Source organism: Rattus norvegicus, chromosome 10 (assembly GCF_036323735.1).
Source record: "Rattus norvegicus strain BN/NHsdMcwi chromosome 10, GRCr8, whole genome shotgun sequence".
NCBI lineage: Eukaryota > Metazoa > Chordata > Mammalia > Rodentia > Muridae > Rattus > Rattus norvegicus.
Window position 1 is genome coordinate 16,854,277 of NC_086028.1, and position 144,179 is coordinate 16,998,455.

At 44.9% G+C, this 144,179-nt stretch overlaps 3 protein-coding genes and 1 long non-coding RNA gene across 15 annotated transcripts in view; 1 reads left to right on the forward strand and 3 right to left on the reverse strand.

The window, feature by feature from the left end:
• Window positions 1–37,040: 37,040 nt before the first annotated feature.
• Window positions 37,041–49,285, reverse strand: Bnip1 (BCL2 interacting protein 1). Its single transcript, NM_080897.1, has 6 exons — window positions 49,191–49,285; window positions 46,029–46,121; window positions 42,878–42,969; window positions 40,065–40,166; window positions 38,634–38,752; window positions 37,041–37,645 (listed from the first exon to the last, which is right to left on the reverse strand). Exons 1-6 carry the CDS (start codon window positions 49,272–49,274, stop codon window positions 37,449–37,451), a joined length of 687 nt encoding a protein of 228 aa, NP_543173.1. The 5' UTR covers window positions 49,275–49,285; the 3' UTR covers window positions 37,041–37,448.
• A 45-nt stretch (window positions 49,286–49,330) lies between these two features.
• On the reverse strand, window positions 49,331–113,174 carry Crebrf (CREB3 regulatory factor). Of its 9 annotated transcripts, XM_063268955.1 has the most exons (11): window positions 112,104–112,363; window positions 111,494–111,612; window positions 91,783–91,870; window positions 89,914–90,108; window positions 87,704–87,829; window positions 84,030–85,119; window positions 71,839–72,033; window positions 69,956–70,145; window positions 67,549–67,622; window positions 66,344–66,466; window positions 53,810–59,170 (listed from the first exon to the last, which is right to left on the reverse strand). In XM_063268955.1, the coding sequence occupies exons 4-11, from the start codon at window positions 89,920–89,922 to the stop codon at window positions 59,055–59,057; spliced, it is 1,923 nt and encodes a 640-aa protein (XP_063125025.1). In that variant the 5' UTR covers window positions 89,923–90,108; window positions 91,783–91,870; window positions 111,494–111,612; window positions 112,104–112,363; the 3' UTR covers window positions 53,810–59,054. The 9 variants fall into 9 exon arrangements, with proteins under 9 accessions (XP_038941816.1, XP_063125025.1, XP_017452726.1 ...); XM_017597237.3 differs by lacking the exons at window positions 91,783–91,870; window positions 111,494–111,612 and adding an exon at window positions 112,982–113,174 and having other exon boundaries at window positions 112,104–112,527; XM_063268953.1 differs by lacking the exon at window positions 111,494–111,612.
• A 16,633-nt stretch (window positions 113,175–129,807) lies between these two features.
• The window catches only part of Atp6v0e1 (ATPase H+ transporting V0 subunit e1), a 23,073-nt gene continuing 8,701 nt past the window's right edge, over window positions 129,808–144,179 (reverse strand). The window contains exons 3-4 of the mRNA NM_053578.3: window positions 134,476–134,603; window positions 129,808–130,262 (exon numbers count right to left, since the gene is read on the reverse strand). Of these exons, the coding sequence (NP_446030.3) occupies window positions 134,510–134,603 (94 nt within the window). The 3' untranslated portion in view covers window positions 129,808–130,262; window positions 134,476–134,509. The remainder of the gene's footprint in view (window positions 130,263–134,475; window positions 134,604–144,179) is intronic.
• Window positions 134,587–144,179, forward strand: part of LOC120095059 (uncharacterized) — an 11,718-nt gene continuing 2,125 nt past the window's right edge. Inside the window, exons 1-3 of one of the 4 annotated variants that reach the window (XR_010055556.1) lie at window positions 134,587–135,600; window positions 140,029–140,075; window positions 140,968–144,179. The exon at window positions 140,968–144,179 is cut by the window's right edge and continues 2,125 nt beyond it. This is a non-coding gene — a long non-coding RNA (uncharacterized LOC120095059). Of the gene's footprint in view, window positions 135,601–139,346; window positions 140,076–140,967 lie in introns of those variants that run through there. The other 3 variants (XR_010055555.1, XR_010055554.1, XR_005490097.2) reach the window with 3 other exon arrangements.

Below are 144,179 nucleotides of genomic sequence, written 5' to 3' on the forward strand. Positions count from 1 at the left end.
GTTTGCCTGATTGGAACATTTCCTGTCTTAATTAGAATACTCCGGCCTTTATTCACATCGTTGTTGTTTCTTGTGCACACGAGAGAGGAATGCGAGTGTGCATACGAGAGAGACAGAGACAGAGAGCACGAGTGCGCCTGTGTTTTGGCATGTGATGTTTGAGGGCAGCCATGCAAATCTCACCACACATGTGGAACCCTGGGTTCCTGGAATGCAGCTCAAGTCCTCGGCCGGCCCGTGCCCTCCGGACCCTGCCTTCTCATTTTGCTTAAAATGTCCCAGAAGCCAACACCTGGTTGCGTATGTAAATACCACCATTTAGCCAAACAGAGGGGACCTTAGGACCCAGACCTTAGAAGCACCCACACATGGCCCCTCGGGTTTTGAGACTTTCCAAAACATTTCCTTCCAACTCTCCCCACCTCAGCCGGCCTTGGCTGGAGATAACAGCCCCATGGTCCCCCAGTCTCTTAGACAGGGCTCCTGGAGAAAGAAGTGGTGACCTGGTATCATTTAGTCGTTCACAGAGGTGAACAGTAAACTGACTGCTTTTGGGGCTTTTAGCCCACTGAGTAGCGCTGGGAAAACAGGTGAAAAGTCATCTCGTCCCCACCCCCAAAGGGGCAGGAGCTTGCCCAAGGGCACGCACAGCCAGAGCTTGCTTCCAAATCTCAGCAGCCCAGCTCCAGGGCCAGAGAGTCTGGCATCTGTCCACATATGTGCTGCTCAGGGCTGACACCTAAAAGGTCTTTTAGTCAGTTAAGCAACACAGCGGTGAGATTAGCTCCTACTTGGTGGAAGAGCTCCTCATCCCTCCTCCTCAAACCTGTGAAGCGGCTACTCAACGGGAAGGCGCACTGCTTCAGCTCTTGGGTTGCTTGCGGTCTAACCTTCTGACTCCGCTCCGTTTTGCTGCTCCCAGAATATTGTGAGCAGTGAGGGTGGATACACAGGGTGCTTAACTAGAGTCAACACAACGCCCTCCCCAGCCCCCATTTAGATGGCTGTGAGGACGGGTCCCTGCCTTACATCCTCTGGTGCAGGCTGGGGCTCGGAGGGTATAGCATTAACTGCTGACCCTACATCTCTGTTATCTTCCCAGGAGGAAACTGACAGTCAGACAAGACCTCACCTACCTAAGGCCACTCAGGTTTGAATCCAGAAGGTTCCAAGGGAACCGAATCCCTAGGCACTCAGTGGCAGTGTTCAAACTTGCCTGAAGACACATGCTGCCCCTGGAGCCCCTGCCTGCCCAGCTGCACAGTGGATCCCTAGGTCAGGTTGAGACTCTGTCTATGACCAGGTACCCTAGAGGTGGGTTCCAGCTCTCTTCCCCCCCCCCCCCCCCCCCCCGGAGCTGAGGACAGAACCCAAGTGCTCTACCGCTGAGCTAAATCCCCAACCCCAGGCTCCAGCTCTTTACCTGGGAGAAGTCTGGAGTCAGGTTTCATGGCCCTGCTCTCTTGTCACTCTGTATTCATTGTGATGCAGGGCAGAGAGATGGCCTGGTAGCACTTAGGACCCCAAGGAGAGGGAGTAGGGAGAGAGGGAGAGGACAGGGAGGGAGAGGAAGGGAACCACTTGCTCTGACCCAGAAGACAAAGGGTCTGGGCAATCTCCTGCTAGAGTCATTTTCTTTGCCCAGATTCCAGACTACCCCTTGGTGACAGCTTGCAGAAAAAGAAGGAGAGCGAGCCAGCCCAGGGTGGCTGACTGTCAGTTGTAAGGTCACTCCTTGGCTTCATTGTATAGTGGAAGGGAAGTAAGGCTTTAAAAGGCCTTGGATTGGGGTTGGGGATTTAGCTCAGTGGTAGAGCGCTTGCCTAGCAAGCGCAAGGCCCTGGGTTCGGTCTCTAGCTTCGGAGGAGGGGGAGGCCTTGGATATTTACCCTGTCCCCACACTCAAGAAATAGCTAAGCAGAGGGCTGGCACCAGGAAGCATGACTCCCTGGTGACTTTGGTGTAGACCCCCTCCTTGCATTTGAAAGAGGAGTTTGGGGCTGGAGAGGTGGCTCTGTGGTTAAGGATACTTGTTGATGGCTTGCACAGGACCCAGGCTTGGTGCCCAGTACCCTCATGGTGGTTCAAGGCCACCTGCAACTTCAATTCCAGTGGATGCTGTCCTGCATGCAGGTGGTGCACACACCCACAGACTTAAAGTAAAAATAAAACAGACATTTCCCCCTTCCTCCCCCAAATCCATCAAACATTACAAATGTCACCTTATTTGTCCTGGTTGAACCCTTTCCACCATCCAGTTTCATAACTGACTGGTACAAACACCTACAAACGCTACTGGGGGAAGATTTGAGGTTTATAGCATATGCAAGCTTGGTGCTTTAAGATGCCCTTAAAGGGCACATAGATCCATATAATTCGGAAGTGCTCAGGATACCAGCCAGCTCGCTCTCTGTAACTTTGGAAGTTCAGAAGTGAGAGAGAAAACTGGGCCGATAGCTCAGTGGTTAGAGCACTGGCTGCTCTTGCAGAAGACCTGGGTTTGGTCCCCAGCACCCACACGCAGTTACAACCATTTGTAACTCCAGTTCCAGTGGATCTGATGCCTCCAAAGACACTGTCCTCGTGTGGTACACGGACATACACGAAGGCAAAACACTCAGACACATACAATAAAAGCAAGATATTCATAATGAGTGAGGCAGGGGGATCTCCCCTATCAGGCAAGGAGGCAGGTAACATCACAGTGTCAGACAGATTGTCCGAGATACAGAAGAGTGTTCAGAATCAGAACCGCATAGAACGGGAGGCAAGCCTCTGAGACAGGCACTGAGGATCATGTGGCTATAAGTCTCCATAAGACACAGACCAAATGCAATCAAGTTCCTACCTCACACCATTCACAAGTCACACCTGGGTGGTAAATAAAGTCTCCCCAACATGTGGGTGGGGGGGGTGTTCCTACGCCTTAGAGTAGGAAAAGAGCACAACGCTGTGTGTGTGTGTGTGTGTGTGTGCACGTGCATTTGTGAGTGTGTGTATAACTTGTCACCCAGAATACATAATGAGATTCTGTAACTCCTCATTGCTGCTAGTCTCTGGCTTCCTTGATGTTCCTGGAGCCTCGTACATTCCTGCCTCAGGGCTTCCCACTAGCTGCTCCTTTACTAGGAATGCCCTTCCCTAGAGAGCTGCCTAGTGAGTGCTTCCTCTTTTCAAATCTTTACTCCAGTGTTACCTTGTCAGAAGGTCCATCCTGAGTATTCCACTTGTTTTGTTTTACTTTAACTGGGACAGGGTGTATTATGATGCTCTGGCAGTCTCAGAACTTGCTACATAGACTAGGCTGGCATAGAACTCCACCTGCCTCAGAGATCCACCTGCCTCAGCCTCCTGGGTGCTGGGATGAAAGGTGTGTGCCACCATGCCCAGCCTTCTGGGTATTCCATTTAAGATAGCTATCTATACACAGCCCTGGTGGTCTCCGTGTTTTTTCTCCATTAGCTTTTACGACTTCTACATTTGTATTCTGGGGATTGAGGCTTTACCACAGAGCTTAGCTCCAGTTCCTCCACTACTCTCTGAGGAACACTTTGCTCAACACCAAGAATGGATATGACGGATGGATGGATGGGTGGGTGGGTATGATGAATGGATGATGGATGGATGGATGGATGGCTGGATGGATGGATGGGTGAATGGATGATGGATGTGATGGATGGATGGATGTGATGGATGGATGGATGGATGGATGGATGGATGGATGGATGGATGGATGATGGATGTGATGGACGGATGGATGGATGTGATGGACGGATGGATGGATGTGATGGATGGGTGAGTGGATGGATGATGGACAGATGGATGGATGTGATGGATGGATGGATGGATGGGTAGATGGACGGATGTGATGGATGGATTGATATGATGGATAGATGGATGGATGATGGATGGATGGAGGATGGATGGATGGATGGGTGGGTGAATGGATGATGGATGGATGATGGATGGATGGATGGATGGATGGATGGGTGAATGGACGGATATTGTCATGGTTTGAGTATGCTTGACCAAGAAAGTGTGGCAATATTTAGAGGTGGGCCTTGTTGGAGTAGGTGTGTCACTATGGGTATGGGCTCTAAGACCCTCATCCTAGCTGCCTAGAAGACAGGATTTTGCTAGCAGCCTTCAGATGAAGATGTAGAACTCTCAGCTCCTCCTGCACCATGCCTGCCTGGATGTTGCCATACTCCTGTCTTGATGATAATGGACTGAACCTCTATCCTGTAAGCCAGCCCCAATTACATGCTGTCTTTCATAAGACTCGCCTTGATCATGGTGTCTGCTCACAGCAGTAAAACCCTAAGACAGAAGTTGGTACCAGAGACTGGATGGATGGTAGATGATGGATGGATGGATGGGTGGATGTGATGGATTGATGGATTGATGGATGGATGGATGGGTGGATGTGATGGATTGATGGATGGATGGATGGATGGGTGGATGTGATGGATTGATGGATAGATAGATGATGGATGGATGGGTGGATGTGATGGATTGATGGATAGATAGATGATGGATGGGTGGATGTGATGGATTGATGGATAGATAGATGATGGATGGATGGGTGGATGTGATGGATTGATGGATAGATAGATGATGGATGGATGGGTGGATGTGATGGATTGATGGATGGATGGATGGATGGATGGATAGATGGACGGATGTGATGGATGGATTGATATGATGGATAGATGGATGGATGGGTAGATGTGATGGATGGATGGATGGATGGATGGATGGATGGGTAGATGGACGGATGTGATGGATGGATTGATATGATGGATAGATGGATGGATGGATGATGGATGGATGATGGATGATGGATGGATGGGTAAATACAGAACACAGGTATTTTATACCATCTAAGCCAATTTCATGTCAATGTCACATTTCCAACATGTGCCTATTCCTGATTGACAATACCTCTGCATAATGAGTCCAGCTGCTGTTTAAACAGGAAGTGAAGTAGGTCCACTGAATCAAGAAGTTTGCAGGGCCTGAGTGGGAACTCACTGTTTCTCTGACCCATGTCGGTCCATCACACCAAACCATCCTGGGGAGAGAGGACTGACGGGAAGGTGGAGGGACATATAGGACATGGGCTGGTCAGTGGTAACCTCCAGCACCACACCAGGAGAGTCTTCCTCGGATCTTACATGAGCCTTGCACACAGGATCACATGGGAAGGACAGTTAGCTCAATGCCAAATTCACAGTACTGGGCAATGGACGGTTTGGGTCTCATTCCTTCAAATGTTCACGACTCAAACTACTTGTATACAGTAGAAATTGGCATGGTGGAAGAGGCCCAGAATCTGGTGCCCCGGAAGCTGAGGCAGGTGGACCTCAAGTTCAAGGCCACCCTGGGTTATGTAATGATACCTTTCCTAAAAAACAAAAAAGCTTTGACTTCCTAATAATCTGTCTTCTACAGTGCACATTGCCACACAAGAAAAAGTCTTGAAGTACAGGTGAGTATACATGAGCGGCACCATTGGCCAAGGACAGAGGAGGTAGTGTGCTGCCTTCTCTGGTCACTGTCTCCACAGCTGCAGCAGAAGCTCCACACGACAGTGCTTTGTTTGAAATTCCCAGAGCCTAGAACGTTCCTGCAGAATCTAGATCAAATATTGACTACTTAGCACTTTATACTAATTTTTAAGAACGTGTAAATGTGTATGTACATTTGGGTATGTGTTCGTGTGTGTGTGCATGTGTGTGCATATGTATGTATGTGTTCATGGGTGTGTGCTTATATGTGTGTGCATTTGTGTGTGTACATGTGTATGGTCACGTACGCAGTAAACACTCACTTCAGCATCTATGTGTGGAGGCCAGGTGACCACACTGGGTATCATCCTCAGGAAAACCATTGATCTTTGGGATGAGGTCTCTTACTGATCTGGAGCTCGGATGAGTGGGCTGCACTGGCTGGCCAGAGAGTCCAGGGATCCGCCTGCCTGTTTCCTCCTATTTGGATCAATAGTGTGGTCTGCATGTAGGCCTAGAGTTTTGTAAAGCCTAATCTTAATAAGTGTTTTTTTTTTGTTTGTTTTTTTTTCCGGAGCTGAGGACCAAACCCAGGGCCTTGCGCTTGCTAGGCAAGCGCTCTACCACTGAGCTAAATTCCCAACCCCTTAATAAGGGTTTTTAAATGCTTCACCCTGCCCCTTCTAGCCCACTGTCCAAAGGTAGGGGAGAAAAAATGTAAATAGGACATTGGAATGTGGACCCATTTAGGAGTAGTTCTTTGAAGCGATTCCAATCTGCGATAGTCAGGATACTAAACACAAATTAGCAGCAGCGGCATGATCCAGCAGAAACAGCCAGGCCTCCAACGATGCAAGTCAATGGAGAACAACCGGAATTAGCCAGAATGCTCGAAGAAGTTCTCTGCCTTCCTCTCTCAACAGGGCAAAGGCCAGCGAAGACAGGAGACCAAGGAAGCATTGTAAGGCCAGCTATGCAAGTACACCGTCATCACTCTCTGTTGAGTCCCATTTACACTCTTGCCAAACATCACGTGTCCTCCCAAGGGTCTTGCCTCGGCAAACACCACATGAGTCTGCATCACATGACACAAACACCTCTTCAGCCACCATGCACAGGTGCTTTTTACTTTTCCTGGTGAGTCCGGAATTAAACTTAGGACCTCGTACTTACCAACTGAGTTCTCTCCCCATACCCGCCCTCCTCTTTAGCTTCCCGAATGTAGCCATCACTATGAGACAGCCAACAGGACCGTGATTCTCAGTGGCATCCTCAGGGCTCGCTCATCTGCCTTCCAGGCTAAGGATCTGGAAAGGAGGTTGATGCACCGAGTCTGGGCAGCGCTGCGAGTGAACTAGTATCCTAGGAGAATATTCGAGATACAGTTTCTGTCTCCAGAAACTCCAGGCTTAACTCTCCTAGACGCAGCAGATGTTCAGCCTTTGGGCTGGGGGCATAGCTGAGTGGTTAGAGCACACCTCACAAGTACGAAGTCATGGGGTCAAAACCAAGAGGGCCAGAGCGTGTGGGAAGACAAGAGGGGAGGCTGAGTTCCAAGACAATCAACAGAAGGAACTACGCCAGAACGCCTTTCCCCTCATGCCATGGATCAAACCTAGGGGCTAACACTAGACATGGTTTCCTACTGAGCTGCAGCTCCACCCCCTACCAGAAGCTCCTGTAGAGTCCTTGGTCTCGGTGTTGCAGGGGAGAAAACCCCTTATAAACATAGTTACCACCTTGACCTTGGGCAGTGGCTTCACTTGCCATGGAGGTGTGAGGAACAGATTTAGGATCCCAGCACCCACGGAAATGCCAGGTGGGTGTGCTGACCTCTGTGTAATCCCAGCCCCTGGGAGGCAGATGCAGGCTCTCCAGAGTGAACCAGGCAGCTAGACTGGCTGAACGGATGGACGGACGAGCTCTGGGTTCAAGCGAGACACCCTGCCTTGAAACAGAAGACGGAGCGCAAATGACGTGCAAACACATGCAGCCGCTGACGTGTAAATGCACACACATGCACGCACATAATATAGCAACTGACGACCACACGCAGCACACGCTTACACATGTATTTTTGTTTTGTCTTGAGGGCAGTTCACAGTGAGGGAAAACAAGTCTTCTCTCCCCTTTCTCCTCCCCTCCTTCTTCCCCCTCCCCCTCCTCCTTCAGACCCCCCAAGTCCGTTTCCTACAGAGAAGCCTGAGTCATCTGCTCAAAACCAGCATCAGCCAGGTGCAGTCTGATGCTTTGGTAGCTAAGACAAGGAAATACATCACTATCAAAAAATAAACAAAAACAAACAAACCAAAAAGAGAGAGGGAAGAGTGAGAACTCCTTATCACATGGATGTCAGTGGTTCAGTCTGCTCATCTCCTGCCCCCACCCCTACCTCCACTTGTTCCTTGTCTCTCCATTGCTCTCTGGGTCACATTAACCACACCTCAGAGGTCCTTTTGTTCCTAATATCCCTTCCTCCTATTCGGCCTGTGTCCCTTCAGGACCCAAATGCTACTTCTCAGAATGGACTTGCGGAGCAGCGCCTGACTGGGTTGAGCTCCGAAATCTGTCGCCTGTGTGCTGGTTCAGCAGCAGGCATGGGGCAGCAGGAACGGTGTCACCAGAGCTCATGCCATCGGCAGTTACAAAGGACCAGACTGCACCTGCCATGCTGCAGTGAGAACTCACAGTCACCCTGCCCAGAGACACTGCCACCCTCTTCAGCTTTTACTGACAGGACACAGCCCACAGGACAGAGAAAAGGAACAGATCCAGCGAGCATCTGAGTGGGCTGTCTCCAGAGCCAGGGCCTTCGTGAGCATGGTCCTACAGGACCTCTCTCTGAGTGGTCACTGTTGCTGGGCACATAGTAGTTGCACAATAAATGTGCGACCCATGCAGGGATTTGACCTAGAGGTTTCCTGTATGTGATAGTCTGTGTGGACCCCAAATGCCACAATCTTGGTGCCAGGGTAGCAATATTAAGAGGCAGTGGTACCTTTAAATAGTGGAGCCTACAGAGAAGGAGGTTTTGGATCATTGGAAAGGAATAACACAGGTAAATGGGACCCCAGTTGCCTGCTGGCATCCATCCTCACCATGTGACCAAGCTCTTGTCATCTGCCAGGACATGATGCAGCTGGAAAGAGCTTTACCTGAGCCTGTGCCACGTGGTTTGACATTTTGACCTCTAAAAGCATTAGCCAAATAAACCTGTTTCCTTTATAAATTGACTGTGGTTTTTTTGTTTGTTTCTTTCTTTCTTTTGAGATATGGCCTTACTGTGTAAATTCCTGCCTAGCCTGAAACTTTTTATGTAGATCAGGCTGGTCTTGAACTCACATATCTGTCTGACTCTGCTTTGTGGTTGCTGGGGCTAAAGACTTATGCCATCCCACCCGGCCCAACCAGTGGTATTTTATTACACTAACAAACAACAGACAAACACAAGGCTCCCTTAAGGGGAAGAATTTGACACATTCTACAGGGAAAGTAAGGCTAGACAGGCATAGAAGTAGCATCCTTGGAAATGAAATTCCCAGTGAAGTTCCAAGGTCCAACTGCCTGCCCCATGCCACTCCGTCCCCATTAAGGGCAAAGCCGGAGGAGTCTCATCTTGCTGCAACTGAAACCGAGCCCCTGAGTGTCAGTGTTCACAGACAGGGCAGAGCCACCTGGACAATGAGGGCTTTAGACCTGACAGTCACCCTCCGGAAAATTAGCACGCTGGCCCTGCAGGAATCATCTTCAAAGCCAGAGAATCATTTAAGCACACGTGGGGAAGGGCGGATGGAGCCCCAACCAGATGGCTGGATTGCCCATTCTCTGTGAGATGATGGGCCAGTCCCACACAGCTGTCTAGGCTGTGGGCTGAAATCGAGACCTGGGATTCATTTTCCGCTCTTTCATCCCCAGCCTCGGGGGCCTGCGGTCTGGAGTCAAGTGCAGGTTGAGCCTCAGGGCTGTGGCAGGTGAGGCAAGCAATTAGCCTCCATGTCTGGTGCTTGCTTCCTTCATGCTCCTGATCACCGTGGCAGCAGCAGGCCTTTCTTCTCCAAGCTGTGCTAGATGGGAGCATCATATCGGTCTCCAAATCAGGAGAAAGGAAGCACTTTCAAAGGCGTGGTCCTGGCTGACTGTGGCACCCACAGGTCCCCTGAAACGTCCCTGGGGGGAGCCAAGAAAATGGCAATGAGATGGACAACAGCGAGGACCTGTGAAGAAAGAATTGGTGCAAACACCACCACAGCACACAGGCAAATAGATGGGCCTCGCCAAAATAAAGGCTTTGCGCGTCAAACGGCACCATGGCTGGACAAAAGGCTACATGGGACGGGAAGAAGGAAGTGTCCACAGACAGCACATCCGCTATGAGTCTTCCCCGCCCCCACCCTTGGCTTTTTGAGACTGGGTCTGCCTTTCCTGTAAGTGGCTTTGTAGACTAGGCTGCCCTCGAACCCACAGAGATCTGCCTGCCTCTGCCTCCCGAGCGCTGGGATTAAAGGCCTTCACCATTGTGTCCGGCTCTCTGCTATGAATCTTAATCCAAACCATTCAACAGCCACAGCTCAATAGCCACAGGGAACAAGCACCCCGATGTTTACGTTGGGCAAAGTGAGCTGGACAGACATCTCCCCGAAGAAGCCCCACGAATGCTGACACTACATGGGAGTCTGTCCAGCGTCATCAGTCAGGGGCTACAGGACAGAGCCCAAACTAGATGTCCCCTCCTTCCTGTAGGATGCAGGGAAATGGGGCACTCCTGATGGAGGGACCATCAAACGGCGCAGCTTCTAGAGCAGTCAACACAGCACACTTCAGACAGTGAGACAGAGGCTAATCGTAAGTTACAGCACATCTCCTCACGAGTACATGACCGGAAGAATGGAAGAAGGAAGCAGAACAGTTGTGGGGAGACCTGGGTTCATAGCAGTAACAGGCTCAGCAAACCGTAGAAAGCTGCAAACATCCCTCAGTGACGGTGGAGAAAAAGCTATCCACCAGAACTCACAACGGACGCTCGCCATCCACGGAAAGGACACACATGTGCTCTCCACACACACTGGACGCTCTCTGCATGGCTCCCACGCATCATGGATGTTCACCGCATGCTCCACAGGCGTGGTGGACACACCATGTGCTCTGCTAGAAATAAAAAGGAAGTGGGCTCTGGCTACATTTTGGGCAAACCTTAAAGGCCCTTTGCTTGCTGCAAAGGCCGACAAGCTAGCGTGCTTGTAGCTCATGACCGACCTCAGCATTTGGAAGGTGGATGCAGGGGGGGTCGGTTTACAGGCCAACCTTGAAGCATAGATGCTTCAAGATTGTGTGCACTAAAGGACATATCGGGAGGATGCAGGAGGGCCACCAAGCAGCCGATGTCTCCTGCTGGTTTTGGAGGGGGATGCAGACCTGTGAGGGGCCAAAGTGGACCCGGTAGCAGTAGGGAAGAGACATACTCTGTTGAGTGTGCCACGAACTTCCATGGAACCTGCAGAGAGGGTGGCCACCAGAGTGGAAGGGTGGTCTGAGACTAGGCCAGGCACAGATGTCTCAATTGCATACCTGTGTGTCACCTATTTCCTGTGGCCTTGATTTTTCAATAAGGGGCACTTGGAAGCAGTGCCATGCTGGGTACCAGAACATTCTGCAGTGACCAGTGCAAGGTCTCTGAAGCTTACAAAGCAACTTGACTGGGTACCAGGAAAATGGGAAGAGATTGTTGTTATAATCAAAAGGGAGGTGGAGATGGGGGAGGAAGGGAGGAAAAGGGAGGAAGGAGGGGGGAGGGAAGGATAGAGAGAGACAAATGAGAGGTGCAGGTCTGCTAGGGATCCTGCTTGTGCACACATACCTGAACGGACGGGGTGACTGCTGTGGGAGGCAGGGTCCTTCCATAGCCCCAAGCCTACTGGAGAGGCAGCTGTGGTACCTCCCAAAAACTCAACCAAATAAAATCGAGCAAGAGCCAGTCCTCTCCGTGTGGCTGCTGTCTGCACCCTGGCGTCTGGGTCACTGCAGCTGTATTGTCACCTCTCTTGGTAACTACCATGGTCAGTCCATGACATCCCATCAGCTGGGAACACCAGCCTGTGTCTTCTCTCTAATCCAATCTCCCCACTATTCTAAAAAGAGTCCCCTGTAGTGGTCTTGTCCAACCCATCGTGGCTTCTGGTGTCCTGAGCATGTGACTTGCCTGGGTGCTTAGGTAACACTGCTCACACTCTGCTGGGATTACAGGAAGTAGGCTGACACCAGCGAGCTCAGGGAGACGGGCTCTGCAGTCAGACTGGCTCCTCTTTTCCCAGCATCTTGCTTCTCATGGCCTAACATACCAGGGAGGAAACGCTATCACAGGGGACAGCTGGCCAGCAGGCAGGCCTGGTCTCTGAACTCTTCTACCTGATGTTCAGCGTAGGTGCCTTACCGGAGGTTCCCTGTGTTCATAAGCATGCTGACATTAAAATCAGATTTGGGGTCAAGAGATGGTTCAGGCACTTGCATGCAGGCCTAATACATCTGAATCCCAGATTCCATAAGATACCAGGTTAGAACTGACTCTCAAGAGTTGTCCTTTGACCTCCACACAGTGAATCCAGACTTTGAGAATTGAAAAGGAGGGTGATCTTGTTCCCGTGTGACAAGAACTAGAAACTGAGCTGTGATCTCAAAGGGGGGTTGGGGGGGACCCACACTCTAATTTGCCACAGTTGTCAGGACTCCCTGTTACTTTCTGGGGTAGTTTGGATCCTAGGTGTCCTGTAGCACAGTGAAGCTTCCTGTCACCAGAGTTTCTCTTCTTCATAGTCACTTCCTAGCAGAAGCTCAGCAGATTTGCCCTGTCATGTACCACCACAGTTCAATGCTCTGCCTCACCCAAAATGACAGGGTCAACACTACAGACCGAAGCTATACACTGAGCCAAAAGAAGCCCAGGTGTTAGTTACAGTCACAGAAAGCTGATTGACACAGCCTCCAACAAGCAGCTGCTGTAGGATCTTGTGGTTTCCACGTAGAATTTGTTCCTTCCTCTTACTGTTTTAGTTTGTGGTCTGGGAATCAACCCCAACCAAGGGCGTGAGCTTGCGTGGAAAGTATTCTCTACCACTGAGCTACATCCTCAGCCCCAGAGTTTATGCTGACTTGTGGCTTGATGGGAGCCAGACTCTTCCTATCTTATTCTCAAAGTCACTGTCCACCGAGGCAGTGAACATGGTCTAAGATGGCTGCACCATCAGCAACACATTCCAGCCAGTGAGATGCGGCGTGCAGGGAGTGCTCCTGATCCTTTAAGAACACAACCTATTCAGTCCCCAGCTCCAAAAAAAAGAAAAAAGAAAAAAAAAAAAAGAACACAACCTAGAATTCTCATGTGTGTTCCTATCTGAGAGTCATCACTGCGCAGTAACTAGTCAGCTGCAAAAAAGACACCCCCTCCCCTGGTGTAAGTTTAGTCAGGTCCCTGGACCTGTATGCATTTGCTTTTTGTTACTATAACAAAAGTTGGTTACTCCCCCCGCCCCTTGATTATTTTGGGGGGCAGGGAGTTGGATACTTTTTTTTTCTTTTCTCTTTTTTCCGGAGCTGGGGACGAACCCAGGGCCTTGCACTTGCTAGGCAAGCGCTCTACCACTGAGCTAAATCCCCAACCCCGAGTTGGATACTTTTTTTTTCTTTTTTTTTTTTAAAGATTTATTTATTTATTATATATAAGTACACTGTAGCTGTCTTCAGATACACCAGAAGAGGGCATCAGATCTCTTTACAGATGGTTGTGAGCCACCATGTGGTTGCTGGGAATTGAACTCATGACCTCTGGAAGAGCAGTCGGGTGCTCTTAACCGCTGAGCCATCTCTCCAGCCCGAGTTGGATACTTTTAAAAGATTTGTTTGCTCTACTTTTGGGAGGCTGGAAGTTTAAACATAGTGCTGGTTCTGGTGAGGGGCCTCGGCCCTGGGTGTGCCACTTCATGGTGGGAGGGGTGCTGTGAACGGCTATCCTCCAGATGTGACATGGCTCCTGCACATAAGAACTCATAGCAAGGGCTAGAGAGATGGCTCAGTGGTTAAGAGCACTGACTGCTCTTCCAGAGGTCCTGAGTTCAATTCCCAGCAACCACTTGGTGGCTCACAACCATCCGTAATGGGATCTGATGCCCTCTTCTGGTGTGTCTGAAGACAGCTACAGTGTATTCATACATAGAATAAATAATTTTGGAGGAGGAGGAGGAGGAGGGAGGGAGGAGGAGGGGGAGGAGGAGGAGGGGGAGGAGGAGGAGGGGGAGGAGGAGGAAGGGGAGGAGGGGGAGGAGGAGGGGGAGGAGGGGGAGGAGGAGGAGGAGGAGGAGGAGGAGGAGGAGGAGGAGAAGAAGAAGAAGAAGAAGAAGAAGAAGAAGAAGAAGAAGAAGAAGAAGAAGAAGAAGAAGAAGAAGAAGAAGAAGAAGAAGAAGAAGAAGAAGAAGAACTCATAGCAACCATGGTCACCTGCACAGCATCATGTCTAGGTGGCAACAGCTCCACCTGCCGGGCCATCTTGCCACCTTCCTTCCTCCCTAGCATCCATAGGCATCAAACACATCACCCACCGTGGGAACAGGGATGTCAAATGGAGTGTTAGCCACCTATGTGACAGCAGAGGCTAGAGCCTCTGTGTCCAGGCATGGTGCCCTTTGTTCAGGGGCAGGCAAACCTCTGCATTCCAATTTGTGTGTGTGTGTGCGTGCGTGCCGCTGAGGGGCACTCACCCTTGCATTTCTTCTTTCCTGTGAAAGGGGCAGGAAGCTGGGAGATAGCAAAGCATGCCCAAGGTTGGCCAGTCTCATCTGGCCCCCCAGATGGCTTATGAAAGCCAAAGAACTCATCTGCTTGCTGCTGTGTGTTACTGAGATTCCATAGTTTGTTACTTTGTTACTTGGCATTATCGTGGCTGTTGCAAACCGATACAAAAAGAATTATAAATAAGCATGTATATATGACAGAGACAATACAATAGTAACAATTAGATGAGTGAGATTATGAACCAGGCTGTGTCCCCTTAGAATTCACACTTCTAAACTCTGCCTTCCCTCCTCCCCACCCCCAACCCCGACCCTAACCGACTCCTCCTGGACTCAGTGCTAACTAACATTTTTGTGAATAAGACGCATAGTTTTCCCATTGGTGCCTCAGGATGCACCATAAGGACACTCATCCTTGTCCCCTGTCCACCTCCACCGGTTACAGAATAGTCCCACTCTCAAATCCCAGGTGACCCATAAGAGCCATGTGGCTCTCAAAGATTGTTTCCAACCATGGTCATCTCGGACTCCATCCCTTCCCTGACATGATCTAATTCCTCTTACCTGAAGCTACGTTGTTTTTAGTGTTTGTTTTTGTGTGACGAGGGATTAAATCTGGGGCTTCAGGACTGCCCTCCAAAGAGGAAGTCCTGGTGCAGGAGGACCAGGCTAACCCTGGCTAGAGCAAGAACCCTTGGTGTGACAGATGGGAACTTGATTTCTTGGGGAAGCAGAAGGCTGGGTGTAAGAGGAGTTCTTCCAAGAGAGACCCATAGTCTGCTGGGAAATCAGTGGCTTTGCCATCAACTGACAGATCCTGAGCCTGATGCTCTGTAAGAATCCCTTAGCTAGCCAGGTGGGGGTGGGACAGACCTTTAATCCCAACACTCAGGAGGCAGAGGCAGGCTGATCTCTGTGAGTTTGAGGCCAGCCTGGTCTACATAGTGAGTTCTGGGACAGCCAGAGCTACACAGAGAAACCCTGTCTGTGAAAAAAAACTAACAAAACCCAAAGAGAGTCCTATAGCACGCCTTCCACTTCTGAGCTCTTACTTCCCTGAGTCTGAACCAAGGATAGCCACCCACCATGCCCTGTTGTAGGAGACATAAAAGGGGGTCCTGAAGATGATTGAATCTAAAAATACAGATTCCCTTCCCTGAGCTCAGCTTGAGAAGGAAACTGGGCAATTCCCACCCTAGCCACCAAAGCCAGGATTCCTTGTAGACAGACCTGGAAAGCAGAACCCAGTGTGGGATGCTAGAGTGGTCACTGCAGGGATGTGTGACCTTTACTAGTGAACATCTGTTCCCATTCCACGGTGCTGCTGTGGTTGTTCAAGGAGGAGAAAACCACAAAACAGATCTGGGTCACAGAGTCTGGTCAGGAGGACGAGGTCACAGGCTCCATGGCTGCTGCCTAGCAATGGCCAGTGTGGTCGTTTCTTACAATGAGGTCTGCCCAGCATAGTGTCCCCTCCTCTATCTTTGTCCCTAGGTACCATAGGCCCATTTAACATATCAAAAGTGAAAGGGCCAGGGTGGGCTGGACGGCGTGGTGGCAGCCCCAGGTCTGTCATATGTGAGTGCCACATGCTGGAGGGGGACCGGGACTGCGCTGTGACTTTCAGGGTCTATATTTACCACGACTGGTCCATCTGATCCCTGTCTAGCGCCTGCCTGGCTCCCAGGGCACTGTTATCATTGGGCTGGGCGCCTTATCTCCATGCAAGGCTCGGGCAGCCTTCTGCTTCAGGTTGGAACCTCCACAGACCAGACTTCGGATGCTTTCTACGTGACGGCCAGTGTCCAGCAGTCATCTCCCTGGTCCCTCTCACCTTGCTCTCTGCCCCTCTTCCACAATGGCTCAGAGAGGGCTTCCCGAGGAAACTCCCCCACTCAAGCCACTCCCAAACCATTCTTTGGCCCTCTGAACTTTCCTCCCAAAGTGGCTAAATACTGTCAAAAGGTTACCACTGGTCCATGATGATCCCTCCTAGGACTGTTCTGGAAGCTGAGACTTCTTCCAAGGAGCCAGGTAGACCCTTCCCCAAGCTAAATGATGACCTCCGGTCCTCTGCAGGCCCCTCCCATGCTCCCAACTGTAAGATGCCCCCTGATTGTCTGCACACCATTCTACCATCTGTCTTCCCTCCCTGAACTCTGTTGGAAGCTGAGTCCTGCCCAACGGCAACCCCTCACAGGTCCCAGCAGTAGAACATAAGGCATCCTTAAACAGCTGACTTTAAAGCCTGTAGTAGGACTTTGAAGACCTCAGGTGCAGTGGCCAGAACAGATCTTAGAAGGAGCCATTGAAAGGACCCAAGCTCACCCCCAGGAAGAAGACAGAAGCAGTAAGAAAACCTTCCTTCTGCTAGCAAGGACCTTGGCTCCCTATGCATGGATATGGGTCCAGGAAAATGGGCCAGAGAACGAAGGCCTAGGACCAAAGGCCTTCTTGTTGCAGCCGACGGGCTTTGGCCTTTTCCCTTCCACTCCTTTATTGTGTTTTCGGTCAAAAAGTCTTCGTGGGGGCTGTGGGTGTGGCTCTGTTGGTACTGTGCCTGCTTGGTGTGCATGGAGCCGTGGGTTCAGTCCCAACTACCTGGTAAAACTGGGTGTGGTGATACATTCCTGTCATCTCAGCACTCAGAAGTAGAGGCAGGAGGATCAGAAAGTCAGGGTCATCCTCAACTACACTTAGAGGCTAGCCTGGGCTACACAAGACCCTACCTTAAAAGAGAGAGAGAGAAAAGAAAGCAATCAGTGGAGGGCCCACACGAGCTCTGCCAGGCTCAGCTCTGGGGTTCTAGGGGACCAATATCAGACTCCTCAATCCTCCCTCCCTCCACAGACCATTAGATCAGCCTGAGTTCACATCCTGTCTTAGCTAAGCCTAATGGTGGGAGGGGTGAATTGTGCTCCCCAAATATCTGTCCATGTCAAATTCCTAGATCGTGTGCATGTGGCCTCCTTTGGAAAGGGCTCTTTGCGTGTGTGATTAAGAACACAGAGATGAACTTCTCCTGCATTACCCAGGAGGCTTGAAAGCCAACGTTAAGTGTCCTTAACGAACGGTGCCCAGATGGAGCGGTGAGGCAGGAGACACTTCGTGAAGACAGAACAGATAGTGAGGTAGCCTCATGCAACTGGAAGGGGCAGGAAGGACTCTCCCTTATGACCTTTGGTGGTGGCACAGCCTTTACATGCCTTTCTAGCTCCTGCCTCCAGAACTGAGAGAAAATACACGTGAGCACTTTATGCCCATTTGTGACAGGAACTGTCATACTAGACAAGACAGAGTGACCTTGGGACGTCCCAGTCACGGCGCCACAGGAAAGATAGCAGTTCATGTCACATCTGGCCTTTCATAGGACAGGGATCCAGGGAAGGCTAGCCCCTTCTGTTGGAAGCAAGGGCTGTTCTATAAAGGGATTCCAAGTGGGGTGCTGAAACATGCAGACACAAAGCTCTCCTTAACTACCCACAGCCTTGAGGGCCACCTGTGGGGTGCTGTCAAAGGCCTTTGGGCTCCTGGACAAGAATGAACTCTAAGAGGATCCAACACGCCAAACCCACAACACCTAAGGCAAGTGACACATGCCTGCATGTGTGTGTGCCCCGGGCAGCACCTAGTGAATCTGCCTGAGGGAAAACCCAGCAGAGGATTTCACTTTTAAATCTTACATTACCAGAGGTCATTCCTGTTGAGATTTGGTCTTGCCGAGTATTGTAATGCTAAGCGTGGGCCCCCACGTCTGCATGTAGACCCAAGTGAGCTATGTGACCTTGCCCCCAAGTTATTTCTGATTGGTGCATAAAGAAGCTGACAGCCAATAGCTGGGAAGGATAGACATCAGTGGGGTTTAGGGTTCCTGGGCTTGGGGGGTCATAAGAGAACCTCAGAGGAGAAGGTGAAGGAGAAGGAAGAAGCCACCATGGGTAAGGGGAGCCATAAAAACATGGTCCTGAGGGCTGGCCAATTGAAGTTAAGAGCAGCCCAGATAAAACAGCATATATTAACTCAGGGTTATCAATAGAAAAGTAGATTCTAATAGCATAGAGGGTAGATATCTGCCCAGCTCTTATGCTGTTTAACGCTTATAGTAAATAATAAAAGTTATGTTTTTTTTTTTAATCCGGGACCTAACGATCAAAGATGGGGTAGAAACCCTGGATTGGAATTGAAAACTACCACAACAAATATTTGCAATAGAATCAATGGCTCCTAGTGCCATTCTGCTAAGCCCTTAGAGCAGTGTCTTGCCCAGCCTTCATCAGAGAAGCATCTTCCTGCAACAGACGGGAACAAATACAGAGGCCCACAACCAAACAGTGTGCAGAGAGTGACTTTGGGCCCTTCATCCTAACTAGGATGTCTCCATCAAACTCCTCCCCTCGCTGCTCAGAGATCTATGAAGAAGAAGCAGAAAGACCGTGAGACCCAGAGGTGATGGATGACCTCAAGGAAACGATGTCTTCCAAACACAACAGGACCGACGCACATGCGAACTCACAGAGACCATGGCAGCACACATAGGGCTGCAAAGGTTCAAGCCAGATGGGGCCCTGCCATGTAGATGGGGAGGTGGACTGGGGTAAGCAGTTGATTGACTGACTGACTGTATGTGAGTACACTGTCACTGTCTTTGGACACACCAGAAGAGGGCATCAGATCCCATTACAGATGGTTCTGAGCCACCATGTGGTTGCTGGGAATTGAACTCAGGACCTCTGTGAGAGCAGTCAGTGCTCTTAACCACTGAGCCATCTCTCCAGCTCCTAGGTAGGTAAGCAGTTGATACACACTGGCAAAAAAAAAATAAAACCCTCCAAAGCAGTCTCATTATGTATATTAGCCACACCCTAGGGTGGGCCGGTGCCCAGGAAGAGCTGACTAACATAAAATGACCTTTTCTGTAGAACTTTTGTCTCATTTTGCTAAGGTTGGGCTTTTTCTTTTTTTTTAATTTTATTTGCAAATGTTGTTCCCCTTGTCCCTCTTCCTGATTTCCCCTCCGCAAACCTCCATCCTATCCCCCATACCTTCTGCTTCTATGAGGGTGCTCTCCTACCCACCCACCCACTCCTGCTTCACCACCCTAGCATCCCCCTATGCTTGGGCATTGAGCCTCCACAGAACCAAGGCTCTCCCCTCCCATTGATGCCAGATAAAGCCATCCTCTGCTACATATTCGACTGGAGCTGTGAGTCCCTCCATGTGTGCTCTTTGGTTGGTGATTTAGTCCCTGGGAGCTCTGGGGGTGGCAGGGGTGCTGGGTGGTTGATATTGTTTTCCTTCCTATGGGGTTGCAAACTTCTTCAGCCTTCAGTCCTTCCCCTAACTCCTCTGTTGGGGTCCCCGTGCTCAGTCTGATGGTTGGCTGTGAGCATCTGCATCTGTCTTATCAATCTTTTGCTTGTTTATTTTTATTTTCATTTGTGTGTTTCTTTGTTGTTGTTGTTTTATTTCTATTTATTTGTTTTAAAGAGAGAAAAGACAAAGTTGGTTGGGTAAGGAGAGAGGGAGAATCTGGTAGAATTGGGGAGGGGGAACATGATCAAACTATATTATATAAAAATTTTTAATAAAAAAACTTAGAAGATTTAAAAAGTTTAATTGTGTGTGTGTGTGTGTGTGTGTGTGTGTGTGTGTGTGTGTGTGTACACATGAATGCAGGTGCCCCTCCCAGAAGTCAGAAATATCAGATGCCCTTGGAGCTGGAGTTACAGTGGTTATGACAGATGTGGGTCTGGGACTTAAAGTCAGGTCCTCTGCAAGAACAGCGTTCTAGTTTGTTTTCTGATAAACACCATGACTAAGAGCAATGGAGTGGATCAAAGAGTTTATTTGGCTTACAACTTGCAGTTCATCATTGAGGGAAGCCAGGATAGGAACTCAAGGTAGGAACCTAGAGGCAGGAGCTGAGGCAGAGACCTGGAGGGATGGCCCTACTGACTTGTTCTCTGTAACTCACTCAGGAACACCCACGCACACTGCACAGAGCCCTCCCCGAATCATTAATCTAGAGAGTGTTTCACAGTCCTGCCCATGAGCCAGTCTGATGGGGGCAATTCCTCAGGTGAGGTTTTCTCTTGTGTCAAGTTGACCAAAAAAACGTTTTTTTGTTTTTTTTTTTTTTTTTTTGTGCTGAATAAGCTATGTGGTCTAAACCATTCAATGATCTCTCCACCCACTAAATTCCTTTACTGGCCCTTCCTGTGGCCACATAGTATGGGGTGGGCAAAAAACACCCAGAGGCCTGCCCATCGAGTGGCCGCTGGGAGCCACTACTGTGAGGAAGAGAGAGAGAAGCAGAATGGTTTGTGCACTGTGAAGAGAGGAGACCTGGAGGGTCGAGGGTGAAGAAGAACAGCCTGGTGTGAACAGCCTACATTGCCACCTACGGCCATGGTGATGTCCTGGCCTGTGCTGCCGGCTAGGGTCATGTCTGGGTCTGTGGTCCTGCTGCTGCAGGGGTCTATGTTGATGTCCATGACCTCTTTGTTACCACCAAAGGCCATGTGGACGTCCCTGATCAGGTCTGCTGCCTGGAGCCATATGGATATCCAAGGACTGTGCAGTCCTGGCCCTGCTCCTCCCCAGCTGCGGCACTTGGGAGAGCTGGCCCAGGTGGCATGGGAATGGGAGAGCTGGCCCAGGTGGCATGGGCACAGGGGAGCTGGCCCAGGTGGCATGGGCATGGGAGAGCTGGCCCAGGTGGCATGGGTACGGGAGAGCTGGTCCAGGTGGCATGGGCATGGGAGAGCTGGCCCAGGTGGCATGGGCACAGGGGAGCTGGCCCAGGTGGCATGGGCACAGGGGAGCTGGCCCAGGTGGCATGGGCATGGGAGAGCTGGCCCAGGTGGCATGGGCATGGGAGAGCTGGCGGGCTGACCAGCTCAGACCCAGATCTAGGGCTTTGAGTTGGACCCACATCTACCCCATCTATGACCTGCTGGAACACGTAGAGGGGCAGGTCCAAAACTGCAGGATCTCCATGACACAGGGAAACAGTCCAATGTCTGAGAGGAGTCTCAGTGAGTGGATATTGTTTTCTTTTGGGTGGAGGTTGCAAGGGAGAAAGGGTGGATATAAAGGGATGGGGAGCTGAGTGGGATTGGGGTGTATGATATGAGATGCATAATGAATCAATAAAAAGGGTTTTTTTAATCCTTTTTGCTTAAAAATGACTGTAGAGTCATAGCAAGTTGCAAAAGCAGCAACTTTCCCTCTGTGGTATTATTTAATTATATTATAATAAATATAATATTATTTATTATTTAATCATGTCTTAGTTACTGTTCTATTGCTGTGAGGAGACACCATGAGCAAGGCAACTCCTGTAAAAGAAAGCATTTAATTGGGGGCTTGCTTACAGTTCCAGAGGTATATACATGATCATCATAGTAGGAAGCAGACAGGCATGGCACTGGAATGGCAGCTGAGAGCTTTACATCTTTGGAAAGCAAGAGAGAGAGGGGGGGGTTCTGGTGTGGGTTTTGAAACCAAACCTCAAAGCCTACCCCTAATGACACACCTTCTCCTATAAGGCCACACCTCCTAATCCTTCCCAAATAGTTCCACTCCCTGGGGTCTAAGCATTCAAATATATAAGCGCATTGGGGACCATTCTCATTCAAACCACCACAGTTATGTTCTCCTTAACATTTGGGTCAGCAACAGAGCACACATATGATGGTGGTTATGTAGGATTGCATGACCTCATGCGACTAAGCCATCTTCATTTATGTAAATAAACTCTGTGACATTTGCAAAAAGATAAATGTCAGACTGTGTCCTCGCAAAGTGACGTACAACACTTGTTGGAATTCAACATTAAAAGGCAAATGAAGTCAGGTGTGGTGGTCCAGACCTGCAGTCCCTACCAAGGGGAAGCCTTATTGAGACCCTGCCTCACAAATAAGAAGTAACAAGAGGGCTGGGGTTGTAGTAATATAGTGTTTGCATGGCAAGTGCCAGTCCATGGGTTCGAGCCCCAGCACTGGAAAAATAAGAACTAACCAAAAACGTCCCATTCCACCACCTCATGGGAGCTCCCCTTGTCGCTGCACTGCACTCACCCCCCTCACCGCTGTCTCCTGGCAGGCAGCAGTCTGCTCTCCACATCAGTGGCGGCATCTCTGGAGAATGGGCTACTTGGGGCTCTGTTGCACGGCACCCCAGCCAACTGACTTTGCACTCAGCACTACTCCTCTGAGACCCACCCCAGGCTGTTGCCTACAATCTCCTGAGTGGTGCTCCACAGGTATCTGAAAGTGTGTGCAAGCACAGCTGCTGTGAACACTCATGCATAGGAGTTTGTGTGGAAACATCTATCCATTTCTCTAGGGCAAATACCAAGAGAAATTTTAATTTTTGTAAAGGTTTGTTTATTTTATATACGTGAGTACACAGTCACTGTCTTCAGACACACCAGAAGAGGGCATCCCATTACAGATGGTTGCGAGACATCATGTGGTTGCTGGGAATTGAACTCAGGACCTCTGGAGGAGCAGTCAATGCTCCTAGCCACTGAGCCATCCCTCCAACCCCGAGAAACTTTATATTAAGCAGTGCCATTCCGCTCTTTAAATTGGGCCACATCCCCACCTGAGGTAACTGAATATGGGATCATGAAAAGCTTGACAACGATAAAAAGGTTTCTGAACACTAAATGACGAAAGGTCGGTTCAAAGTCAAATGAATTAACAAGTCTGGGTTGTTTCTGGCAGCCCTCGCCTTGGGGACTCTACTCTGGTCCTGAGCACACAACACATGGACGCACTCTGCACTGTGCGCGCTGTGTGGTCATACAATGAAGTGCCATGAATGCTGCTTGAACCATCTCAGCTCAGATGCAGAATCGGACCCATATATGCCGTAAACTGCAGCGTCTCTACTGAATGTACGAAATTTTCTTCCATCACAGAGACAATATGGTTCAGTCAGGGAAACACGAAGACCTTCGGTATCTTTCCACAGCATTCCTTAACACAGAAGCATCTGATTAGCACGTCCTTCGTTGGACTGTGTTAGAATGCTCCATCGTAAAAGTTGCTGTCTGCATTACTGATGAATTTGATTTTTTAAAAATTATCGGGGTTGGGGATTTAGCTCAGTGGTAGAGCGCTTACCTAGGAAGCGCAAGGTCCTGGGTTCCGTCCCCAGCTCCGAAAAAAAGAACCAAAAAAAAAATATATATATATCCACGTGTTGGGTGGTTACTGAGTTTGATTCGCAGCGTCCACATCTGTCAGATCACATTGGTCTGTTACTCCAACTCCAGGAAACCCGACAACTCTTTTCTGCCTTCTGCAGGCGCCTGCATGCAAGGGATGCACAGAAACTCACACGTGCAGACACAAACGCGCGTAAGTAAAAAGAAAGTAAATCCAAGACTCATTCACTGAGGAGCTGGAGAGATGGCTCAGAGGTTAAGAGCACTGACTGCTTTTCCAGAGGTCCTGAGTTCAAATCCCAGCAACCACATGGTGGCTCACAACCACCTGTAATAGGATCTGATGCCCTCTTCTGGTGTCTGAAGACAGTGTAACTCATACACATAAAATAAATGAATAAATAAATCATTCACTGAATTTTGCCTTGGCATGAGAATAGAATTTCTAGTAAGTTCTGAAATCATCCAAAATATACCATTTCCATTTGTAACTGTGTATTCGTGCAAAATAGCACGCTCAGAAGAGACCGTTATAAAATTAAAATATTGATCCATTCTGGAAGACATGTAAGATGCTCTACACCCCGCAGCATCAATGTTTAATTTTTATGGAGAAGTAAGCAGGCACACTCATGCCATCCACGGCCTCAGCCGACCCCTCCTCAGCCTCAGTCTTGGAATGTACTAGGTTCCGCCTTAAATAAACCTATTGCTCACTCCTGGGAGACACTCTGGAGACTTCTGCAACCACACAGTTAAGGTCAGATTGTGGTAACAGGAAAAAAAACGTCAAAGGGAAAGATGATTCAGGAACTGGTCCCCCACGTACAAGGTGACCGCACAAAGAATTGTGGAGTGCTGAGTGTGGCCCAGAGGCGCTGGCTCCTGCCTGATGTCCAGGGTCTTTCACCAGTGTATGCATTACTCAACTGAAAGAGAGCCCCACTCTCTTAAATCCCAGCAGAAAAGATAAAGCAGAGATGGGGGTGGGTGGACAAGAGAGAGTCCTAGGGTCAGGACCCTGAGCTCGGCCTGGTCTCAATGCAGGCCAGGTTTCCACAATTTTCCCTCCAATCTGGGGCCACTCCAAAAGCTTCTAGTCCACTTTAAAGATTTACTGTAGTAAAAAGTGCAGACATTGTATATCATGCACTCACTAAGCACGAAATGGTCTCTTCAGTTATCTTGGAATTATGAAGTATTTGTCCTCTGGTTCACATCCATATTTCTGGCATTTGTATCTGGAGTCAACCAAATAGAGATCAAAACTCTTCAGGAACAGGGGCTGTGGAGACGGCTCACCAGTTAAGAGGACTAGCTGCTCTAGCAGAGAGGACAGGTTGGGTTCCAAGCACCCACACAGTGCCTCACAACCATCTATAACTTCAGTTCCAAAGGATCTTCTGCCCTCTTCTGGCCTCCCTGAGCACTTCATGCATGTCATGACTGACACACATGTAGGCAAAACACTCATACCCATAAACATTTTAAATTTAAAAACTTCAGGAAAAACAATACTGCCTACTATTCCACCGCAAGCTATCACACTCACCACGAGAATCCGCCCAGAGATGTTCACGGAAGCTGTGCACAGCATGTCCTAAGCAAATGCTACACTATTCTACAGAAGGGAGTTTGCACTGTGGGTTTTGCTATGTAAGCAAGGACTGGGCCCAGCACAATGGCTTGCACCTGTAATCCCAGCATTTAGGAGACAGACAGGAGATTCTGAGTTCAAGGTATCCTGGGCTACACAACAAGTTCCAGCCTACCCCAGGAAAGACTGTTTCAAAGAGAAAAAGTTAATAAATGAAAACCGGGCTGACAATGTGACTGAGTTGACAGGGGTGCCTGCCTAGCATGTACAAAGCCCCCGTTCCATCCCCGGCACCACATACATGAGTACAGTTGTACATTCCTGTCATCCAAAGTAGTCAGGCAGCGGAGGAAGGGGGACCTGGAGTTCACAGCCATCTTTAGGTGCATGTTGAGTTTGAGACGAGGCTTGGACAAAATAAAGTGTCAACCAGAACCACAGATACTGAAAGGTGACTGTACGAAAACACTCAACTAACCAAGCCCCCCCCCCCAACTACTTTCCCAGATAGAGATAATTTAGTCCCAGGACATAGGTTAAACAGATATTCGAGAATCAAAAAGGTAAAAGAAAAGTGGATATGGGGGCAACACAGACAGGAGCTAAAGGACTGCTCCGCCCACAGCCATGCCCAAGAGCCACGCCCCAGAGCCCACCAAAAGTGGGAAGGGGGAGGGCAGAGACTCTTGTATCTGGGGAGGGGTGCTTAGCTGCTTCGAGGGTTTCTGTGGACATTGTCAGAAGCAGGCTCTCGGAATGTGGGGACAAACCACAAGCCAGATCAACTACAGCTGTAAAATTTATCATCTCAACAATACACACACACACACACACACACACACACACACACACACACACACACACAGAGATTCATACTATATGTGTGTTTGCTGGTGTGTTTCTCTCCAGCCCAGCTCTAGCTATAATGCCCATGGGTGGTAAGCTGTTCTCTGCCTTCCCATGAGTTGCTCTGTGCAGAGACCCATGTGATGATGCAGGTCCCCTCATAGATCACCTCCCACACTGCCACTTCCCACCTCTCCACTTGCTTTTGGCCACACAGCCCTGCCCTGCTGTAATCCTATGGCCCGGCACTGCTGTAATCTTCCACTTCTGTGTCAGGTTTTTCCCATTCCTTCTCCCTAGCGACAGCACCTGGACTTCTTCGTGGAGATCACCACCCCACTTTCTTGTCCCGTGTGTTCTACTACCCTCTAGCTGTATGACACCCACACACATACACATATATAAAAATTAAAATCTGGGACCTGCATATGAAAGAAAGATCGCAATATCTGTGTCTGGTTTATTTTACTTACCACAAGAACTAATGGCTCTATGCATTTTCTTTCTATGCATTTATCTGCATGGCTAAATACAATTTCATTGTATATATCACTACATTTTCCTTATCATTCATCTGTAGATGGACATCTTGGTTAGTTCCATTTACTGGCCATTGTGAACAGTGTAATAGTAAACGTGGATGAATTTAAATCTGTGGCAGGATTTAACCTCCTTAGGGGGTATATCCAGGAGAGGTATAGCTGGGTCATATTGTCTTCTTACTTTTATTTTTATGCTTATATATATGTCTGTGTGAATGTATGTCACATGTTAGGTGACACGGAAGGCCAAAAGAGGGGCCAGGTCCATGGGAGCTAGAGTTACAGGCTGATGTGAGCCACTTTTAATATGGATGCTAAGGAATGAGCTTGGGTCCTCTGCAAGAGCAACAAGTTCTTTTCATCGCCGAGCCATCTCTCCAGTCCCAGGCCATTCTGGTTTGGGTTTATTTATTTATTTTGGTTTTCCAAGACAGGGTTTCTCCGTGTAGCCCTGGCTGTTCTGGAACTCATTCAGTAGACTAGGCTGGCCTACCTGGCTCTGCCTCCCAAGTGCTGGGACTAAAGGTGTGCGCCACCACACCTGGTTTAGGTTTGGTTTGAGAGCTCTCTCTCCACAGTTCACATTCTCCCAGCACTGAATAAGAACTCTTTGCCAGGATTTGTTTCGTCTGTTTTCTCTCCCTCCTTGGCTGTATGTGTCTGTATACAATGTGCCTGGTGCCCATAGAGGCAAGGAGTTGATATCGGATCCCTTGGAGCTGGAGTTACAGACGGTTGTGGGTGCCACACAGTGCTGGGAATTGGCTGAGTCTTCTGGAAGAGCAGCCAGCGCCTTTGACCCGGAGCCACCTATCCCTCTAGCCCTCATTTGCTTTCTTGGGGTTATTCTTGATATCATTCTGACTGGGGGGAGATAAAATATCAGATAAAATATTTTTATTTATATTTCCCCAATGGCTAAGGATATGGAGTGCCTTAAAGAACCTCCACTGACCTTGCTTGCTTGCTTGCTTGCTTGCTTTCTTTCTTTCTTTCTTTCTTTCTTTCTTTCTTTCTTTCTTTCTTTCCTTCCTTCCTTCCTTCCTTCCTTCCTTCCTTCCTTCCTTCCTTCCTTCCTTCCTTTTGAGAACTGCTCATTCGGGTCATTGGCTCATGTACTGACCGGATGACCTGGGTGTTTTCTGATGTCTAGTTTCCACAGTGCTATACATATTCTAAACATTCACTCCTTGGGTACAGTAAAATTGAGAGGGGCTTCCTATGGCTCCGCAGTCTGCCCTCTGATCTCGTGTGCTCTCCCTGACAATTCTAGGCGCGGACACCGAGCACGTGCTTCTGGACTCTTCTGGAAAGTTCTCGTCTATGTCTTGAAATGTTTTCTCCTGGCAGTTTTGGCATTGGAAGTTTTTTGTTAATTGGTCCATTTTTAATTGTGTGTGGTGGGGAGGGGGGTGAGAAATATGCACTTGGCTTCCCTTGCTTTGGTATTTGGGGAGGTGTCTTTTGTGTTTCCATGTAAATTTTAGGATTTTTGTCTCCAGCTCCCTGGAATTCTGATGGATTTTTTTTTTGTGGAATCTGGAGACCACATCCAGTAATAAAGAGATTTTCAGAAATTTCTGCCAGCTGTGGTGTGCACTCACTTTGCTTACCACTTACGTAGTGTCACTAAAGGGCACAAAGATATGTTTGGAGCCACATGGGAGCCTCACAGGCACCTCCCTCCCTTTAATGTATTTGTCTGGCTTAAGGTCAGCCAGGCTGTTGGACCTCAGAAGGGAGTATGACTGACCCCTTCCACCCTCAGGACTCAGAGGGGTCCCCAGCTGCACATTGACCAAGAGCAGGATGGACAGGAGGGGTCCCTCAGGAGCTTGGCATGTTTACAATCACGCTTGGTCCTCTAACCAACCTGCTCCCAGAGGCAGACAGCCAGATGTGGCTGGTACCCCTGTGGTCAACTTGAATTAACCAAAGTGGGGAGATCGATTTGAATCTGGATCTTCGAGGTAGGAAGACCAGCCACTAATCTGGGCCATGCCTTCTGCTGGAAGGACATGGAGGGTTTTGCTTGCTTTTGCCTCACGAGTGAGTCCATCCCTTCACTGGCAATAGAGCCTACTTCTTCAGGATACACATATCCTAAAGACCAACCGATCATCCAGCCTCATGGACTGACTTCCGCATTCTTGGACTTTCAATTCATAGGCATCTGTTGTCGGATTAGTAGGACCAAAGCCTGTAAGTCATTCTATAAAGTCCCCACCCCCAATATATATATATATATATATATATATATATATATATATATATATATATATATATATAGTGTGTGTGTGTATAGATAGATAGCTAAAGTAAATCCACAGAGTAGCAAATTAATGTGACTGAAGTCAGTTTTATTGAAGGATTGACATACATGTAAATCATATATATTTATATAGAGAGAATAGTGTGTGTGTGTGTGTGTGTGTGTGTGTGTGTGTGTGTGTGTTTCCTATAAGTAGTTTCTCTAAAGAATTCTAATACACCAGGGAAACATCTTTTATAGGTGCCGAGAGCCTTTGTCTGAGACCACCACACTTTGGTGGGAGCACTCCTGTGGGTTTATTTGGGGGGTCTTACCAATCAAGCCTTCAGTGAAAACTGACTGGCAATTTGCTCATAATTCAGTCCCTATTATTTTGCTACTCTGTGGATTCGCTTTCTCTAGGGATACCCTGCCAGCAAACAAGACCACAGTGGAGGGAGAGGGGGAAGCTGGAGACCCAGACGAGAACCTCACAAGCAGCAGTTGTGAATTTCACCCGTTTGCCTCCCACAGAATGGAGAAAGCTGGCGTACGGCTGGGCTGCACTGCTCACTTGAAAAGGTATGCCGTATCCTAGTGTATCAGTAAGGCTCTCTTGAGGAACGGAACCAGTAAATAGGTCTAGTACACATTCTAGAGAGCCTTTATTAGATCAGATTCCACAATACAGGCTGTGTAGTCCAACAGTGGCTGTACATACACTGCAGAGGCTGAGAATCTGGTAGTCGCTCAGTCCACCAAGCTTGGTGCCTCGCCTCAGCAGTACCAATCTAGTGCTGAAGGCTAGGAGGATTCCTAGAGAGTCACTGGTGTTCACTCTATGTTAAAAGCTGAAGAAACTGGGTTTGGAGGCAGTAGCAGTAGTGGCGGTGGCGGTGGCGGCAGCAGCAGCAGCAGCAGCAGCAGCAGCAGCAGCAGCAGCAGCAGCAGCAGCAGCAGCAGATGCACTTACCAACAAGGAGGAGAGTGGGCAGGCAAGAGCACAGCGTTTCCCTCTGATTTCTTTACATCTGAGTGACTCCCAGAAAGCTCTGCCACACTGTGCCCCCAGCTCAGTTACTTTTTCCCCAGGAAGTCTCCTCATAGCCTCACCCAGAAGCATCTCAGTTGATCCCAGATCCAGTCAAGTTGACAGTCAGAGATTACCCATCACACCTGGTCCTGATTCCTCTCCAACCCCAGCATCTTCTTTATTTAAGCACATTTTACTCAAAATGAGAAAAAGGATTGAAGCCATTTGCTTTTGCTTGGTGGTGACCACAGAGTTTCTGCATAAGTGACTTGGAAGCAGCTGGCATGTGAGCTGAATTTACCGTGTGACCCTCCCAGGACTTCTGAGACACTGTTACTGCCTAGAGGTGCCCTCGTCACAGACAAGGACGATAGCACAGCCCTGGGACACAGGCCAGGGAGAGTATGATTAGGACTCAAGTCTCCCTGACCACGCATGCTACCACGGCCCATTTAAAGAGCCAAGTACATAAACACCACACACGGTGCTGTGGGTCCCCCGGTGACTGCAGGGACAGTGGTATGATAACCCACCCCACCCCCCAGCCCCAGGCTGCAGCCCTTCATCCCTGACAGCACCACCAGACCGTCTATCTCTTAGATAGCTACAGCTATTTTTATTCTGCCCTTGCTCAAGCACAGCTTGGGCAAAGCTGTGAGTAGAGGCCTAGGGAAGACCACCATTGGCTCAGGGAAGACCATTGTTAACCCAGGAAGAAAAACAATCTATATTGTTGTCTTTAAAAAAAAAAGGCAAGGAGGCACACATCTTAGATCCCAGCACTCAAGAGAGAGAGAGTTTAAGGCTAGCCTAGTCTCTAGAGTGAGCACCAGGGCAACCAGGGCTACACAGAGCAACTCCCTAACAATCCTAAAATACCTTTGTTCCTTAAAGCACCTCTGAGGTGAATTGTCTTGCAGAGTCCCCCACTGGGCATTAGAGGTCATCCATAGCTGGTAACGCAATGGCTCCAGAATGACCCGTCCAGTAGCAGTAATGCAGTCTTACTTCCTGGTTTGCTACAATGCTTCAAGAAGATGGGATGGGTGAAGGGACAATGACGAAAGCATGGGACTGGCCTGCTCACAGGATCTCGGGCTAGGCTATAAACTAAATTAGAATAGATTGACAGGAGGAAACCATACTTGGTTTTGTATGTACACATGAAAATCTTATAAACCAAGACACTGACTGACTCCTCCATCATCTGAGACACTGACCGACTCCTCCATCATCTGAGACACTGACCGACTCCTCCATCATCTGAGACACTGACCGACTCCTCCATCATCTGAGACACTGACTGACTCCTCCATCATCTGAGACACTGACTGACTCCTCCATCACCTGAGATAGTGACCGACTCCTCCATCACCTGAGATAGTGACTGACTCCTCCATCACCTGAGACACTGACTGACTCCTCCATCACCTGAGACACTGACTGACTCCTCCATCATCTGAGACACTGACCGACTCCTCCATCACCTGAGACAGTGACCGACTCCTCCATCATCTGAGACACTGACTGACTCCTCCATCATCTGAGACAGTGACTGACTCCTCCATCATCTGAGACACTGACTGACTCCTCCATCATCTGAGACACTGACTGACTCCTCCATCACCTGAGACACTGACTGACTCCTCCATCATCTGAGACACTGACCGACTCCTCCATCACCTGAGACACTGACTGACTCCTCCATCACCTGAGATAGTGACTGACTCCTCCATCACCTGAGATAGTGACTGACTCCTCCATCATCTGAGACACTGACCGACTCCTCCATCATCTGAGACACTGACCGACTCCTCCATCATCTGAGACACTGACTGACTCCTCCATCACCTGAGACACTGACTGACTCCTCCATCATCTGAGACACTGACCGACTCCTCCATCACCTGAGACACTGACTGACTCCTCCATCACCTGAGATAGTGACTGACTCCTCCATCACCTGAGATAGTGACTGACTCCTCCATCATCTGAGACACTGACCGACTCCTCCATCATCTGAGACACTGACCGACTCCTCCATCATCTGAGACAGTGACTGACTCCTCCATCATCTGAGACACTGACTGACTCCTCCATCATCTGAGACAGTGACTGACTCCTCCATCATCTGAGACACTGACTGACTCCTCCATCATCTGAGACACTGACTGACTCCTCCATCATCTGAGACACTGACTGACTCCTCCATCACCTGAGATAGTGACTGACTCCTCCATCATCTGAGACAGTGACCGACTCCTCCATCATCTGAGACACTGACCGACTCCTCCATCATCTGAGACAGTGACCGACTCCTCCATCATCTGAGACACTGACCGACTCCTCCATCATCTGAGACACTGACTGACTCCTCCATCATCTGAGACACTGACTGACTCCTCCATCACCTGAGATAGTGACCGACTCCTCCATCACCTGAGATAGTGACTGACTCCTCCATCACCTGAGACACTGACTGACTCCTCCATCACCTGAGACACTGACTGACTCCTCCATCATCTGAGACACTGACCGACTCCTCCATCACCTGAGACAGTGACCGACTCCTCCATCATCTGAGACACTGACTGACTCCTCCATCATCTGAGACAGTGACTGACTCCTCCATCATCTGAGACACTGACTGACTCCTCCATCATCTGAGACACTGACTGACTCCTCCATCACCTGAGACACTGACTGACTCCTCCATCATCTGAGACACTGACCGACTCCTCCATCACCTGAGACACTGACTGACTCCTCCATCACCTGAGATAGTGACTGACTCCTCCATCACCTGAGATAGTGACTGACTCCTCCATCATCTGAGACACTGACCGACTCCTCCATCATCTGAGACACTGACCGACTCCTCCATCATCTGAGACACTGACTGACTCCTCCATCACCTGAGACACTGACTGACTCCTCCATCATCTGAGACACTGACCGACTCCTCCATCATCTGAGACACTGACTGACTCCTCCATCATCTGAGACACTGACTGACTCCTCCATCATCTGAGACAGTGACCGACTCCTCCATCATCTGAGACACTGACCGACTCCTCCATCATCTGAGACACTGACTGACTCCTCCATCACCTGAGATAGTGACTGACTCCTCCATCACCTGAGATAGTGACTGACTCCTCCATCATCTGAGACACTGACCGACTCCTCCATCATCTGAGACACTGACCGACTCCTCCATCATCTGAGACACTGACTGACTCCTCCATCACCTGAGACACTGACTGACTCCTCCATCATCTGAGACACTGACTGACTCCTCCATCACCTGAGATAGTGACTGACTCCTCCATCACCTGAGATAGTGACTGACTCCTCCATCATCTGAGACACTGACCGACTCCTCCATCATCTGAGACAGTGACTGACTCCTCCATCATCTGAGGTTGCTCACCTGGGGACGGACGGAGACTTTTGGTTGTTTCGTGTAGATGATGCCACTCAGGGAGTCAGGTGTCTGGAGCAGCTCTCTGCCATACAGATATAGTCAAATGTTGTTTTCAATTCTTTAAAAAAGATTTATTTATCTCATGAATGTGAGTACACTGTAGGTGTCTTCAGACACACCAGAAGAGGGCATCAGATCCCATTACCGATGGTTTTGAGCCACCATGTGATTGTTGGGAATTGAACTCAGGACCTCTGGAAGGGCAGTCAGTGCTCTTAACCACTGAACCATCCCTCCAGCCAATTTTCAATGTTTTAAAAAAAGGCGTGCCAGGCATGGTAGCACATACCCAGCACTTGGGAGGCAGAGGCAGGCAGATCTCTGAGTTCAAGACCGACCTGGTCTACAGAACAAGTTCCAGGATGGCTAGAGTGACACAGACGCCATCTGAAAACAAACAAGCATTTTTTTTAAAACATTTATTGTATGTGTACGAGTGTCTGCCTGAATGTATGTATGTATGTATGTATGTATGTATGTATGTATGTATGTATGTGCCTGATGCCCACAGGTCAGAAGAGGACTTTGGATAACTGTGAGGTGCTATATGGGTGCTGGGAACTGAGCCCAGGTCCTCTGGAAGGGCAACAGCTGAGTCTCCAGGCCCCAGAAAAGTCTACCTTGAGTAGCCTTTCTGGTCTCACACACTCACATTCTGGGATGGCATATCCTTAGCCCTGAGAGCCTCCAGGAAGAAGGGTATTAGGTGGGGAAGATGGAGCCTGGAGAAGGGCTAGGTGTATGGCAGGAAGAGGACACAGGGACAGAGATGCCTGAGGTCCGAGCTCCTGAGGAGGCTGTACTGTCCTACAACTCTGGGACTGTGGATGCTCTTCCTACAGAAGACTAAAGCTGTGGGCACCTGGACCTCGGCTTTGAGAGACTGTGCAGGGCAAAGCAGAGGGAGCTTAGTCTAAGTGGGCATTCAGTGTTCAGAAAGTGAGAAAGAGAGAGAGAGAGAGAGAGAGAGAGAGAGAGAGAGAGAGAGCGAGCGAGCGCTGACAAGAGAAGTGGGGGAATAAAACAAGACAGTGTGCCACTTGAGAGCCCCCAGGCCTGCCCCCTCTTCTCTTACCATGCAGCCCAGCCTGGCAGGAACAGCATGTAGATCAGGCTGGCCGTCCTCTGCCTCTTGAGTACTAGGATTAAAGGTGTGTGTCACCACACTCGGCCCTGACCACACTTACTATTGCAAAGCTGCCCTCTCTCCTCCACCCAGATGGATCCATTTTTCCCTGTACTTGGTGCCTCAAAGCCCTGTGTGCTCAGGGCTTGCTTGGCATCCGGAGAAGTTACAATTGTTACAGTCCATACAATGTAAAGTTGGTTGACTCTGCAGGTGGGGAACCGGAGGACACAGAAAGCTCCGCTGCATTTTCTGACAGGCCCACTGCGCTTTCTGACAGAATGAGGACATATTTAGCACACACATCATTTACCATCTGTTCCCCTTGCCCACACACTGAGCTCAGCGACACATAATGGCACACAGTAGATGCTCAGCAAAATGCCTCTGGAATGAATAGCCCTTTGAAGGCTGCTCTGGATTTTTCACTCCATTACCATCGGCCAATCAATATGTAGGATATGAGCTTGCCCCATTGTTTAATCCAATATTAAAGGAAGTTATGGAACACACCCCAACCAAAACACAGAGAGGCCTTGTGTATTTAGTTGTCTTTTTCTCTGCCCTCCCACCTTTAAGGTGGCCTTAGAGCACTTCAGTCCCTGGAGACAGCTCTACTACTGTGAGAGTGCGCAATAAGTGTGGACACTGCCCCCTCATGGCTGAGTGCGGAAGGCTGCTCTGTGCACAGCTAACCCGGTGAGGAAGTCAGGCTGCCAATGTGGGGCGGGGGTGTGTGGTTCAAGATAAGGTCCCAGTGACTCGTGTCAATAGGTCAAATCAGACTCCAATTTCAGGAAGCAAGCAGAAGGGCCGAAGGGACACTTTTAGGGCAGAGTCCACACATTTCCACAGTGTGAGGATGTTGATAATTCGTGGGGGAAGTGAAGAGGAGTGTTAAGACAAGGAAAGTCCTTGCTTGAGAATCTCTGCCTGCCCTACTTACAGCTGGAATCCAAACGAGAGCTTCCATTGCGGCTGTGCCTCAGATTAATCTACTGTAATCTGTGTGTATGAGTTGTACCTCCACATGCCTTTGGAGGTCAGGAATTGTTTAAGAATGTTTGAGTGTGTATCTGTGTATGTGTGTATGTGTGGTGTGTGTATGTATGTGGTGTATGTGTGTGTGTGTGATGTTTGTGGTATATGTGTGGTATGTGTGTGTTTATGTGTGGGATGTGTGCTAAGTTCTCTTTTACATACCTTATCTGTGACTTTGCTCTTCATGGTTTTAGCTATCTATGGCCAACCACAGATGAAAATATAAAATGTTTGAAAATTCCATTACGGAACAGCTCATGGCTTTTTAGTCATACCATCTTTACTAAAATCTCGAGCTGTTCTGCCATGATGAAACAAATGACTTGGGTATGCCCAGTGCATGCTCTCTGTATGTGAGACCCACCACTGCGTCCTTAGCTTTCCAGTCAGCAGTGTGAGTGTGTGGGTTTCTGTTCGACTGGGCCAGGAGTTTCCATCACCCACCATGACACACACACACGCACGCATGCACGCACGCACGCACGCACACCCCTTACCACTTATAGCGTACTCAGTAAATCAGTCTGATGTATACAGCCAATAGCACATACTTGGTCCCTTCACAACAAAGGCTCAGACTCTGACGTCTGCTACACCTGCTACTTCCTGTTTCTCCTCCATTCACAGAAGCCCTGTATGGACTGACTCCCACTGTGTGGATGGGGAATGACAGCAACGTTAGGTAATTTGCTGAGGGCCATGAGGCCTGAACATTCCCAGTTCCGGCCTGTCATCTTCTTCACTCTACGTCCTAGACCCTCCAGTGCTATGAACAGGATGTGAACTGCAAGGACAATGCCAGCCAGACTGACAGCATGGGGACATTGGCACCTCTGGGGCTGACCTAGCTGGGAGCCTGTACCTGGGGCATAGACAGAACTGGGCACAGCTGGGTGTCACCAGTACTGGCTTCTCACTCTGTCATGCTTAGCCTGGACCAGAGAGAAGGGAGTCAGAGAGTTCCTCAGACACCTCAATGTCGCAGGCCTGCCAGGCTGCTGGGAGAAAGGCCCATCTCGGCCGGCACTCAGAGATGCTGGTGTGCGCTGCCCCAGTGGTGGCCCTTTGTGGTCCCTCTCACTGACACCGCTCTTCTGTTGCTGCTGGAGGGAACGTGCCAGCTTTACAAGTACGTGTGTAAGTCTGGTGATGTCTCAGAATTAGCCTGTGGCAGCTGCTCTGTGCTTCTTTAACTTTTTTCTATTTGTGTGTATGCAGGGACGCAGCACACGCCACAGCTGCACAACTTCCTGGCGCTGGTTCTCTCCTTCCCCTGCTGGGACAGAGGGGACTCAGATTTATGGGCAAGAACCTCTAACAACTGAGCCATCTCAGTCGCCCTCAGCAAATTAAACACGGCATGCACACGAGAGTTACTTTACATATAGGAATGTACCGTGTGCCTGCCTGGGGCCCACAGAGGGCATCAGGTCCCCTGGAGCTGGAGTTAGAGGTGGGTGTGAGCCACCATGTGGGTGCTGGGAACAGAACCCTGGCTTTTGAAAGAGCAGCAAGTGCTCTTAACCTCTGAGCCCTCCCTTGGCTGCAGTGCCTCCTTGGTGAATGAGGAATCTAACTTCATGTCCGAGGGGTCAGGACACGAGGAGGCGTACACAATCCCAGAGAGATAGCTTCTAATACTAAGCAGTAATCACTCTATTAAATAAATGAGGTTTATTCAGGGAACAGCCATGGGCTGTCGTCACCTCCCCTCCCACGGGCCTCACCACTCCTCCCTCCACCACACCCAGCATTCACCATTCATGCCTCTGGACATGGCGAAAGGTGCAGTAAGTCCGGGAGTTGACGTGTTCTATGTGGCAGCCGCAGTGCTTGGAAGCTGGGTGAGTGTGGAGCGCCCTGGTCCAGAAGGTTCCGGTCTCCTCTATTCTACTCACCCTTTCCAAGCCCCCTGGCAGGAAACTGGGCTGCTGTGTTTCCCTCTCTTGATTCACTGAGCACCCGAGGCAGATGGGAAGGCCAGTTTGGCAGCCCGGCCAGTCCTTGAGAGCCCCGGGTCCTGACGCTGGAATGCACGGGCCAAAGCCGGCAGCTCTCCCTTACAAAAATGGGAAGAGGCGCTTTTTCACAATATAGAGGACCGTGGCAAGGAACAGGGCCAGGGCGAGGAAGATGAGAAGCTTGTCCGTTAGTTCCCGGCGGTTGTATTTTGTGATGAGCTTCCGGCCCAACTGAATGGTTCCTGACATGGACTTAAACTCTTCGTTTGCATCCAGGAGAGTCCGTGAAGAGCTGACTACAACAGGAGAGGAAGGAGCCTGAATCAGACTGTACCTCCCAGGTAATAAAGACCTGAAGCTGCTGGCTGGCTGTCAGCAAGGCCAGTGCCTGAGCTCTGTGTGTGTGTGTGTGTGTGTGTGTGTGTGTGTGTGTGTGTGTGTGTGTGTGTGTGTGTGTGTGTGTTTCATTCTTATTCTCGTTAACTATGTGTGTATCTGTGTGGGTGTATGCACGTGGGTGCAGATGCCCACAGAGTTATACACATGGGTGCTGGGTACTGAATTTGGGCTTTCTTCAGGAGCACTTTCTGCTTTTAAGCATTGAGCCATCCCTCCAGCGCCCTTACTATTAGCTTTTAGATGCGCTGAGCTTTTTTCCGGGATGATGTCTGGGATAGGGGATGAACTAAGGGTAAACATGAAACAAGGTGACTGAGTGACAGCCGTGAGAGCAAGAAGTTACCAAACCTCGTTGTCTACTTTGGTTGACATGTGAAGTCTCATGAACAGCACCTCCTTCCTGTTTCCTACACTGAAAGGCCCTGGAGGGGCAGTCTCTGCAAGGAGCCATGGCAAGAAGGCACTTGGCAGGAATGCAGTGCTGTCCAACAGCCTCTCCCTGGCCACCGGCTGGTCCATGTGAAAGGAACTCACAGGAGTGGTCTTTCCAGGACCCTAATTCCCAAACGTGCCTGGCAATACTAGACCCATGAGCCCACGCTGCAAACCAGACTCCCGGACCCCTTGCAAGCACTGCTGACACCATCTCCAGAGAGGCCAGCCAGTTCTGCTTTCACAGGAGCCTAGCAACGCTTCCTCTGGGAGGCACTGATGGCGCGCAGCGTGTCTAGCACAGCTGCACAACTGGAGGAAGAGGAACATAACGCCTCCCTCACAGGATGTCTCACCATTTCCTAGGACAACTTGGGAAGCTTCGGGTGGGGAGAGCCGGAGAACTGCAGCGGTGCCAGGGTGTGTGCTCTGGAATAGCGTCCTCCTCCTTACCTAGAGTCTGCATAGCCTCCTCACTCTGCTGCACCTGCTGTGACATCATCCTGCTGATCCCCATGAGACTCTCTGTGATGGTGCTGGATGTCTGGGCCAAACTTTCTTTGGTAGTTTTCCTGCAAGTCCAGAGGAAGGAGCAATAGCAACAAAAGCCTAGCTTGCAAAATGCCCCATTTTTAACCTATCACATCAGTGCTTTTCTGTTTGTGCCTTGAGATGGGACCTCAAAGTGTAGCTCAGGCTAGTCTAGAAGGCAGAATGTCCTCACCTCAGTCAACCCCAAGTGCTCGGATGACAGGTGTGTTGTAACACAGCCAGCAAGCACACGTTTATTTCCTTCCTTCCTTCCTTCTTTCCGTCCTTCCTTCCTTCCTTCTCTTGTTTTTTTGAAACATGGTTTCTCTGTGTAGACCAGGCTGGCCTCAAACTCATAAAGATCAATTTGTCTCTGCCTCCCAAGTGCTGGGATTAAATGTTTGCACCACTACCAACTGGTTTGCACATTTCTAAAACATCAGTCAGTGTGGCTAAACTGAACCCACGTTCTCGAGCCCCATTAGGGAACGAAAACCACATTGCTGTCTGTAAAGCAACTTGCAGTAGGTACACAAAGATTCGGAAATGTCTGTTCACTCCCAGAAAACTCCTTCAAAAGAACCAAAGACCTCCATGATGCGTCTCATATGATACTGAAAAGGCAGAATGCAGACACACCAACAGGACTGGTTAGTACCATAAATACTACTCATGTGTGGTTAAAATAAGTCTTTAAAAAACTATCAGGGGCTGGAGGGACGGCTCAGTGGTTAGAGCGCCGACCGCTCTTCCAGAGGTCCTGAGTTCAAATCCCAGCAACCACATGGTGGCTCACAACCATTTGTGATGGGTTCCGATGCCCTCTTCTGGTGTGTCTGAAGATAGCAGCAGTGTACCCATATACACATAAATAAATAAATACATAAGTAAATCTTTAAAAAAAAAAAACTATCAGGGAGGACTGGGACAGGCTACTGGGGAGGCCCGGTGGTAGAACATCTGTCCCTCATGCCTGAAGCCCTCGTTTAACCCCCATTACTATAAAAAACAAAACCAGCCCACCAACCAACCAACCAAACAGACAAACAAAACCCCAAACCAAGTTTAATCAAATCTAGTCAGGGCTGGGAATGGAACTTGGTTGGTAGATGCTTGTCTTGTATGCACAAAGCCCTTGGTTAGATCTCCAGAACTGCACGAACTTGGTGTGGTGGTGCACACATAAGATCACAGTAAGTTTGAGACCAGACTGGGATGTACGAGACCCAGTATCAAAACAGAAAAGACAATTACTTACTTATATAAAAACATAAAGTACAAATGTTATGAAAACAAAAGTCCACCCCCCGTGGTGTTGAGATGTCAGAGCCCAGAAGGACATACGGACGATACCTCTGCCTTAAGGAGTCTCCTCCTTGCAGAAGTTCTGCTTTCTCCAGGTTGTCGATGGCAAGCTTGCAGGTAAGATTGGCTTTCCGCCATGAGGTCTGGTTGCTGGAAGAGGAAGGGTCACATGTGAGGTCCTGGTGGCTTTACCAGGCTGCTCCATTTCACCCTCCTGGTGAGACCCAGAGTTCAACCTCACTCCTACCATGTCTTCTTCTTGGCAACTGCGTTAGCACAGATCCTAGCATCTCTCAGTCTCTGGCCAATGTTTCTAGAATGTTCTGTTGATATCCCTCTCCTGCTTGGCACCTGAGAGACCAGAGTCGTGGCACTCTGCTAGACGCTGGCCCACAGTGGCTTTACTGCCTGACGAGTGTCTGGGTGTTGTCCTTGAAAACCAGGACTTAGCATTGCCCCTCCATCCCTAGTACCCAGGCCGCTGTTTCTCCTGTAGGGCCGGCTAGAGGGTCAAAGCCACGAGAACAATATCCTTCACCATTCCTCCAGGTTTGCTGCTTTTTGCCCATCTGACAGCAAGCACGGGTACTGAACACATCACAGGGAGCCCTGACTGCTGGGATTTATTCACGCTCTTCCCCTGTTCCTTTGCAAGTGACAGCTCGAGTGTAACCAGTGCCTGGGACTGGAAGGCCTTTCTTCACTGACAAATGAAAAAGGCCAACCGTATCCCTCTGAGGATCAAACCCACGCTCTGGAACGCTCACACAGTCAAGACAAGCCTGCTAAGCCCTGAATAACACATACACTACTCCAACAGGGCACTTAACTAGTATGGTGGCTTCCTTTAAAAAGAAAAAAAAAGTTTTTTGTTTCTCCTTTTTATAAATTATGTGTGTGCATGCTTGGGGTGGATGGCGCATGCCACAGTGCACGTGTGGAGGTCAGAGGACAATTCTGTGAGTTGACTTTCCCTTCCATCTTTTCTGTTTTTTTGAGACGAGGTCTATTTAGCCCTGGCTGGCCTTGAGCTCACAGGGATCCTTCTGCCTCGGCCTCCTGAGTGCTGGGACTAAAGGTGATTTTCAAATGGGCGCCCAGATGCATGCACAGCACCTACTCGCCCACTCTACGCACACCATTCCAAACAGCCAACTGCATCTTCAAACTGTTCTTCAAGGCACAGGGGTGCAAATCTGAACAAGCGCCTGTCTCCAAGGAGCTCCCATTTCTCAGGGAGAACAGTAAGCCAATCCTATACAGCATGACGGACTGACAGTCCGATAACAGCCCTGCTGCTTCAACATCAATCCCCTGCTTCCTTCCTGCAAAGTTTAAGCCACACCAGGAACAGCATGCTTGGTTTTACGTTCACACAAAGCTGGCAGTGTTTGGTATGACTTACTACGCTGCACTACTACTAACTACTACTACTACTACTACTACTACTACTACACACACACACACACACACACACACACACACACACACACACACACGTCTATGTGGTGCTGAGGGTCAAAGTCAGGACTTGGTGTACGCTAAACACTGCACCAATGGAGCTATTCCCCCTAACTCACATTCTTAATATTCGAAAATAAAAGTGTGATTACTTTGGGGGGCTCAAGAGATGGCTCAGTCCCCATGACTGTTCTTTCAGAGGACCCGAGTTTCGTTCCTAGTACTCATGTCAGGTAGCTTACAACTGCCTCGAACCCTAGATCCAGGGTATTCAATGCCCCTCACCTCCGTAGGCACCTACACTTCTGTGTATACCCCCCATATACATATGTGATTAAAATAATAAAGATTAAACTCTAAAAAGTATGATTACTTTTATAATACAGGATGGATTTTATTCAAGAATAACTGGTACAAGAAAAGCTCACTAAAAGTGAGCCTATTCAAGATGGACCAAAATTTAGTTTTCAGGGTGGTATTATCTGAATAAATGATTCCCAGAATGTAAGTTTATGTCAGAATTGAGTTTGGGTGACATTGAGGCTGTGTGCTAATCTTTGATTATAAGGCTGTATGTGACATTTCTTAACCTCTAGTTCAGGGAATATATCTTTTTAAACAGTGTCTGGCAATATAAATGACTACTTTTTCCTTCCCAAAAGGGTCTTGTTAATGCAGACATACTGAGGACTCTGTTACCTTCCCCAGCTCCACAGTTTCCATGGCAATCTCTAGTCTCTGCTGTGTTGGAATTCCCACAGGTTCCCTCAGTCACAGCTATCTGCTTATGGCTTCGCTACTCTCCAGCTGCAGGCACGATCGGCAGCTGTGTGGATGACACTCAGCTGTCAGGAGACACTGGCAGGGACACGGGAGTGAATGGGATGAGTGGTTCACTGGTGATGGCTTTTTATGCTATGCCAGCAAAGGATCTATGATCACACCCTTGAACTCACTAGGCGTGCATCTGTGCAATGTAGTAAGTTACACCAAACACCGTCAGCTTAATGTGGACGTAAAACCAAGCATGCTCTAACCCCAGTACCTGGAAAGCAGAGACAAGAGGATCAGAAACTCGTGGTTATCCTCAGCGCCATGTTGAGTTTGAGGCCAGCCTGGAATATAAGGGATCCTGACGCAAAAAAATAAACAAACAACAACAGAGCCAGGGCCATGGAGATGACTCTGAGAGCAGAGGTGTTTGTGTACAGATCTGACAAGCTAAGTCCCACCCCACGACTCACAAAGTGACAGGAAAAAACCAACACCACACGCAGCTCCCACACCTACAAAATGTCCAACTCCCGGAAGCCACGAAGCCAGGCTTATCAGACAGATACATGTACACGCCCACAGTCAGCAAGGGACCCAGCAGGGTGGCTGTGAGAAGCCCTGCCTACCTGAGCATCTGCTTTTTGTGGTTCTCCACTTCCTGAAGTAGAAGCTGCTTCTCCGACTCCTTGTCTTGCTCCTTTGCTGACTGCTCGAGCTCCTTCAAGGGGAAAACAGCTGTTAGCCAGGATGAACCCCAAGAGGGCTTCTGTTTCTAGCAGAGGCACGAAAGCATCTGAAGCACCCGTTACAACAGACACTAGGGAATGGGAAGGAGCACGCCCCAAATAACCAAATATCCTTTTAAACATAGAGGCAAGTCTGCAGGAAAGAGAAGGAAATCCCGGTGAGCAGGAAACTGGGCGCTGGAGTGGTCAGCTCTAGAATGGCCGCCCTGGCTAGAGCAGGGGTTGCCCTACAACCTTGAGCCTGCAGAAATAAAGGAAGAAGAAAACAACAAACAAGAGCCCACTATCCCAGTGCAATGCCAGGAGGACACCACACTATGTATCATGTGTTTCCAAATGCTGTCCAGTTCCGTCCTTTACTCCAACAGAGCTTTGGGGGTTTGAGCTCATATGTCAACCTAACACGGAAGCTAAGTCCACCTGGGACTGACGCTGAGCCGGAAGTGTCACAAACCCAGGACCCACAGAAGGTTCCAACAGCCCTGGACAGTCTCAGGATGTTCACTCTCCAGCAGAGTGAAAACATGGACATGTTTCTGGTTTACTCTGGTTGAAGAGGATGGAAGCGGATGCCTGACAGACTTTGGAGAGAGAGAAAATTTCTCTTTCCTGAGTGGTCTGAAAACTGAGGAAGCAAAACTAACACAAGCAGTGTCCCCAGACATGTGACAATCCTGGGGACTGAGAGATGTGCCCTGGCCTAGCCAGGCTGCAGGGACTCCACAAGAGGTGTGTAGAAGATGAATGTTCATGATCCCAAAATAACCAAGCACCAAGGGAAGGGGTCACCATGAGCAAAGGATGGGCAGACATGACCAACAGAACTCCGAGATAATGGAGCGTGAGGTCACCACTGTAAAGATGCCACGTGTCTCACACACTGTAAAGGTGCCACAGAGCTAAAACATCCACATATTAGTTTATTCAGATAACAATCTACTTATCCCTACACAAATTTGCATATGCTGGTTTGGAACAAGAATGCATACCTATATCAGAAACTACATTCAGGTTTATGCCCCATAAATACTGTTAGAGCAGAAAAAAGAAAACCTGACTGTGAATTGGGGAAAAAAGGGTCACTGGGTGTGGTCACCTTTAATCCCACTGCTCAAGGTAGAGGCAGTTGGATCTCTGTAAGTTCGAGGCCAGCCTGGTCTGCAGAATGAGTTTCAGTATAGATAGAACTATGTAGTGAGACTCTGTCGGTCCGTCCCCCCCCCCCCCCCGCCTCCAAAGTGCAAATTTCACCAGTTATTTGCATAATTTTCTGTTTAGACCCCACCCCGTCCCCTACATCACTGCACAGAAAGCTTGTGTCTATTTTTGGCTACACTGCTCTCTAAGAAGGGAGAGAGAAGGGGTTGGGGATTTAGCTCAGTGGTAGAGCGCTTGCCTAGGAAGCGCAAGGCCCTGGGTTTGGTCCCCAGCTCCGAAAAAAAGAACCAAAAAAAAAAAAAAAAAAAAAAAAAAAAAAAAGAAGGGAGAGAGAAGAGGGTAAGGAGAAATGTACAGTCTCCTTAGAAGAGGCCACTTGGTAGTTGTCAGAGAACCCGGCGTCTCTGGAGAAGTGAAAAGTGTACTACTGCTGAACACAAATGTATGTTTACACACGGACCTGCCCGTGTTGACTGACTATGGAGGGAACAGCTTCATTCTGAAGACAGGAGGCCAGTTCTCTCCCATTAGCATACAACCTTGCTGAAAAACAAAAGGCATTCGCCCCAGTGCTTTTTGTGTCCTCAGGTCTAGACAGCAAGCAAACCGAGAAACCGAGAAACCGCAGATGAGAGCAGGGATTTCCTTCACGAGCTATCACCCTGCTAGGTGCCAGCAACACATTCATGCGGAAGGAGAGGCTGGAGCCAGGGGCAAGGGAAACACATAAATCTGTGGCGAAGATGTTTACTTGGGCCCAGGGAAGGAAATAACCACCAGGTAAGCAGGCAGGTACTTAGGCAACAGTAGTAGTTAAGAGCAGCAGAGTTTGAAGAGAGGCGTTTTAAGAAAACAAATTAGTTCTAAGAATCACAACAGGCAAGCGGTCCAAATGAATACCTGCTGGTAAAGAAATGACTAGAAAAACCTCACTGTATAAAGAGGCTGGTAGTAAAGAAATGGCTAGAAAAACCTCCACTGTATAAAGAGGCTGGGAGGCTGCTCAGGTGGAAGTCCCCCACAGCGTTAGGCTGCGGCATGTCCACTCCCACATGTCCACTCCCACGGGGGAAAATATCAGTAAAACAAGCCCCGGGAAGATGTGGAAGTAAGAGATCAGAGCAGTGACCTGTTGGGAGGAGGGGTGTGGGGAAGAAATAAAGGACACCACTGAGGCCAACGGCTGTGGACATATAAACATAGCTCGCAGGAAACAAGATGCTTTTAAAAGTTCACATGGAGGAAGCAATGACGGGGACGGAAATCGCCTGGGTACAGTGCCAGTGCTGACATTCTGACGTCAGCTCTGATGGTGGAAGCACTGTTGAAGCTCTCCAGCCCGCCACCTTCCCCACCAGCTCCAGAAGAGACTGTCTTTATCTGCTAAGGAACGGTATGGTTTGGGGACAATGTCATTTACCACGTGCAGCAAAGCCAGGTGGTTCTAGACCCACCCAGCAATGGGCAGACATCGCACCCATCCCAGGGCCACAGCAGTGGAGATGGCTCTGCTAGTCACATGGCTTCTTCTCACTCTCTTGTGCTTTTAGACGCACATGCGCCATAGTGAGAGGCAGGTGTGGAAACCAGCGCACGATGAGCGCAGTGACTCCAGAAACTGGGAGGAGGCTACTGTGCACCGTAGCGCTGGACACACCAGGGACACGCTGACAATGGATTCAAGCAGGGAGTGAGCATGCAGGTTCCAAACTTTGATAGTGCAGTCACCCTCAGTGTCACAATGCTTCCTCCTCTCTCCAGGTGGCATGTGAAGGACCTGGTCAACTCTCAAGGGAAAGTTCTTCTAGGCCGGAGCTCCCGGCCCTGCCACCCACCCTCAGCTAACACTGAGTGGTTCTGCAGCCTCGCTTACCTGGATCCTGTGTTTTAACTGTTGAAACTTTTCTTTCACCTTAGTGTTCAGTTCGGTAAGCTCACTTAAGGGTCCGGAACAATCTCGAATATCCTAGAAGACAATGAAGAGATGAGGGGCCTTTCTCCCGTCGATGAAATGAAATGGCCTCATTGGCACAGTGAGAGAGCTGAGTCAGTCCGCAGCTAAGGTTGGCCAAGCTCTCTTGCTACCTCATCCTGCTCAGTGCTGTTCTGTTGTTGTAAAAATATAAAAAAATAAAAAGTAAGGTTGTCTTTTATCCCCCCTAGGTCCACCACTGCAGTGCCCCAAGATATCTGCTTCTTAATTCTCAGTCAGCAAAGTGTCTCACCCGCTCTGCTTCATCCTATATCCCATTGCCAAAGGCCTCTCTCTGAGCCTGGCAGCAATCTCTCTACCTATCTAGTTCCCAAGGCAGGTTTCCATGCCAGAAACACATCCCAACTCTGTAGTGGCCCAGACCAGCCGCCACACACTTTCTTACACTTAAATCGCTATATGAAAGAACACACAACACAATAACCTTTGACCCAATTGATAAGATATAATTGCCCACCTAAACACACAAAGCCCAATACACATCTATCCCTTAAAAACATTCGTAACAACCTGTAAAGGTACAGCGTGGGATCTTAATGTCACCTGCCATATTGTCCTGCCACAGCTTCTCTCCCTGTCCTTCCAGTCCCCTCCTCTTCCTTCAAATTTTTCTCCCGCCCATCCTTCCTTCTTGTCCAATGACAGGCCTCCTTCTATTTTTTTTTTCTTTTCTATTTTTCGGAGCTGGGGACCGAACCCAGGGCCTTGTGCTTGCTAGGCAAGCGCTCTACCACTGAGCTAAATCCCCAGCCCTGGCCTCCTTCTATCTTGTACCTGCCTCACCTGTGACATCATCCCACACTGTTCTCCATCATTTTCAGTTTCCTCACCCTCTTAAGATTAACACCAGAGGTCCTGAGTTCAATCACCAGCAACCACATGGTGGCTCACAACCATCTGTAGTGGGATCCGATGCCCCCTTCTAGTGTGTCTGAAGACAGCTACAGTGTATTCATATAAATAAAAAAATTAAAAAAAAAGATTAATACCAAGCCTAATAGGAAAAAGCAGGCTGAATGTATAGTTCATGATACAGCACTTACAGAGCATGCTCTGGGCCCTGGCTTTCATCAGCAGCAAAACATGCACATAAACACACACACACACACACACACACACACACACACACACACACACATACACACACACTCACACTCGTGAACGCATTGTATGTGTGTAATAAATAAACAGGTAAAGCTCAACCTTGACTTAGAAGTTTAACAAAGTGTATTCACTAGGAAAGGCTTCTTCAGCTTCCATGCTCCACAAAAATGAACACCTAAAAAAAACCCTGAAACTTCAGATCCTTCCAACTCTAAATCCCTGGTAACATGGAACAAAATTAATTTAGTCTGATTTTACAAACCATCTGTTGCATGTCAAAATGTTTAAAGACGGACTGAGAATTTGCTTCTGGAAAGAAAGTCAGATTTATGAGAGCCAAGTTTTAGAGCAGGCTCTAGACTTAGGCTGTGTATATTCAAATCCAGGTTAGAGCAATTTATCAGTGAAATCTTGGAGCACTTAAGTTCTCTGTGCCTCCATTTCTTTATCTTACCTTTCTCAAGATCGGTCTGCCTAGAACACTTGACAGAACAACTGGAGCACCATAAGAATACAATGTACAGGGCTATGCGTACTCATTAGTAACTGTAAGGACCCAAAACACATAGGTCACAAGAGACCTAGCTAACAGAAAATTTTATGAAAATACAAAGTTTTATGATATTATATAATTTCATACTATGATATAATATGAAAACACAACTTTTCAAAATTTTGAATGTAAGGGTTTTTTTTTTGAAGACAGATCACTCTGTGTAGTATGGGTTGGCCTCAAATGCATGGTGATCCTGCCTATGCTTCCCAAGTGCTAGCTAGAGCCACCATACTAGCAATTTTGTTTTACGTATGTATATGTTTTCATAGATGCATTCTGAGGACTGAAACCAGAGCCTTGCACATGGATAACCTTTAACTCTACACTCAACTAAATTTAACCCCCAGCCTCTGGTAATCTCGCTTGTATAAACCCAATCTTGTTTATTTTTCTATAAGTGGCCCAAATATTTTTTATTTACACATCTTAGGAGTGAAGTGGGAGAGATGTAAAGTTTGCAGCGTTTCTTCACTCGTTCTCTAGGCTTACTCATGAAATCACACTTCCTCACACCATCGGAGACTATTAATGTGGTACAGTGTACATCTGGCTTAGCAGAGAATACTACTCCCCACCCTCCTTTTTACAGGGGCTCGCAAAACAAAGCTTAGGCCAGCAGCCAGGCACAACCCATTTGCAGCACTGGGGATGGAACGCAGCGCTAAGCAAGTGCAGAGCCGTACCCCTACCCAATTCTTATTTGCTGTCACAGCTTGTATCCTGAGCCGATTGGGTTCTTTTTGCCAAACTCTGGAGTCATTTCTACATTCCCTTTTCGTGCCCGTGTTCGATTTCTTACGCGCCACAGTCTCTACTTACACCTGCTTCCAGATAAGCGCCTCACTTTCCGGTCTGTTCAACCGGATAGGGAAGCTCTAAAATGCTTTTCCTAGGCTGGTTTTCCCCATCCAGGTCCTAGTACTGGCACTGCCTGCCTTCTGACCCAGAACTTAGCACAATATTTGAATTCTTCGTTCAAAAAATTACAACCACGTCCTAGGTTAAGTTAGCTTGGGCCAGAACTCCCGCGTCAGGTGGCCTTGGGTGCCCTCCGGGTCCCTAACTCAGGGAAGTGGGCGTGGGAGAGGGGCAGGGCGGGGGGAGGGGGAGGGCGGGGCTACCTCCGAGACTTCGGGTAGCCCCCAGAACCACTTCAGTCCAAGGGACAAGAGCGGCGTGTTAGGCTACTCCAGATTTGGCCAAATCAACAGTACGCAAAAGAAACGCGCTGAAGGTCAGTGTTCTCCGGGAACCGACCGAGTGGTGCTCGAGGAGCCATCCTGGAGAGGGACTGCGGGCCTGGGAGGCTGGACCGGGCGTGAATGTCCTGGAAAATGCCAAGGCAGCAATCGAGAGCCGGACAGGAGCCTACTAATATGTACCTGGATAAGTGCCTTCACCTCCAGGTCGAATTTGACAATCTCCTGGTTACAGATTCGGACGTGGACATCCTGGGGGGCCGCCATGTTGGAAACGCGGCTACGGCGAGCGGCGGCAGCCAAGCTGAAGCGCGTTCGCGTGGCGCCTGCCCGCCTTTCCGAATCTCTCCGATTGTGGTGCGGAGGGGAGATCCGGTGTAGATCAAACCAGGTCGCCAGCCCAGACCTGGAACTTTCCTTGACTCGTAGAACACGCACAACTTCTCTGGGCTGCTCCTACTAAACGGAAAAGTGAATTGTGATTATGAAGAACCATTAGGGTTGGGGTGGAGAGGCGGGGGCGGGCTTGGATTACAACTCAGGTGATGGGCTGGCCTGCCATAAGGCCTTCAGTTTTGTTCCCAGTACTAAGGAAACAACCCCCACGCCCACCCTTGCTAAACAGTGGGCACTTTCCATCATTCAGAGACCAGCTATTCTAGTGACATTTTGAATAGGAAAAAAGGACCAATTAGGATGTCACCAAAGTTGTAGGGTTTTTTTCCTTTAAAATTTAAAGCGAAATTTCTACAGAAAGTATGAATTACGGAGTAAGACACAAAGTTTGTAAAGATGCAGAATTAAATACAGGTCACTGGGGCACCTCCATTAGTATGACCGTACCCTGGGGCTTTCTTATATTCAGAATCTACACTGCCTTCCTCACACATTTCTATGGCTATGGTTCTGCCCTTTGTGTAGAATTGAATTCCAATTATCTCGAAGGAGTAATTCTGATTGTGCAATGTAGTTTTAGTAGAAACAATGTCAGTGCAAACCTCAAAGAAGGGTAGTGCTTTTTAAAATTATTTCTTAGTAAGTCCTCACACCATTGGCCACTTTCCTTTCCCCCACCTTCTGGGATTCTCCAGGCTCTGTAGTCTTGGGTGTGGGGTTCCCTCTTTTGAAAATGTTTTTCTCAAACTGCACACACAGCCCCTACAAGTCAGTCTCCACACATGCCTTTCTGGTCCAAAGCACCCTGTACCACCCATTTCCTAAAAGGTGCTCAATAGCTCACTGCAGCTAACGAGAGCCTGGATTCCAGCCTAGTAGTCAGCAGCCTGGCTCTAGTTATTCCCAGAAGAATTCCATCATCAGTAGCATCCATCACTCCTAAGGTCCCCTGGAGGGCGGAATGAGGTAGGACACCGCTGATAACCCATAGTATTGAACTCAATGCTTGCTAGTTTCTGTTCATGTACTGCCAAGCCGCACTCTGGGAACACTTCCCTATGTGCAGCCATTTTCTAAGTGCTTCTGCCATATAGGGTCTCATGTAGCCCAAGCTGGTTTCCACCTGCCAAGGATGACCTAGAACTGTTGATCTTCTTGCCTCAATCTCCCAACTGCTGGAATTATAGGTACTGATGAACACCACAGCTGCCAGACCCGTATTTTAGCTCTACACAACTTTCCTATATATCCTTTCTATCTGGGTGGAGTGGCACATGACTATCCCAGCACTCAAGAAGTAGAGGCAGGGAGAGCCCCCACGACTTCCAAGCCAGCCTAGTCGATATAGTAAGTTCCAGACCAGCCAGGACTGTGGTGTAGAGCCCTGTTTCGTCATACTGGTTATATCAGTTTACGTTGCACCAGCAACATTGTGGAAACGCCTGTTTCCTTTAGCCCCACCAGCTTGGTGTAGTCTCTTTCTTTTTGCATCTCTCATAATGAATGAGACTGAGAAACGTTTCAAAGGTATCACGTTTACTTTGCTCATTTTCCTACTGGGTCATCAAGCTATTCCGTATTAGTTTCCAGGTTCCCTTTTTGTATTAGTATTCACGAGTTGCAAAATTTGTAGACTTTTGACTTTGCTGATGGGTGGTTTGGTTTTTTTTGTTTTTTGTTTTTTGTTTTTTTACCTTAAAGAGGATTTAAATTTGGCAGATCTTTATGACTCTTGGACTTGGGTCTGTGTTTTAAAGTCCTTTCTACAAGGATTTAGGATTGTCCACATCCCCTTCTAGTGCTTACACTTTTGTAAAAACACTTGTATCCTTAGCCATTTTTAATATATTTGCTTCATAGTGTGAGATGCAGAACCAACTTCTCATTTTCTAGGTTACTCAGTGGCTCCAACACTAAACAAGGGCCCTATTTGTTTCACCTTGGTTCTGGAGCCACATGGACCATGCTGTGTTTCTGTTTATTTCAGACGGCTTTCAAACTCTACTTGCCTGTCCACTCATGCACTCAATGTTTCTATACAGAGACTTCTGTATGATAGAGGATTAAATACTTGATTTATCCTCTCCCAACACCACGTTTCAACTATTTTTCCCTCACAGCTTTAACACATTCATTGTTTGTTTCATTAAGATGGCATCACGTTCTTTTTTTTTTTTTTTTTTTTTTTTTTTTTTTTTTTTTTTTTTAGTTCTTTTTTTCGGAGCTGGGGACCGAACCCAGGGCCTTGCGCTTCCTAGGTAAGCGCTCTACCACTGAGCTAAATCCCCAGCCCTGGCATCACGTTCTTAAGGTGACTCAGTAACTAGTAACTCATAAGTTGTTGACAGGTCCTGGTCTGGAATCCAGTGTGTATTTTCATTCTTTTCTTCTGTACTCTCCATAGTATACTTTTAAGTTCTGTACATTTTCCTGTTCTTTAATCCAAGCATTATTTTAAGATGTTAAACTTTTAAAGAACTACGTTGCCATTCAAATTACTGTAATGTTCTGAGTAAAGTTCCCCATTTAAGACACTGGAGAAAACCCAAAGTCAGCACTAGACAGATTTTTCATGCCTTTGGAACTTCGACTATCACCCTTCGTGGGGAAATTTCTATGCCACAGCTGTCTGTAGCAGCCAAAACAAGAAGCTCCCTGTATCTGCTTTCTGAAACATTTTCTAAGACAACCCTGAGCTCAAGGCTAGGGAGTGGTCCCATGCCCTCTGAGCCCAGTCCTGAATTCCTTCTGACTGTACTTTGCTCCTTTTGTTCAGTATCTGTCTTTGACTACCCTAGCTTTAGATCTTTTTGACTTTCACATTCTAAACAGATTGTTCTCCTCTGCATGAGCATTGTTCCAAATGCTGGTCAAGGTTTGGCCTGGTAAACCTGAGGTTAAGTATGAATTGTCCTCAGAATGCCTCAGGCAGACTGGAGTGTGAACTGAACTCTATTATCCTTGGCTGGAATATAGGGCTTGTCCTATCACCTGAGTGCTGTCAAGACTCTTCGGTATTAGGGACTGGGCCACCACCCTCACCGGGCCTGACAGTAGCTGAGGGCTCTTATTAAGACAACTAGCAAGGCTTAAGGGGTGCCACTCCATACCTACGGATACCTACTACCTTCTACTTCTGAATCTTTTAGTGAATTAGGACAGAACTTTTCAGTATTTTCCTTTCAAATTCTTCATTGTACTATAGCTTAAGAATAAGAATTCACCAGTTAAACATGTGTGGTGGTGCCTTTAATTCCAGCACTCAGGAGGCAGAGGCAGGCAGATCTCTGCAAGTTTGAGACCAGCAAAGCAGGTTGAAGGATGGAAAACCAGGACAGAGAACCAGATCCTCCACACCCCAAAATAGAATAAAGGAGTTCAGGAACTCACTAGTTGATGAATCTCATTGATGTTATCATGGCAGACTTAGTTTGCTAAAGACCACACTGACCTAGCTCACCTAGTTCCCAAGAGCAGCCAATACTTTGAGAAGGGCCCTTGTAAAGGGTGGTCTTCAAATTTAAGTCCTGAGGGAGAATCCATCCACAGGAAAGTACATTTACAAATGGGAGTGGGGGTATCAAAAATGTCAAGTCTTATGTGTCCATGTATAGGCCAGAGGTCAGCTTCAGGTGTCATCCCCTCAGGTGCTGTCCTGTTTTGGGGACATGGCACTGGCTTCCAAGTTTCCAAGAAGGCTCCCCTGGCCTGTGGGCCTCCAGGATCTACCAAGTGTCCACATCAGACCTTGCTGATCATTTAGTGTAGGGGATGGAACTAAGGTCCTCATGCTTGCCTGGCACTCTAGAAACCTTGCTCTCTCTCCAGCCCTCACTGTCTTCTTTAACATCTCCACAGGATGTTATACCTTCAACTTTTCTTTTGTTTTCTGGCCACATGCCAACCCCTTTGGTGGACTGACTGTGGAGATCTCTTCAAAACTTCTGTAACCCAGCATTTACACACCCATTCTGGCAGAGTAGGTTCTCAACAGATGCTTGTTGCTGAAGAACACCTAACTCCTATGCCACCTTCACCCCGGCAGGTTCCACTGGCGTAGGCTCACAGCTCCCTTAGCCTTGATATTTGTTTTTCTTGAAGAAATATCTTGTCCAAGTTATCAAAGGACAAATCAAGTATAAACTATTGTTTACAAAAAGCAAATGTTTCTATCAAATTGTTTCTGTATAGCTAAAATCTCACTGAAATAAATTAAAAGCCAGCTTAGGGTGTCAATAAACCTTAGCTCTCTGGATATGCCCCAGAGAGAGGCAGCACAGTCAGCTCCCTCTGCTCTGTGAGGCCGGAACAGTCTTTGAGCAGGCTGTATTGAGGAATGGATGGCTGCTGTGTCACAGGCAACGGAAAGGAGAAAAGACAAAATATGAGGCAAACGATTCAAAACCTTTTCTTTTCATATTTTTTATTTTAAATTACAAAGGGTGCTGCATACACTGATGATTCTGTGTCTGACTACAAGTGCTGACAGGTAGAGGGTGACAGAAAACAAAGTAACCTGTGCATGGCCTTCTCCTAAAAGGAAAACTGCACGGCTATTAACCAACATTGAGTCATTTTGAAACAGCTCATGCGTGAACAAAATAACAATTCTTTCTAGACAAGAGACAAGACTGAATCCAATAGCGTGTCACAGCTCCAGCTGGGGGCAGGGACTAAACAAAAGTATGGAGTATTTATGATCATATCACATACAGGATCCTAAGCGCAACTGTTCGAAGAGGCTGCCAAACCATAGGAACATGTGTTTTATTCTTGCCCTTCCGTGTTGGCAGCTCCGGAGTCATTGTTAACCACAAATGCTACGCCATAGGACAGACTCTAGGGCAAGAAGACAATAGCAGGCAGTGGGAGTACAGTGTTGTAAAACATGTGGAGAAGCAGATACAGTACACATACAGTTTTGTTATTTAGTTCTGAAAACAAACAAACAAACAACAACAACAACAAAAATCCCAAAGGACAAAGGGCCAGACACAGAATCAGCCCCACTCCTGGCACCGGAACTGATTAACTATACTAGGTGTTTACACTGTTACTAAAGAGGCAAGCCCAGTTCACACTTGGCACACTGAGACATAAACCTGGGTGCTCTTTACTAGCCGCAAAGTCTTCAACTCCAAAATACTATTTGGAAGTAGCTGTGAGGTTCCATCGCCTTGTTACCACCTCCAAAAGTCTCTTCCAAACAAAATGGCAATTTGGCATAGTGCAGCTCCTAGGTGAAATTCTATTTCAGTCAGTTTCCTAAGCATGGGAACTATGCTTCAACACATAATCCCACTTGCCTGTGGAAGTGTGTAGCTCTCAGTAGTACATTTTCATCACATTCCTCCAACATGCTTACTCCTTAAAACAAAACCACCATCCTACTTCTGACATTGTTGTTACATCTCACTGTGTTTGAAATATTAACAAAGAAGACATGGCATCATTTTCTCATAATGCCCTTATTTAAGATGACAAAGATCACGGTAGAATCCACAAGTATTACGGCACTGTGTGAGACTCATTTGTCACGATCCAGGGAAGAACAAGACTGCAGTTCTGTGCAAAGTTGTGCAAGTGGTCGCAGTTCCATGGGAAATGGTATTCCACAAAAGACTCCACTACAAACATAGTTGAGACCTTTTCCATTAACACTGAAATTCAATGCATTCTCAAAATTCAAGTTTCAAGATTTAGAGAGATGCTAACATTCTGTCACATAATTAACTAGAAAGTAGTTAAACAGAATTTTAGGAAGACTATATAAAGAAAGGGGACATGAGTTTTGTTAATTCTTGCTGAAGGCAACTTGAATTCATTTCTTAGGAAGTTAACTAAATCTTAGCAGCTAAAATATTGTTTAAATGTATGGAATAAAGAAAAAGCACATCCATTCTTGACATTTTGGTGAATAAACTAACAGCTTTATTAATGAAGGCAAACATCAGATAATTGTATGAATATTATATATAAAAGAGAAATTCATACCAATAGCATTGTATTTCAAAAGTACTGTACTTCAGTTTCTTTTAAAGAGACTTGTCATCGGTTGTAAAAAAACAAACAAAATGGGTATTCTTCTCCTAAAAAGTTCTGGAAAACAAAATAATCACTTTCAAGCAGATGAAGTGAACACACCTGTCTGTAAATGCAGACTCTCGCTAAGGTGCGAATGAAGCCAAGCATCATAGAGATGCAGGACAACCTCACAAAAGCCAGAGAGAAGGGATGTAGCAAAGATTACTCAAAGGTCATTCAAAACTGGTCTCTCATAGAAGTATAAAACAATACAGAGAGAGGGAACTATGAAACCACACCCATCTGAAATCCTTCATGATGCTTCTGGAATAGTTCTGATTCTCTTACAAGAAGGACAAAGTTAAGGTTTGGGAATTGGGAAGGAATGAAGATGTCTCATTTAAGTGTACAAGTAAGGCACAAGATTAAGCCACACCCGAATCTCGAATGAAGGACGTGGAAAGGACAAGAACCATACGTGGTACAGCACAGCAAGCAACCACACTGACTTGAAAAACTCACACATGACCTTAACAGGAGCAGCCCAGCAGCATGCTCTCATGTGGGCACAGACTACAAGAATCCAGTGTATCTGAAACCAGGAAGCAGAAGGTTCATTATTATTTTTTACTGTAGTAGTACTATAGTCAGTTTTGGTTGCTTTTGGAACAGTGGGTTATCTGAGGAGAATTCACAATGCCTTCACTTGAGGGAAGGTTCTGGACTTCATGAGCTATCTGTATACCATGTATGAACACAGACAACCTTTAGACAGCTCTCACTCTAATGATTTCCACCCAAAAACACATGCCACGATTTTACAAAACACAACATGTACAAGTGCTGGGTTTTTACATGCTTGTGAGAACTGTCGTGACACACTAGGTACAGGTATTTTAAAGACAATAGAGGAAGCAGTTCATTACTGGCATTAAAAGTACAGCCATTTCTAGACGGTTTTAAATGCCACAGAGTCCCCTGGTGAAAATGTAAAGCTGCACAGCTTGCCTATGTCATCTCCAACAGCAGGAGGATTAACTTGCACTCTACATTTCACTGCCAGGTTTGACTAGATCAAGTATCGCTGCGGCGCTCTGACCAGCCCAGGTTTAGCAGCAAATGGCAGGAATCATATAAAATGCAATTTTATAACAAAGTGCTTTTCTAAGATATACATACATATATAAATAGGTACAAAATAAAGTGTCAACATTAAAAAGCTCAACTATTTAAAGGCTTTCAACTATTTAACTTAAGGAGTACATATAAAACACTGAAATGCACGGGTATGGAATCTACTAAACAGATTCAAAGTTTTTTGAAATGCAAGACCAAAAAAATCAAATTCTGGTTTGCAGACAAGAAAAGGGTATCAAAAAACCAGAATTCCTAACAGGATAGCTAGAAAGGGGCAAGTTTATAAACTTTACCAACTGAATCGCTATCATGAAGCGATATGCCCTTGACTGCAAAAGTGCCAGACTGTGGAACACCTTCAAGACTTCCATTTGTGAACCTATGGTTTGCTTTTTCCCACCTCAAAAGTAAAACCTTGAATTCTACTAACCCTGTGAGCCATGTGAGCTTATTATCTGTTAGGATGAATGAACTAACAGGTACATTTCCACCAAACACACAGGAACCTTGTCACAGTTTCAGCTAACGTGTCAAGACAAGTCTTGGTTTCTTAGGATTCATGATGTCAAAGAGGCAAGTAAGACACATTTTTGGATTGTAACTGTGTTCTCTAATTGAACCTTCATGTGCTATAGCTTACAGAAGGGGAGGAAAAAGAAAAGGAAAGAAACTCCTGTGCAGACCAAGAACAGCTACCTTAGTTCTATCAAAAGGTGGTGGAGAAACAGCAACTATGTCTGACATGTCAGGCTTTCCTTCTAGATAGTTTTTAACTTTTGAAGTCACCAGTTTTCATAGTTCCAAACACAAGATTTGAGATAAAACAGTCAAGAAAGACAGGATGGAAGGATATGTGGCAAAGGTTTATAATGCTGCCTTGACAGAGGAATTCTCATCAAGAGGTAAAGCTTGAGCACAGTTAGGAACTGACTACTAAAGCCGCTTATGTGAGCAAAGAAGAGCACCTAAAACTAAACGTGTTCATGTTCTCAAGTCTAGAGACTACAGAAGATAAGTCACATGGACGTTTGAAGAAAATACCTGTACAAAAATATAAAATTTATAAATTTGTTTAAGCTTGTGTTGATCTTTGAAAATATTACATGCACAATAATACATCAATTGGAAAAGTGGCAACTAAAGTATTAGATATTTTTAGCTCTTTTCTTTCTTTACATATATATACATAATACAATAAAAATAATCTGTATTTTGGTTGTTTGGTGGAAGTATACTACAATAAGCTAAATAAACTTTAATTTTCAAAGTCAAAAACTATTTTATCAATAGCTTACTAATATGAAATATATTAAAATTTCCTACAATAACTGCAGAAATAAAAGACACCTAAGTGGCCACCAACTTATCTACTATGGAAGCAAACTAGAGGACAGCAAAATAATATTTGTATGTATGGATGCTCCTTCTGTAGATAATTGGACCCAAACAGAAATAAAATTCACAGTTGAGTAAGATCCCTAACCCTGACCTTTTAATTTTTTCTCTTTTTTTCATACATTCATACAGTATCATGTAAGCTGTGCAAAACTTTACTTAGACTGGCAGTCTGCCATACCAGTTGCATTTGTCTTTGGTAGAAAAAATAAAACAATCGTAATAATGTGCAAGTATTTCTTCCGGTCAAGTACCGAAATAGGAGTTTTCTAGAGCCATCTTTTTTTGTTTGTTTTTGTTGTTTTGTTTTTTATACAATACACAGACTCTGTGGCATATATCTACATTTCAACATAGTCCTATATACATTCAAAAAATCTGAAAAAGAGTTGGAACAAAAAGACATTTAAACCCCACAATTTTCTCATCTATATATCTTGGTTTTCCTCATTAGGGTTTTCATCATACAAAATATTACCAGTTTTAGAGTTTCCCCAAAATACAAGGCACAAAGAATATGCTTTTTTCTTACTTGCACAGACAATTATATATATATATATATATATATATAATCTATGTATTTATATATATCATATTGAGTTCTGAAAATAAACATCTAAACATGGTACACATGTGAGTGCTGGGTGCGCCATGTACAAGTGAGATTAATGGCTGTAAAAAATTAGAACAAAAAGCAGTCATTCTAAAAACAATCTAATGGACTTTGAAAAAATGCTTCCTCGGTATTTTTGTGTGGTTCAGAGCATAAACCCACCTTAACACTTAGCATCATACTAATATATTCACTCATCCAAAACATTCTGCTTCAACAAATGTTTATAATCTGTAACTCACATTTACTTAATGTGTGAGCTTCTTTCTAATGCCAGCAGCAGGGTCACTGGTTTATGCTCTGAAAATGCAATAATCAAGTATTTTGGATCATGCTTCACTTATGCTACAAGTTCTCAAAACAATGTAACCTAATTATAAATGTTTACATAATGCTAATTGACATGCAAAACAGAATGAAAATTTACAATGGATAACGTGACAAAAAACAGACATTTCTGACCAGTGGTCCAATGAGGCTGATTACACTTTTGATGCTGGTATCCTTAGTCCTACAAGGCCTCCAGTGGGGTTGCCTTCAGCAGTCTTCCCTAACACTTGGTTAACAAATTCTGAGGTTTGCCCAGCGACTGGGAGACCTGAAGAGAATAAAAGGCACACTTTAAGACACAAATATGGAGAAGGCATAAAGGAAAGGGAAGAAGTCTGAAACCCGACACTGGCCCCCAAACAAAGGCTCCACTACTTGCTACTGCAGCCCAGAAAACCATCCTATGGCAGACTTTTCTCCCAAGGAGACCCACGCCAAGAGTCATGAAGCACTTTAATGTGGTAAATGACAAGTAGCCATCCACAAAGCCAACCTGAGCCCACTGGAAGGTTGTTTCTTTTCTTTTCTTTTTTTTTTTCTTTTTTTCTTTTTTTCGGAGCTGGGGACCAAACCCAGGGCCTTGCGGTTGCTGCGCTTCCTAGGTAAGCGCTCTACCACTGAGCTAAATCCCCAGCCCCAGGAGGTTGTTTCTTAAGCCCATGAGTTTGCTACCTGTTTCCTTCAACTGTCTGGACTTCACTGTGTTCTGTATTATATACACACACACAACTACAACTATAAGCACAAAAGATACACCTGACAATTTTTAAAATTACTATATACAATGTAAGTTCTCTTTATTTTAAATAAAAATGAGTAAGAAAAGGTAGACTAGACAAAGAAGAGAAAATAGGAACAGCACAATATGCTGACTTCCTCATCTTCATTTTGGAAGGCCAGGAAAATATTTAATGTAAGTCCTTAAATAGCACAGGTATAGGAATGTTAGAGGTATAAGATTTTTTTTAAGTATTAAAGAAAATAAAACTAGGCAGGATAGCACAAGTAATCTCAGCACTCAAGTGGTTAAGGAAGATGGTGAGTTCAAAGCTAGGCTGAGCTTGTCTGAGGGTGAAATGGGGAAATAGTGACACATAAGAAAAAGAAAAAAGAGTGGAAACAGAAAACATTAGTCACTGACTAAAAGACATAGAACAAATCATAAAGATATCAATGCTACCTTAACTATTCAGTCAAGCTCAGGATGACCACTAATACAACGAACTTACACTACACTCTTGGTTAATTGAACATGAGAGATCTATTCTTGCCCATAAACTTAACTCTATCTTAGGCCCAATCAGTGACTCCCTTGCTCCCCAAGCAGAAGAACCTGAGCTAGACGACAGCACGTAAAAAGCTGGGTTTGGTGTATGTGTTTGTATATCCCAGAGCAGCAGAGTTGGAAACAGGAGGATCCCTGGGGCTTGTCGGCCATCCAGCTCAGCCTAAAATCTTGGTGGATGACTTCTGAGGAAAGAATTCTAAGGCTGACCTCTGACCTCCACACAGGCCCCCACAATATATGCATGTACACCGTGCGTATGTGTGTACCTGCACACATACAGACAGAAAAATCACCCCACTTTACATGAAGAAACAGGTAAATCCAAATGTCGGGGCACTCAGAGGATCAATTACTTAGAATTTTCGTTTAAAAAACAGGGGAGGGGACTGAGAAATAACAGGGGCAAAAGAGATGTAATTAAATACAATGAATCATTCTCAAATAGAATAGACACACACAATAACACAAGAAGGAGGGAGTGGAGGGAGGGAGGGAGGGAGGGAGGGAGGGAGGGAGAGAGAGAGAGAGAGAGCGAGAGAGCGAGAGAGCGCTGAGCAGGCAGAAGCTCGGGCTTGATATTGGAGATCACTTCAGTACTCATAGGAGTAGATATAAATCTGGTACTGTGGCTAAGACAACACACTTGCTGGATGAAGTGGTGCCCACAATTAATTCCAGCACCTGTGAGTTTGAGGCCAGCCTGATCTACATAGCGAGTTCCAGGACAGCCAGGCTACATAAGAGTGACTCAGTTTTAAAAACAAAACCATGTTTTTTGTTGTTGTTTTAAGAGATACATGCTGAAAGAGGAAATTAAGAATCACAATATTACAAGTTAGCTCCAAATATTCCCCACAAATACACATGTACACATGAACAGAAAGAAGTATCAGCCATTGGTGAAATGAGGGCAATGAAATACAGACATATACTGTGCTCCATTTCCTTCTCCTCTTCCACTGTAGGATTCAAATCTTAATACATAATGAAGATCTAGTAGTACTAACTCCTATTCAAACATTAAGCATTTCAAAACAAAATAGGAGGTAAAACTCAAAACATATTTGTTAGAGGCTTTCTCAGTTCTGTTAAGAACATATGGACCGGGGTTAGGGATTTAGCTCAGTGGTAGAGTGCATGCCTAGCAAGCGCAAGGCCCTGGGTTCGGTCCCCAGCTCCGAAAAAAAGAAAAAAGAAAAAGAAAAAAAAAAAAGAACATATGGACCTATAGGCAAAGAGGAAGACAGCATAAAAGAAAAAGGTGACTTAAGAATTTCACAGTCAACAAAACATACATGGGAACTGTGACAGCATCTTTTCAGATGCCCACAAAATACCTAAAATTGCAATTATATATTTGGTAGTTAAAAAAAAAACCTCAACAAATAACATGACTAAAAGATAAAAAATAATGTTCTATCTTTTGGGGAATTTTATTTTACCTTTTTTTTTTTTCCAGAAAGGGTCTTGTGTAGCATAGGTTGCCTAGAACTCTTGATGTAGCTCAGGATGACCTTGAACCATCATCTTGCCTCTACCTCTGACCCTATGATGCAGGTGCCAGGAGGTCAACACTATTGATAGTCTGGGACTCTGTGATGATAACAGCTGTCTAGAGCTAACAGATGTTCCTGCAAGCAACTCCTTATTCATGGTCTCTAAGCCAATCATGTGTACTGGTTTACCCAAGGTGGACTTGTGAGAGATCATTGCTTTGTTCTGTTATTGGTGTTCATCTAGCCTCAGACATGTTAGTTCATGTCTCTCCAAGAAAAATGCACACCACTATCTATAAGTAATTGATCCAAGAAATAAAGAACAGCAAAGCACAAAACACACACACACTCATACACCTCTCTCTCTCTCTCTCTCCCTCCCCATCCACCCCTCTCAAATACAGCTACCATGGGCAGAGAGAAAACTAAACAAATACTACTTTTTCACAATTTTAGTAAATTTAAGGATCTGGAAGAAGTAGGATTTTCTAGAACTATTTAAATATTCAGCAGACTCAACAAATTTGCAATGTACAGCTTTCCATAAAAGAGACAAGATTTCCAGAAGAAAATTTCTCACACGCATTAGCTAAACAGTTGCTCCAAATGTTCTAGCAAACCAGTAATACAAAGAAACCCCAATGTTTTTAACCTGACAGAGACTGGGGGGATGATATTAGTCAGGCATTCTTTCATTAATTTAAAGTGTTTAGGATGAGTGTTTCTTTGTATTGGCCAGGATGGTCATGACATGAATTCAAGTAATTGTGATGTCTGGGAATATGTCATCAAATCTGTGGTGACAGAGATGGATTTTGTTTCTCCACCTAAAACAACAAGTAGACAAACAAGATGTCACCTAAAATCCATGCCTTCCATGGGTACATAGCAAGATCCTGTCCCCAAAGCAACAAAATAAAACAAACTCCACAAAAATTCTATCCCTGGAAAGCTGAGCTCAGTGGTGTTTGAGTCTATAGTCCCAGCGGCCCAGAAGGCGAAGTAACAAGGACCACTTTGGCTCAGGAGTTGGAAGCCCTGGCCCCCTCCCCCGCCCCTGGAACACACCTCCATCAACTCTTTCTTTTCTCTCTTTGAGAAGAGATCTCCCTTTAGTTCACTCAAAATTGGGCTTTTCCCGACTTAGCCTCCCAAGTGCTAGAATTATGGACATCCAGCATCACACCTGGGAGAAATCAACAAGTGAAAAGGAATCTCCATGAGATCTGGACTCTCCTGCATCCCTAACTTTCAAGCTGTGAACGAGGTACCCTTATCTGCAAGACCCACATGATGTCAACACTAACAGCCTATACAGAAGAAAACAACTGACTTGACAACAAAATGTCTAAAGCAGTTAAACAGGGAATTCCCTAGAAACTGAAGTCAACAAGGTCTGTGTATGAAACCATAGGGATTTTGTTCAATCAGGGAGGAGTAAGTGTAAGGCTAGTGAGAGAAACTTCAGAAAGATGCAAAGAAATTTAAAAACCTTGTCTGGTCAGAACTCTGCCAGGAGAAGAGAGAAGAGCTGGAAGTTCCACAGTTCTTATAGTAGGACTGGAAATGAAACTGACAAGAAAGGTAGATGTATAAAAAAACGAGATGGACCAGATAAAGCAGAACGAAAAACTGTAGAAATAAGCTGTTATTAACGGAAAAGAGAGGACTTCTTGAGGCTAGAAAAGCTAATCTGAGCCAAGGCAAATGGATAATGAAAAGGGTTCTAAGTACACAATGAAATTTTGTAAATTCCACTTGTAAAGAAAGCTGCAATCATGACAGCCTCAGGAAAATGAATGAATTTACTAAGCATTTTGTTAACAAAGTGACTCAGAAGGACATCTCATGGCCTCATGTCAATCCTAAGTTATGTCTATAAGTATGAATGTGAGTGGGGAGTGTGGGGATATGAAACTAAAGAAGGGTTAAGAGTCGGGGAGGACACCAGGAAATGAAAAAGTGACCATAAGCAGTGGATAGAAGGGGATGGAAAAGAACAGAGGAGGAGAATGAACAAGAATAAATTTGTTTGAAAATGTCCTAACAAAACCTAATATATTATTTTTGCTAATTAATTTTTTAAATAAAAAATTACAAGAAAAAAAATGGAGCCACCAGAACACTGTCAGGACAGCAGGCACCAACATTAGCATATGAGCAGCTGGAGAGAGCTCAGAAGTTAACATTGTCTGATCTCTTTTTAGACGACCCAGACTTAGACCTTCCACAAGCACCACAAGGCAGTTGACAACTACCCCAGTTCCAGGAGCCCCAAGGCCTTCTGACCCCTAATGGCACCAGGTACCTATGTGGCATGCATACGTATATGCAAGTAAAACACTCATACACATAAAGATAAACCTTTTAAAAAAAGATTACCATAGGAAAGAAAAACTGACATAAAAGAAGATTGGAACAACACCCCCATCACCATTCTCCCAAAGGCTCCATGTGTGGGACAAGCATGTGAGAGAAAACCTCACTGCATATAAATGTGGCACACAGTGGGCACTACATAAATGACTCACAACAAGCCATGTCTATCCTTACAAGTGCCTTTCTCCTTCAAAAGCTTTTCTTCTGATCAAATTTCTGTTCAGGGGACCTAAGAATCTAGCAACATCAGCAGGTGCCCTCAGAACTCCAATATTCACCCCTAAAATACCATGTAAAAGTTGTTTAAAGAAAAAAGAGAATAAAATCTTATCTACGAGCAATGGAAGGATGAATAAAGACTGGATCATGAATGCCCTAACCCATTATTATTTCAAAATAAACTAAACTATATTAAAGAAAATGTCCATAAATGAAAGAAGACAGGTAAGACAGCTCAGTGTATAAAGGCATTTGCCACCAAGCCTGATAACCAGAGTTCTATCTATGGAACTTGCATAGATGGTGCAAGTTGTCCTCTGACCTCCACACTCATGTTATGACATGGGACACACTCCTACACATGAAAATGTGTAACTATAAAAATAAATAAATGAAGAAAGTAAGCTAAGACCAGGATTGGTTAAGTTTGAAGTCAGCCTGAACTATATAGAAAGACCCTCAAAAATGGAAGGGAACTGGAAATATGGTTCAGGGGGTAAAGGTTGCTGCAAAGCCTGACAACCTGAGTCTGATCCCCAGGACCCACATGGTGGGAAACAACCACTCCTCCAAGTTGTCCTCTAACCTGGTAAACATAGAACACAGAAAATAAAAGGAAAATTCCTTTAATTAAAAAATAAATAAATGGAAACAAGAGGAGGTGAGGCTATGACTCAATGGTAACATTCTCTGTTCTTGTTCCTCCTCCTCCTCCTCCTCCTCCTCCTCCTCCTCCTCCTCCTCCTCTTCTTCTTCTTCCTCCTTCTTCTTTCTTCCTCCTCCTTCTTTTCTTCTCCTCCTTCACACTCCTTATCCTTCTTCTTCCTCCTCTTCCTTCTTCCTCATGTTCTTCCTCCTCCTCCTTCCTCCTGCTCCTCCTCCTCCTTCTCTTCTCATACATTACATCCAGTGGTAGTATTCTTGCCAAGTGTATGTGACTTCCATGCCCAGGGCACATACACAGGGACATATACACTCATACCCCACAACATGACACAAGAATACTGAGTAAGAAAAAGTGACGACAAAAAAAGTAAGGAGATAAAAAAGGTTAAAGAAGAAGCAACAAAGAGCAGAGATGAGCAAAGATGACCCACAGATGATAAGGTGTACCCAGGAGAAGCAGAGCAAAGTCAAGTAACAGATTCAAAGTGTGGAGGGGAGCATGGCCTGAGGACAGTCTGTATCTAGGCAAAAGTAAACAACCCACCAAGAAATACCAATGCAGTATCAATTCTTTAATAGAAAATAGTTTATGCCAGAAGAGGTTCTAGGAGAAACAATCTCAAGATAGGCAAGGAAAGAAAATGTGTATCAAGCACTTTGTAACATGTCAAGTTATCTGTGTAGTATAAGAGAACATACACTAGTGGATATACAAAAGCTTTTAAATTAAAAACCAAAAAGGTAAAAAAGTAAATTTTATCTTATAAAACTAAGTTCTCTCTCAAACTACTACATTAAAAAAATGAGGTGCTTTTAAAGAAAAAGAATAATGGAAGTACTTTAAAAGAATTTATAAAATCATCCATCTACTCAGGTCAAGCAAACTGCCTTACTTCTTCCTATATGCAATTTCACAGGCACTAGGTGATTTTCTAGGACAATACTGGGTGGTTTAAGAGCTGCTCTTCATCTGAGATTGTTTTTGATTGTACTCAAGATAAACACCTGGCCTTTCCATGTGATATGTCTGGGATTTTCTGGGACAGCAATAAGCTGTGCAGCCCTCAAGGCAGTGTCTGACAGGTGACTTGCTCTTACTGCAGCTGAGCTCTGACCTTGTAGCATCTCAAATTTATGTACTAGATATTCCTCCCACAGGCCACCAACCAGCCTAGCCTAGCTTCTCTGTTCCTGCCTCCCCGATCCTCTCCACAGTGTACAATCTCGTCAGGGATGAAAAGTCAGATATGTAAGGTGTGTGAATATACTAAGGAAGATAAATCCCTACCAAGAGGTGGGAGCAGATGGGGCAGGAACGGAGGGGGAAAGAATTCCTCTTTGACTCTGGCACTGTATATCATAAGCTGGTGTTATCTAACAATGTTCTCCTTACCGAGTGTGTCTTTAATGAGGATTTCAAGCTTCTGCCCCATGCTGGGTCCTCTCTCCTCTCTTGGATTCTGAACTCGGTTTACAATGTCTTGCTTGATGGAGTTGATTACAAATAATAAATTGTCTATAAAACAGAAACAAACCACTTAGAATGTCACTAACATGAGAGAATTTACTTTTCAGTTTATAGTGAAACCATATTCAGTTGAAAATGGAAGGGCTGCAAACACAATTCCATGGACAAACACTCACCTTACTTACTAACGTGCACAATTCCGTGACAAACACTCACCTTACTTACTAGCATGCACAAAGCCTTGAATGGATTTTTTACCATGAAAGAAAAAAAAAAAAAAAAAGAAAACAACAAAATAACCCAGAATCTGGGGAAAGTCAAAAATATGGATTATGTTGGATATAATGGTGAATCTCTTTAACCCAGTCCTCAGGAAACAGAAGCAGGAGAGTCTCTGCAAGTTTGTGACCAGCATGATCTATGGTAAGTTCTAGGCTAGCCAAAGTTACAGGCTTGAGATATTCAACGACAACCAAGAAGAAAAAAAGGAAAGAAAAGAGAGAAAGAAAAGAAAAAGAGGATTCCTGGGTTCCATTACAATTCAGAAAATCTAAGGAAGTCCAGGACTCTGTATTCTCATGAAGACACATGGGTTTATTCCAATGTGCAGTAACCTGAAGAGCACAGAGCACACGATCTATCCTATTCAGGTGAAGGGAGATCCTCAAGTCAGCTGTCCACACTTGCTAGAAACACAACTCCAACAAGGAAGACCTAACCATGGGTTAGCTCATGACAACAGTAGTGGCATCTATCTAAGGGACCAGAGATCCAGACAGTCACACTTATAGACAAGTATGAAACAATGCTGGGCATGTGGTGTTCTGAATAGATAAATGAAAAATAGGAGAGCCAAGCCGGGTGTGGTGCACCCCTTTAATCCCAGCTCTCAGGAGGCAATAGCAGGTAGATCTCTGTAAGTTCTAGGCCAGCCTAGTTTATACAGTGAGTTCCAGGACAGCTGGGGCTATGTTGTCTCAAACCCTCTCCCTCTACAAGAACAACAACAACAACAACAACAACAACAACAACAACAACAACAACAACAACAGAGGGGAGCTAAACAGTATACAGAGCCCAGGGAAGAATATGCAAACCAAAGAGAAAGCAAAGCTGAGACTGAGGTTTACCATATTCAGTGTTGAGGCCCCAGAGCTTCACTTTATTGGCTTCATACTGGGCTTTCTTCTTCAGCCTACAAGCTCTGTGAAAGGAAGAACTATTATTAGTTCACTTTTTCCTTTTAAGACTTCAGAATGTATTTCCTTAAATAAGAATAAAAATTTTTTAAAAAATTAGTATCTTTCTTTTTATCACTATCAGATAGTTTTCTCTTTGAAATTTTCTTTTTCTTGTGTCCATGTTAGAGAATGAACGTATACGTGAGTGTGTGGTATGTGTTAGAGAACAAGAGAGTGAAGAGAGCGAGTGTGGGTGAATGAGTGTATGTGTATGTATCTGTGTGTTCAGACTTTAGAAGGTGGCTCTCCCCTCTACTGTGGATCTGGGAACTGAACTGCTCACGAGGCTCTGCTGGCAAGTGCTTTCATCTGCTGAAGCCATCTCGCCCGCACCTTTTCTTTTCAAGATGCAGTTTTACTTACTTTGTGTGCCAGTGTGAGTATAATGCTGTATGTTTGCAGGTGTCTGCAGAGGCCAGAAGAGGTCATTGGATCCTCATGGAGCTGGAGTTACAGGCAGTTGTAAGCACTATGTGTGTGCTGGGAACAAAACTTGGGTCCCCTGAAAGAGCGAGTGTACTTAACCTGAGCCATTTCTCAAGCCCCCAAATGCTTATAATAGTTAAACAGCAACAGACAAGGCCCCAGCCGTTGTAGAGGATGTTAAGCAGGCAGAGCTCTGTTTGTCCTGATGGGTTAAAATAGTTCTCTGGGCTACTGTGGAAGACAGTTTGTTTTGTCTTTGTTTTTAATTTTTTGAGACAAGGTTTCTCTGTTGTAGCCCTGGCTGTCCTGGAACTCACTCTATAGACCAGGCTGGCCTCGAACTCAGAGAGATCCACCTGCCTTTGCCTCTGGAATTCTAAGATTAAATATGTGCCCCACCACTGCCCAGATGACCAGTAGGTTTATTTGCAAAGATAAACCATATTGGCCTGGGAATTTATTAAAAAAATGTAACTCATACCTACACAAACATCTCTAAGTCAAAGTTTATAGTAGATTTATTCAAATATGCCAAAAACTGGGAAGATCTCAAAGGCATTCATATGATAAGCAGATAAACTGCAAACCATTCCTATAAAGACTGTCTATATGGGGCTGGAGAGATGGCTCAGTGGTTAAGAGCACTGACTGCAGGGTTGGGGATTTAGCTCAGTGGTAGAGCACTTGCCTAGCAAGCGCAAGGCCCTGGGTTCGGTCCCAGCTCCGAAAAAAAGAAAAGAAAAAAAAGAAAAAAGAAAAAAGAAAAAAGAGCACTGATTGCTCTTCCAGAGGTTCTGAGTTCAAGTCCCAGCAACCACATGGTAGCTCACAACCATCTGTAATGAGATCTGATGCCCTCTTCTGGTGTGTCTGAAGACAGCTACAGTCTATATATTAAAAAAAAAAAGACTGTATATATAAGTAATAAAAGAAACTAGTTGTCCATGTGACGACATGGGCAGATCTCAAAGGCATCCCATTAAGTTAAAGACAGACAGATTCAGGCTACTAAAGTACATTCCATCCATGTGACATTCTGGAACAGATCACTAGGAGAGACACTGTTAATTTATAAAAAGATCTTGGGGTCTTGAAAGATGGTCCTGCAGTTTAGAGTAGTGAGTGGCTGCTCTTCAAGAGGTCCTTGGGTTCAATGCCCAGCACGCACACAGTGTTTCACAATCATCTGTGGACCTAACACCTTTTCTAGCTTCTGTGGGCACCAGGCTTGCAAAGGCTATATGGACATACATACATACATGCATGCATGCAGGCAAAACACCCATACACATAAAATAAAATAAATCGATGGTTGTGAAAGGATGGTAGTGAAAGGGTTGTTTTATAATCTTCCTCCTTTTTAGTTTTGTTTTCCAGACAGGGTTTCTTAGTCCTGGAACTAGTTCTAGATTAGCCAACTAGACCAGGTTGGCTTTGACCTCAGAGTTCTGCCTACCTCTTCCTCTCTAGTGCTATAATTAAAGGCGTGTGCCATTACCACCAGGCTTTGTAAGTTTTTAAGGTGATGAGTATGTTAATATATTTTGACCATGTTAGCAGTTATTTAACTAAGTACATGTCTCAAATTCATAATAGCATACTTAAATTTTGTTAACTATATAGTCAAATTGACTTACCAAAAAAGCAAACGTAAGTTTTAAAACTTTCCAGTGTGTTTGCCTTACCCCCAAAACTTTTTCTTAAAAGCATAAATGCCTCTTTTACTTTAAAACAATAATTAACAACAAAAAAACTCACTACAGTCGTTATTTAACAAGTAATTTCTGAAGGTCACTTCTTCTATAATATCTCAAGGTCTAATCTTACCTCCTAGAGACCATTCACATGGGTGAACATTATTAGAATTTACCTGGAAGCCAGCTTATTTTTTTCTTTCCTTGACCTTGGCCTCGCTGTTAAGGGAAGCTCACTAACTGGAGTCAGGTCACTGATCACCTTATTCAGTTTCCGTAGTTCATTACCAATCTGGAGTAGTTTTTTAGGATTTGGAGTCAGGTCTTCCACATCAGTTCTCCGTGACTTCTTAACTGCGTATTTCCCTACAAGTCATTTGAAAGGAGTGTAAGTTACATCATCTCAGTGAACAAGACATGCCATTTCTGGGGTTGGGGATTTAGCTCAGTGGTAGAGCGCTTGCCTAGCAAGCGCAAGGCCCTGGGTTCGGTCCCCAGTTCCGGGGGGGTGGGGGGGGGAAGACATGCCATTTCTATAGCCACCAGCAGCCATCACTTTTCATTTTAGAGCTCCTGGTACATTTCAGGAGGCACAGAATGTCCTAACTTAGAAGGACTAGCCCTCTCTCTCCATCTAGCCCTGTGGCTAGAGACAGGAAATATCCTAGGGCTATATAGCTCAGTAAGCAGCAGAACATTAGCTAGCACACCCAAAGCCCTGGAACCAGTCTCTAGCAACAAAACAGGCTGACCCCCTGCTGTCAACACCTCCTCACTGCTGCTCCCCTCGTGGTCATATTCCCAGTGCTACAGAGTCCTAACTCTTTGCATACTAGGACTAAGAATCTTACATCTCAGCTTGGAACACAAGTTCAATTGCACACAAAAATCCAGGAGAGTTTGCCTAAACCAAGTTGTGAGTCTGGGAGTAAATAAAATAAGACAAAAGCTCTTCTTCAGCTTCCTTACTCACTCTCGTCTCTCCTCCACCATTCCTAAGTGCCCCAACTCAATAACCACAAGGCCTCAAGCCTACTAAGTAAGCACTGACCGCTGCACCACGCACACCAGTGCATTCCTCTCAAGTAGTACAGTACACCCAATGACTTTCCTAAGATTTATCCTGAGCTACATGGAATTATTTAATGGAACTTATTTTCTTCATTTATGATTTTTTAAAAAGCCTGACTATAAAAATTCACTGAGAGAGAATAGAGTAATAGACCTGGGACTAGGTAGACAAGGCTATAGAGTAACAAACATGCTGGGAGCTAGTTCTCATCTTCTAAAATGCTCAGCAAGTGAAGTCTGTGGCATGACTGTGCTTTCTTTACTGAGCTCATTCATACCTTCTCTCTGCCTTTTTGGCAGACTAATTGATGTCAATGTGAAACAATAAAAGACATTCTACTCAATCATAGTTTTCTGGATCCACAACTCTAGATTTGATCTCTCTAAACCATAAGCTTCTCCTGATTCCTATAAACTCCTCTCTACTCTTTTTCCACAAACATGTTTCTTTTTTCCCCTGTTCTTCTCTCCACAGCCATTTAATCTCCCCATTAAATGAGGTCTGAGGTGGGTGAAACTGGAAGAAACTGATGAGAAAAGTCTTCTCCTTTCTCCTCCGTGTGTTGCTTGTTTTTTTGACAGGTCAAGAACCAATAATCTCTTGGCCATTTCTTCAAGGAAGTGGAGGAAGAAGGGACCAGAAAAGATGGTTCTCCACATCGATGGAAGCTATGTGTAAGAGGAAGCAGTTGTGACAGAAAAACTCTTTGATGCCCTCTCAAGCTGCCTACGAATGGCTGAAAACCCAAGCACACAAAGCGTTTTGCTTCCTTATCTCCGTTTACAGTGAGTGACAGAAGATAGGTGTGGTGGCATATACCTTATAGTCCCAGAATCTAGGAGAATGAGGCAGAGCATTCAAAGTTCAAGGCTAAACTGGGCTACACAGAGACTTGGAGGCCAGTCTAGGCTATACACTCAAAATAAAAACTATCTCCACCCACTAAAAAAGACAGAAGGGACTAAATATTTTTTCAGACCCTCTTACCATGATGTAAGCCATTTTTCTGGTACATATTACTTGGCAAGGTGTCTCGATTCCACTCAGATGGCCTCAGAATCCTCTCTTGCTGTGATGGCGTCAACTGCTCACTATACTCCCAGAAGTACCTTCTTTTCCCTCTCTTCCGAGAAGATATGGAAGTCATCTCCTTCAAGTCCTCTACAGAGTCGTTTTCATAGCCTTAAAAAACATGAACCCACAACTGTCAATAAGTCTCTTAGAATAAAAAAAAAAAATCCTTCTATTTGTAACTTAAGATATTTCTTTCATCTGAAGCATCAACATCATGTCAAAAACAATAAATCAAGTTTATAAAGTCCAGTATGTAGATATCAAACTCATAATATCCAGAAATTAATAAACATTTCATATCATAGCTATCTTGCATGGGCTTCTTTTCAGTTTTTGGAAATTAGTATAGGATATTGTAGTATCTTCACATGATTAAGAACACAACTAAATACTACATAGGAATTAACATGCCATTATGATAAGGAATAAGAAATGATGTCAGGCACCATGTAGAAACTTAACATCACTGATGTCTAGCTTTTTACAAATCAAGAATGCCGAAGGTTTATAAATTTGTTCTGACGGTGCAAAGCTGGAAGAGATGCCATTGCTGTGATACACTGAGAAGTACTCACCCATGTGTGTGTGTGATTTGAAGGCGTAACTATGAAGGAACGTGAAGGGACTTTCTGTATCTTGATTGTGACGGTTATTACACAAGTGACTACATTCACTTGTCAGAACTCACACACCCAAAGTACTCATACAACGGTGCGTGACGAGCAGAGTCAAGTTTTGCTCAATACACAGGATTTAAAAACAGAAGTCTGGATCGTAACTCAGTAGTTGGGGACACTTAGTTGGAATATGTGAGGTTTGTACTCCAAGGGAAGAAAAAGATAAATTCACAGATTGGTGTCTGAGCGATGGTGCAGACGAGTTTTGTACTTCATTCCTAACATTTACAGTACATGCTGTATAGCTCGACAATATAGAGAAATGTGAAGTTAAGTTTCTTCCTCTTCTGGCCTTCCAAGAGAGTGCACAGAGAGATAGTAAGGTACATGCGGATGTGTGTGTTGAATGTATTTCACTTCACCCCTGACAAAATCATCGTAGACTACCTTTCATCAATAACAATGTGGAATGCAGTGTGACAATGAACCCTAGGTTTTCTTAAAAAAAAAAAAAAAAAAAAAGGCGCTGCCTGGGTGAGGGAGATAGTGAGATGGTTCTGCAGGTGAAGACACCTGCTGCCGGATTCAACAACCTGAGGACCCAGATAGTGGGCAGGGACAACTGACTCCTACAAGTCATCCTCTGACCTCCATCTATGTACTGTGGCACCTACACATACACAATAAACAAACAAACAGCGATAGATAAATGAAATAAAGATATTTTAAACTGGTATGGTATATATATTTTATTTTAGATAAAGGATTTTACCTTTTCTAGTTATTAACATATCTTTGGAAAAGAGAAAAGGGTCACATTATGGCACCAGCTGAGGCGTTTTTAATTGGCACTTGTTCCACAGTAACTAAGCAAAAAATACTGGCTTACAGAGATTACCCAACCCCAAACAGACAGATGGATAACCAAAAGAAATCGTGTCTCCCTACAAGCACCCATAACCAGTATTTTATAATTTAGTTCTACCCCAGTCCAAAGCATAGGGACAGATTTTATTCCATTTCCACCCCCTTTCCCTCCATATTTCAACATGTTCCCTTAGTCAGCATCTACCTTTGCTAGTCTGCAGGTGGCAAGACACGTTCATTCACTCAACGCAATTCAATTCATTTGATGTTTCTAAGAAGTGACTGCCTCTGCTGCGCAGACTGACATAATGAGAGGAGCCTGGCATGAATAGCAGAGCTGAGCTGGGTCAGCTCTTACAATTCAAAGAGTCCAGCTCTGAGTCCACATCTCACTCCCTTACCTAACTGGTTGATCGGTCTAAACGTCTTGCTCACTTTATGCTGAATTCAGAGTCACAGCAACGCTTATTTCTTCATCCTACCCAAATCATGTATTAGATTTACTTATGTGTTCAATCTTTTCTCAAGGAACACTTAGGAGCTGCCAGCTTTCTGACCCAACCTTTTCTGCTAACATGTCCCATAAATTTATTACCACCCCACTCCCAACACTTTTCAATAAAGGCCATGGTGACCACGTAAAATATAGAAAAATGGCATACTTACTCACTGATCTAACATCCAAGGCCATTCATTCTCCTCTTTTCTGTAACAGAAGTCTAACCACCACCACCACCCAAAATGAATCTGTGGCCAAGTTAAGTTTTATAAAACCATGATCCTGCATCCCTGGCTGGCAAAGCCACAGAGCACATAAACATATTAATAGACTCTGAAAGAGCCTGGTACAGTGGTACACATAGTTAATCCCAGTACTCAGGAGGTAGGAACACACAGGTCTCTGTGAGTTTGAGGCTAGCCTGGTCTATCTACATAGTGAGTTCCAGGACCCAGGGTTACAGAGAGACCTTGTCTCAAAAAAATAAAAGTAAACTAAAAGCAAGACTTTGAGAATATCTGGGGAAGCTACTTCATGGTAGAGCAAGCTATGGCATACCATGTGGAAGGGCAAAGGTTCAATCACCACCACTGCAATGGTAGAGAGGAATGAATAAACAATCCCCAAAACAAATTCGACTCTAAATTCTATTAAGGATTCCATTAATCTCCATGTAATTAATACCTAATATGCACAATGCCTAACATAAAAGATACTAAAACATATTCTGATAAATGATTTCTTGATTCCCTTCTCTACCTCACTTCTTTTTTTGTTTGATATACTGCCATAATTATCTAACTCACTTGCTGACATGATTAAATTAAGATAGGAGTGTGGTATCCACTTTATCCTGGTACTTGGGAAATAGAGGTGAGAGGATCAGGAGTTCAAAGTCAACTGTATGTATATACCAAGTCTAGGCCAGCCTGAACTACAGTAGATCTCATGTCTTAAAAAACAAAACAAACAAACAACAAAAAGCCCAACAACAACAAACAATGACAACAAAAAGGAAGTTAAGAATGCCGTATTTACAAATGGCAAGCCACTCATCTATGGTCTGAACAGACTACAGGTAAAGTCAACTGTGAAAAATGCTCAGTGAGAATTACAAAATAAGCTCTCACTTTTAAGGAAGTGAGTTCTTGTTCTTGAACCTTGCAATTTTACAACTCAAAACAGTTGTCGCTGGTCTACAGAATAGGCTCTATTAGCCCTTGGCAGGCAGTTCAAAAGAGAGACCGAAACTCTATTTTGCACCTCTCCTGGAACTTTGCAAGCTCACCAACTACACAGCCATTTGCCAAGAAACAGAATCTCAGGAGCTGGTCATCACAAAAGGGCCTTTGTAAACCAATCACCCAACCCCAGACTCATGCTCTGACTGGAGTATAACTAGCCTTACTTTATTGATTAAAAAAAATTGTCTTCCTACTTCTCACCCACAATTTCTTTTTGCACCCCTCAAGTTGGTTTAAATCTTTCTTTCAAGAAAAGAAATAATTTGCACCAGAAAAAATTTTAAAGCCCAATTAAGTTCTACAAAATTGTGTTAATTTTATGGTTCAAGTATGTCATTCACTAACATCTAGAGGACTGCACATGCAATCCTAATCAAAAGATTCACTTCAAGTCAACTGAAAATGAATGGATTTAAGTGGCATATTCATCCAGACATTAGGCAGCATTATCACTTGGATCCAGACAGAGCACCAGATTTCACTAAATTCTTACTAATACATAAAGCCACTGCCTAGCTGCTCAAGAAGAGCAGTCTCCAAGCAAGGCTTATGCTATGGAAGATAAGGAAAGATGATGTGATCAGACAGACTAAAAGATGTGTAGTCTCTGTATAAATCAAAATTCTGAGAAAATGGAAATGGTGCCAGGAGGACTCAAGAGTTCTTGAGTTCACCTATGTGATCTCAAAACACTAAAAATGCAAATCCAATATGGTGGACATACCAATGTGGTCTGTTAGAGAAGAATCTCTGGGGAATACCTGGGAAAAGCTAGATGCCAGCCATTTGAAGATGTGCATAGTAGCTGCACATCCGTAATCTAGTAGCAAGGAAAACAGAAATGTATAAAGTAAAGGAGGACCTTTCTTATCTGCCAGCTACAGTAGAAGTGGTGTCAAGACACAGTCTTTCATAAAGACCCTCATGGGACAGGTCATCACACTCTTGCTAAACCCTCAGACACTTTGGAAACCATAAAGGCCACAATCCAAGATAAGGAAGAATTTTTCCTGACCAGCAAATGTTGATCTACATCACTACAAGAGTGATGTGCTTTGTCTGACACAACATTCAAAGAAGTACACCTCCACCTTTTGTTGAGACCTTGTGGTAGTGCTAAGGAAAGGAAGATTACTAAAAAGGTTAAGCCGACTCTACTGAAATTAAAAAAATTTTTTTTAAAAACCACACTCTTCTAAAACACAGGAAAAGCATTACTGGGCTGTGTGCTGAAACCTGCCAAGCAGACTGACTAAAGTCTGCATCAGAACCACTCAGTATTCAACAACCTGGCTGGAAACAGAGTTGGCAAAGAAACAGAAAAGACGAACGCTCCAAGCTGCCTTGAAATACTGAAGAACCATCCCAAAGACAGACCAGTGACCTGTGACCCTAACTGTGAAGGGTAATTCGGAGTTTAACAGACATCTGGGCGAGCAAGAAGGACCACAGAGAGTTGAGGTTGCATGCAGCAATCAGGAGAGACTGTACTCAGACACTACACCCTATCAAGCTCTTCCCCTTATATTTAATACCCAGTGCCAATTTAACCGAGTCAGTCTGTTCTGTGCTTCTTTCACCCTTACTCTCTGGTCCTTTCTTTTCTCCTAAGCTTATATTCTGCCTTTTCACATTCCATTTTATAGGTTATCCCAAAAATGACTGGCCAGCCTGATTTGTAGTTTCCTTATCTCATCCTACTAGGTCCTGGGACTCTTTTAAATTATCTTGATGTATTTCTTTCCATCTTTCTTTTCATTCTCCTTTAGGCAGAATGCCTCACTGTGTCCCTATTTCACCTTCTCAAGAGAAGGTACGTACTTTTCCTTCCTTTATTTTTTCTGTATCAACCCAATACTAATCACTCACTTTTTTCCCTACTTCTACTCATTTTGACAGTAACTGACATCTTAGTCTATCATGCAATCAGTGTTCCTTTATTTCCTAAAATAATTAGAGCTTAGGGGATGATTGTTAATTAACTATGACTGTAAATTCATAGTAGGCCTATATTTTGCTAGTGATTTTTTTCTGTAGACAATATTTTAGAGTCCTGGGGACTTCACTTCAAGCACCAATATAGCACCTCAATCCTATTACGTCTTAGTCTCTCTTAAATGTTTTAAACATGTCTACTAGAAGAGTAAGAGTGACTTAGAAAAAAGTCAATCAACAATCTAATCCCAGATGCATAAATCCTTATCCAAAAATATAAAAACAATGAACAAAAAGGCAACATGACCCCTCTCAAAATTTACCAATCTGACAGTAATATCCTCCGATGACAATGAATGAGATGAAATTCCAGACAATTATATTTAAAGAAACAAAAGGACATAAATTCCTGAATGAATTCCAAGAGAATATAAACAGCTAAACAAACAAACAAACAAACAAAAAAGTAGCACTAGACGTAAGTGCTGGCTAGTTTTTAAATGATAAAAACAGACTAGAGATTTGTGATCACCTAACCAGTTCTACAGAAGACACTTGAAGGAATGCTCTGAGCTAGAGAGAAAGATACATCCCATGAAGGGATCTGTCTATCTTATAAGGACACATACGTTTTCTCTCATTTTGATTCCCTAGATTTTGCAGAGAGATCAAATCATCTCTAACATGGAAGTACAAGTGACATCAACCAGAGGGAAAAGACGACACACAGGAAGGGGAAGCACAGGGAGGAGGGCGAGCAGGAGCAGCGCAGCGCTTCTCACCCTTCCTAATGTTCTGATGATTTAGTACAGCTCCTCATGTTGTGCTGACCTCAAACCACAAAATTATTTTGTTGCTATTTCATAACTGTAATTTATCTACCTTTATCAATCACAATGTAAATATCTGATATTTAATACCACCAATTGGGAATGGGTTTACTAGGGTATGAAGGGAATGTACTCAGTATATATTTGTGTGTGTGTGTGTGTGTGTGTGTGTGTGTGTGTGAGAGAGAGAGAGAGAGAGAGAGAGAGAGAGAGAGAGAGAGGGAGAGAGAGAGAGAATGAATATGAATATCAAAGAACTAAAGACAAAGACTGGAAGTGTACCAACAGTGGTAGAATACTTTCCTAGCATATGCAAGCCCCAAGATTTGATGCCAGCACATCAAAATTACATGCTGACAGTCAGAAGCCAAATTAAATAAGCCCTTACCTATTAACACTTAAAGAATTACAAAGTATAGCTAAGTGTGATAGGGAAATGCCTCTCACCCAGTACTTGGGTTACTTGGGTGGGTGAGGCAGAAGGACACAAGTTCAATGCCAGCCTAAGGTACACAGCATTATTTTAGGCAGAAAAGACAATGAAGTGAAAGTGGATGGGAAGGCAGTCCGTGACACTGTGGGTGCTAAACTTGGAGCAGACTTTTGCAACAAGTTATCACTAAAGACAGAGAAAAACTGTGTATGCTGATAAAATGGGTTAATTCATCAAGAAGATATAATTTGTAAATATACACACATCAAAAATATAAAGCAAATAATAGCATTATGGACAAAAAATGCTTAATTTAGTAGTGAGGAACTTAAATACTACCCGTCTTTGATAATGGATGGATCAAAAAAGAATAAAGACACAGCAGACTTGAACAACATTAAAGACAAGATGGACACACACAGAACCTTCCATCCCATAGCAATGAACTTCAGAATCTAGAGAATAAACAGCATTCTCCAGGACAGACTGTTAAAATTACAAAACTAAATTAGTCTCACAAACTTATGAAGGATGAAACCATATCATTTTTAAAATTTCTGATAAACACGCATATTGATACGATGAAAAACAAAAATGGTTTAAGAATTTTATTGCCAGACATGGTGGTTCTTGTCTGTAATTCAATTGGCTGTGGGAAGAGTGCCATGAATTTAAGAAAAAAATCTGTGCTACACAGCAAGTGCCAGGTCAGCTAGGACAATACAGTAAGACTTTCAGAAAGAGAAAGCAAGAAAGGGAGGGAGGGACAGACAGGAACTAAGAACAAAGAGCAACATACTACAGAACAAAGGCCAACTGAAGTTTTTCCCTTTAATTCCTGTCTTAGTCAGGGTTTCTATTCCTTGCCAAACATCACAGCCAAGAAGCAAGTTGGGGGGGGGGGGGGAAGGGTTTATTCAGCTTACACTTCCACACTGCTGTTCATGACCCAAGGAAGTCAGGACTGGAACTCACACAGGGTAGGAAGCAGGAGCTGATGCAGAGGCCATATAAAGATGCCACTTACTGGCTTGCTTCCCCTGGCTTGCTCAGCTGGTTTTCTTATAGAACCCAAGACCACCAACCCAGGGACAGCACCACCCAAGATTGGCCCTCCCACCCTTGATCACTAATTGAGAAAATGCCTTATACCTGGATCTCATGGAGGCATTTCCACAGCTGAGGCGCCTTTCTCTGTAATAACTCTAGCTTGCGTCAAGTTGACAACACAAAACCAGCCAGTACAATTCCTTTTACACAGTGTAGAGATTGTACATTTAACACACTAAAGTTGTGTGCTTTAGGAAGAGTTTAAAAAGTAACCTTAAGTTTAATGCGAAGGAAAACAGCAGAGAGGTGGAGTAGATAGAACAGAGAAGAAAAAGAGGGAGAAGAAAAGAGCAAGGAGTGAAGAAGTAGGAAGGAGATGAGGCAGAGTGGAGAAGGCCATAGATCTACCCTAAATAACAAAGGTAATAGAAAAATCATGGGGGAAGCTTCTTGATTTTGATCTGGTAGATGAAAGAAAGTCTTAGGAGTAAGACTCCATAACACAGGTGATGCAAGTAGAAACAGTGGAATGGGGTTTTGTCAAACTAAAAAGCTTGTGAACAAAACCAATCAAAATAGTGAAGAGACAACCCATAAAACAGAAGAAATATATACGAACAGTATATACAACATTAAGTTAATATCCAAAACACACACACACACACACACACACACACACACACACACACACACACACACCAGAAGATAACCTTACAATGATAGTAAAGATCCTAAATAGGCATTTCTCAAAAGATATCCAAATGACCAAGTATATGAAAACATTCTCAATACCACTAGTCATCAATAAAATACAAATAAATATCAGAGAGACACTGTATCACATAGGTCATAATGAACTTGGACAGACACTGTTGTCAAAGAAATGGGGAAGAGAGAACTCTTTTCATTGTCAGTGAAAATGTAAACTGGTATGGTTTTTATGGAAAGCAGTACATGAAGTTCCTCAAAAAACTGAAAATAGGTAGTATGGCAGCATGAACCTACAATCCCAGTATTCAGGAGCCTGTGCTGCGAGAGAACTCCAAGTTAGAGACCAGCCTAGGTTACATATTCCATGCCAGTATAAAGGAGAGAGGTAGACCCTAGCTCAAAAAGGGCAGGCCAGACGCTGGGGATGTATCTCACTGATACAGGACCTGTCTAGCACATGGAAAGAACAGGGTTTGCCCAGTACGGAAAAACAATACAGAAACCAATGGCCATAGATACAGCTCAGTGGAAGCCCAGCACAGAATACACAGAAGCCCTGAGTTTGAGCACAAGCATCTAAACTAAATAAAAATAAAAACATCAAATGATCCAGCAATGAAAAGTGGACTGAGGAAATGGCTCTGCTCTTTCAGAAGACCTGAGTTTGATACTCTGTATCCATGTCAGGCCACTCACAACTGCCTGCAACTCCAACTTCAGGAATCTGACACCTCTGGCCTCTGAAAGCATCTACACTCAGGTGAGCATACCAACCCACACACACACACACACACACACACACACACACACACACGCACATAATTTTTTTAAAAATAAGATTTATTTTATGTGTAAGAGTATTATGCCTGCATGTGTACATATACACATGTGTGCCTGCTGTTCAAGGTAGTCAGAGGAGGGCATTGGACCCCATGAACTGAAGTAACAAATGGTTGAAAGTCATGGTTTGGGTGCTGGGAATTAAATTCGGGTCCTCTGTAAGAGTAACAGAAGTGCTCCTAACCACTGAACCATCTCTCCAGCCTCTCACAAATAATAGTTTAAAATAATAAAAATAAATCTTTTTTTTGGTTTGTTTTAAAAGGCCAGATGCATACCTTTAATCAGAAGATATTCAGAAGACAGAAGCATACAAATCTTATGAGGTGGAGCCCAGGTTGATCTATACAGCAAGTTCAGGACAGCCAAGGCTATATAATAAGACTATGTCTCCAAAAATATTAATAAAAAATAGAAAGTATTCTCTTGAAAGCTACCTGTACTCCTACATTTACCACAATACTTTTAACATCCAAGCAAATATACAGATACAAAAATGGAAGTACATACAATATAACTCATCCTTTAAGACTTATATTTATGACAAGTTGAATTTACTTGTTATGCCAACCTAAACAAAACAGGCACAGAAAGACAGACTGCAAAGTCTCCACATGTGAGACTAAAATCAAACACATAGAAGTAGAAAACATGGTTGTCAGGAACTGAAGACATGTGGACATGTGAGGTGTTCATCAAAGAGCAAATTGCTGTTCTGCAGGGTAAGTTTGCCTTGGTGGCACTGAGATTTATTGATCCTAGGATCCATCTGCTTTAAAGCGCTACTGGAGAAGGCACTTCCTTCCTCACATTCCATTCCCCTTAGTTCTCTATGCTCTCCATGCTAACACACCTGTACTGGCTGGTTTTGTGTGTCAACTTGACACAAGCTGAAGTCATCACAGAGAAAGGAGCCTCAGTTGAGGAAACGCCTCCATGAGACCCAGCTGTAAGGCATTTTCTCAACTAGTGATCAAAGGGGAAGGACCCATTGTGGGTGGTGCCATCCCTAGGCTGGTAGTATTGGGTTCTGTAAGAGAGCAAGCTGAGCAAACCAGGGGAAGCAAGCCAGTAAGTAACATCCCTCCATGGCCTCTGCATCAGTTCCTGCTTCTTGACCTGCTTGAGTTCCAGTCCTGACTTCCTTTGGTGATGAACAGCAATGTGGAAGTGTACGCTGAATAAACCCTTTCTTCCCCAACTTGCTTCATTGTCATGATGTTTGTGCAGGAATAGAAACCTTGACTAAGACAACACCCCTTAGCACCCCACCCTAATTCTATACAAGACTCTACTGTTTAGATCTAATCTGCCAGTCTTCAAGAGTCACACCTGGGGGCTGGGGATTTAGCTCAGTGGTAGAGCGCTTACCTAGGAAGCGCAAGGCCCTGGGTTCGGTCCCCAGCTCCGAAAAAAAAGAACCAAAAAAAAAAAAAAAAAGAGTCACACCTGAACAACAGATGGAGCTACAGAAACTACCCCTACTATACCCAGCCAAATTTCCCTCTTACATCTCAATGTGGATTTTATCAATGTACTATGAGAAAAATGGTCCTCACAAAGAGAAAAGACAATTCTATCTAGTTTATCCAGGACTCTAGAGTAAACCAAAGAAAAAAAGGTATAAGCCCTTTTCCTCCAAGTTAAACTTGAAGTCCTTTTTACTTACTTTAAAAATACCCAAACCAAACAATCTGTGGTATCAAATGTATAAATCTAAGTATTTGAATTAAAAAATTACCAAAAAATGAGAAAATCTCTGATGAAAAATGCTTTGAAAGGGTGTGGCTCAGAGGTAGTAGGCTTACCTAGCGTATGTGAGGCTGCTGCTTTAACCCAACACTGAATCGGCCGCAGCCACCTGAATGCTCTCACACACACATACACATACACAGACACATAGACACCCACACATATAATACACATACGGGCACACAGACACAATGCTGCACACTGACATAGTCACTGTCCACAGTTTCAGAAAAATGTCAACAGAGTGCCTGGAATGCCAGAAATCACCATTTTAAACAAAAGGACTCTGATAACTTCACTAAGTTTAATTTTTAATTGGGTTTATGCAGAATTATTAGTATCAAGATTAATTTTGAAGCAAGTAACTTTTGCTTAAAATTTAAAACCTTCACTTCTTTGTTTAACTGTGTGCCGCTTGGCCACAATGTTTTTATGAATGTTTATAAGCCAACAGTGGCTCTAGCCCAAACAGGTAAATGCTGAAGTGAGTCAGCTCCCCACAGATGTTTCTTTTTCTCTTTTGTTTATATGTACTGTACACTAAATGAAGCATCCTCCCTCATGCTCTTCAAACTGCAGCATGAACTTTCTTATCTTATAGTTGGTTTTGGCTTTTTTCCTATTTGTTGCTTTTTAGACACAAGGTATCACTATATAGTCCTGACTGCTCTGGCACCAACTCTGAAGACCAGGCTGACCTCAAACTTATGGTGATCCTTCTACCTCTGCCTTCAAGTGTTGGGATTATAAGCATGTAACGTATCCAGCACAATATGTATTTTCTTAATACAGTAGACACAAAGGAAACGCTGGTCTTCGAACTGCTCACTGAGTAGGCTTTTGTTATGAACATGAGTGACCCGAGTGGACACCACTTGATGCTATTCCATATACACCTATCTTAGTCACAACACATGCAAATCAGGGAAACCTATTTTTTTTTTCTTTTCTTCTTTTCGGAGCTGGGGACCGAACCCAGGGCCTTGCACTTGCTAGGCAAGCGCTCTACCACTGAGCTAAATCCCCAACCCCAGGGAAACCTATTTTAAACAAACATACTCTTGGAGTCTTTATTTAAGTGCTCAAAGGGGCACCAAAGTAGATCATTTATCAAAAAAAAAAAAAAAAAAAGAAAAAGAAAAAAGAATAAGCCCTCAAAGAATCAAGATACAAACTATGAAAAAAAGCTACTTTTGATCCAAATTAAGACATTAAGTTATTTATTTATTTAATCCCCAAACTAAAATATAGCAATTATCCAAACAAAAGCTTCCTATTTCCAACAGTGAGTAGAAAGGTTAATTTAGTAGGCTCCAAGAGTTATACCTGGTTCAGAGAATGTGTCGCTGATATCATCATCTCTGTCATCCTCATAATCCTCTTCCTCTTCTTCCTCCTCTTCATTTTCAGAAAGCTCATGCTCACTGCCAAACCCTTCATCATGGTCCTCATCATCAATATCATCTTCATCATCCTCATCATCTTCAGGACTGTATTTGGTTGGCTGTTCTCTCATGTTGTCAGAGACAAAAAGAGAATAATTGTGCTCTTCTTTTTTCTGGGACGAATCTGAAACAGAAGTGCTGGCAGAAAGGCTGCCACTCTCTGCTGTGGCAACCAACCCAGGACCATGCTGGGGCAGAGGACTAAGTAATAGTTCCTGGGTTTCTCTGAAAGGCAAAGCAGGAGTGCCATGACCCTGGTGAGGCTCCACCCCCCTCTTCTCCTGCCTCTTTACCACAGCGCCACAGTAGCAGGTGTTCTCCTTTGCCGCATCTATGTGCACCTGGCTCAGCAAGGGCCGGCCCTGTTGCACAGGGTTGATCTTGACTTTTGCTTTTTTTACATAGTCTTTACATTCGACATGAAAATTCACTTTTTCATTATGATACATGTTGGTCTTCACCATGATCTGTGTGCTTGAAGTAGGTTTGCTTGCTTTTTGGACACAGTCTGACGATGGGACCTCAGCCTGAAGTATCTTTGAAGAGCACACAGGGGCAGCTGCTCTACTTGTGATCTTTTTACTAGGAAAAGAAGAGGGGGGCAAGGGGTTTTGTTTGACACTGAAGAGTGAATCAGGATAATAAAGGGAATCAGAAACAGACTGAGAGTCCTCACTATTGAGCTGGGCCAAGGTTGGAGTTTTACTGATGACCTCTTCATCTTGGTAAGGGCTAGAAAAGTCATCAAGACCCAGGTAATCCACTTCTTTTGTCCCCCAGATGTCACAGCTGGTTAGTTTGGTATACTTAGTTAAGTCTTCACAGTATGTATCCCACTGTTCCCAGTTTGAAGTCAAAGCATCCTCATTGTCCAGGACATCTGTGAAAGTCTCCAGATTTTCAATGTCTTTGCAGTCTTCCAAAGAAAGGAAGTTGTCTCTAGGATTCTGTTGATAATTCATCTCTCTATCCTAAGGAAGGTTTAAAACGGGAAGTCACATACCATGCTTTAGGAAGAAATTAGTCACCTCCACCCATACCTAAAAATGCCAAAATAGTCTACTTCTTGTCTGTTTTAAGATAAAGGCTATTGACATGATACCTTCCTTTTATATCTATATACCTTTATTTCATTGGGCAAGAAAAAGTGGGAAAATACTTTCTTTGAGAGGATAAAATATAGGTCCAAACATCAAAGCCTCTTTTGATCTCAGAGGCATTCTTTAGACATGAACTTCAAGAATCAGATATTGAAGACTACCTTCATCACAGAATTCTTCCACTTAAGGAGGACATTAAATATGGAGACAAAGAACCCAGAGAGGTTGTAAATTGTAAATTGTTACAACTTGGATAAGACCTAAGTAATAATTCTTGGCATGGTAAGTCAAATATTTTTGACACATTGCAAAAATGTGATTTTATAATGTAAAAGGCCTGGAGTGGTGGCATACACCTTTAATCCACTCAGAAGACAGAAGCAAGATCATCTCTGTGAGTCTGAGGCCAGCCTGGTCTACACAGCAAGTTACAGGCCAGCCAGAGTTTCATGATAAAACCCTATCTCAAAAAATCAAAAAATAAATACATAAAATGTAGTCATATTCTATAGCCATGGGAAATGAAGTTGAGCCCTAATGCACTATCACAAAAGGTTATCCATCACATGTTGTTTTGTTTAGAAAAAGCAAACTCCAGATGAAGAGAAGACTCAGTGGGTAAAGGCTTAATGACAAGCCTAACCACCTCAGTCCAATCCCCTGGGACCCATATGATGCAAGGACAGAACAGGTCTCAGTTACCCTCTGACCTAAACATATACACTGTGACATGTATACATGTAGACATACAGACTAAATAAATGTGTGTGGGTGGGTGGGGAGGTGATCATCCATCCAAAGTAAAAGGCATATTCAAATGTTTATATATTCATTTGTATCTGCTAGCAGTAGTTACCTTTTGGGGAAAATCTGAAGAATGAAGGATCAGAAAAAAAATGGGTTTTCAGTTTTCCAATTTACTTTGTTCCCATAGATTTTTAGTTTGTGTATGTGTCTGTGTGTGAGCAGCTTCAGTTTCATAATTTATATGCCATACTCTATGCTTTTTTTTTTTTTTTTTGGTTCTTTTTTTCGGAGCTGGGGACTGAACCCAGGGCCTTGCGCTTCCTAGGTAAGCGCTCTACCACTGAGCTAAATCCCCAGCCCCATACTCTATGCTTTTATCAGGTATAGAATTCAATGATGTTTAATGAACTCAACTTTGCAAATTTTCAGCATTTCTGTGTTGTTTAAATAACATGTAATTAAAATTCTATTGGGCTACAAAAATGGCTTAGCAGATAAGAGCACTTACTGACTTTCTAAAGGACCTAAGCTAGGTTCCCAGCACTGTTGTCTGGAAGCTCAAAACCACCTTTAACTTCCAGCTCCAGGGATATCTGTTACCTCTGGCCTCCTTGGGCACCTTCACTCAAGCACACAGTTAAAATATAAGTCCCCCAACCCAGACCCTTGGGCCCAAACACTCATGAGGCAGAAATAGGCAGGTACCTGTGAGGTTTCAGGCCGGTTCTAGTCTATTTAGCAAGTTCCAGGCCAGCCAACGCTACAAGTGAGATCCTGCCTTAAAACAACAACAACAACAACAACAAAAAGTAGTGGGGTTTCAGAGATGGCTGAAGTTAAGAGCAACTGATGCTCTTACAGAGGTCCTTGGTTCCATTCCTAGCACCCACTTGGTGGCCCACAATTATCTAGTTCCACAGGATCATATATGCTTTTAGCCTCTGTGGGCACTACATACATGTAGTGCACAGACACAAACAGGTAAACTATCTCTGGGTTGGAGAGATGGCTCAGTGGTTAAGAGCACTGACTGCTTTTGCAAAGGTCCTGAGTTCAAATCCCAGCAATCACATGGTGACTCACACCATCTGTAATGGGATCTGATGCCCTCTTCTGGTGTGTCTGAAGACAGTGACAGTGTATGTACTTATATTAAATAAATAAATAAATAAATAAATAAATAAATAAATCTATCTTTGAAAAAAACTATCCCTGCACACAAAATAGTTGTTTTTTACCCTGGGAACTCTGTATCTACCTCGGAAACAAGTCACTACCCTATGATACTGCTTATAGTTGCTAATTTGTCTTACCATCTCTACCATACATCTTGTGCAAGTATCATCCCGTAATTCGTGAGCTAACAAGTCCTTTAGCGGTTTACTGTATCACACACAGCTTACTTTCTTCAGGAACAACTGGACAGATAATCTCTTCACATACTACGTTCATCAATTTGGGTATCTTTCTAAAATTACCAGACTTAGTCACAAGAATCAAACCTGGACCTAGTCACATCTCTTTTCTTAAAACCAGATCTGTGTGGTCCCCACAATACTCCTTCCTCAACCTCTTGGGTAATGGTTTTACCTGTGTGAGGTTCCACATCATGGAAAATCTTTTCTCTTTCAGACATTTATAAATAAAAACTCTATTTATTTGATTCAAATCAATTAACACTAAAACCCCCAAAAAAAATGTTGCTTACCAGCTCATACATGAAATCTGGATCAGAACTGTTGGCTAAGAGATCTGTGCTCATCAGAGTCTGTTCTGAAAAGGTGTGGCTTCGAAAGGCATCCCCAAAAGGCGGATCCATTCCGCTTACGCTGGGCTACAACAAAACCATTTTCACATTTCATTCACAGATAGCTTCAAGCCCAACTTACTGCACATAAGCCCATCCTTACCCCAATATATAACTTATTTCAAGAAATAACCCTGTCTCTTTTGTGTAGCACACCAAGAGCTTTCCTATCCTAGTACTGAACATAGACCTCTATGGGGAAAGAGCTAAGATGTATATAAAAATCAGAACAGATGAAAAGATCAGAACAGTAAATCTTAACAACAACTTCTAAGAATCCGAGTTTGGTCACTAGAGTCAGCATACAACACTGCGCTCTTTAGTTTTAAGCTATAAAAACATTTCTTAAAATCCTTCTCTAACAAGACTCTGTTCTAATTCCCCTAAAGAAAAGAATGCCCTCCTGTTTTCAAGGGCTGCAGCAATAGTAAGTCAGACCTATATTCCTGAGTCCAATGTCTTACTTCCCCAAACAAAGAAATCCTGGGTATCTTTTTATAAGTTTTGTGGGAGGGGAGTGTGGAAGTCAGAACAACTTGCTGAAGTCAATTTTCTCTTTCCATCATGAGGGTCTGAGAGACTGAATTCAAGCCAGTCACACTCTGTGGTAAGGGCCTTTCTTTACCCACTGAGCCATCTTGCCAGCCCAATTTAGATATTTTCAGTCTAGCCAACAGGAACAACACAATAGCCTCCTAAGTCCTTAGGGCGTGGCTAGAAATATAGCTCTCCTGTTTTCCTCTCTCTTTCTACATTTCATCACCTATCCAAACCACTTCAGCTGCACACCCTGGCTCAAATAAAAGAGAAGCCACACTCTGAAATCTAACTGCAAAAACTAAAAACAGTCTTCTTACTCTGCCACACGTTACAAGAGTTCTATAAGCATTAGCTGCCTGCCCACATACTTTCTACTTACATGCCTCCCTGTTTCCTACCCTGACCTGTCTTCTCTGTTCTCCTAGGTACTCCCACAGCAGGGGTGCTCTGCTTTGTCTGATTTTTGCCAGACTCTCCAAAACTTTGAGGGCTTTCTTTTTACAAAAAATGTAGCTTTAAGCAAATAAGTTTTAGAGACCTAATTCAAGTACTCAGTAGACAGCCGACCACACTTCAGAGATGTATGGCTCTTTGGACACAAAGGTTGGGATGGGAGTGACTTCTGGTCCTTTAAGTGTCAGTTACCAAGTATTCCTTGTTAGCCTCTGCCGCAAAGTCACCAAGCCATCCTGTTTTTTGATTCCTGTGCTCAAGGAATTGATTATTGTGTACAGTCCCACTTGGGAGTCTCTATATGCTCACTGTTTCTAGATTTCTTCCCAGTACTCGAACTAGGGGGTGGGGGATTAGTGTGAAAATTAACCAAGAAAAGAAATAGGAGAGAGCTTTCCTAGCACTGAACATAGACCTCTATGATAAGAAAATAGGGACAAATAAGCTTCTGGTTTTTATTTCAGTGATTGTCTCAAACTCAAAGAGACCAATTAAAAGGAGTTTCCTCAGCCTGATGTGGTTGGTCCCCTGTATGCCTATGATTACAGCATTTTCAGGGCCAGGGCAGAAGATGGTAAAATTGAAGCCAGCTTCACCTACACAGCAAGACCAGGTCAAGAGAAAGGAAGAGCTAAACACACACACACACACACACACACACACACACACACACACACTCCACAGGGGATGAGGATAAGAAGATGAATATACCACTCTTGTATTTACAGAACATACAGTGTGTGTGCCTCTATATGTGAGATACAACTACCACTTATCAACTGTTGTAAATGGGAAAGTTGGGAAGCAAAATATCAGAATACTAAAAATGAGATTTGGGTGGCAATTTAATTTCCGAGTAATTCATTCAGTCCTCCTAAGACCAGCAGGTTTAGCAACTAGCCTACTTACTTACCATGCTGCTTGTGTCAAGCTCATTGAAATTTTCAAGGCTAGAGCAAATAAAGAAACCAAAGAGCACATACTCACATCTAGGTGAGGGCAGAAATAAGGTGTCTCGGAAGCTAGTGTGTCAAGCTGTTGAAGGCTTCCAGCAGCAGCACCTTTCTTTTCTATCACCACAGAGAATCACATTGCACACTACTCCACATGTGATTTACCTGAGGCATTTCCAAGCCCAGATTCTGTGAGTCCAATTCCAAACTTCTTCTTTTTCTTGTTTGTAAATTCCTTTCCAGCTTTACTTTTAATTCCAAGATCAAAGATGATTTTCACAATAAACAGCAGATTTCCCCAGAATACCTTCAGTTCAACTGCTTGGGTCACCACTTTTTTAAAAAAATAAATGTGCGGTTCTGTCAAATAACAGAGAGTAACTTCACTGAGCTCCATTGAAAACAAGTTGACCTTTCAAATGAACATTAATAAAAAACTGTGCTTTAAATGAGTCTTATAGTTGAATTGTCAAGAATTTCATCATGCAGTAATATCTACTATTTTGAAATATAGCCTTTAACATTATTTCTGAAATAAACTTTGTCAATAAACAACAGCAACCACCTGTAATGGATGTAGGGCAGCACTCTGGGGATGAGACAGGAAGATCACAGGCTACCCTGAGCTACAAAGCAAGTTTTAGGCCAGCCCAGGCTATTCAGAAAGACTCTCCAACAAATAAACAAATAAATTAGTAACAGGCTTTTTAAAAAAATTAATATATCCTCATCCTTTCTGTGATTTGAAAGGTATAGTAATTCTAAAGTCAAGTTTTCATTCCCTTTATCATTGTTGTGAAGAAATAAATCTTAACATTTTACTGTATAATCACTGACTGTAAAAGTGATCTACAGTTTATATATCTTATAACTATACAACTGTCATGAATAAACAGAAAGAGAAATTAACATATCCTCTACATTAAACATTAACATCTGTAAATACATCAACATTATCCTTTAATTTATATATATGTGAAAGCTGTCCTTCAAAAATTACTGTTTTAGGCTGCAAGGAGCTAGCTACATACTGTCCAGACCAGTTCCCTCATGAAGTATACTCTAAGCTATTGCTCCCAAAGAAAGAAAATGTATATGGTAAATGTAACAAGAACTACCTTGCAGAGTATTCCCAAAGGTTGGGTTAGGCTGACAGTAATCGCCTGACATGGGGTCTTAAAGAGGTGGAGGCTTTCTTTCCTTGCTTATGAAGACCTTAATGGAAAGAAACTGAAAAGCTACACCCACCTTCATCCTCTCCAAAAAGTGATTCTCAAGGTATGATCTTAAAACCAACAACATCAACCTGGATGCATTAGATTTACAGAATCCCAGGTCCTAATTTCTCCACCAGAACATACACTGGAGTGGTGGAGCTCATCAATGCAGTTTAATATGCTCTCCTGGACTCCATAGGGACTAAGAACCAGTATCCTGGTCTTGTTCATTCCAGACACAATATCACTTCTTTAAAAAGAAAACAAGGCATCACTTCTTAAGTTGAACTGCCTTCTGCAGTTCTCACATTCAGCAGATTAGAGGATAAGAGTGGTACACTGCTCTGATTTCAAAGATTGATTGCTTGAACAATTGAGAGTGGCGAAGGAACTCTAATTGTTCATTTAATTAGACTAATGAATTAATAGCCATTTGTATTTCCTGGATGTCTGCTGGCCCTTCCATAGCTGGCTCTCTCACTCCTACTTAACACTGTCCCAGCTGAGGAAAACAATGGAAGGATAGGCCCAGAAACAGAGTCAACAATGCCTTTCAGTTTAGTGCAACAGTCTAAGGCAGTGGTTCTCAAATGTAGGTCTTGATTCCTTTGCCCTCTGAAAGGTCTACCTCGAAGAATATTTATATTACAGTCCATAACAGTAGCAAAATTAATTTTAAAGTAGCATCAAAATAATTTTATGGCTAGGAGTCACCCCAACAAGAGGAACTGTATTAAAGGGTTGCATGCAGGGTTGCATGCAGCATTAGGAGGGTTGAGAACCACTGGTCCAAAAAGAGAAAAGATTATGCACACACCTGACAGATAAGCTTTTGCTCAGGTAACATCCTGATGAGGCCCTAGAGGTATGCAGCCTAGTCCTACTCTGATCTTCCCACCTGATTCCTATGGGAAGAAAGTCATGTCATCTTTTCCAGACCGATTATTTAGTTTCAAGAAGACAACTCCCTCATGCTACATCACTCAATCAAATGGACTAGTAAAATCCTGGTAGTCTACATTAACATCAGCTGAATTTGGGGTTGTTACTTTCTAAAACCTGAAACTTACCATTAGAAGCAGCAGGGTTTAAAAATGTAAGAAGAAGGGCTGGAGAGATGGCTCAGCGGTTAAGAGCACCCGACTGCTCTTCCAGAGGTCATGAGTTCAATTCCCAGCAACCACATGGTGGCTCACAGCCATCTGTAAAGAGATCTGATGCCCCCTTCTGGTGTATCTGGAGACAGCTACAGTGTACTTATATATAATAAATAAAATAAATCTTTAAAAAAAAAGTAAGAAGAAATAGAAACCTAATCAATACACACTTACTTGTGTCTACTAATGATGCTACACTAACAGCCTGGCCTATCAGAGCAGCCAGAAAAGGGGAACTCGGTCACAATTTTCACTTGCACATTACACAGCACTGAGTCAGCTCTAAAAGGAAAAAGAAAAAGAAAAAAGGGAAAAAGAAAGGAAAGGAAAAGGAAACACATAACTGGTGAGACACCATGTCTGTAATGCCAGGTACCCAGAAAACCTTCAGCAGAGAGGGGTGAATTCAACGCCAGTCTGGAAGCAGAATTCTACACACAGCAGAATTCTAGCTCAGAGGGAGGTAGGAAGAAAAGTCAATGAAAAACATAACATGAAAGTAGAAGGGGGAGGACTATTTAGAGGCAAGAATGGGGTAGAACAATGGGAAAAATGGATGAACAAAGTATAATTACTCATATGTACGAAGGTGTTGTGTAATGAGACCCATTACTTTGTAAGCTACCTTTAAGAACTAATTAAAGGACTGACCAGCTAGTTCAGAGGGCAAAAGCACTTGCTTCTCAAGCTTGAGTTCCATTCCCAGAATCCACATAAAAGTGGGAAATGACTACACAAAGTTGTGCTCCAACATCCACATGTACACTCTGGCATGCACACACACACACACACACACACACACACACACAAACACACACACACACACACACACAGCATGTACAACAATACATTTTTAAAAATTGAAAGGGACTAGTGCACAGCTTTCATACCAACTCTTAGGAGACAAGTCAGCAAATTTCTTTGAGTTCAAAGCCAATATGTCTACATAGTGAGTTTCAAGCCTGTCAAGACTACATAGCAAGAGACCTTGTCTTAAAATAATGTCTTACTACTTAGATCTGTGATGTGGGTTATTTTTCTTTAATTGTATAACACGAGTGGAAGGAAAAATAAAGATATCTATCCTATAGCATTTAGCATCACACAGCATCTCCCATAATGAGACACTGCTCCAAAAGTGTACCCTCTAATGACCAGCATTTAAAATAGGACATTAGTATCTGTTGAGCCTTGAAAGAGTCCAGGTACTCAAAAGATGGCAGAATAACACTCAGGGGAGTGTCTAACAACTTTATACTTCATAGGCCTCAAAAAATTCAAATGTTTGATATCAAAATACATCAAAAGCAAGGGTTTTAACTTCCCAAAAATGTGACTAAAAAATACTTGTTACAAGGTATAGTTACTCAACCAAAGGGCTATTATGGTTTAGGAAACACTGAACAAAAAAACCTACTGCCATCACGTAGGACTCCTCGGACTTTTAAGGAGCTGCTATGCACTGTAAATCTCAAGAGCAGAACACAGCACATGCCATTCTCTAAAACTGTTCATGAAACCTTCCTCCGGCCCCAAAGACTACTTTTTCCAGATAAAATACAAATAAGGAAGAAGTTCAAGTTTCCCAGTTACCCCTCCTTTTGCTCACAGCACAATGGCTTATCAATTCTCAAGACAGTTGTGTGTGTTTATCAGAGGAGACAAAACTGGACTATCAGAATATTTGCCAATAGTGATTTTGTACTTGGCCTTAAAAAAAAATACTCAGCAACACTTCTTAGGTAACATAATCAATTCTGCACCAGAGAACCAGCAGTCTGAGGCAGGGCGGGAGGGGGGGGTCAGTAAATGTTGAGGAACATCAGTATACCAAGAAGATAGTTCCAATCTCTTTCACAGCCCTGTTTCTGTTCTCAGGTTTTTCATTCTCTGAACATATGCTAAGGCTTACTATATATGTTAGACAAGGCAACAGCTGAAGCAAGACAGTACACACAGTCAAAGGTCAGCTTACAAAAGCTGATTACTAGTGCCCTGCAAACTTCATCATAAATGACTTCAAAAGCAGATCCAAGAGTTGACTGGTAAGCTCCAAGACCCTCTGCTCCTGAGTTTTGGCATACTTCCTAGTCACATCAAGAAACATAAAGGGCTGGAGAGATGGCTCAGTGGTTAAGAGCACTCACTGCTCTTCCGAAGGTCCTCAATTCAATTCCCAGTACCCAAATGGCAACTCACTACTGTGTGATGCCATCTTCTGGTATGCAGATGTACACGCAGAAAAGTACCTTTATCTATATAAATACATAAATAACTCTTTGGGAGATGGCTCAGTGGTTAAGAGCACTGACTGTTCTTCCAGAGGTCCTGAGTTCAAATCCCAGCAACCACATGGTGGCTTACAACCATCTGTAACGAGATCTGATGCCCTTCTTCTGGTGTGTCTGAAGACAGCTATAGTGTACTTGTATATAATAAATGAATATTTCAAAAAAAAAGAAACATAGAAGGCTCTTTATAGACTATTGGACAATGGTGACTCATGCCAATAATCCCAGCAATTGGGGATCATTGCTCAAATTCCAGGCTAATCTGGACTACATAATAAATCAGTCTCTCTCTCTCAAGATAAAAAGGAAAGGAACACACACACACACACACACACACACACACACACACACGTTATAAATGAAGTATCTTATGAATGAGTAAGCAGATATTATACATGACAGTAAGAATTCCTGTTTATTGCCTTAGTTTAGGCCACTGACTCCTTTTAGTAATTTGAAAATAGCTCCTCACAGTAAATAGTAAACTGCTTTCTGAGTCATCCAACATCATCAGAATAATGTTTAAAAATTTTGACACACCCAATAGTATAGCTATTATCTAAAAAAAAAAAAAAAGAACAACAACAAAAAAAAAAAAAAAACAGGGGGCTGGAGAGATGGCTCAGCGGTTAAGAGCACTGACTGTTCTTCCAGAGGTCCTGAGTTCAAATCCCAGCAACCACAGGGTGGCTCACAACCATCTGTAATGGGATCCGATGCCCTCTTCTGGTGTGTCTGAAAACAACTATAGTGTACTCATAAAACAAAATAAATAAATCTTTAAAAAAAAAAAAACAAAAACAAAAACAAAAAACCAGGTGTTGAAGAGGACAGGAATAATCAGACCCCTCATGAAGTGCTTGCTGGTAGAGATATAGATATACAGATGGTAAGGGAGAATCTGGCAGTTCCTCAAAAAGGTTAAAGGATTATCACATGATCCAGCAACTATTCTTTTTTCTTTTTTTTTTTCTCTTCTTTTTTTTTAAATTTTTTTCCAGCAACTATTCTTGACTTAAACAGCAAAATCCAAACAGATGTGTACTCCCACATTCAGAGCAGCATTAAACACAAGAGCCAAGAGGTGAAAACAACTGAAATAGCCATGTGTGGACACACAACAGAATAGTTTGACCATAAAGATGAATGCAATTCTAACATATGCTACAACAAACTATGAAAACAATGTGAAGTGAAATAAGCCTAATACAAAAAAACAACTGTATGTGACTCCATTTATATCATGAGCATAGAAGAAAGAAAATTCATAAACACAGGAAGTAGAACAGGGGTTACCAGGGGCTAGAAGTTGTGGTTTAATGGACAGTTTCTTTTTAAGATGGTAAATCTAAAATGTTCTGGAAACAAGTGGTGATGGCTATACTACACTGTCAATTACACACTTAAAAATGGTAAAATGGTACCGGAAATGTTGGCTCATGCCTGTAATCCCAGCACTCATGCATGAGGCTGAGGCAGAAGAATTTGCACAAGTTTGATGTGACCCGTAATAACACAGCAAGTTAACAGACCAGCCAGGATCACACAGTGAGAACCCTTAACAAACAAATGTGAAATACTTTTACATTTATTTTACATTTCTAAGCTGTTATTAGTTAACATTTTATTATAAAGAACTTGTAAATAAAAGATACCACATAGAAAGATTAGAAAGACCTAAAAGTCTATCCATCTCAACGAGCAGAGGTAAAGCAGCCATGTTGAAGCTATGAGATCCTTTTTGGATTTACACTTAAACAATCTGTACTTATCCATCACACAAAACCAAAAAATCCATGACAGTGAAAACTTAACAATTAGCTTTCTAGCGTTGCTCTTTTCTCATAACTCACATGTCCGTTACCTGAATTCCGTCCTTTCTCATCACCTCATCACACACTTGACTTTCCTTGATCTCCTACGGGTTATACCCATACGTGCATTGTGAGTATATGCATATACACATTATAGACTAGGAACTGTATGAGGAGACGTTGATTCCTTCTTTCTGAGATTGTGTGGCCTTAATCAATACACAGTAATCCACTTTATGTATGTACCAGATTTTCATTATCCATTTACCTGCCGATGGACAACTAGATTGGTCCAATTCCTTGCTATAGTGAATAAAGCGGTAAATACTGAAGGTGTGTGTACAAATGTAATTCACAGACCATTGTTTATTTTGATCTGTCCTAATCTCTACTAGTCTGTATTCAAGGTTTTGTTCAACATGATAAGAGATTTTGGTATCTGTCATTTTTAACTGTACAGACTAACCATTCTAAAGTAAGGAAACTGAGACTGGTTACATTGTTCACAGCTACTATGCCAGCATTCAGTGAGCAGAGGTAGGAAGATCTTTGTGAGTCTGAGGCTAGCCAGGTTTACACTCACGTTCCAGGGCAACCAGAGTAATGTATAGAGAAACCCAAGTTCAGAAAAACAAACAATGGGTGGAACTTTCCCAATAACTGATTTAAAGAATAGGTTTTTCCAAGGGCTTAAAAGGAAGAAAGGAAGGGAACAAAGGAATAAAATTTAGGAAATATGTGAAGGAAGGAAAGAGAAGACAGAAGTCAGGAGGAGGAGACAGTAAAGCAAAAGACTAAACTACTAATTTGGATATGTAGAAAGGTTTTACAGTAAATGAACCACAGAATTCCCTTGTTTGGCAAGAAAGGCAGCTTACTAGTCATCTAAGTACCTTAGCAAACCAGAGCCCATCTGCCACACATGGTCCCATCCTGCTACACTTCATTCACTCTCTAACAATTCTTTCCCTTTTGAAAACTACTCTACTCTGGTCAAAATAATCCTTTAGACATTATTAATTAAGTCACTGCTTGCTAGTACAGCAAAGCTAAGCGATCACAAGACCTTTACACCATTGACAAAGCAAAGGTCTCTTCTGCAAGGATGCACTGGGGCAAGGTCAGGGTCAAGAGCCCCACACAGCACAGTCCTGCCTTGTTGAAGAACTTCACTACAGTTCACACTTTGCTAGAGTTCTTTAGACTTAAGAATTTACAGACATGTAAATCTCCAAATAGACAATTACAGGTTCTATCAAGAATTGTTAGTAAAAGACCCTCATTGTTTATTTCTCAAGTCCTACTGCTGGTAGATCTTAAAGAGACAAACAAAGGAAGACAAGACAAAGAAAACAGATTAGATACCTTTTTTTCTTTTTTAGGATCAAGGGAGAGGACTTGAGATTAATATGATAAAAATGAAGTGTGTGCATGTATGAAATTCTCAAAGAATAAATAGTATTAAAAATAAAGGTCAAAAGGTCATTTGAGTAGCCCAAACAGTATTGAGCCACTGTAATTCTTCTGTACTTCTACCCTGTAAACTCCTTTATTGCAGCCAATTCACATATTATATTAGCTTCACAAATTTTAAAAATACAGGGGCTGAAATAAGTTTGCAATCAAAAAAATAAAGAGAATGAAAGTCACATTTTGCTGAAAATCCTGAGGAACTAAGAGTATCTTCAAGTCTCAAAAGTGCTTTCTCTTGGGGATGGAGAGATGGTTAAGAGGACTTGTGAACGAGGCAGTGGTGGCACATGCCTTTAATTCCAGCAGAGGCATGCAGATCTGGAGGCAGAGGCAGGCACTGACAGTCTATCTACAGAGTGAGTTCCAGGAACACAGAGAAACCATGTCTTGAAAAACCAAACAACAACAAAGAAACACTTGTTATTACAGAGGTTCAGTTCTCAGCACTGTCATGGTGGTTAACACACAATCATGTGTAACCCAGTAGTTCCAGAGGATCCAAAGCCCTCATCTCACATCTGTGGGCTCCAGGCACACGTACAGTGCACATGCATATATATTAAGCAAAACCCTCATACACATAATAAAATAATCTTTCTTTTAAAGTGATCTCTCTCCTTGAACTCAAGTCTTGAAGACTTCTTGCACTTTGTTCAGTTCCTTTGGAAGGCTAGGCTATAAAGCCCTTTTAAAGCAACAGGGAAGACATTAACAAATAAATCTAAGTTAAATGGAAGGACTACTTCTTATTTCTAAAAACTAATGACTAGAGGATATTGTGGTTTGCCCTGGAGTTATCTGTATTTTGATGCTAATTCCACTGCCCCAAGGACAGGTGCCCTGTCAGTACTCAGGAATCAGGTGACTTCACCAGAACCTTCTCCCCATTGAATTTGTAAAGTACAGGTGAGGGACAGGTACAGGTTAGAAGGAGGCCAGTCATTGGAGGAGAAGGAAGGATGGGCAGTAGAGAAGTTTGAAGGAAGAGGAGACTAGGACAGAAAGGGAGACGGAGAGAGTGAGAGGTGATGTTAAGATTCTGCTCTGTGTATTTACAGGTTGTTATTAATGTTCTCAAGGGATGGATGGTACCGGGCTTTGTATGTTTAAGTGGGCAGTTATATCTTATCAATTGGGTTGAAGATTATTGTGTTGTATGTTCTTTTATGTGAGGGTTTGAGTGTAGGAAAGTGTGCGGCTGGGATGTGTTTCCGCCAAGATATCTAGCAGATATCTTGGGCACCGCGGTGCAGGACCTAGCGAGGTAAAAGACAACCGTACCGTTTTATTTTTATATTTTTACAAGAACAAGAGGACATTAGGGACATTCAGTAGAGACCGTGTTTTCTATTTAAATTGTTCCAGAGCACACAAGCAGGGATAAATTACTGACAGAAGCAGAGACTTCATTTCTAACCTAGTGGTCGCTATCAACAAAATATTCAATAGTTGTACTGCTGTTTACAGATTCAAAGCACATGACAGAATCTAGTGAAGTAATAGGAGTCACTGTTGTGATAAAATTATACTGGTGAAAGTTCATCACTTTCCCATGTTATCTATTTTATACTAATTTTAAAAACATTCAGCAGGAGAAAGAGACATACCTAAGGTCATTAACTAAATGACGCCTCTAAACAAACCTTCCACTGCAGACACTATGTGCTCACAATTCCCCAATGTCTGCAAGACTCCCAAATTCCCTTCAACCTCCACATAGACATGCATGTGCCTACCATCTTCAGCTAGGCTATCTCTGTGCTAATATCCCACCACCTCACAGATACTATGCCAGCAACTCCATCAAAGTCCTATTAGAAAACAGAACTATCTCTCTGACAGTTAGGTGTGGAGGACTGATCTCAGCTTCAACTCTTCCCTGAGCACTTGACTAAATCATGTTGCTGACTTATTAATAAAGATCTACTAAGCACACAAATACATCCATCTAACTGTAACCTGTACTTGGCTCTAGTTACCTTTAATCATTCTAGCATTTGCCTATACATTTTCCTCTCTCCGGTCCTTAGGCTTTACTCCTATTTTTGTTATTTTTGAGACAAGGTTTTATTGTGCAACCCTGGCTGGCCTAGAACTGGAACCCACTATGTAAACCAGGCTGGCCAACTCACAAAGATCCTCCTGTCTCTGCCTTTCTGGGTTTAAAGGTATATGCCAGCCACCACACACAGCAATATTTCCCTAGAGAATCTCAGGCTGGTCTTGAATTCAATCCTTCTGCCTGTGCCAGTTGGATGCTAGATCCCAGGTATGTGCTATCACGTCTGGCAAGAGGCCTATTTTGAAGTTAATCTCCCTTGCCTGCCAGACCTTACTTAGCACTGTACTCTAAAGTCTTCTGCAATATCTAAAATATTCAAGATAACAAGTGAAACAATCTTCCCAACCTTATCGTCTACTTTAAATAAACATGAATATTATACTGACCTCATCAGTTTCCCTGGCACCCTTGAGGTGCTTACAATTCAATTTTACTTCCCCAACAGTGAGACTTTGGCTTGTGTATTTTTGCTCACATTTTTCTTCTTCCTTGCTTTCACTGACAGAGATATCTCTGAGACTAATCATCACATTCCTTTGTCTATAGTGCCAAAACCAATGCCAGGCATTGGGTAGCTTGGCTGACAATGAATGAAAAATCTCTGAAGACCACAAGTCCTTGGGGACAATGAGTCAGAGGTAAAGCACTCTGACTTTCATACTCAATGAGGTCACCAGAGAGAACTCTGACATTCAATACTTACTTATTGAGCACTCTGTATGTGTGCCAAAGAATCTTACAACAGCTTCCTAATTTGTCTTAAAAACACTAGTATCAGATAGAGAAAATATTAAAAGTTGAACTCTCGAATTTTTTTTTAATTCCCAGAAACCCTATATGAACTTGAGTAGATTTTAGAGACCTGAAATAATTCTTGTGTAGGGAGGAAAGGGTGAAGGAATAAGATTTAAAAAGTAAAAAACAACTCAACCCATGCTTTGAACTGACATAGATGTCATTTGTTCAGATTGTTTAAAATAATCCATCTCCCTTCACAGATGGTCTTCTCAAGTGTTCTACAGAAAGCTACAGAACACAGGAAGAGAAACTATGATTAACAGCAGCAGCTTATGCACTGCAATATGTGCACACTGCAATGTGCACCCGTGTGCACCAAGACAAGAGACACCTGAAAGCACCCTCACAACTCTAGCACTCCTGTCCTCCGTAACTTGGGCTGCTCTTCAAAACTCATTGTTCCCCTGTTTCAGATTTTGCACATTTCAATGATAACAAGCTGCAACGTGAGCATGGCACTACAGCAACAAGGTCTGACAGGTTAGACATGGGGCTGGAGGAACTACGGAGTCAAGTTTGCAGTCACCTCTTCTCAACTCAAAAGACAGGAGCTGAGTGTTGTTTTAGCTTAGTGCCCAGAAAGACTTCTATAAGGAGATTCTAGATTAAATATTCTGCTTCAGATGGACATAGTAGCCTACACTTGAAATTCTTGCAGTAGGGAGAGGCAGAGACAGGGGCAGAGGCACCAGCAGCAGCAGGATGATTTCAAGCCATCTTACTTGAGTACTGAGTTTCAGTCTGGGCTAAATTAAGACCCTGTCTCAAATACTAACTCTAAGGGCTCAACATAACAGTTTAGGGCTCTTCAAGAAGACTGGAGCTTGGTTCCTAGTAGCCACTTTGAGTTGCTCACAACTGCTTCCATCAAAACCCACATGCACGTGACATACACAGACATAATCACACACAGAAATAAATCTTCAGGGGGGAAAAACTGAGGCTGTTGAGATGGCTCACTGATCAAGAGTACTCACAGCTCTTAGAAGTTCTTGAGTGGGGTTCCTAGAACCCATATCAGAAACCTTAAAACAACTTCTAACTCCAGCTCCAGGAACCCATGCCCTCTTCTGGACTCAGTAGACACATGACACACACATAATACACATCTCACACACACACACACACACAAATTTTTTTTAAATCCCAAAACAACCAAATCAAAGCATAATGACTTAAGCCTATGTCCCAAAGCTCAAGAGGCTGAGACAGGACTGCTCAAGACTGAAGGCTAGTCTTACACCTTCTGAACCCACAAGTTCTGGGCCAGCTTTGGCTACAGGGTAAACCTTGTCTCAAAAAACCAAAACAAAGAAAAGCTCAAATAAAAACAACCCTAACTACCACCAGCCCAAAAAAGTTTAAAAAAATTTTTTTAAGAAAAAAAATTTTAGTCAGGGTCTCACTATATAGTCTATGACTTACTATGTAGAACAGGCTACTGGCTAGAGTCCCTTTTTCACTGTTCACTTTTTTTTATTGTTGCTGTTCTTTGTTTGAGACATAACCTCACTAATACACAGCCCAATCTGGTCTCAAAGTAATGATCCTCCAAAATGTCATTAACCACCATGCGAGGAAAGGGCTCTATTTCTTAATGAATATTGGGGACATCATTCCAGATATTTAATTGCCTTTTTATGTAAGAACTGTTCCAGCTTACTTTGTAGGAATATTGTAATTCTGTATTAAACTGTATAGCCAGAACACAAAAAAGACTATCAATAAATGAAGGCCATTTTCTCAGACTCTTTCTTTGGTATTTAATCAAGTTCTTGAGATTCTGCTGTTATAAAGTTATAAACCCAAACCAAGTTCAGAATCTAATCCTTAAACTTATTACAAAAACTCAGTTGCCTGGAATTAAAGCGAGAGGATACTCAGAGCTGAGACTGTGGCACAAGCCCACAACCCCACCTTCGGGTGGGGGCTCAACCTGTGGGTCAAGACTCCTTGGAGGCTGAACAACGTTTTCACAGGCATCACATATCAGATATTCTGTATAACAAATATTAGGATTATAATCCATAATAGTAGCAAAGTTACAGTTATGAAGTAGTTACCAAAATAATTTTATGGCTGGAAGCATGAGAAACTATATTAAAGGGTTGTAGCATTAGAAAGGTTGAGAACCACTGTTGTAGAGAATAGGTAGAGGAGAACTATAATTTTAATAAATACATTTACTCAGGCCATTCAAGGTTATTAAACACTCTTGTCTCTGTTTTCTGATTATGATTGTGAATTATACTGGCTTAATCAACAAAGTGATCTTGGAATTCACAAACAGTTCACAACCTGCCAACTAACCCCTAGACCCTACATGTTGTCCTTCCCTTCCAGATATGTGCCATGATGAGCTCATGCACATAAAATAATATGTAAACCTGGGGGTTTGAACAATAACGGAATTATTATGCTCAGCTATGTAAAAGGGGGAGGAGTTCAACCTAACTAATGCATTCTACCGTAGAGAGTGCATTTCAAAGCATAAGGCTGGGTTGAGGACGTAACTCAGAGAGAATGTAGCTCTGTTGGCAGATTGGGCACTTGTACAGCATACACAAAACCCTGGGTTCCATCCATAGGATCAAATAAACCAGCCATGGAAATGCACGCCAATAATTCCAGCACTAAGGAGATTTAGGCAGGAGGAGTGCCAAGATCAGACTCAATACATAGTGAGTTCAAAGACAGCCTAAGATATGTGAGACCCTGTCTGGACAGTAAATAAAACTGAAGGCAGAAGTCATCGTCTTAAAGCACAAGTCCCAAATGGACCACACTCACAAATCCATGTCCATAGAATGCTTCTGTTTAGCTCCCATACAAAGGTTGCTTGGTTTTGGGTTTTTTTGGGGGGGGGGGGAGTGGTGGTGGTGGTGGTGGTGGTGGTGGGGTGGTGGTGGTGGTGGTGGTGGTGGTGGTGGTGGTGGTGGTGGTGGTGGTGGTGGTGGTGGTGAACTACCAGCACTTAATGTAGAAATTTCAATTAAAGTTTCTAATTCCTCCCATTACTCTCTTGCTGGTAAAAATCAGACCCAACCACACAAAGCACATATTCCTAAGAAGACGTCTACTGAACCCTGAAACTATTTCCTCCACACTGTGCTCCCTAGCTTGCTCCCCAGACCATTTACACACAGGCATCTAAGCTGAAAGATGCTCCAAACTATAGACCTCACAAAGCCGAGTTATGAAGGTAAACTCTAGGAATTTCCTTTCAACAGTTCCACAGGGATACCAAGTAAAAGATGGTTAATATTAGAAACGTTATTTAAAAGACTAGCACAAAAAAGTTTTCACCCACCATCAACAACAGCCTAAAACCTGAATCAACTCAACTACCACCAACTGGTGAGCAGAGAATCATTGTGGTATATACCCACAGGATAGCTGACAAGGACAAAACTGACACCCGGAGCATTTCAAGAGCATTAGAGGTCAGACTCAAAAGACAATGCAGTGTATGACTTCATATCTAGGAAATTCCATTGCTAACCGTAACAAGAGAAACCAATTTCATGCCTGGGGCCAGTATTGAGGGAGGAGGGCTAACCGCAAAGGAGGCACCATGGAGTGTGTGGTACAGTGTGAGAGCATTACACATTTAGTCACAGCAGTGGCTGGATGGTAGCATTTATTAAAGCTCAAAATTCTGTGAACTTTCTTCTATCTTTTTTTGGGGGTGGGGAAGGGCAGTGTTGGGTCTGTGCTGATTTCAAAGAGCCATGGTGGTGGCACATGCCTGTAATCTTAGCGCTCAAGACTTTGAAGGGTGGATTGCCACGAGTTCAAGGCCAGCTTGAGCTACAGAATGTTTCGGACCAACCTGGGCTATATTATGAGTCCCTCTTTCAAAAAGCAAAGTAAGGTGTGTGTGGTGGCGCACTCCTTTAATCACAGTCCTCAGAGGAGAGGTAGATCTCAGTGAGTTCTCAGCCAGCCTGATCTACATAGTGATCTTAAGACTACATAGTAAGACCCTGTCTTACTAAAAATTTTTTAAAATTTAAAAATTTTTTTGGTTTAGGTTTAAAAAAAATAAGAAGGCTGGCTAGGACAGCTCAGTGGATAAAGGCACTTACCACTAGGCTTGATGATCTGAGTTTAATTACTCAGGACCCACATGGTGGAAAGGGAGAACTGACTCCTCTGAATTTCCTCTACATGCACATCATTGCAAACATGCAACACAGGTACACGTTCATAAATAAATGCAACAGAAATACAAGGAAATTTAGAAAGATTAATGAATAAGTGCAACAAAAATGTAAAATTAGTTAAAAACTTAAAAAGCAAAATGAAAGGGTAAAAGTAAAACCTTGTAAGAGTGAAAGGAAGGAGGTGTCTGGGAACCTATAAATCAGGAAAGAAGCAAGGAGGTGGGGCAGGGACACACTAGCCAGAGACTAAAAGAAAAACTAAAAACTAGGAAAGAAGTTAAATGTGGTACAACATCCCTAAAACCCTAGTCCTTGAGAGGATGAAATACAACAAACAGTGTAAGTTTGTGGCCCACTGTCTCAAAACACAATGGAACAATCATATGGACACACACACACACACACATACACACACTCACACACACACCCCTCCAAAAAGAAAGAACTGTGAAAAAAGAACTAATCAAAGTTAAGAGCATGTGGGGGTGAGGGGAAAGAGAAAAAGAGATAGGTATCAGAAACCTAACTGTGTAGCTGTCATCTCTCCTACTCCGTTGACAACTCACTTCCAAGAGTACAGGCAAAAACCTTACTGACAATCAGTTGAAAGACCTACTGTAAAAGGCTGAGTGGTAACAGGACATGCTTTTAATCCCAGCATTTGGAATTGAAGTGGCTGGAGGATCCGAGTTCAAGGGTAGCCTGGTCTAGAGGGAGATGGCCAGGGCTACACAGAGAAATTCAGACTTGAAAGAAAGAAAGAGAGATAGAGATAGAGATGGGGGAACGGATGGACAGACAGATAGACAGACAGACATAACCTGTAATAAATGGGCTGTGAAAATGCTCAGTGGATAAAGGGTCTTGCCACAAACACACAAAAACCTAAATCAGGTCCCCAGAACCTATGTAAAAGTCACGTGCTAGCGCTGCATTAGAAACCTAACTATACATTAAGTTTAGGTTTCTGCCCAGCACTGGGACTATGTGTGGTGAGGGAGACAAGCAGCTCCCTGGAGTTCATTAGCCAGCCAGTTATCGAGCTCCAAGTTCTGTGAGTTCTATCTCAAAGTAATCTCCCTTTTGACCTTCCCACTCTTGGGGAATCTTTTTTTTTCTTTTTCCTAGTAAGTCTGTTCACTTTACTAAAAGTGGAAAGAAAAAGTGAGGGGAGAAAAGATAGTTCAGTAGGTCTGATGTGCAAACCAGTTACTCTGAGTTCAATCCCTGGGACCTACATAAAAGTGGGAAGAGAACTCCACAAAGTTGTCATGCGCACACACCCACCCACAAACATCATGCATGCTCAAGAGCATAAATAATGTGAGAATGACTAAGGAAGACACTTGAATAAAAGTATCACTTTTACCCACGCATACATTATAAACACATGCCACCATGCTCATGTGCCCAAACCCATGCCCATGAACACACACGCACATATCTTCCTCCACCACCACCACCACCACCACCACCACCACCACCACCACCACCACCACCACCACCACCACCACCGTAACATTGCAGTCTACCTGACTTTAAATTTTTTATGACGTTTCTTTGTGTGAATGAACAAATAAATCAGAGGAAATCTCATCCAAGTCTGATCTCTTTCCACCAGAGTACTGAACTCATGGTATCAGGCTTGTGGCAAGCACCTGTAGTCACTGAGCTATCTACCTCCTCAGTTCTCCTCCTGACTTTACACTACTTTAAGCCTTGCTGTTTTAAGGTATTCTGAGTCTCTGTTTAAAAGATATATTCGGGCTGGAGAGATGGCTCAGTGGTTAAGAGCACCCGACTGCTCTTCCAGAGGTCCTGAGTTCAATTCCCAGCCACCACATGGTGGCTCACAACCATCTGTAAAGAGATCTGATGCCCTCTTCTGGTGTATCTGAAGACAGCCACAGTGTACTTATATATAATAAATGAATAAATCTTTAAAAAAAAAAAAGAAACTAATTGACTAATTGTTTTAGGGGTTGGGGATTTAGCTCAGTGGTAGAGCGCTTGCCTAGGAAGCGCAAGGCCCTGGGTTCGGTCCCCAGCTCCGAAAAAAAAGAACACACACAAAAAAAAGATATATTCATTGTATTTATGTGTACAAAGTGTTCTGCCTGGATGTATGTCTGTATTGCAAATGTAGGAAGTGCCTGGAGCAGCCAGACAAGATGTAGGATCTCCTGGAATGGGAGCTATAGATAGTTGTGAGGAGCCATGGGAGTGCTGGGAACTATACAGGGGTCTTCTGCAAGCACAGCTGTATTCTTAGCCACTGAACTACCTCTCCAGCCCTTCTACACTGAAACTTATGAACAGACGTCCACACTATCCATAAGGACTTCTTTTTAAATTTTACTCTTGTAGTGTTTCAAATTCCTCAGTGAACAGCAAGTCTGTAATAGAGGTGACAGGTCCATTAGGAAGAGCAACCAGCAGCAAACCCTTAGACAGTATTATCCTCAAGAAGGTACATGGAGACTCCCAAGAAACTGCTGACCAGCAATGGTGGCACACACTTAATATTCAGGCAATTAGATCTCTTGAGTTCTAGGCCAGCCTAGACTACAGAGTGAGTTCCAGGACAGCCATGGCTACACAGAGAAACCCTGTCTGAAAAACTAAAAGATCAGCAGGCCTAGCAAAATACTAAGACCTTTAAACCCAGCACCTAGGAGACAGGTGGACCTTTTTCAGTTCAAGGGCAAGGACTGTTACATAGTTAGATCCTATCTTAAGAAAGAAAAGACTCTAACACAAGATATCACATTAGTGTTGGTGTTAATAGTTAAACATGGTGTCTCATGCTTTTAATCACAGCACCTGAGAGATGGAGGCAGGATAACTTGGAGCTCAAAGCCAATTTCAACTATAGAGAGCACAAGCCTAGCCTGAGATAGTCTCAAAAAAGACAGATGGAAAGAAGAATTGGATATCAACAGAAGCTTAGAGAACTGCTTACAGAGTGACTTCAGATACAGACTTTGGGGAGAAAGGCAGACAAGATGTGGCTAGTGATGCAGAACCGTACTACAAACATGAAGTAGCACCGAAGTCCTCTGCAAATCTCCTGTCTACCTTGTCCCAAAAGTATGACTCAGACTAACCAGCAAAAATGGCCTTACAACCTGGCAAGACAGCTCAGTGAATACAGGCACTCACTACCAAGCCTGACAGCCTTGGAGTTTAATCCATAGGACCCTCACAATGAAAAAAGGAAGACCAACTGCAAGTTGGTGCTTGATCTTCTTGTGCATGCTGTAGCACATGTGACCTGTACAAACAAATTCAATACATTTTTTTGAAAAAGAAATTGTGTCCCCCCCTCCCCACCAAATGGGACCTTACTATATAAAAGAATAATTATCACAAACCAGATTACATCTTTAACCCAAGTACATGGGAGGCAGAGGTAGGCAGCCTCTGAGTTCAAGGCCAGCCTAGTTTACACAGTGTTCGAGGACAAGCAGGGTTATGTAGAGAGACCCTGTCTCAACGACGACAACAACAACAGCAAACCCCTAATTATCACAAACCAGTAAAATACAAGGCTCTTTTGAGATGGTAGTGAACACCTATAATCCCCTCTGGAATGGGAGATGGAGTATCAGGAATTCAAGGTCATATTCCTGGACACATAGTTTGAGGTTAGCCTGGCCATCAAGAGACACTATCTCAAAAAAACAAACAAAAATCACACAACAAAAAAACAACTTGTAGGCCAGTTCAAAGCCAGTCTGGAATATATACCAAAAAGAAAGTTTCAGAAATGGAGTGGGGGACGACCTCTAAAACACACAGAACTGGGGCTGGGGATTTAGCTCAGTGGTAGTGCGCTTGCCTAGGAAGCGCAAGGCCCTGGGTTCGGTCCCCAGCTCCGAAAAAAAGAACCAAAAAAAAAAAAAAAAAAAAAAAAAACCACACACACACACACACACAGAACTATGCTAATATACACCAATAGTTACTTTAAACAGTTTCAAAACATCTACAGATGTAAAATTTTACAATAGGATTGTGCCCTATGTTCTTACAATGACACTTTCTCAAGGTAGGAGATAAATACATTAGACTGTTGATCCAATATTTATATCCTCTGCAATTCCCTCTGCAAAAACTTCAAACTCAAGACGATGTCTTTAAAAAGAGGTTAAGAATGACCATGATGTGGTCCGACACTACACATCTTACTCTTTTTTTTTTTTTCCTTTTTTTTGGAGCTGGGGACCGAACCCAGGGCCTTGCGCTTGCTAGGCAAGCACTCTACCACTGAGCTAAATCCCCAACCCCTTTACTCTTGTAAATAAACAAACTACAGAGGTAAACCAGTCATTATAGATTATTAAATATTTACTATTTAGTCCTATGCAGTAAAAAGTTCAATTACTCCTATACTGGTATAATTAGAACCAACTGGGCACTGTGGCATATCGCTATCATTCCAGTAATGCAGGAAGCTGAGCAAGAAAATCATGAAGTTCAAAGCAACCTGGGCAACACTGCAAGCCCCCAAAACAAAAGCAAACAAAATAGAGTGACAGATTTATGACAAGCCCATGTGTTTACCTCAAAATGAGACACTATTAAATGTAGTAAAAGTCAGTGAGATCTTTGACAAAACAGTCAGGAACAAACCTAACTGGAAATGAGCCTATGCAGATAACTCTCAAAATTCTATCATTAGTCTTGACTAAAAATTAAGCCTTAAAAGCTAACAGTGAATTCAGTTTACTATTTTAAGAACCACTACACTGCCAAGTATGGTGGTTCACACCTTCAATCCCAGCACTCAGGAGGAAGAGGCAGGCAGATTATCTGGGGGGGGGGGGGGGAACCAACACAAAAAAACCACTACACTACACCAATACAGTTAAGATGCAATGTATAACACTACACTATTACAGTTAGGATACAATGTCTCTGTACTCCCATCATCCCATGGATTTAGTCACCACTACCAACACCAAGGACCTTTATTAGTTATCCTTTCACTCCAGAACTTACACCAATCAAACAGGTTATTTTCTTCATCAGTTTGTATGCAACATACAGAATGACAAGGTATTAAGCATAAGACAGAATTTTAGCCCAAAATAAACTCTAGTGTACATATTTGCCATTCTTAAGAAATTACTACATAAGTAATGAAACTAACTTTTCAAACAAAATGACAATGAACAACCCTTGATTAATTATTCTAGGTATCATCAAAACAACTCTGCTTGGTTTTAACTTTAGTTATACCCTTTTATCTGATTGTGGCATTATGATAGATTGGGACTTAGCAATACAACATTAAGTGATAAAATATGGGGCTAATATTTTATTTACTACAAAAACTATATATAGTCGAGTGGTGGTATGCCTATATATATAGGGTGGTTAACCCTAGCACTTGAGGAGGCAGAGGAAAATGGATCTTTTAGAGTTCCAGGTCAGCCTGGTCTACAGGGTAAGTTCCAGAACAGCTAGGGCTATATAGAGAAATCCTGCCTCAGAAACAAACAAATAAATAAGAATTAAAATTAAATGTAATTTTAAAAGTATATCAAATAACCTGGGGTTATATTTTTACCGAGTTTTAAAAAAAACCGAGGTCAGTCACATAAAACCAATACCAAAGTTGATGAATAATTTATTTACTATTTGTTGATCTTCAGCTCAACTCTTGAAGAGTCCCCTATGGTGATATATCTATAATGTATTCCTACTCTTAAGTACTTAACCAAAGATGTATCAATAGCCTAGTACTTTTGACAATATGAATGTGATCACAGGTTGTAAGCTCATCTTAAAAGGAGCTTGAAAAAGCATTTAACAAGGATAACATGGTGCCAATTCCAATTTTGTATCCACAGCATTTTCCCCTTTCGTGTATCTCTCAGCTATTTTAAACTGAGAGAACACTGAAGAATATTTTAAAGTACAATCAAGTAACAATCATTTTACCATAGATCACAAAATTTATAAAGAATTTCTATTTCTGCCTTTTAAAAAATAAGTCAGACCTTAATTCTTTTTTCACCTGCTGGTAATGGAAAGACAAAAGTCCTAAAGACTCATCAGACCCAAATACTTTTCTCAAGGTTCCGTTTTCTCATGAAGCTGATGCAAGTTAGCTTCGGATTTATGTGAGCAAGGGAGACAAATTAAGACTTGAAGCACAGGGGTCTGATCTTTGGAAGGTATCTACGTGTGGGGGAAAAAATAGAAACACCGCTCGTCCCTCAATTTTGCTTTTTCAGTCTCAATTTTCTCTCTGCAATACCCAGAAAAAGCACAAGTTCCTCTGAATGCCTGTCTCTACACGGGAGGTCTGGTACAGAAACACACCCCCAACTACCGAAATAGCTCAAGGTGGTCCTTAAGACTCAAGCCTGTTCAGAAACTGTTTGCTTTCTTGGGTTAAAGAAGGGCGATTACAGGTTTTGGCGGCAGGATTTATCAAGCAGCAGAGTGCCTACCAAGAAGCCAGAGACTAAGCTCCATCTAGTCCCAGGAACCGCCCCCTGGGAGGCTAGACTGCCCTCGGTACTTCCCTGGCCGCCTCCACTCGGGAGCGGCCGAGCCGGGTCAGGCTCCTCCGAGCGGCTTCCGGGTCCTCCAGGACTCTAGCCCACACCCGGCCCGCCCCCGGCCCCGCTCAGTTCGGCTCGGCTCTGCGCCCTTTGCCCCGTCTCCGCCCCGCTCAGTGGCCCCCCAGCCCCGTCCCCTCCCATCTAATATGGCCGCCCCACCGGCCCAACCCCCAGCACAACCTAACTTACTGGGGGCCCGCGGCACCGCCTCCCTGCGCCCATTGGCGCCACGGCCCCCGCTCGCCTCCTCCATTGGACAGCATCGGCCGCCACTCGTCAGCGAGGGCTCCGCCTCCGGACCTTTCAAGCTGCTTAGAGAGGACATATAAACAAATCCCGAGAGGGAGGCCCCCGTCGCCCGCCGCCTCCGGGGAGGGGCCGGGGGGAACAGCAGCCCCACGACGCCCCTGCCCTGAGTTCTCCCGGCCCACTCCTCCGTCCCTGGCCTTCCGAGCGCCAGCTGTGCCGGTCTCCCTCACACGCCCCTCTCCTCCCCTCCCTCCCGGCCCCTCCCACCCGCTCGCCGCTCTGACAGGCCGGTTGCCGGCAGTCGCGGTCTCCGGTTCCCGGGAGCGCAAAGGGCACGGCCCTAACGGGGCCGCCCGCCCGCGCGTGCCCGTCTTTTATATAACGGTCGGCCGCGGGGACAGCCCGGTCCGGCTCGCATCGGCGACCCCGTTCCGCGCGCCCTCGGCCCGGCGGCCCCCGCCCCGCTTGCCCGGAGCCGGGCACCCGCGCCTCACTCCCGCGGTTCTCTGCCGCCACATCCCGCCTGCCCGTGCGGCCGCTCGGCACTCACCTGAGGCTGAAAGCGGTTCAGGCACTAGGTCCGGCCGCGTTGCAGCGGCCGCGGCCCCTCTCCATGCTGCCTCGGTTTGTTTTGTTTATGTCCTTCCTGACGGGTTCCCGGAAATCGCGTGACTCGCCCCCCTCACGTGGGCCGCGGCGAGGAGGAGGAGGGAGGCGGGGGCCCGCCGCCCCAGGCCAATCGCAAGGCGCCCTGAAGTCTGGCCAATCAGGGGCTCAGCCCGGCTGGCGCCCTGTCACGTGACACCCGAGGGGCGGGTTGCTGGGGAAAACCAGGAAGAGAGGGCGGAGCGGGGGCTCGGAGACTGCTGCTGAGCGTGGGCGTGGGCCGCTGGGGATGGCAAGCAGCGAGCTAGCGTTCGCGCGTGATGTTCTTTTCAGAGGCTTCCATATTCAGTCTGTCTGTAGACTCAGAACTAAGATGAGAACCGAGGATTCTGAATACCCACTTTACAGTTTAACTGAACCATGGGAGATTAAAGGAATATTAATTAGTAGGGGGCTACATCGACATTCTGTTTAGTAAATGACGTTCGTGTTCCCCGATAGAATTGGCCTTCAGTTGTTTATTCATTAATCAACTCATATTTATTGAGTCTGGATCCCCAGACCTTGAGTCAGCTGCGGGCATCTTCGGGATAGGACCCCTGTATTCAGCTGTACAAACTGCTACTAGATGCTCTACGGACAAGGCTGTTTAACAAGTGATGATGTGATTGATTTATGCCTCTTAATCCGGTTGACAGTTGATCGGATGTGTAGTTTGGGGTAGGTTCATTATCCCAAATAGTTCTCCCAACAGACACAATAAGAACCATTTTTCAAAAGAAAAGAAAACCCTCAGAATTATTGTTCAAAGAAATAACCTACCTAATTATCACAGCCTGTTTCCAGGATTCTCTTTATCTCTGGATCTTCCTGTCTTAGTCTTCTGGGTGTGGGGTTACTGGTCTGCACACAGAAAATGTATTTTCTTAAGCATAGGAAAAGAAGATTAAAGGACAGAGAAACTTCATCAGATTCCCTTCGAATATGAGCTTTGCATTGGGAGAACCCGTGGCTTCAAAGCAGGCAGGGATCGAGGAAGGGGGTGTTGTAGTTGACCCCTGTGATCTCAGCACTGGAGAGGTGAGAGCAGGAGGATTGAAGTTTATTCCTAGCTACACCGAATTACATGCAAGGTCTTTATAAGAGCAGGTCTCAAAACACCCATAAGCTCCCTGCCAAAATAAGAAAGCCCTCCCCCATGCACATAGATCCAGGCAACAGTAGAGCAACCTTCCTAATACTGTGACCCTTGAATGTTCCTCATGCTGTAGTGACCCCAACCATAAAATTATTTTCATTGCTACTTCATCACAGTAATTCTGCTACTCTTATAAATCGTAATATAAATAACTGTGTTTTCTGATGGTCTTAGGCAACCCCTGTGAAAGGGTCATTCGACCTCCAAAGGGGTCACAATCCACAGGTTGAGAACCACTGTGGTAGCATCTCACTGTTACAGTCATGGGCTGGGATGAGACGTGATGACACACATCTGTGACTCCAGCACTGGGGAGTCACAGGCAGGTGGGTCTCCATTCAAGGCAAACAGGAGCTACATTGTAATTTGCTCCCTGATTCAAAAGCAAGCAACCATGGATTTGGGAATAAAAAGTTTACCTAGATCATAATCCTGACAAAGGTTGGGTGGGACTAGTAATGTCCCCTTGTCCTCCACCCTCCATGTTAGACATATTATATAGCCGGTCACTATGTCACTGGCTTAGTAATAACCTGGATTGGAATCCTTGTGTCACCACATGTGGACCATGAAGGTAAATTTCTACGTTTGTAAAAATGGGATTGGTGTAAGAATTGGGTCAAATAATTTACATAGGGTTGGTAAGATGGCTTAGCGGGTACAGCACTTATCACACAAATGTGAGGACCTGAATTTGAATCTCCAGAAACCTACGTTAAAGCTGGCTGTGTATCAGGAACAGCTGTAATCCCAGCATCCTTCAGGGAGATGGGAGTCTGAGACAGGAGACCCCAGAAACTCACAGGCCGGCCGGCCAGCCTGACGCGCAGTGATGGTGAGACCCTATCTCAAACAGTGTGGACACTGGAACACACGTGCATGCCTGCATTCATGAGTTTAAGCAAACATATGCACACACACAAACTGTATCCACAGATGCATATACATAATATAAAAATGCCAGAGCGCCTGCCACATAGTTAGTACATAGTGAACAGCAGTAACATCCCAAGGGCATCGTTGGAAGACCAGCTAGCTGTAGACCGAATAGCACATGAGGAAAATCCTAGGCGACTCAACAATTTAACAGCCACTAGACCAAGCTAACCTCAAACTCGTGACAATCTTCCTGCCTCTGCCTCCTGAGCACATGTACTACAAGTATGAACCACCATGTCGGGCTGAAACAAATTTTTGGGACTTCAGATGAATAGGTAACTGTAAATCTCTCCCCCAATATGCCAACCACAAATAGGACCCTGATGTCCAACGAGGCAATGAGTAGTTACCACACGGGAACTAAAAGGATTATAATTACCTCGTTAAGTCTGACCAAAGCTCCTTCTAGTTTTCCCCATTAGGTGGAATTGAAAGTTGGTGGGGAAAATCCATAATAAAATTGGCTTGGGGAATTGGAGCCAGGTTCCCTGGACTTGTTGCTGTGGGGCTCATGCTTTCAAATGCCAGGAGTTTGACCCTTGCTTATTTATCTTCTCAGAGTTCGATCTTTGGAAGCTCTACTGCAGAAGGCTGGCCCTTCTGCTGTCACACTACCTACCTTTCAGACACAGGCATTTGTATATCTGCAAATACAAGTTCCTATCCTATCACAGGGCCCTGCCATGAGTGGCGTCTACTGATCAGTTACACTGTTGTCCAGTCTTCATGTTTTCTGTTATCTAGGAAGGGAGGGAGTTTGGGCAATGGAGACTTTCTATCAAGGTCTGTTATTGACTATACCCTGCTCTGAATGGAGTCAAACACAAGCTCCTAATTGATCAGTGGTTTTGGGGCGGGGGCTTGATGCAGCCAGATTCTACCACAGAGTTGGCAGAAAGACTGTGGGATAGTGTTGGCTTGAGGGGTAAAAGGTTTTTTCCTAGCCACAAAGTGGTGACCAGCTGACGTGCCATTTCCAAAAGTGTGTAATGATGCTCCTAAGGAAAGTTTATGTCAAGAGGCTGAATCAGAAAATCAAGAGTTTTCCACAAAGGTGAGACAATGGCACAAGCAAGAGATACACTGGATGCCACTAAATTCTCCAAAATAATTTAAAAGCTCAGAAAGAAGCAGGCACAGTGGCTCATGCCTCTATTCCAGTAGGTCAGTCAGGACTACATAGTGAGCATGGATCTTGCCTCAAAAAACCCAAAGTACAAAAATGTATTTGATGAGCATTAACTCGCTAGGGCTCTGCGGAGGCTTCTCAGGTATTCGCTGTGTACATGGACATCTCCCTCACTTTAAACCTTAAGTGCAGGAGGCTGGAGCAAGTGAACAGCTTGAGGCCAGGGCTTTAGGATCAGCCTGGGTAACTCGGTATTCATTCCCTCTCAGAAATAGAAAGGAATGGTGGGTGACACACATCTTTAATCCCAGTATTGAGGAGGGGGAGGCAGACCTATGTGAGTTCTAGGCCAGCCAGAGAGACACAGTAAGATACTGTTCTCAAAAACGCATACACAAACAAACAAATGAAAACAAAATTTGGCCTAGTTTGAGCTATGAGATCCAAGGCAGCCGGGTTTCCAGCTGTTCTCCATCATTCTTTATGATCCTGTGTGCTCTAGTAGAGAATTAAAAGTTAAAAGGAGTGCCCAGCCATGCAAAGTAGTGCTGGCATGTGCAACCAAAAATTCAGGTGACATGAAAAACAGAGAAATTATTATTCTTTTTTTAAAAAATCATCTGTCGAAAGCCTAGCATTTTCTCACTATTTCTGATTGTTTGGAAGCAGGGCCTTACGTGCCTAAGGCTGTCCTTGAACTCCTGATCCTCTTGCCTCTGAATCCCAAGTGCTGGGATCACAGGTGGGCACCAGCACACCCAGCCCTACACTGCCTTATGACCTAAACATTATGCTGCGTGTGAACCCTCATTAGCAGACTGGGTTCTGCTTGCTGACTCCCGACACATCTTTTTAAGTGTCAGCCTTTTGGGACTAAGCGTTTCTCTCTGGACAATCTGGACTGTGGGATACGGTCAGACGTCACAGCTTCAAAAGTGGGACTAATTAACTCAAACCTGGCCGATCTCCAGGAAAAGCCTTGTCGCTCTGACATTTGGCACCGACTTTTTCTTAAGAAGATGGCAGTCTTGCTGAGTAGCCTAACAGAGACTCATTGACGCTGGTAACTGGATCCCATCCCTCATTCATCTCATCTAAGATGTATTCTTTTTTTTTTTTTTCTTTTTTTCAGAGCTGGGGACCGAACCCAGGGCCTTGAGCTTCCTAGGCAAGCGCTCTACCACTGAGCTAAATCGCCAACTGCCTAAGATGTATTCTTTGGGGGAGAACTTGTCCCCTCGGAGGTCTCTCAATGGGACAGTGTCCTTATTTGATAGCTCTGAGTGTCAGTTTCTCTTTCTCTCTAAAAATACCAAGTTCGGCCTGAAACACCCCATTATTTATCTATCCTGATTCCTCAGTCTACCCCACACTCAGCAGCAGGCCTGCCGTGGCACAGGACAGACTTGTGGATCTGATGAACCAAGAGATCCAAACCCTAGCCCATCTTCCAAGGTGCAAGACCCATCTAAGCACAGCATATAACACTTGTGATACTCATGCTGCGCATGCTGGAGCTATTCGTCAGTGCGCCAAGTGGGCATTCGAGACAGCTACTGAGTTAGACAGCCAAGCCTATCTTTACTGACGACCCAGGGGAAGGAGAGAAATGGACATTTGTTTGTGAAATACTGAACGTGTACACAGGAGACACTGTCCTCCCCTTGAAGGACCTCAGATACTAGTGAGGGGAGATGATCAATCTCATAAGAAGGGACCCTCACGCTGACGGGAGTGTGGGCCACAGGCTTCAGTGCCCTTTTCTGTCAGCTTACTCCTGCAAATTCCTAGCCCATCTGATACTACATCCCTCTCCCCACTTGCCTCCCAGGTTGATCTGAAAGACTATTGGTACATAAGAGGCTCCCCCATCTCCGCCTCTCAGGGAGGAATGTGACCAGAAACTTCTTAGGAGAGAAAACAATGTCTCCTGGCAGAGCGGCTCCCTTATCTTTCACTGCGGCGTTCTTGTCAAAATTGTTTCATCTCTTTTGCTGACCGAACACTCCTGGGACAATGAATCAGGCTTTTAATTTTGTTTTATCAGTGCTGAGCTGAACATACACTGTTCTGCTCAGTGGCCGTACATGAGAGCAAACCGGGAGGCCGGGGAGTGAGAACAATCTAGCGTTTGTTGTAGAAAGACTCCCTACATACAGGTATAATAAGACTTTCTGCTGGCGAGGCCAGAGTGGGAGGATAAAAGCCAGAGTCAGAGGGACAGAAGATTAAGAGGCAGGAACCCAGACCCACAGCCACAATAGCTCTAACTAGGAGAGGAGGGAGAGGAGGCAGAGGAGGCTTGTTCCAAAAAACAAAACAAAAAAACAAAAAACAAAAAAACAAAACAAAACAAAAAAAAAAACCAAGCCTGGTCTAACCACAAGGCTAGCTTCTAGAGGGCAGGAAGTAAACAATTCAGAAAGATTTCTAAGGGAAAGAAGTAGTACTAAGTTAAGACAGGGGAGGGTAGAGCCGGGGGGGCCCTCTGTAACCCAAGGTTTGATTTAATGTAAATTTACAAGGTCGCAAGTCCCCCCCCCCCCCCCAGATGCAGGAAAAACCCAGGACATGCCCATCAGCTATGCTGATGGCTTTTTAAGTTTTAGTTTCCCTTTTGTTTTCACAAAGCCCAGGCTCACTAAGTAATTAATGGGTTCGACAAACCACCGCTACATCACCAAGTTGCAAACATGATTAACAAGACATGAGTAGCAGTTGCAGATTTTTGTCAAGAGAGGGAATGCTAGGAGAAGGGCCAAGTCCCCATCTCCGCACTTAGCCTAGCCTGCAAGGTGTCTCTCTCTAGGTCCCCCCAGGGGTAGCCTGCCTTTCCAAACAGTTCCTGCCTGCACCTGCTAATTAATACTGCACTGAAGTTTGCTCCCTTAGGTCAGGAGAGCCAGAAGAGTCTGCCCACAGAGCTGGCTGGAACTCACTGGCTCCTAGCAACTAGCGCCTGTCTGCCAGAGAGTCCCCTCTTCCCAGCCTGGCAGAGGAGGCAGCCACCCCTGTGAGAGTGGAGTAATGAGGGAACTGATGTGGGGATTAGAGCAAAGAGTAGAGCGGTTACCCCTTCTCTTAACAAGGGAGGTAAGGGCAGGGTTTAGGCTCCTGCAAACACCATGGGAGAAGGGAGGATCCAGCGGTGGGTTTCTTCTGTTCGGAGGGTTGATAACTGAGGAGCTGAGATCAGGAAGGAAGCAAAGTGCTCTACTGCTCTTTCTTTGCCTTGATCTAGCCCAGTCACAGTCTGGCAACATATACAACCAGCCTGGAACATGGCAAGCAATGCTGAAATGTTAGCTATTAATATTGTAATTATTTTGAGGAACAAAGGCTTGAACCCTACCCCAGGGCTCTGCTATGTTAGAGAAACACCCCACCCTGGCGTCTTTTATTTTTTTATGTGGAATAGGGTCTCACTAGATTGCACAAGCAGGCCTTAAACGTGTTCTTTCAGCCTTCTGAGAAGCTGGGAGTGAGGCAGGTACCACCACTGGCTGTTATCACTAATAAAAATGGTTCTGAACATTTCTGGGTGGGGGGAGGCTAAAGAACACCATAGATGCAGGAATTTAGGGATCCCACCTGGGAACCATGGAGCTCAGAGAGAGGCACCTTGTATGCAGGACCAGCTATATAATCTTCAGAGTCAAATAAGAAACGGAAAGGCCAGGACCCAGGCTCAAAAATGATGGACAGACCGAGACTGTCCTGGTGACGCACGCCTGCAATCCTAGGGACACTGGGACAGGAGGTTCAAGTTCAAGAACAGGTGGAGGTGGGGGAATTGGGACTGCAGCTCAGTGGCTATGCAGTTGCCTAATACAACACATGCACAAAGCTTTGGGTTTAGTACTAAGCACCATAAATACAGAAAAGAAGAGAAAAAGTATTCATTCTCTCTCTGTCTCTCTCTCTGTCGCTCTCTCTGTCTCTCTGTCTCTGTCTCTGTCTCTCTGTCTCTCTGTCTCTCTCTGTCTCTCTGTCTCTCTGTCTCTCTCTCTCTCTCTCTCTCTCTCTCTCTCTCTCTCTCTCTCTCTCTCTTCTATTTTTCTAGACAGGGTTTCTCATGTAACCTTGGCTACCCCAGAACTCACTCTGCAGACCAGGCTGGCCTCTGTTTCCTGCCTGCTGGGATTAAAGGTGTGCACCGCCACCACCTACATCACAGCTTTCAACACAGAAAGAGCATTGAAAAGTCTCTGTAGCTTTAGAGCACTTGTGGCATTACTTTGTGTTAACTCAATTCCCAAAGATCAGAATTTACTAAATTAGAAGTCATCTCCCATGAGATTCTTTTTTTTTTCCCCATAGTAACTTTAAGTAAATGAGCATCGCTGAATGCCTCCTGCAAGCTCGATTATGGGAATCAAATGCCAGAATAGGCCAGGCAGGTCTGGTGGCTCACTCCTAGAATCCAGGCAGGATTTCTAAGCATTCAAAGGATTCATCTATGCCGTGAGTTCTTAAGCAAGCCAGGGCCACACAATAAGACCTTGTCTCAAAAGAACCAACCAACCAAACTAACAAACCAAAACCAAATGACAACTGTGTCCACAGAGATAAGCAAAGATTGCTGTGAGAAGCCAGAGGCGCCAAGTACCCTTAGGAGAGATCTTGGGCTTTACAGAGCTGAGCTGAGCTGAGAGAAAGGAGGTGTTGCTGCCAAGGACAGACACTGGCCTAGAACTCAAGTTCCTCCTCCGCCAGTCTCCTTGAGTAGCTGGGATTACAGGCATGTGTCACCAGTCCCAGTAGGCTTCTAACAGGAGGTATGGCACATGTTTAGACACGAGGGAACCATCTGAGCTAGGGAAAGCTGTAAGTACCACGTAACTGAGAGGGGAGAAAGACCATGACTGATCAAGGGGAGGAGTTTTACCCTGGAAAAATGTCAAGGACACTCACTGGCAGCTTTGGGCCCTAAGAGCAGACTCTCCTGTGTTTTGGTTTATTTATTTGTTTATGTTTTAATTATCATGTGTGTATCTATATGTGGGTGTGGGCACTTGTGAGTCTAGGTATCCACAGAGGCCAGAATAGGGCATTGGATCCCCTGGAGCGGGAGTTATAGGTAGGAGTGAGTAGCTAATGTGGGTGTCAGGAACCAAGCTCAAGGTTTTTTTTGTTTTTTTTTTTTTTTTTTCCAAGAGCAGTAATGCTCTTAACCAGTGAGTCATCTCTCTGGCCGTTCACTCAACTGCTGTTGCACCCGAGGCCCAAGCACTGGTAGATGGAATTGCCACATTGTTACAGGCTAGACAAACAACAGTGAGCCAAGGCAACCCCCAAAACAGCTCTAAAAGCACCAAGGTCTCAGAAGCCGGGTGAGACATGGGTATAGGGTGAGTTGAACAAAGTCTGGTTATTTATTCTTGGTTTAAATGTCCCCCAACGCGTTCTGTATCTAATGTAGGTCTCAGCTGAATGGTTGGACCCTTACCATGGTGTTTTGATGCCTTTGGGAAATGGTGGAGATTAAAACCTTTCTGGTGAAGCCTCTGTGCTGGAATCTCCTGGTTTTTATAGACTGGACGTGTCTCATCTTCTGCCGTGTGACACATTGTGCTGCCTTTGGACACTGTCCCTACTGTCAGCACCAGATGTGAGCACTATACTTCCTACCTCCAGAAGTGTAGGCTAGAATAAACCCTTTTTCTTTATAAAGTAGCCTGCCTTGTGTATTTCATTACAGTCCCCCAAATGGGCTTCTATAACTTAGGACTTTCAGGCAGCAGAGCCTCAGAGAGGAGAATTCGATACACCATTGGCCTGTTTTTCCAGTTACAATAGGATTGTGGTCTGTTTACTTCATAAGTTAATGTCCATACAATTTTTGATACATCATAGGGGAGGGTGGTGCTGACAGCTACCTGGGCCATGGGCCTTTCAGACAGCTCCTCCTTACAGACTTCTTCCTTGGCCTGCCTCTTGGGGAGGGGTGCATGAGTGTGACGACCACTAGACAGCTCCTTTCCTCACACAATCATGCATACACATGACCCCAGCTGTCTGTGTCACCTTCTTCCATTCTCATCTCCAGCTAGACCTTCTTGGCCTCCAGACCCCATGCAATGGAGTCCCGGTCATTATCTCACGCAGACACCTGAGCCCTGACTATTGCTGAACTTCACTCTGTGTCCTGATCACAGCTGAAATGCTGTAAGATCTGCTCTACCAGGGACCTGGATGCGATCCTTAGCCTCTCCCTGCTCTCCCCATCCCTGTCCTGCAGTCAGTCCATTGCCACTCTGATCCTTAGGAGCTGACAGCTATGGTCAAGGCAGCTGCTTCCCGGCTTCCATTTCTTTCAGTTTACCATATCCCTGCATGTTTACCTCTCCTGGGCCATGCAACCTCTTCTCTTCTCAGCCTGGAATTCTTTAAGCTCTCTCCTTCTATGAGTCTGCCACTAGAGGCCATTTTTTTTTCCTTCAAAATCCTTTCTCCCAGCATTAAAGCTTTACTTAGTAAATATATTTTCCTAGGAAGCACTGGATGGGGTGGGAGTTGGGGTAAACACATAAGGCAAACAGATTTAAAATTTTCAATTATGTGTACATGTGTTGTATGTGTCTGAGCACATATATATGGGTGCCAGCAGAGGTCAAAAGAGGGTGTCAGATCTCCTGCAACTAGATTTACAGGCAGTTTCGAGCCACCCAGTATGGGTGGGTGCTGGGGACTGAACTTGGGGCCTCAGGAAGAGCAGCTGTACTATCTCTCTAGCCGTTTCCCATTCCCAACACTCCCCAAACCCCATCCCCACAAAAAGGTCGATGGGGATCAAACTCAGGGTCTAAGCTTGCTAGACAAGCTCTGAACTACCCCTCCAGCCCTATAAACAACGCTTTATCATGTGTCTTCCTTGATGCACGGGGCAGGGTGACCAGTTTGTTTATCATTTGCATGTAGGCTCCCCCTGTACAAACAGGGGCTGGAAATACCAGCTGAAAGCACGGGGGGGGGGGTGCTGAGAGAGTCGATCTCAGCTTCCTAAGTCTTACTTCCTCAAACACGGGCTTATAAAACATCTACCCAGTTTGTTCCACTTTGGACCGGCAGCCCACAGTAGTAGTGCTCTTGGTCAGTATGAAGACACTTTGGAAAACATGCCAAAATCCTGATGATAGTCTAAAACAGTCTTGTTTGGCTGGAACACTGGGGCTTTTCTTTAACCAGTGTGGGACCCCAGCACATTCACAGCCCCACATTTCCACTTTGTATGCAGGCAGAAATCAGCATCAATGTTCCCTTTCATCACCCCTACAAGGTCACTGTGAACACCTACACAAAAGGAAGCCCAGGAGAGGCCTCACACCCTGAAGGGTCTGACGTGCCAGGGCCGTTCACAAGGTCCCTGTGAGCCAACTGCTTTCTAGCTGACTCAGAATAGCTTCTGTGGCTCAGCAAATCTGACTTCACTTCCTCTGATCCTGAATGCTCAGGGGGTGTGGGGGAGGAGGGAAGTACTAACTTTTTTGACAGTAGTCCACAAGAAACACCCCCCCCCCCATTAAGAAAAGCATACATTAAGAAGAAATGTGGGCTGGAGAGATGGCTCAGTGGTTAAGAGCACTAACTACTCTTCCGGAGGTCCTGAGTTCAAATCCCAGCAACCACATGGTGGCTCACAACCATCTGTAATGGGATCTGATGCCCTCTTCTGGTGTGTCTGAAGACAGTGACAGTGTACTCACATACAGAAAATAAATAAATAAATCTTTTTAAAAAAAGAAGTAATGCATGCTTTGGGACAACTTGAAAACGCTACAAAATTGTGAAAGAAGTAATCATTTATGATAGTACGGTGGACTACTTCCTACCATGCATTTGTCATTGAACATTTATAATCCACAGTTATTGTCTTCTAATATTCTAACTTATCAATAAATGGTTTTTTTTTATTAAGTTATTACATTTGTGTTGGTTGAGACAGGATCTTGCTATGTAGTACAGGCTGGTCTGGAATTCACTCTGCAGCCCAGGCTGGTCCCTGATTTGAGACTCTCCCACTTCCCAGGGACTTACAGGCATGCATTACACTTGCCTTTTAAATGTATTGTTTCCTTCGGGGCTGGCCAGATGGCTCAGTGGTTAAGACACTACGGTTCCTCCGGAGGACCTGGGCTTGGTTCCCAGCACCCACACGGTGGTTCACAACCACCTACAACTCCAGACAAGGGGATCTGATGCCATCTTTTGGCCACCAAGGTGACACACATATGGTACCCGGAAATATATGCAGGCAAAATATCCACACACATAAAAACATTTTCAAAAGTTAAAAATGAAACATTTCTGTATGTGTGTGTGGGCGTGTCTATATACCACATGTAAGTAAGGGTCTAAAAGGCCAAAAAAGGCTATTGTATTTCCTGAGTTGGGTTATGAACAATTGTGAACTGACACTTGGATCCTCTGGAAGAACAGAAATCCCTTTGAATTGGGACCCACACCCTCTCTCTAGTTCCCCCCATAAGTCTTTAAATAGGTTATGTTTTTGCTAAAGAATGTGCTGTAGGGGGCTGGAGAGACGGCTCAGTGGTTAAGGGCATTGACTGCTCTTACAGAGGTCATGAGTTCAATTCCCAGCAACCACATGGTGGCTCACAGCCATCTGTAATGGGATCGGTGCCCTCTTCTGGTGTGTCTGAAGAGAGCAACAGTGTACTCATATACATTAAATAAATAAATGTTTAAAAAAAAAAAAGAATGTGCTGTAAAAGTAAAAAAGAAAGAAGGAAAAAAGAACAAAAACAGAAAAACCAAGTCATTTGAAATTATTTAAAGGTGCAGTGGTTTCAAAATTCTCTGGGGAATGGCTCCCGTAGGCTCACGTTTGAATACTTGGTCCCAGTTGGGAGGACTCTTTGGAAGGAAGTTGTTGGAGGAGGTGTGCTACAGGTGAGCTTTCAGGCTTCACACTGTCCCTAGTGAGCTGCTTCCTGTTTGCGGATCAGACTCAAGCTCTCCTCTGCTGCTCCGGCACCATGCCTGTAGGCCTGCTGCCATGCTCCCTGCCAGTGACCGTGATGGACTCTTCTCTCTCTGGAACTTACCTCCTCAATATATTCTCCCTTCCCTACGTTGCCTTAGTCCTGGTGTTTTATGATAGTCACAGAAAAGTAACCATTACAGATGTTACTCTGTTCTCTTTCCAGTCTCTTCTAGAGATAGTTTTAAACAGATGGGTTATTGAATCAGTAGGAGGGACAGCTTCTGTTTACCGGTCCTCTCCCCTCATCTGTACTAACTGTGCACCCCCACAACTATTTAGTTACTCATTCTTTCATTCATTCTCGGCTTTATGGAGAGACAGGCTTCTCTGTGTAGCCCTGGCTGTCTTGGAACTTGCTCTGTATGCTGGGTTGACCTTGAACTTAGAGATCTGCCTGCCTGGCGAGTGCTGGGATGCAAGGCTCCTGCCAGTGCCACCCCAGCTCACATCTCGAGAAGCCTTTGGTCTAGGACAGCAATGCTGCTGCCAGCTATTCTGTGATAAATATCCTTTGTGCAGTATTTTGTGTCATCTTCTTTTTGAAACTGTGGATTTTCTACAACTTCATGCACTTAAGTAGAAAGCTTTAGAAGGCACGCAGCATGGAAAAATAACACATGCTTGCCGCTTAAATCTTCATTTATACTGTAAGTACATTTGTTCTCAAATGGGATGTGAGTTGTCATTTAAAAACGCCTGGGTCTGACAAAGCACTGACATACATACATACATACATACATACATACATACATACATACATGTTTGTATGTATATGTATATATGTATGTATATACTATTTATTTGTTTTTATATCTATGGATGCTTGCCTACATGTACATACGCGTGCATCATACACATGCCTGGTGCCTGTGGAATGGGAAGAGGACATCGGACCCCCTGAACTAGAGTCACAGATAGTTGGGAGGACCATGTGGGTGCTGGAAACCACACGTGGATGCTGGGTAGAGTAGCAGTGTTCTTGACTGCTGAGCCATCTCTCCAGCCTGTCACTGACTCTTATGCTTAGGGAAATCATCTCCAGTCAGTTTTCAGGGTCACAACAGTAACTGCAAACAGTTTCAGAAGCTAGGTGTGGTAGCCATGCCTGGAATCTCAGCACTCAAGGAGCTGGGACAGGAGGACTCTGCCAAGTTGTCCGCCAACCTGGCCTTGAACAGTGAGTTCAAGGTCAGGCTGGAGCTACATAATAAGACCTTATCTCAAGGGGATGGGGGAGGATAATATTTAAATTCTAATTTTGATTTGTCATGGACAAAGTGCCTTCCTTTGCTAAAAACCTAGGAAGATGTACAAAGAAGTTATGTTTAAGGCCACATTAAGAAGAATATATTAGCCTGGTGGCTGTGAATGCCTTTAATCCCAGTGCTTGGGAGGCAGAGGCAGGCAGATCTCTGGATTCAAGGCCATGTTGGTATACAGAGCTAGTTCCAGGACAGTCATGGACACACACACACACACACACACACACACACACACACACACACACACCCTGTCTCCAAAACACAAACAAACAAACAACCCAACCAAGCTATACTGCCAGGTGGTGGCCGCAGTTCAGATAGCAAAGGCAGGCAGAGCTACAGAGTGAGTGTCAAGACATCAAGCTCCACAGAGAAGCCCTGTCCCGAAAAAGCCAACCAACCAGCCAGATGAACAAAGCATCTTTATATGTGTGTGTGTGTGTGTGTGTGTGTGTGTGTTTATATATGTACATGTGTGTATGTATTATATATATGTATGTGTATGTGTATATTTATATATCTGTGTGTATGTGTATATTTATATATCTGTGTGTATGTGTATATTTATATATCTGTGTGCATGTGTATATTTATATATATGTCTGTGTATATGTATATATTTATATATGTGTATATTTATATATATGCATGCATGTGTATATTTATATATTTATATATGTATGTGTGTAGATTTTTATATATGTATATGTATGTATATGTATATTTATATATCTATGTATATGTATGTGTATATTTATATATATATATATGTGTAGTAGCATCTGCAAGCCAGGAAGGGTGAGGTCCGACCACTCGTGATCTCAGGGCTCAGGCCGGGCACAGGCGCCTTTTATTGATTTTTCGGGAGCCCTCGAATGACCCATCGAAAGGGAACTCTAGGTAGGAATAAAAACCAACAGAACAGTCAGCTGTCCCTCCGGATCATCCTATTCTAACAGGAAAGTACTGCCAGCATGCTCTGAGGATTTGGCACTGACTGGGCAAATATCCTCTGTGTGTTATTACAGTTTACAGATTAGTATCACCATCTCGACTTCATTTGGTAATGGCTTTGCATAATAGAAAGGCGGGTGGAGGCCGGGTGTGTTGGCTCCCACCTGTAATCCCACCTCTTAGGGCAGAGAGTTCAAAGGTCAGCTTGACCTTTTCACGACAAAAAGCATAAGGCGAGCAGAGGGCGCCCCTGGCAGGCATCTCTGGCATGCCAAACGGACAGGCGAAATTAAATTTCTTAAAGGAAGAACTGGGGCTCGAGAATAAACTGACTTCCTGGGTAAAAGCACCTTACGAAGCTTCCCCTCCGCCTGAATAGATATCATTAGCGCTTCATTTCAAAGCCACTAACATGGCTGAGGGCCGAACAAGAAGAGCACCTGCCCTTTCAAGGCTTGCAAGCAATCTTTCTGAGAAGTTTTCCATCTCCAGTTTGGCCAAATTCCTTTCTTCACCTCTCATGCTCTCCTGTTTCACACTGGTACCGGGGGCTCAACACCTGGCTGGCCCAGTCAGCCCCGGAGCCCTCCACACACACCTCTGTCACTGACACTGTTCCCAGGCAATAGAGCAACCACCCTTACTGATGACTGCAGGATTCGACCCCACCAAATTGAAAACAAGATCACAAGCAGTGCAATCAGGACCACTTCCTGATGAGTAACTTGATTAGAACAAGGGAGAAGCATAAAAGTGGATCAGCAAAGTCAACCCTCAGGTGTAGGTCAGCTGGGGTTGTGAGTGCCATCAACCGTGCAGCCATTAAGCCAGGCCATCAATGAGAAACGCCCCGTAAGCTGCCCTCCGCCATCACTGCAAGGGACACCACAGCTATTGTTCTCCTTCATCTGACTAAGTGTGGTACAGCTTGAAGAACCCGGCTTCCAAGTCACTGAAGGGGACTCAGTGGAGGGTAGCCATGGCAATATGAGGAGACTGTCTTCTGCGCCAATATTTGGGCAGACGCTTCAGTGTACTGGAAAGGGGGATACAGTGGAAAATAGAAGGTTCTGGATGGATTATCGGTGACAGTGGGCTGCAAGGCTTCTCAGGGAAACATGGGCATGCGGCTACAGCAGTTAACCCTGTAGAGTGCTTAGAGCTGAAGCCTTAAGAGCCACGTGTACCTGGCTTTGTGTTCTTTATAACAAAGAATCATTAACGGTCACACAAGTTGCTCTGGAGGGAGGCAGCATGGTGATCTGTAATGGCAGATTCCTTCCCTAACCAGATAGCCGGAGAAGACTACTGGCCAGTCTGAGTGAGGCAGGGGTGGCCAGGTGCAAAGTACTTTTGGGTGGAATTCTAAAGCATAGATCCTGGGGCTGGAGACTGCTCAACAGTTAGGAGCACTCGCTCCTCTTGTAAGAGGACCCTGGTTGGGCTCCCAGCACACACATGGCTACTCACAACTATCTCCTGCTCCAGGAGATCAAATGCCCTCTCCTGGCTTCTAAGGGTACTGGGCATACTATAGTGTATAAATATACATGAAGACAAATCACTCATATACATTACCATAGCAACTTCAACCTCAAATCTTTAGTGTTTTGTAGAGTCCATGAAATTAACTAGAGGTTTTTGGTGGGCCACTGAGATGACTTAGTGGATAGGAGCTTGCTGCTAAGCCTGACAACCTGAGTTCAATCCCCACAACTAACACTGTGGAATGAGTGAGAACACCAACTTCTGCAAGTGACCTCCACATGTATACCAAGGCATATTCTTCCATTCCCCAAATAAATAAGTGTAGTAAAAATATTTTTTTATATTTATAAATACTTAAGTATAAAAAACAGGCTCCATGGTTGGAATATAAAGCACGGAGGTACCTAACTCTAAAAGAATCCTCTGTGTGTGTGTGTGTGTGTGTGTGTGTGTGTGTGTGTGTGTGTGTGTGTGTGTGTTGGGGGGGAAAGAGGGTAGGCTGAGAGGAACCCAGAGCTTTGCATATACCAGGCCATCTACCTGAGCTACAATCCCCAGCTAAACTTTTAAGTTCAAGTGACAGTAAAGGGCTGGGACTAAATCTCAGGGCCAGAGCACTCACCTATGTCAGTTACCTCACACCTCACACTCACCTCACACATGTGTGAGGCCCTAGTTTCAAGCCCCAGTACAGTAACCAGAGAGGGTAGAAAGCAGGGTGGAGTCAAAGCTGAAAAACAGAAACGAAAGCAGAAGACAGCTGGGGGGCGAGGCAGGAGGATTATAAAACTCTAGGTCAGCCTAGTGAGTCCCAGTTCAGCCTGAACTCAGACTGTCAGTGTAACAGAGCAGGACAGACATTTCAACTTGAAACTCTCTTTGGTCCTATGAACAGAAGCCACGAATTCAGACAGTCCAGGACGACCAGAAAAGCGCAAACTGCAAAACAGGAAATAGCTCTTGGCTAGCTGTCAGAGAACTGTGAGCTGATGAAAATTCAATCTATTTTAATTTTGAGTTTCTTAAAACTCCAAGTATGTGCAAGACCCCGGTTCAATCCAGCACCGTAAAACAAAACTAACACAGCTTTAACTTAGCAAATTAAGATGTCTGCTATTAAAACACCCCTCAGCCCAAGCTTTTGATCAGCCTACATCTCCTTTGTCCTATTTCTGGGAATGTGACAGTCCTACCCAAGCCATATTTACCGTCTTGTCCCTGTGGCTGGACATTGCCCTCAACTAGTCTCTCTGTGTTGCCTGGGCTGGCTGCCAAGTCCTGAGCTCAAGTGGCCCTCTTATCTCAGCCCAAGGAGCAGGGACTAAGCAGTATGTACCTGCCTCTCACCAAAGGTCAAGCATGACGTCATCTGACAGCTCTATGCATTAGGAACAATCTCTCCCCAAACAACCTGTGGGTTCATGGGCGGGCAGGGACCCTGTTTCCAACACCTTTGCTTCCCCCAATGCCTTGCCTGCAGTAGGCACTTAAACAGTTACTGAATAAATGATCAAGAAAAGTACTTACCAATCTCCTTAGGTCTCAAACTACAGGGCCCGGAAGGATTATACATCCGACCTAAGGTTAGACAACAACTTCATTTTGAAAAGGCATTATCTAGAGACAGAAGAGCTTAGCAAACTGAGCTTTTTAAACACTGGAGCCAGATTTCCATAGAAAGAAGAAAAATAATTTATTCCAAAAGATGTAGAAGTAAGAAATTCATCCTGAAAATAGAGTTTGGTGTACATCTGCTGGGGTAGAGCTTCTCTCGAGCAGGCACTCCTGACTGTCCCACTGAGTCTCATTTGTCTTGCAGCAATTCTTAAACACATCGCTGACTCTCATGTTGTGAGCAGGCAAGAGCCATATTCAAAGTGGCAGGCTTCAAGACAAGAGTAACAGATTTCCCAGAACAGCACCTTTTCTCTCAGTCGAGTGCAGAGACACATCTCAAAGTCAGCTATGCAGGCACATAATTCAAAGTGTAAAAAAGGTGAAGGAGAAAAAATACTGTATGCAGAGGAAGGCCTTCAAGTGTAAGGCAGGTAATGGCCGAAGTAGGCTGTCGAGGAAGGAGGTCGGTGTGCAGGTGATTCTGTATCTAGAAGGCTTCTAGCTGTGACCTGCAAAACAAAACAGTTCTAGTAACTTAAGGTCCACTAACACCTAGGTCCTTCACCCTCTTTCAAAAGAGCAGAAAGAGCAAAAGAGCTGGAGAGATGGCTCAGCAGTTAACAGCACTGGCTGTTCTTTCAGAGGACTTGGGTTCAATTCCTAGCACAGATAAAAAAGCTTACAACCATTTGGAACTCTAGTCCTAGGAGACCTGAGGCCCTCTTCAGGCCATTCAGGGCACTACATGCACATGGTGCCCAGACAATCACGCTGTTGAAAACATTCATACGTTCAGGATTTAAGGAAGGGAGGGAGGTGTAGGGACAGGGACAAGAACTAAAAGTAGCCAGGGTGACAGCATACATGCAGCAAAACACTGTACACATAAAATTTAGAAGTGGAGGGCGGAGAGCAGAGGAGAGTTAGAGGAGAAAGCAGGAACGCAGCCAAGCCTGCAACCCCAGCTACCCAGGAGACAAAGCAAGGAATCAGAAAGCTGGCCTCAGCAACTTAGTGAGAGCCTCTCTCAAAATAAAGAGTGAGCCAGGCAGTGGGCACACACCTTTACTCCCAACCCTTGGAACACAGAGGCAGGTGCGTGGGTCTGAGTTCTAGGCCAGTTTCAAACTAGTTCCACCAGTCGAGCCAGAGCTACACAGTGAGACACTGTCTCAACGACAGTAAAAAGTAGAAAGGAGGATTAGGGACATAGTATTAAAAAATTTCAACCAAAACTGGGCACAGTCCTAGCACCCAGGAGGCTCTGGTGGCAGATGCTGAACTTGAGGCCAGTCTGGGCGATGTAGTGGGACTGTCTCATCCTCTTCCCCATCACACAAAGTCAACCAGATCAATACTTTAAAAACTCAGATGAAGAACCGGCTTACTCATCTCATAGGTTTTGGTAGGTTCTAGAGCATGCCCAATTACCAATGACATTACTCTCATATAACTAACTACACAGACAGCAATGTGACTTGCCCAAAGCAGGAGACATGGAGCCGACTAACACAGAGCTGGGACTCAGCGAGTGCCTGTGCTTTTCACTTCCCTCTCAGAGCAGACAGCTGGATGTCAATATGGGCACCTCCTCTGCCTTTGCTGGCCTCCCGACTAGCAAGCTCCTTCCATGACATATCTGCAGGACTCCAGGCTACCTTTCAGGCTGTTCCCTGTTCTGACTACCCCAAGTCCAGGTGAGAACGACAATGCCAGCCATTTAAAGATGGCCAATGTTTAATGTCGGTATCTTCACGTGCTGGGCTGCTCAGTGGGAGCAGGACGTCCTTAAGGTGTCCAGTGGGGCTGGACAATGGCCCAACCTTTGAGAGGGCTGATGCTGGGTGGCAGTGGTGGCTCCACCAATAAAGCTGGGCTCACAACCAAAGAGACGAGTGTTTGCAGCTCCTCCAGAAGCCGAGCTTGGTTCCCGGCTGTGTACCTGGACACTCAAAGCCACCTTCTGGAGTCCCATTAAGCACCAGTGCAGGATACTGGAAACAGTATGCATTCAACTCCAGATTTAATGAGAGGAGGTCTGGGGCTGTGGCTCCCTCACAGACAGCTTGACAGACGACACGGACCCTCAGTTCAAGGCCCAGCACCAGAAGACACAGAGCAGAGTGGAATAACTCAAGGATGGTTTTTACAGTGCACAGGGAGAGGGGCACCAGGGTAAGGTGGCTGCTGTCAGAGCAGACTGTTCCTGTGGTCACTTTCTGTCCCGGGACTGTGCTGGCAGAACAGCTGCTCGGTGCACATCACAAAGCTGGCTGAGAATGCAGATGTTCCTGTGGGAATCTTCTATGAACGGCACACTGACAGCCTTCCTTTCCCTCTGGACTTTTTAAGGGTGTATTTTCTTTTTACTTATGTGTATATATGTGTATCTGTGTGTGTACGCGGCCCTCTGTAAGAAGAGCATACACTCTTAGCTCCTGGACTATCTCACCAGTCTTGCTTTTGACTGTTTTTTTTGTTTTTTTGTTTTTTTGTTTTTTTTGTTTTTAAACAAAGAATCACAAAGGAGGGAAATGACCTTCACGTTTTAATAAACCCATAACTGGGAACTACTTCTTACTCAGCTTCACTCAGGCGTGGCTCTGTGGCTGGGTGAGCTAGGGAACATGGAATCCGCTCCATGATGTGGAAACAACTGGATGTGGATGGAGCTGGAACAATCGATGCAGAGTCCGCAGTACTGTGTCGTAAAACAAAGGAATCACTAAAGCAGCCAAGAGAAGACCCAAGAACAGTGATGGGAAGGGACCGAGACGAAAGTAACTTCAAAAGACCAAGGCCAGCTGGGCAGTGGTGTGCACACCTTCAATCCCAGCACCCAGGTGGATCTCCTGGAGTTCAAGGCCAGCCTGGTCTACAGGCTGAGTTTTGGGACAGCCAGGGATACACAGAGAAACCTGGTCTTGCAAACAACCAAAACCAAACAACCAAAACAAATAAACAAAAAAACAAACAAAAATGGCTAGAGTGAAGAAACCCATTCAAAAAAGGGTATGTGAATGAATGTCTCTGTCAGACTCTTCCAAGTCTTTATTTTAGACAAAATTTCAATCTATTCATTATTATAAAATGCAAAGGCAGTCTTGTACAACTACAAGACCAAGCCAGCCAGGAGCACAGGCGTTTAACCTCAAGGGAATGTAGCAAAAGAGTGGTTAACAATTAGAAAGCCATATGCATCTAGAGATGAAAGGACTCACTTAGAAACCGTGGTCAGGAGGCAAGCACAGGATCTGCAGGCTGAGCCCTGAAACATCCGAAGCGCTAAGAGCAAAGCCAGGGCCACACCGAGAGATGTGCCCTTGCTGACTTGCCTTCTAAGCGCAGTGAACTCAGAAGGGCAGAGAGAGGCAGACAAGCTAAGTGCACCACCAGGTTAAGAACACGGAAAAAGCAGCCTAGAACCTCCAGGTCAGGAGCAAAGCGAGGAGAAAGAAGGAAAGGCGGTCCCTGGTGCGCTATTAAGACTATTTACCTTAGGTCAAAGGAACAAGAGCTGAGCCACCACGGCCCAGAACTCCGCAAAGCTTCTAGGCAAATGGCAGTCTTTCTCAAGAAGTGCTCGGAGGCTGGAGACATGGCTTAGTTTTTACGAACACTGGCTACTTTCCGGAGTCTGGCTCCAGCACCCACAGGCAGCTCACCCCAGTGCCAGGGGATCTGATGCCCACTGCTGGACTACCCGGGCACTCCAAGATGTGATGCACAGACACACATGCACGCAGACATTCGTACATATAAAAGTAAAATAAGGGGTTGGGGATTTAGCTCAGTGGTAGAGCGCTTGCCTAGGAAGCGCAAGGCCCTGGGTTCGGTCCCCAGCTCCGAGAAAAAAAAAAAAAGTAAAATAAATATGTAAATAAATAGCTTTAAAAAGCAGGTCGAGAATATGGCTCAGCTCTGTTCTGACACTAACGTCCATTTAATTAGATAACACAGAAGAAGGAGTCTGATGACAAGTGACCCGCCACTCAGCCAGAGGACAAACTTTTGCACGCTGCCACTGTTTACCACCTGGACTCAGCATCGAATAAAACCTGCAGTGTTGTCAGCTTCCTCTTTGCTCTGTGCTGTTTGAGACAAGGTCTCACTCTGTAGCATAAGCTGGTCTGGAACTTGCTATATAGCCAAGGCCGGTTTTGAACTTAACATCCTCCTGCGTCTGAAATCAGTGCACACACAATTCCCAACCTTCACCGGCTGCTTGTCTCCCTCTCCCCAAGGCATTTAAAGACATTAATTTTCAATAGTTTAGCCACTTCTCCCCGTTGCTAGGTGCTATTAGACTAAGAATCTGGTCTGCCGACAGTCTGCCTGCGAGCTTACTGCCATGAAGCAGGTGCACAGGCGTCAGGACAAGTGGTGGTTTCAGCAGGTGGGTTGTCCCAGGGATCAACCCAGGTCTGCAGGCTCGGCAGCAGGTGCTTTTACCCTGTGCACCATCCCTCCAGCTAAACTACACTTAAAAGGGCAGGGTAATCACAGAACCTAAGAGAACTTATGGATGAATCCCCAAGGTACACGCAAAGAGAACAGTTTGCTCTAATTGTGCCCTTGTTCTTTAGACCATATATATTTTCAAACTACACTCTGCTCTTCCACTGTCTTTAAGTGGCTATGAAGTTCTGAGGAAGAAGCCACAGCAAACGCGCTGGCTGACTGGCTGGCAACATTCACGAGAAAGGGCAAGGGCATAGTCACCTCAGTGCCTGCACTGTGCAGCATGCCTTCATCCTCAAGGCCAGTGATACTTCAGATACCAGATGGTTTCATTTTTCAACTGTGGTCCAAACAGAGGATTGAGCTGCGCCAGAATCGCAATCAGCCAACTAAAATTCATGGGAGGAACAGAAGCAGAGAGCTGTGAAATCAGCTGGGACAACCATGTTCATATATGATGGAAAAACCACGTTAGTGCAACCTCACTGTAGCCCATCCCAACCAAGCCTTCACTACACACTGTTCTCCTGGGACCAGAGAACTCTTCCCTTTTCTTTTCTTTTGTGACTTCGTTTCAGACGACGATCCACCAAGGAGGGAGGCTCCATCACAGCCGAGTCTCTGCCTTTTCTCCATGACTTCATTACTGAACATCTGAGCTTTCCCAAATTCAAGACTTCTTTACCACCACCTCTGCTCACCTCCTCAGGTTGTCACTATCACAACTCCCAAGCAAAAGAGATTTACCTTCTCCAGTGTGCAGACATCAAAGTACTATTTGAGGGGTACAGTTAAGATCTGATTTCAGCCCAAGAGGTTCCTAGTCACCATCACGATAAAACATGACAAAGCATTTTGTGGGCCCCATCACAGGGAACCAAGCGAGCATTTACTCCTGCATCTAAATCACAAGGTGTGCCTCTGTACTGCCCACAAGTTACAGAGGAAATAAAGCACCTCACGCTTTCTCAGAAGCTAAAGCAGCACAGTTTTTTCTTTTGCTGTTCACAAAGTTCTGTATAAGCCATTTTACATCTGATAAGGTAATTCACAGGCCCAGTGACATCTGAGAGCCAGGCTAAGGACAAAAGCAGGGGATAACAAGAAGAGCAGCCTGCAGGTGTCTGGCTGTTCAACCATTCTGCCTTACTTACTGAACAAATATTTAATGAGCAATTACTAGGTCCCAGGCCCCAGCCGCACAGGGATGATGACACGTCGGTCTCCTCGGAGATCTTATGTAATATCGGACAGTAACCGCTCTAGAGAGAGGGAAAGCAGGGGAGAGGGATGGAATTGGGCTGAAAAGGTGGCTAAGCAAAAATGGAACATCTGAAGAGACCGGACTGATACCGAATCCACGCTGCCTATGGAGGGGAGAGGGAGGTAAGTGTTGGGGTGCAGCGTGCTGATAGACAGGCCCTAGAAGAATGAGTTTCCATGGCATAACCCCATGTTATCCATCTCTTGAATGTAGTTGACGGAGTTGCTTTCTGAGGAAGAGGAGACAGATAACCAAGGTAGTCTCCTCTTAAACTCCCATCCAAGAAGGGGACCAGCCAAACCCAACTAGACCTTTCTCAGGCTGGGCCTCTTCCTCCTTTGACTGCCATTTTTGGAATCCTTCCAATCATAAGACTAAGATCACCAATGGAGATCACCGACTCTAATCACCAATGGAGAGACTGCAGGAGAAGCAGCCAGCACAGCGTCAGGAGCTGCTGCCCACAGACACAAGGTGTGTGCAGCTCCCCAGCCCACAAAAGGTTGTTTTGTGATGAGAAACGTGATACAGAAGGAAACCAGGCCAAAACAGATACTTTAAGCTGACTCACTTTACAAACAAAGAGTTAATTCAGATGAGAGTCTCTGATCACCCTTAGAACTAGGGTATTAAATATAAACACAACACCAAGCCTATCAGTAAGGCTTCATACAGACAGACAGACACCACACACACACACACACACACACACACACACACACACACACACACACACACACACAGCAGTGGGGGAACGGACAACACAGCCGGACACTGCACTGCAGAAAGGCTCTGTGGCCAGAGAGTCATGGAAAATTCCACCCAAGCACAGGGCTTCCCTCTTTCCCAGCAGGAGAGGCAAGCTGCCTGCAGGGACAGCTCTGTGTTTCATAAGAGACTGAGCTAACTGGCAGCACTTAGAAACATCAAATTAAAAAGATAAATTAGAGCCCATGCTGTCCCCACCATCCTTCCTTAGCAAGAGCGTGTAGTAAGCAATTAAAACATCATCTTGGCGCTGGGCAGATGGCTCAGTGGTTAAGGGCAAACACTGCTCTTCAGAGGACCCAAGCTTGCTCCCCAGCTCACCACTGCCTATAACTTCAAATCCAGATACAGCGCCCTCTTCCGGTCTCTGCACTAACGTACACACAGACACAGACACCGACACAGACACAGAGCTCCCAGCATTTCAGGGTGTAGGGTGTGTGTGTGACCAGCCTCACACTGGTCATCTGGGAGCTCTTCTAAAAATCCTTGGGGCAGGACAGAAAGAGAGAACTAAATAAAGCACTGTAGAAAGGGAAAGGCTGGCGAAAACCTCGCACGAGTAGCACAACTGACAAAGTTTGCTGTGAAGACTACCTACATAGACACAACATTCCTTTTTTACAGAGATCTTTCAAATAAGAGCATTAAACTATGAATGAACTGCGCAGAAGGCCAAAGCATAGCTGACCTTTGACCTTTGCTTTAATCTTATCCCTTTCTTGGCTATAATCTGTGACTTCCTGTAGTTCTCACCAACAAGATCATGAGGTTTCTTTATGGTCAGAAATGTCTTAACCTCCCTGTGCTCAGAGCCACTCCGACCCTTGTGACCTACATACAGCTTAAGAACCATCTATGGTCTCATTGACTACTAGAAGCCTTTAAAAATGGCACCTCAGAAGCTACCAATATCAAATATATCACTATGGTTAAGACATAATCATGAGATACTGTCTCATGTAGCCCAGGCTGGCCTTAAACTCCTTTAAGTAGCCAAAGATGACCCATACCACCCTAGGTGCTGGGACCACAGGCTCATCCACCAGACACTGTTACTCCCCAGAAACTGCCTGGCAGCACCTGTTTCTTGATAAACACCAACTTTCCTTCATAACTGACTCATCCTAAAATCCTTCATGGGGGTTTGGCTATGAGCGACAAGTGAGAGGAGGCCTCTGAGGGAACTGCAGACACCTGCAGAAGGCAGTGTGGAGCTGTGTCTGTCTCGTGTGTGTGTGTGTGTGTGTGTGTGTGTGTGTGTGTGTGTGTGTGTGTGTGTGTGTCCACACTGTACTCACAGTTATGGAGCCTCAGGCAAAGGCAGGCTAAGTGACTCGTGGATGTTCACAATACTATGTAGGCAGAAGCAGGCAGCAGGAGACCAGAAATGAGGTCCAACTAGTGCTGAAGACTGGTCTGAGGTGCTTTAAGTGAGGACTCGAGTTTAGCTAGATCAAAACTGATAGTGGATTACAGAAGTAAGAATCCAGCCTCTGGTGCCTGTTCACAGGGAGAATAAGGATTAGAAGCAGGAATGAACGAAGGCCACTTTCTTGCTCAGGTTAGTCTCTGGAAGCTTCCAGAGTTTGACATACCTTACTTGTTCTGCATTTTTTGGAGGGATGAATCTCATTATTTTGACCCTGCTCGTTTCAAAGCCCTAGGGTCAAGGGAGCCTCCTGAGTAAAAAGTAAGTCACCATCCACCAACCATCCAGCTTGTAGCAATGGCATAATTTATTTTGCTTTTCCAAACTGTTTGGAAGAGCGACAGAGCCCAGGGCCTTGGGCACAATAAGCAAGTACTCAAACAAACACTGAGCTACAGTCCCAGTCCCCAACACTATTTTCAATGTTTCAAAGCAAAAGGGGGGAAAAAAAAACCAATCTCAACCCCCCACCCCAACCCCAATACGACCACAAAACAAACACAGGCTGTTAGGAAAATGCCTGGAGAAATAATACAGGCTATTTCAGTTGAAATTTTAGAGGAAACTCCCTCTCCAACCAGCTGAGTGAACTCAGTGCCTGCCTGCCCTTCTGGCTACCTACAGACTTAAAACTTCCCTTTAAAGCTGATAAACACGCGGAGCTTTGGAAGGCAGAAAAGCCGGCTGTGACCTGATGATGGGAGCGGTGGAGGAAGGGCCTGTGCTCTGGCCGAGACCCGGCTTGTTGTGTAACCAGAAGGAACGAACTGTACCCTTCCGCTTGCCCAAACTGTTCCACATGGTTCCACAGCCCAGAGGCCTAATAACCATCAACTGAGAGGCGCCTATGTGACCGCGGTGGCACAGCGACAACAAGAGGAGCTGGAGAACTAGGGTGGACCCAGGGCAAACATAAGCCCCTCTTTTTAGGGGGTTACTGGATTGAAAGTGGGGTCTATAGATGCTAGGCAAGCACTCTATTGCTGAGACTCGTTCCCAGACTTTCGTCACTGTTATTATGTTCTCCTTTGGGTTTTTGAGACAAGGTGTCTCTGTGCCCTGGCTGTCCTGAAACTCCTGTACACCAAGTTGGCCTCCAACTCAGAGATCGGCCTGCTTCTGCCCCTCTAGTGCTGGGATTAGAGGACTGCGCTACCACCCCTGCCCAGCTATTGTTATTTTTCATGTTAAGACAAGGTTGCAGTAAATTGCCCAGCCTGTTCCTGAACTCACTGTGTGGTTCAGCTGCCTAAAGTGGTCCCACCTATTCCACAGTTACTCTCAGGGGCCACGGTCATGTGGGACTCTGAGGATGCCAAGATGCTGGCTGAAGGGCCTGACCCACCAGGGAGGGCAGAGGAGTGCGCTCCCCACAGCCAGGCCAGTGCCTCCAGCTCAGCTGGGAGAATTCAAGTGCAGAGTACACTGCTCTGCACACGAGCCGCACCCAGCCCTCAAATAATCCTGTTCAGGGCTTCTGTTCCACACGCAGAAGAAAGAATAGGGAACATGGGTGCGGCCTAGCTCCCAGGGAGGCACAGGTGGGACTTCAACTTCCTTGTAGGCAGGGAAATCCGGTCAAGGATGGTTCCTCCATCCTCTGTCCTCCCAGCACAGGCAGCAACAGGAGTGACCTCTGCCGGTGGGTGACAGCAGAAACATATGCAAATGCCCAGGGCATCAAACCCTCTCCAATCCAATGACACAAACACTTTGAAAGGGAGGGACGCTACACTGAAGCTACCAGAAAACAGGGAGATTTGGTCCTGGACAGAATTGGATTTTCCCTCCAAGCTGCTGGAATGGCCCTAGGCAAGGGACCTTACAACCCAAGCTTGTCTCCCTTTGTAAAATGAAGCCAGCAGACTTGCCTCCAATGGAGTGTCAGAAATTAAAGAGGTAATAGGGGTTCTTGCAGTGGCTGGCAGGTCCTTGGCTTTTCTTTATCAGTGAGACAGCTTCAGATGTGCCCGAGCCACAGAAGGGAGTACAGAGATTTACTTTGGAGCTCCTCAGAAACTGTGGCACCGGGCCGTTAGCAACCTCTGCACCCCTGGCCCCACAGTCCATAGATGTCTAAGGTATCCCCCACACCTCCCAGGCGCCCTCTAACATAACAGTGCATGTGACAGGTGCCCCTATAGATGGCATCGTACCAGATAGTAGGCTCAAAGACAGGGAGGGGCATGAATGTTCCTGGGTGGAGACCTGAGGTAATCAGGTAACTTCTGAAAAGGAACTTGTCAAAAGCTGCCACTGCTCTCCGAGAGTGGCAAGGAGATACTATAGAATTCTCAGACTGACCCTTAAAATGAGCTTGACTTTTTTTTTTTCTCTCTCTCTCTCTCAGAGGACAGAGCTGAGGAGACACTGACGGAGCGGGCTGGAGGCCACTGGGTAGGTGTGAGAACACTGCGAGAAGCTCCTACTGCTGAGCTGGAAGTCCTTGGCCTGGCAGTAACTTTTTTTGCAGCTTTTGCAACATGGAACCAGGAACTCTCCCCAACCCATGGGGAGCATGGGCTCCAGAGACTGGCACAGGGGCACCCTGCCCTCCTGACTGCCATCTGGATCGTCCACTGCCGGGCAGCTCTAAACCAAGTTAGGCCTGGCTTGATCAATGAACATGGCTCCCTCATAGCTGACCCCCCTCCCCCAGTGGCATCTGAATCCTATCTAGGGTTTTCCTTTCTTGGCTATTCTCCCTCCTTCAGATGGTTTCCCTCTAGTACTGGGCATGGAACCTAGAACTTCTTGCATACTAGATGAATGCTCTGCCACTCAGGCACAACTCTATAACCACTGAAGGGTGAGCAGAGCTAGGAAGACGGCTCTGGAGGTGGCAGTGGTGGCTGCCCAGCCTGACAGCCTGAGTTTGGCAGAGCCCCTCCCTCCAGGATCAGAAGCCACTCCGTGTTGTCCTCCAACCCCCAGCTAAAAAAATAAAAGGTAGGGAACTAAAGGGTCAAAGGGATTACACACGAAGGGGATGCTGCTGCTGGCTTTCAAAAAAAGGGCCAAATGGAATGTGAGTGGTCCGTAGGGCAGGGCGTTGGCTAGCCATCAGCCAGTGAGGAAACAGGGACTTCAGTCTTATTACCACAAAGAACTCAATTCTGGCATAGCCCGAGGGCCTGGCAGAGAACACCAAGCTCCAGATGAGAAGACACAAACATGTTTTCTATTAACTGGCTGCCAACCTTACCACTGTGGCCCCTTTGCTACCACAGGAATACGCCCTAATTTTGCCAATTTTAAACTTGAAATCTCTTCCCTTTCTTCCCCCTAGGACTTCAAGACAACTCATTTTTCTAAATTCGGCCTTTCAAACCAAAGTTTCTAAGGAGCCCTTTGTTGTGCTAAGGATTGAAATCGGGGCCTCACAATACGAATGGAGCACAACCCCAGCCCCAACAACCCCCTTATCTGACATATTATAATGGGAAAGATTCTAATATACGCCTCCATACTGCAGGTAACGAAACACGCTGGGCCTTGCACTGTGGTCTCCGTCCCCCACTCATAACCATCATAAATGTGCCTAGGAGAGAAATGAAGCAATTCTCAGATGGCAAATTAAATGATGGTGGCTCTCCAGGGAGGAAGAAGGCTCTCCAGGGGCTCTCTGCAGCTCCACAGGAGCCTGGCCTTTCATCTGCAGACCTCGCCAGACTGAGAAACACCAAAGCCCAGGGCCGACCAGGAGCAGAGGGTCTGAGAAACCCAAATGTCACTCAAGAACGTTGGAACCCCAAAGCCTTTTATTATGAATCATGAATTAATCAGACAGAGGGACGACTGGTAAGATGGCTGAACTACTTGTTGCCAAGCCTGACAACTTGAGTTTGATGTCCACAACCCATAGGGTGGAAGAAAGAATGGATCCCTGAGGACTATCTTCTGAGTTCCACACACCTGCTCTATCCCAGATAAGTAAATTAAACATGTGTTAACAAAAGGTGGTGGCACTGTGTGCTTGACAGTGTGCATGTGTGCGTGCGTGCATGCGTGCATGTGTGTGTGTATTACTTGGATGGCTTAGCAGTTAAAGGCACTTGCTGCTCTTCCAGAGGACCCAAATTAAGTTCCCAGCAACTATACTGTGTGACTAACAACCACCCTCCTGTAACTCCAGTTCCAGGGTATCCACTGCCCTCTTCCGGCATCCACAGGCAATGCACTCCTGTGCATGAACACACATGAACACACATGAACACATGCACACACATTTTTTAAATTAAAAAGTATGTTAATATGGTCTTAAAGAAATTTAAAAATCACTGACATTCAGCTAATATTGTTTAAAAGACAAGACAGGAACAAAAATCTAATTAAATAATCAAAACAATAAAGTAGCCTAAAGCTAGCATGCTAATAATTATATTGATTTTATATATTTAGAAGATATTCATAAGATAAAGACTGCTGGGTGTGCAGAGCCGCCGGCCTGCAATGCTAATACTTGGGAGGCTGAAGCTCTGTTAGCTCAAGGCCAACCTGGAGTATGTAATTAGACTTGTCTCAACAAACCAAAACTAAATTAAACTGAAAGGCAAAGGCCCCCAGCATTGACTAGGTCTACAGACTGAGTTCCAGGCCAGCCAAGGCTATACAGTGAGACCCTGTCTCTAAAAGAAAAAAAGGATCAACGACAGAAGACACAGTCAGGAAGGAAAATCATACATATATAGCAAAAACTATTTTGAATAAAAAAAAGTAAAAAAAAAAAAAAAAAAAACAAAACCCAAAACAAAAAACAATGTAGCAAGGAAGTTCTCCAAATCTGGCAGAGCATGGAGTGGAAGCGCATGCCTGTGATGCTAGAACTCAGAAGGCAGAGGCAGGAGGATCAGGAGTTCACTGGCCAGCCTTGGCTACCCACTGAGACCCTCTCTCAAAAGCCAGAAGCAGCAAGGAAATGGTACAAACGCTGAAAGCGTGGCTGAGCCGTGGAGTGGGCTCGACCCCTGGATTCAATCCTAGCACTAACCAAGAAAAGACAACTGGGACTCGGGCTGCAGCGACTGCCTGTCTGTAGTGGGAAGCACAGCCGGCCCTGACCCTTTCAGTGCCAGCAGCCTAGAGGAGCAGTAGTGCCTAAATGCTCTGCCTAGTACTGTGGGAAGTCTGCAGACCCAAGGCCCACCTAACAGGTCTACAGGGTCTCCTACAGGACTCCCATGGGTCTCCTAACTTTGCTTACCACAATTTTGCCAGAAATCCAAACCTCCCAGGTTCACCCCTCACGATCTAAACCTCATTCCCTTGAGGCTGGAGTGAGCTCTGCATGGAGGTGTGCGTAGGCCCCAGCTCAAACTCTAGCAGTGCAGAAACAAAACCACCCAGGCTGTTCCAAGTCTCATCACTCCCTCAACCTCTCTCCTAAGTCCCCGCCCAAGGTCTCCGTAGCTCTAATTACCCGCCTCAGTCACTTCTCCTTTCTGGTATTTTCCATTGCTTCCAGGTGACGCTGGCTCCTCCCCCACTTCTCCCAAGCTCTCTCAAGCAGAAAGCTGACTACTCTTGGGCAATGAGGTCAGAGACCTCTTTGCTCCCCCTGTGTGACCTTCAGACAGTTCCACTCCACCTTGTGCAGAAGGGCTCCTCTAGAGAGCATGCAGCTGGTTTTCCACCAGTCAACCCTTTGGCTTTCACAGCCCAGCCTCCTGATGTAGAGGCTGTGCTATGTGGCCCTTCTCAGTCACATTTCACCTAAACAGCAATCCCACCTCAGTTCTGTGGGTCCTGCTCTAATACATCCAGTAAGCCCTGGACCACAGATAACCAACCTTACACACACACACACACACACACACACACACACACACACACACACACACCTCCCTATGGGAACACCGAAGTTCCCATATACTGAAGCTGGGAACAGAAAGAAAATCAGCAAGACAGGACACACCACAGTGAAAGATACCAGATCTCTCCTAAGGGAATCAAGACCAAGACTAATGTTTTGGGGCTGCAGCTGATCTTGAGTGACTGGAACTATGGCAAGCAGAGGCCCAGGGAAGAGAGAAAAGACTATGCCACATATCAACATGGGTACTGCTCCAGTTTCTCTTTTTCTTCTTCTCTCTCTCTATCCCCTCCTTGAGGTCAGGGTTTCTCAACTCAGACACTACTGAGTAAGTTCTGGACCACAAGCTTATTTACAGGAACAAGAGAGAAGTGTCCTGGACAGAACATAATGTTTACTTATAAAGATGCCAATGGGAGTGCCAATGCAGCACCTCCCCAAGAACACATCTACAAGGTGCCGGGCTTCTGTGACTCCCACTCATGCAAACTGGAAATCAGGAAGACAGTCGGGAGTGAGGTGCACAGGATACTTGGTGAGACGGAGGAATTAACTACAGTGCATGGTAATGTACTGTGTTTATGTCTGATGTGGTTACAGAATGAACTACATTTGCCTCAAAATAATCTGAGGTAGAAGAGAACCTGAGAGGGTGAAACAGGCTTGCCTGTAAGTTGGTGATTTTTGAA

What these genes read in the sequence shown, in the direction of transcription:
- Bnip1 (NM_080897.1), bottom strand. Translation starts at nt 49,274, where the DNA reads ATGGCGGCCCCCCAGGATGTCCACGTCCGAATCTGTAACCAGGAGATT. An exon ending in AGTTAAAACACAGGATCCAG is followed by an intron (nt 42,970 to 46,028) that starts GTAAGCGAGGCT and finishes TTCCCCTTGAAG; the next exon opens with GAGCTCGAGCAGTCAGCAAA. An exon ending in GGAGGCTATGCAGACTCTAG is followed by an intron (nt 37,646 to 38,633) that starts GTAAGGAGGAGG and finishes CTCCTGTTGTAG; the next exon opens with TCAGCTCTTCACGGACTCTC.
- Crebrf (XM_017597237.3), bottom strand. An exon ending in GAAAAATGGCTTACATCATG is followed by an intron (nt 70,146 to 71,838) that starts GTAAGAGGGTCT and finishes AATGACTTGTAG; the next exon opens with GGAAATACGCAGTTAAGAAG. An exon ending in GGGCCTCAACACTGAATATG is followed by an intron (nt 66,467 to 67,548) that starts GTAAACCTCAGT and finishes TCTGTTTTATAG; the next exon opens with ACAATTTATTATTTGTAATC.